Source organism: Cervus canadensis, chromosome 18 (genome assembly GCF_019320065.1).
Source record: "Cervus canadensis isolate Bull #8, Minnesota chromosome 18, ASM1932006v1, whole genome shotgun sequence".
NCBI classification, from domain to species: domain Eukaryota; kingdom Metazoa; phylum Chordata; class Mammalia; order Artiodactyla; family Cervidae; genus Cervus; species Cervus canadensis.
The window spans coordinates 56,380,896-56,482,370 of record NC_057403.1 but is presented as its reverse complement, the minus strand read 5'-3'; the positions used below and the strand labels follow the sequence as shown (position 1 = coordinate 56,482,370).

The following is a 101,475-nucleotide window of genomic DNA, read 5'->3' as shown; positions in this document are numbered from 1 at the left end:
AACCCTTCAGCCTGGCTCCAGTGGGAGATGGCAGGAGTGCTGCAGATGTGGACGAAATCAGTGATCTGTTTCCCTTCCAGAGTTGATCTTCCAGAGTGGTTGCCTGGATTTACATAGACACACACACACACACACACACACACACACCCCTGGGTCAGAAAAGAGGCTTGACCCACACACCACAGGCTCTGAAAGGAGAAGAAATCTTCTGCGAGCTAGAGGTTTCATTATTCACAGTTCAGACAGTTTGAATTCTGTCAATTATTACCCAACTAGTTATCTCTCCAGAGGTGATTACAAAAACAAAAATGATGCATGTGTTTTTTTGTGGGTGAGTACACATCTGTGACATATGTGCGGTGGGCGTGGGGGGGTAGTAATCAAATAGTCAGTGCTCCAGTATTTATATTAAACTGCAGACTGACTTAAACTATCCACCAGGAACTATGTGGCTGTATGAGTATGCTTAAGTGAGCTGGGGCTGCTTTCTCCCCCTCCCTTCTTGCCTCCCTGTTCATATAACCCGGGCTGCCTCCAGACTGCCTTTGCCCACTTGCCTCACTGGCCGTGAGCACGGAAGGGTGCAGAGCCGCCGAGAATGGGCACTTTCTTTTCTGAGCCAGGCTGGCTCTGCCTGACTGTCACCGCACTGCTGGGAGGAACAATTCTTTGCAAACTCAAGACGAGCCCAGGGCAGGTGGGGAGAAAAGTGGTCTGCCTGGTGGGCCTCTGGGGAGGAGCTTACCTGATCAGCCTGTCCCTCTTCTGGGGCTTAGTCCTCTTCTCCCTGTTGTATTTCGTCATGTATACTTACTTTTCTGGCCAAGAGTTGTTACCTGTGGATCAAAAGGCGGTGCTGATCACAGGTAAGTGGACAGCCCTGCTCAGGGCCGGAACTGGCCCTTGCTTCGCCTTAGCAGGACTTTTTTTCAGATTAGGTTTAAAAAGAAAATACCTGGCATGGAGTAAATGCAAGCACATCCCCAGTGTCTTTCACTACAACGATTTGATCTGCTTTCTTTAGAAGGTGCTCTTGATGAGGCTGGTGGTAAGAGGGACTTGGAAGGGAACATGTATCTAAGTCACGATTTTGTTAATTTCCTAGGATATGTACAAATAAGCCAAGGCGGTTCGTTTCATCGTAGCCAGGAAAACCCTATAGGTTTTTTTTTTTTTTTTTTAAGCTAAAACCAAATTTTGTTCTGAGATTAATGTTTAGATGTGTTTTAGACTTGGCTTTTTATTCCTGAGATGCACAAAAAAGCTGTCAAATTGAGGTTATCCTTGTACTTTGCTTCGTTATTTAAATATCGAAGAGACTCACCCGGGCTGGAAAACTTTGCGGTTTTCCCCAACTGCTGTCAAGAACAGCGTGTCTCATCCGAACCTTTGTCTTCAGATCTGTCTTGGGACCGCTAATGTTTCTTAATTAGATCAATTTGGCAAGGTGTTCAGAAGGCGGTTGGCTGCCGGTTGGCCGAGGTGCTAGCTTTTTTTCCTTTTCTTGTGTTGCTTTTTCCCCCTGCTGCAAGTGTGAAGCCAAATTAAATTCCTGGGTATTGTAAAACTGGTTTGTTGGTTGTGAAGTTTGAGCTTGGATAGGACTTTAATTAGGGTTACCCAGTGCTATCCTCACCCAGAAAGTCCAGCCACGGTGAGGACAGCAGCTGCAGAACCATTTGCTGGGAGAGAGGTCATTACCCCACTCTCCACCCCTAGGTTGTGACCCCCGGGAGTGCAGAGAAGGCAAACAGGCAGTGTGAATGGAATCAAATCAGGCGAATTCCCAAGTCACTGAGAAAGGGACTAGAAACTGACTTGTCTATCTTGCTCTTGACTTTTAACTCAATCATGGAATTCTCTCTTAAAATGAGACGCAAGTAGGCACTTGCTGGAGTTCTGAAGTGCTGCAGAAAACAAGCTTCTGCAATGAGAAAAAAAATTACCAAAACAGTTCAAAGGTAGAAAATTCAGTTGATCCATGGGATGTTTATCTACGCTAATATCTGGTGTTACCTGGAATCATGCATCTGGAGGACTTGGCTGGGTTTTCCACTGTTTCACTCAAATGTTCTAGGGCTGGCTGGGTGAAAAGCTGTAAGAACAGTATGAATTTTTCTGTTCAGTCTGTAGTAGCAAGTCCCCACAGTCTTCAGAGTAAGTCCAGTTCCAATTTATTTTTTGTACTTTTCCACTTGCGTGAAAGAAGAGAACAATGAAGCATGTTAGAAAAAAAACAATCATGATGCTGCTGTTGACACTAATGGCCATGATTTCCAGGAAGTCCAAATATTCCTGGGAAATGGATTTCTAGAAGCAGCAGACTAATATATAAGAATACTAAAGCTTAGGATAAACAGAGGCAAACTTCAAGGTAGCCGAGAAAGCAGGAATTGTCTCTTGCTTGTTTATCTTGTCAGCGTTCTTTATCCTATGCTTTTGAAGACAGAGGCATGCAGAAATGCACCAAATACACACCCAGCTCAGCTCACATCAGTCATTGAAATGTCCTGACTTGTGTTCAGTGGCATGGAAAATGACTGATTCAATTAGGCAACTCAAACCCAGTGACTAATCCCTCAATGAAATGCTTAGCCATTAGAAAATTTAGGCTTAAGAAAGGAAGGACGTACCTTAAGGCTGACTGAATTGTGCCTTTCAAGTCACTTTCATGAGGAATGCCATAGATTCCATATAATTCTAGAGAAGCTCTCAAGACCTTTGTACTAAATAGGGAAATTTTAAATGAATTTAGTTAGTTAGACCCTTGTTGTTGTTCAGTCACCCAGTCATGTCCAACTCTTAACAACTCCATGGATTGCAGCACACCAGGACTCCCTGTCCCTCACCATCTCCCAAAGTTTGCCCAAGTTCATGTCCATTGCATCAGCGATGCCATCCAGCCATCTCATGCCCAGATGCCCTTTTCTCCTTCTTTCCTCAATCTTTCCCAGCATCAGGAACTTTCCCAATGAGTCAGTTGTTTGCATCAGATGGCCAAAATACTGGAGTTTCATCTTCAGCATCAGTCCTTCCAGTGAGTATTCAGGGTTGATTTCCCTTAAGACTGATGGGTTTGATCTCCTTGCTGTCCAAAAGACTCTCAGGAGTCTTCTATAGAACAATAGTTCAAAGGTATCGATTCTTTGGCGCTCTGAATCTTTATGGTCCAGCTCTCACAGCCATATGTGACCACTGGGAAGACCTTAGCCTTGACTATGTGAACCTTTGTCGGCAGAATAATGTCTCTGCTTTTCAACATACTGTCTAGATTTGTCATAGCTTTCCTGCCAAGAAGTAAATGTCTTCTGATTCCATGGCTGCAGTCACCATCCACAGTTATTTTAGAGTCCAAGAAGAGGAAATCTGTCACTACTTCCACCTTTTCCCCCTCAATGTGCCATGAAGTAATGGGGCCGGATGCCATGATCTTAGGTTTTTTAATATTTAGTTTTAAGCTGGCTCTTTTACTCTCCTCCTTCACCCTCATCAAGAGGCTCTTTAGTTCCTCTTCAGTTCAGTTCAGTTCAGTAACTCAGTCGTCTCTGACTGTTTGCGACCCCATGGACTACAGCACACCAGGCCTCCCTGTATATCACCAACTCTCAGAGTTGACTCAAACTCCATTGAGTCGGTAATGCCATCCAACCATCTCATCCTCTGTTGTCCCCTTCTCCTCCTGCCTTTGATCTTTCCCATAATCATGGGTCTTTTCAAATGAGTCAGCTCTTCACATCAAGTGGCCAAAGTATTGGAGTTTCAGCTTCATCAGTCCTTCCAAAGAACATTCAGGACTGATCTCCTTTAGGCTGGACTGGTTGGATCTCCTTGCAGTTCAAGGGACTCTCAAGAGTCTTCTCCAACACCAGGGTTCAAAACCATCAATTCTTTGGCGCTCAGCTTTCTTTATAGGCCAACTCTCACATCCATATGTGACTGCTAGAAAAACCATAGCCTTGACTATTCAAACCTCTGTTGGCAGAGTAGTGCCTCTGCTTTGTATGCTGTCTAGGTTGGTCATAACCTTTTCTTCCAAGGAGAAGAACCGTCTTTTAATTTCATGGCTGCAGTCACCATCTGCAGTGATTTTGGAGCCCCCCAAAAGAAAGTCAGCCACTGTGTCCGCTGTTTCTCCATCTATTTGCCATGAAGTGATGGGACGGGATGCCATGATCTTAGTTTTCTGAATGTTGAGCTTTAAGCCAACTTTTTCACTCTCCTCTTTCACTTTCATCAAGAGGCTCTTTAGTTCTTCTTCGCTTTCTGCCATAAGGGTGGTGTCATCTATATATCTGAGGTTATTGATATTTCTCCCAGCAATCTTGATTCCAGCTTGTGCTTCATCCAGCCCAGAGTTTCTCTTGATGTACTCTGCATATAAGTTAAATAAGCAGGGTGACAATATACAGCCTTGACATACTCCTTTCCCGATTTGGAACCAGTCTGTTTTTCCATGTCCAGTTCTAACTGTTGCTTCTTGACCTGCATACAGATTTCTCAAGAGGCAGGTCAGGTGGTCTGATATTCCTATCGCTTAAAGAATTTTCCACAGTTTATTATGATCCACACAGTCAAAGGCTTTGGCATAGTCAATAAAGCAGAAATAGATGTTTTTCTGGAACTCTCTTGCTTTTTCGATGACCCAGCAAATGTTGGCAATTTGATCTCTGGTTCCTCTGCCTTTTCTAAATCCAGCTTGTACATCTGGACATTCACGGTTCACATATTGTTGAAACCTGGTTTGGAGAATTTTGAGCATTACTTTGCTAGTGTGTGAGATGAGTGCAATTGTGTGGTGGTTTGAGCATTCTTTGGCATTGCCTTTCCTTGGGATTGGAATGGAAACTGACCTTTTCCAGTCCTATGGCCACTGCTGAGTTTTCCAAATTTGCTGGCATATTGAATGCAACACTTTCACAGCATCATCTTTTAGGATTTGAAATAGCTCAACTGGGATTCCATCACCTCCACTAGCTTTGTTCATAGTGATGCTTCCTAAGGCCCACTTGACTTCGCATTCCAGGATGTCTGGCTCTAGGTGAGTGATCACACCATCATGATTATCTGGGTCATGAAGATCTTTTCTGTATAGTTCTTCTGTGTATTCTTGCCACCTCTTCTTAATATCTTCTGCTTCTCTTAGTTCCCGACCATTTCTGTCCTTTATTATGCCCATCTTTGCATGAAATGTTCCCTTTGTATCTCTAATTTTCTTGAAAAGATCTCTAGTCTTTCCCATTCTATTATTTTCCTCTATTTCTTTGCACTGATCACTGAGGAAGGCTTTCTTATCTCTCCTTGCTATTCTTTGGAACTCTGCATTCAAATGGGTATATCTTTCCTTTTCTCCTTTGCTTTTCGCTTCTCTTCTTTTCACAGCCATTTGTAAGACCTCCTCAGACAGGCATTTTGCTTTTTTGCATTTCTTTTTTGGGGGATAGTCTTGATTCCTGTCTCCTGTACAATGTCACGAACCTCTGTCCATAGTTCATCAGGCTCTCTGTCTATCAGATCTAGTCCCTTAAATCTATTTGTCACTTCCACTGTATAATCTTTAGGGATTTGATTTAGGTCATACCTGAATGGTCTAGTGGTTTTCCCTACTTTCTTCAATTTAAATCTGAATTTGGCAATAAGGAGTTCATGATCTGAGCCACACTCTGCTCCCGGTCTTGTTTTTCCTAACTGTATAGAGCTTCTCCATCTTTTGGCTGCAAAGAATATAATCAATCTGATTTTGGTGTTGACCATCTGGTGATGTCCATGTGTAGAGTCTTCTCTTGTGTTGTTGGAAGAGGGTGTTTGCTATGACTAGTGCATTCTCTTGGCAGAACTCTATTAGCCTTTGCCCTGCTTCATTCTGTACTCCAAGGCCAAATTTGCCTGTTACTCCAAGTGTTTCTTGACTTCCTACTTTTGCATTCCAGTCCCCTATAATGAAAAGGACATCTTTTTTGGGTGTTTTTTCTAGAAGGTCTTGTAGGTATTCATAGAACTGTTCAACTTCAGCTTCTTCAGCATTACTGGTTGGGACATAGACTTGGATTACCATGATATTGAATGGTTTGCCTTGGAGATGAGCAGAGATCATTCTGTCGTTTTTGAGATTGCACCCAAGTACTGCATTTCAGACTCTTTTGTTGACTATGAGAGCTACTCCATTTCTTCTAAGGGATTCCTGCCCACAGTAGTGGATATAATGGTCATTTGAGTTAAATTCACCCATCCCAGTCCATTTTAGTTCGCTGATTCCTAAAATGTTGACGTTCACTCTTATCATCTCCTGTTTGATCACTTGCAATTTGCCTTGATTCATGGACCTAACATTCCAGGTTCCTATGCAATAGTGCTCTTTACAGCATTGGACCTTGCTTCCATCATCAGTCACATGCATAGCTGGGTGTTGTTTTTGTTTTGGCTCCATCCCTTCATTCCTTCTGGAGTTATTTCTCCACTGATCTCCAGTAGCATATTGGGCACCTACCAACCTGGGGAGTTAATCTTTCAGTGTCCTATCTTTTTGCCTTTTCATAGTCTTCATGGGGTTCTCAAGGCAAGAATACTGAAGTGGTTTCCCATCCCCTTCTCCAGTGGGCCACATTTTGTCAGAACTCTCCACCATGACCCGTCCATCTTGGGTGGCCCTACAAGCCATGGCTCATAGTTTCATTGAGTTAGACAAGGCTGTGGTCCATGTGATCAGATTGGTTAGTTTTCTGTGATGGTGTTTTTCAGTCTGTCTGTCCTCTGATGGAGAAGGATAAAAGGCTTATGGAAGCTTCCTGATGGGATAGACTGACTGAGGGCATACTGGGTCTTGATCTGATGGGCAGGGCCATGCCCAGTAAATCTTTAATCCAATTTTCTGTTGATGGGTGGAGCTGTGTTCCCTCCCTGCTATTTACCTGGGGCCAAACTGTGGTGGAGGCAATGAAGATAAGGATGACCTCCCTCAAAAGGTCCCATGCATGCACTGCCACACTCAGCGCCCCCAGCCCTGCAGCCGGCCACCGCCGACCCTCGCCTCCACCAGAGACTCCCAGACACCCACAGGCAAGTCTCCTGTGGGGTCACTGTTCCTTTCTCGGTCCTAGTGCACAAAGTTCTGTTGTGCCCTCCAAGAGTCACAGTCCTGTGTAAGTTCTGGCAGCTCTATAGTGGGGTTAATGGTGACCTCTTCCAAGAGGAGTTATGCCATACCCACACCCAGAGCTCCTGACCACTACCTCCACAGGAGATGCTCAAACACAGTTCTGTCTCAGTCTCTGTGGGGTCCCTGCGTCCTGTGCACAAAGTTTGTTTGAGTCCTCTGAGTGTCTCTGGCAGGAATGGGGTTTGATTCTAAATGCGAATTTGCCCCTCCTACCATCTTGTTGGGGCTTCTCCTTTGCTGTTGGACGTGGGATATCTCCTCACAGCCGCTCCAGCACCTACCATTTTACTGGGGTTTCTCTGACCTTGGACGTGGGGTATCTCCACACGGCTGCTCCAGCACAGCATGGCTGCCACTTGCATTTAGGACTTCTAAATGCACTTTCTGCCGTTAGAGTGGTATCATCCTCATAAATGAAGTTGTTGATGTTTGTCCCACCGATGTTGATTCCAGCTTGTAACTCATCTAGCCCGGCATTTCTCCTGATGTGCTCAGCATATAGATTAAACAAACAGGGTGACAGCAGGCAGCCCTGTCACATTCCTTTCTCGGTCTTGAACCAATCAGTTGTTTCATACAGGGTTCTAACTGTTGCTTCTTGACCCACATACATGTTTCCCAGGAGACAGGTAAGATGGTCTGGTATTCCCATCTCTTTAAGAGTTTTCCACAGTTTATTATCATCCGCACAGTTGAAGGCTTTGGCATAGTCAATGAAACAGAGATAGATGTTTTTCTGAAATTCCCTAGCTTTCTCTATGATCCAGCGAATGTTGGCAATTTGATCTCTGGTTCCTTTTCTTTTTCTAAACCCAGCTTGGACATCTCGAAGTTCTTGGTTCACATAATGCTGAAGCCTAGTATGCAAGGATTTAAGCATGACCTTATTTCACGGGAGATGAATGCAATTATCCGATGGTTAGAACATTGTTTAAGTACTACCCTTCTTGGGAATTGGGATGAGAATTGACCTTTTCCAGTCCTATGGCCACTGCTGGGTCTTCCAGACATATTGACTGCAACACCTTGATGGCATCGTCCTTTAGGGTTTTGAATAGTTTCACTGGAATTCTGTCACATCCACTAGCTTTATTAACAGCAGGGCTTCCTAAGGCCCACTTGACTTCCCTCTCCAGAATATCTGGCTATGGGTGACTGACTGCTCCACCATAGCAATCCAGTTCATAAGTCATTAAAGAATAAGTCATCATGACTTGGAACAGCTTTTGCTTCAGGTTGGCTTATATTATAAATCAGTACACATTTTAGGGTTGGGGTGTACATAGAGAAATGTGGCAGTGTACCTCAAAACCACAAATGTTATTCTTTTACTTGATAATTCAAGATTTGGACATGTCTCTCTCTTTTTTTTTTTTGGACATGTCTCTTAAAGAAGTAATCTGAAATGTGAGAAAAAGGATAGATGCAAACCAAACTGGTACATTTACAAAATTATTTAAAATTGTGAAGTATCAAAAGCAATCGAAATGGTGACAACATTGTAAAATTAGAAAGAAAGCAACAAATGTCATTAAAATGAAGAAAAAACAAAATGGTGACAAATGATGATATAGTCTCTGGATGTAAAATGAGAATTTGAAAAATTCATATAAAATGACCTGACAACTGTGCTATAACATGGAAACTGAACTAAGGGAAAGCACCAGGGGATCCTGGTGTTTGGCTAAGATTATATCCGTGTCACATGAACGTGAAAAGCACTAGAAGGAAATAGTCTGTGAATGGTTGGATCAGAGTACTTAGATTTGTTTTTCCCTCAGAACTTGTCTAATGTAGTTATATTACTTACATAACTGTGGACTTTAAAAATATTCATAATCTAAAAGTTGAGAATTATGTTTTACTTGGTGGAAATTTTTAGGGCCTCAAGCCAAGCCTCTCAAGCTGTTACTTGAGACAGCATCTCAAGAAACCCTGAGAAAATTGCTCGGAGGAGGCGAGGAGAGGAGACCGGTTACACAGAACTTTTGAAACAAAGGGCAGGTAGTCTGAACATCAGAAGGCTATTGTTAATTAAAGAAGATCAAATATCCTAAGTTAAGGAACTTGGGGCTTTTCTCTGTATGGGAAGATGCGGCTCACTAAAATCTTTCCTTTCATACAGGCCTTGGCTGCCTGGGGCCAGCATCCTGTGTTTTCACATCCTGAGCTTCCTTTCCTCAGGGTTCAACTGCAGGGAGTGGCTGAAGTCTGATGGCTGCTAGGTGGGAAGTATTCTTTTCCTTCCTGAGTGCCCTTAGGGTTCACCACCTCACTTTGGAGGGTTGCAATCCCTGATGACTGTGACATTCTTATTTATGGATATAACAGGAAATATTCCATTTCTCATAACAAAACCATTTAACAAAGAGATCATATTAAAAGGATAAAGTCCACTGTAGTGTCTACTTAATTATGGACCCAGGTGTAGGACAATTACAAGTTCAAAAAACCTTTTTCCTTGAGTCCCCTATTTCACTTTGCTAAGATAAAGGGCTTTTGTCTCCGAGACATATAATTATAGCACATAGGGCATTCAAACCCATGTTTGTCTTCAAGGCCCCGCAGGCTTATGGCAGTCAGTCAATTTTTTTAAATGGCTGTGAGATTAGTGAAGAGCCCAGCCACTCTGCAACAGCATGTCTAGCACCGTGGAGGAAAAAGAGGGTTGAGGCCTGACAAGCTTGGGTTGGAACCTTGCATGCACCTTGCCTCAGGGTAGGTTCTCTAGGGGCAGGGATCGAGGTGAAGATTTGTGTGAAAGGAATTTATTGGAAAGGTTGATAGGTTAAGGGTGAAAGGTCCTGGAGTAGGGAAGATGAACAGGGAAGGGGAGGAGGCCAAGCCCCAATTCAGCAACAAGGGAAGTGCGTTTGGCTCCTGTATTAGCTCAGGAGCCCGGGGAAGATCAGGAGGCCCGGGTGTCACAGGGAGAGCTGTCCTCAATGCGGGCCAGGGGATACCCTCATACCTGTCAATAACTAGTTAAGGGCTGTCACCCCCACCCCCTTTGGCAAGAGGAGGAGAGGCTTAAACTCCAGCTGGCTCTCCCTGCTGTGTGTGCACTTGGTCGCTCAGTCGAGTCTGCGACCCCTTGGACTGTAGCCCGCCAGGCTCCTCTGTCCGTGGGGATTCTCCAGGCAAGAATACTGGTATAGATTGCCATGGCCTCCTCCAGAGGATCTTCCCAACTCAGGGACTGAACCCAGGTCTCCTGCATTGCAGGCGATTCTTTACCATCTGAGCCACCAGGGAAGCCCTCTGGCTTTCCATGGACACTGCCTAAAAGGACCCCAGCATTCTGGGCAGCCGGTCGACCAGATCACAGGTTCTGCTTGCTGGGAGTGAAGTGTGCTGTGGATGAGAGCCCCTCCAGATGGTCAAGGCGCATATACACTACCGTGTGCAAAATAGAGAGCTGGGGGAAGCTGCCGTGTAGCACGGGGGGGTCAGCTCAGCGCTCTGTGATGACCTAGTGTACCCGGATCGCAGGATCCCACCAAACACCACAGGAGCCGCGGATCGACGCAAAAGCAGTGAGGAACTTTATTACACGCTGGAGCACGGACTCTCTTCACACAGTGGGGAAGGAGCCCCGAGTGAAAGCGGCGAATCTTTTTTATACTGTATAGCAGGGGAAGCGGGAAGGGAAGCTTAAGGGGATTGGTTAATTCATACTGTGCAGCAGGGGAAGCGGGAAGTCTTGGTGGGGTGAGGGTGGGGTGAGGGACTTTCCCGCCCTTCTTAGATTGCCTAGGGGTGGAGGGCAACTTGTCTCCTTCTGATTGGTTGGTTTGAAAAAGTTTTTTTCTTCTTCTCGGGAGGAGTTTTCACTCAGAATGGCAGTGCTATCTAAAATGGAGTCGTTTTGAATTTTTCTTTCACACTAGAGGAGTGGGAAGGGGCTTCCCGCGGGGGCTCAGATGCTGAAGGCTCTGCCTGTAATACGGGAGACCCAGGTTTGATCCCTGGGTTGGGAAGACCCCTGGAGGAAGGAAATAGAGGGGTGGGATTGGGGTGAGGTGGGAGAGAGGCCAAAGAAGGAGGGGATAAATGTGTGTGCTTGTCTGCTAAGTGCCTCAGTCGTGTCCGGCTCTTTGTGACCCCATGGACTATAGGCCACGCCCTCCTCCAAGGGATCTTCCCCATCCAGGGACTGAACCCGCGTCACCTGAGCTGGCAGGAGTGTTCTTTACCATTAGCACCACCTGGGAAGCCCCAGATATATGTATGCATATAGATATCCTGGAGGAGGGAATGGCAACCCACTCCAGTGTTCTTGCCTGGAGAATCCCATGGACAGAGGAGCCTGGAGGGCTACAGTCCATGAAGTCACAAAGAGTGGTACATGACCGAAGTGACGTAGCACACATCCATAGTTAATTTACATCATTGTACAGCAGAAATTAGCACAATACTGTAAAACAATTATACTCCAATTAAAACAATTTTTTAAAATGGTCAAGGATCTGGGGCAGTCTGATATCTGCTAGATAGCTCTTACTAGCAGTGAGATCTTTCAAAGTACCTGGTTTTAGGCTTTAAACTGGTTTCTCCTCTGTAAACTGGAAATGATCACACACACACACACACACACACTCACACTCACAGTTATAGATGGAGTTAGTGGATGAGAAAGAGGAGGGGGAGGGAGGAAGAGAGGTGATTTTGTCTGTTGATGTGGTAATGGGTGAGGTTAGGTAGGATAAAAAGAGAACCAAAAGGAAAAACAATGGCTGACAAAGAAATGGAGGGTGAAAGGTCGGGCATGCCCCGGGAAAGTGCCGCAAGGCAAATTCCGGAGGCTGGCTAAACTTCCGGGGACCGACCCCCTGCAGCCTGGTCCAATCAGGTACCGACCTGGAGCCCTCGGACACTGACCACCGCTGTAGCCCACGCTTTCTTCCTTATATGAAAAGACCTGGCTTAAACGCCGGCCCTGGCTATAAAACCCCTCCCCACCCCTCATACCTCGCAGACTCCCTTTGTCTCCTCACTCACCCGCCCCCCGGAGTTCTGCCCAAGAGCCACCGCTCAATAAAGGCCTTTACCACCCGGTCATTAGAGGCGGCTTTTTTCCTCCCGCGGCGTTTTTCTAACAGAGGGTACCTCCAGAAGGATTCCCAGAGTAGCATGAAGCCCAGTGTTGGGTGTGGGAGGGAGCTCATTAGGATCTGAAAAAGTTACTTTCTACAAGGAAAATAAGGTCTTCCAGGCAACTGGTTAATCAGCCATGACACACACAGCCAGCACTCATTAAAACTTGTTCAGTTGGATATTTTTTTTGAATTGCATAATTTTTAATGAAATTTTCAAAACTAGGTACAATGGAAGAGAGATCAGGGAAGGGAAGAAGAATATGTTTGATGTGGAAGTCTTTATTGTACGCCCCAAACAGAGTCCTAGGTGGATGGTCACCCCTTTCTAGGACTTACTAAACAGTCCAATTTGTGTTCTAAAATGGAATACTGTTGGCATCAGCTTGGGATTTAGATTCCTTTGAATTTGTTTTTCTGGCGGCATTGGTGAGGGGGTGGAGGGGCGTGTAACACGTGGCTTGTGGGGGATCTTACTTCCCTGTCCAAGGATTGAACCTGCACTCTCAGCAGTGAAAGTCAGGAGTCCTAATCACTGGACCACCAGGGAATTCTCTGGGCTCCTTTAAACTTAACATTAGACTGCTGAAGTGGATAAGCATTGACAGTGGGTGGTGGTGGTTTAGTCGCTACTTCTGACTCTTGAGACCTCATGGACCGTAGCCCACCAGGTTCTTCTGCCCGTGGGATTTTCCAGGCAAGAGTAACATGGAAACTTACATTACCATATGTAAAATAGAGAGCCAACAGAAATTTGCTGTATGTCTCAGGAAACTCAAACAGGGGCTCTGTATCAACCTAGAAGGTTAGGATGGGGAGGGAGATGGGAGGGAGGTTCAAAAGATGGGGGGGATATATGTATACCTATGGCTGATTCATGTTGAGGTTTGACAGAAACAATGAAATTCTGTAAAGCATTTACCCTTCAATTAAAAAAAAAAGAATACTGGAATGAGTTGCCATTTCCTTTTCTAGGCTGACAGTGGACTAGGGACTAAAGGAAATAACATCTCTGCACTCAGAGCTCTACATACTTTTTTTTTTTTTTTTTAGTTGGAGGCTAATTACTTCACAACATTTCAGTGGGTTTTGTCATACATTGATATGAATCAGCCATAGATTTACACATATTCCCCATCCCGATCCCCCCTCCCACCTCCCTCTCCACCCGATTCCTCTGGGTCTTCCCAGTGCACCAGGCCCGAGCACTTGTCTCATGCATCCCACCTGGGCTGGTGATCTGTTTCACCATAGATAGTATACATGCTGTTCTTTTGAAATATCCCACCCTCACCTTCTCCCACAGAGTTCAAAAGTCTGTTCTGTATTTCTGTGTCTCTTTTTCTGTTTTGCATATAGGGTTATCGTTACCATCTTTCTAAATTCCATATATATGTGTTAGTATGCTGTAATGTTCTTTATCTTTCTGGCTTACTTCACTCTGTATAATGGGCTCAGTTTCATCCATCTCAAAAATATGGAACGCTTCACGAATTTGCGTGTCTCTTGCGCAGGCCTGCTAATCTCTCTGATCGTTCCATTTAGTAATGTGCCGGAGGAGCCACTCTACATACTTTTTATATTATGTTTCCACAACTTAATATAACATCTATGAATGAGAATCGTATTGTCCAATAGTCCTCTGGAATACTACCACATTCAGTTCAGTTCACTCCCTCAGTCTTGCCATCTTTGCGACCCAGGATGCAGCACACGCAGTTCTCCCTTCCAACAATTCCTGGAGCTTACTCAAACCATGTGCATTGAGTTGGAGCATCCAACCATCTCATCCTCGGTCATCACTTTCTCCACCTTCCAATCATTTCCCAGATCAGTCTTCTCAAAGAATCAGTTCTTCAGTATTATAGGTGCCAAGTCATAGAGTTTCAGCTTCAGCATCATCTTCCAATGAACATTCAGGACTATTTCCCTTTAGGATGGGTGTTGGATCTCCTTGCAGTCCAAGGGACTCTCAAGAGTCTTCTCCAACACCACAGTTCAAAAGCATCAATTCTTTGGCACTCAGCTTTCTTTATAGTCCAACTCTCACATCCATACATGACTACTAGAAAAACCATAGCTTTGACTAGATAGATCTTTATTTGCAAAGTAATATCTCTGCTTTTTAACATGTTGTCTAGGTTGGTCATAACTTTTCTTCTAAGGAGCAAGCGTCTTATGAGACTAAACCCAGCTCAGACCCATCTGCCACCCAAAGCCTTGCTCTTAACAGCTGTCACTATCAGTGCCATAGCTACAGTTACCAGTCGGCTATAAATGTTTCAAGAATATAAAATGTGTCCATTCATCAGCAAGTAAGTGTTGAACATCTTTTATGGGCACAAGACCCTGCTTGACACATAACTTGGTAGTTGTCTGGATGCAGAATATGCTCATGAGAGAAGATAAAATGAAAGGTACCACAGATGGGGATGAGGATGCCTTAAAAGGGTGATAATGGAGAGATGCCATATGGTGAATCTAACTTCAGGTTTGAGTTTGAGGGCAGTGAGGGGACCGTTGGAAATACAGACCTAGATCTTGATTAGGTTTGGAGAAGGAGAATGGAGAAAGAGAAACACAAGCAACATATCATGGTTAATGCTTCAAGGGAAGAGGTCATTGGTATGTATTGTAAGAAATCAATATAGTCTTCAGTGAGTGTATAATTTAGTCAGTCTATCAGATTGTTTTTAATGAACACATATCCTCTTTGATCATTCATTTTAAGCTTAACCTTAGCATTCTACAGAGAGGCATAAAAAAGGTATTGCTAACTTGGGTAATTTTGTAAAATCTGAATGGGGACTTTATTAGGCATTTTAGATGGCGTGTTGAGGTTGGCAGATATACTCATGGAATGAAGTTCCCCCAAATGTGTTGTAAGCTGTTTGATGGCAGAGACCAGATCTCTTTTATGACCAAGTTCCTTCTCTGTCTCTGAGCACATTAGACCCATCTCAGTGTTCATGAGTGAGAGAGCCATTAGTGAATGAACCAAGTGGGTGAAATGTCCTCTCCTTGTCGTGGTCATTGGTTGGACACAATGGGTTTGTCCCCATAGACTCCCCTGCTTAAGGACTTATCTCTGCTGGTTCTTTTTCCTGAGGTCACCCGTGTAGAAAGGTCAGAGTGACTTGGCTGAGTTGCGGAGGGCCCATTGCTCTGTAGAGACGCCATTCTCGGCTTTCTCTGGACAGGGCTTTGTGATGAATTGGTTCGAAGCGTGCGCCTGGTCACCCAGGATGCAGCACGAACAGAACACCCTCTGGTCATACCCCGCTGCTGAAGCTGCTCTCCCAAGTGTCACTGGTACCCTCCTCGTCCCCCGAGCATGGCTCCCACGCCAGCACTGCTGACTGTGTTTTCCTTCTTGACACGGCCTCCTTTGCCTTCCAGAACACTATAAGTCCACGCTTCTCCCCCACTGCTCTGTCCTCTGACTCCTGCCTGTCCTTCTTCTTACCCCTCCCACTTAGGTGGCCTTTGTCCTTAGCCCTCTTCAGAAAGATTCCTGGTCCAAACAAGTTCATCTCAAAAAAGCCATCAAAGTGCTCGCTTCAGCAGCACATATACTAAAATTGGAATGACACAGATTAGCTTGACCCTGGGGCAAGGATAACACACAAATACATGAAGTGTTCCATATTTCTCATGTTGTGGTATGGCAGAAATTAGCGCAACAATGTAAAGCAATTAGACTCTTATTAAAAAAATTTTTTTTGAAGATTGATCTAAGATTATCCTTGCTTACTGCCTTGTGGACATAGCTGCCTTGTCCATTTGTTTTTCAGTCTGAACCTTGATTGCCCCACACATTTTGGTGTCCCCTATTTATATTCCTAACAATGAACCCTTTCCAGATGCTGGTCCTTTGCATCATCCCCTACCCTCCAGTGCTGGGCCCTCAGAGCTGGTGATTAGATGAGATCATAGGATGTCAATAAGTATGCACTAGGACACAGTGTGGGCAGAGGTTCTGAATCAAGGCCAGGGACATCAGGTTAAGGAGTAGATGGTTCAGATAGTTCTGCTGCACTGAACAAAATGGAGAAAAACAGACACCCGGGGGTAACACAAGTCAGTGAATCCAGGTGCCGAAGAGGATAAGACAGGGCTAGGTAAGCAGGGAGCAGGAGGGAGTCTAGGACAGACATGGAGTGGAATGGAGGAGCATGTCTGGCTTGGGTGATCCAGGGACGTCTACATCCATCCCACCCACCATTGTCACAAAGGGGCATCTCCTCTTTAACATAGAATTTACCGCACCCAGCATGTGCTCCCTGGCCCCCACTTCCACTCCCTTGCCCACTGGTATGCCTTATGAGTTCCTCTGTGCTCAGATTTTCCATCTCACATGGATTTCAGGCCATAAACAGGACACTGAAAAGATACATGTCCGCTGAAAAACAATTCTAAAATTCAAAAACAGAAGCTATTAGGGACCTGTGTGGAATGCTCTTTGTGTGCAGAGGACTCAAGGCCCAGGGACTGCACTGGATGGATCTTAACTTGAAACAGTCAGCGCCCAACATGGTCTTAGGTTGAGTGAAACCCCAGTGTCATCTTTATGGGTCAAAGGCTTTGATAGGGCAATTGAAACACTGGGAAGGGATCTGGGTTTCATTGAATCCTGTTTTGAAAAAATAACTTTATCTATTTGTATTTTTGGCTGTGCTGGATCTTCGTTGCCCATGGGCTATTATCTAGCTGCAGCAAGCAGGGGTTACTCTTGTTGCGGTGTGTGGGGTGCTCACTCTAGTGGCTTCTCTTGTTACAGACACGGACTCTGGGGCGCGTGGGCTTCACTAGTTGCAGCACGTGGGTTTCAGTAGTTGTGGCTCCTGGGCTCTAGAGCACAGGCTCAGTAGTTGCAGTGCACGGACTTAGTTAAGCCACAGCATGTGGGATCTTCCTGGACCAGGGATTGAACCTGTGTCTCCTGTGTTTCCAGGCAGATTCTTTGCCACTGAGCCACCAGGGAAGCCCTGAATCCTATTTTCTTATAAACACTCATATTTACTGAGGTCCTGTAGCCTAGAAAGTCAAACCAAACCTGGGCATCACTAAAAAGAAGAATAGAAACAAAACCAAAACTCTGTTCCTCTTTTGAAACAACACAGGTGCATCTAAGTGCAGGTCTGGTCACTGTCATTCAGGGTGAATAGTATCATGTAGTGGTTAAGACCGCATACTTAGGACAATGACTGATGCATTTACTAACTCCTGCCTTGCCATTTATTAGTTTTTTGACCTAGGGCAAATTAATCTACCTGCCAGAACCTCAGTTTCTTTATCTGTTAAATGGAGATAATCATATACTGATCTCACTGGGACTGCTGCCAGGATGAAATGAGACAATACACATAAAGGGCCATCTGTAGGTGGTAACTATACGTCTATCCAGTGCTAGTCATTGCAAATATAATTTTTATAATGAGCCAAATTATGCCTCCTTGGAACATTCATCAGTGCAGTTAGTTCTGCCCTTGGAAGTCACATAATCTGATTAAACCACTCTTTTGCATGGTAGCCCTTGAAAAATGTGAAGACTCTGTCATATCATAGCCAAATCTGCTTTGAACTAAATCTTCTGATCCGTTTTACCTTTCCCTACCATGGCCTGGTTTCAACTTTCACCATTCTATTAAGTTTCCTCTGAACCCTTTCCAATTTCTTCACATTCCTTTGAGATGTTGACTCAGATTTAACATCATGTACCATCTTGGTATTAGCAATACAAACCAAACTGGAATTAATGAAATAAAATTAAATCAGTATACATGCAAAGTTCTTCCTTGGATGTTGTTGCTTTGTTTGGTGGGGTCAGTTCATAAGACCCTTTCTAATATTCCCAGCTGAGTTCTGAACTCATAGAGATAGGCAGGTGGAAATCAAGATGTCAGTTTTATTCCTGATATAAGCCTTGAAGAAGGTATCTTAGTTGTGTAGTAATAATGGTGCATTGGAAAAGACCCTGATGCTGGGGAAACTTTGAGGGAAGGAGAAGAAGGGGGTGACAGAGGATGAGATGGTTGGATGGCATTATTAACTCAATGGACACGAGTTGGAGCAAACTCCAGGAGATAGTGAAGGACAGGGAAGCCTAGAGTGCTGTAGTTCGTGGGGTCACAAAGAGTCAGACAGACTTAGTGACTGAACAACAGTAAATGGTGCATCCAGTCAAGGCAGGGCTGAAAAGACTCAAGCCTTGCCCACAAGGTAGGACTTGGGTTGGACAGCTAGGCTATCATAGCCCAATAACACAGGTGTTTTGCAGGCTGGGAGATGCTGAGAAAGAGAGGAGAGCTTCCATGTGACACTCTGGCCTCTTGATTTGTCTCCTCTGCTTCTCTCAGTCCTGATCATTTGCTCTGAACTGTCCTTTTGGTTCTTCTGCTAGAGAGAGAAGAGATCTTTGCCGCCACTGAAACAGTCTCCAAAAATTCTTTCTGTCAAATCACCAACCAGATGCTTTGCTCCACCTCCCAAGGGGCAGGAAGGAGTGGGAGACACAGCAGGGCTAGTGTCACACTAATAGATGTCCCTCTACACTGAAGGAAGCATGTGCAGTGGGGAAGAAGTGTTCCCCTCCTAATATTAGGCTTAGAAAACCAGCTCTCTGGATGGAGAATGCTGTATCTAAACTGTGGCTTGTATGATAGAGATCCAGGGAGGTTTGACTACAAACTTAAACAGGGTCAATGGTGGGCTGTTTTCCCACAACCTATCCCCCACACCCATTCCATCACACACATATAAACATATATACACAGATGTACTCTTAAGATGCACAACATCTAAAAGAAGGTATTAGACCACTCACTAGCTCTGGGCCCTTGAACAAGCTGCTTCACCTCTCTGAGGTTAATTATCTTTATGTAGAATGAGGGAACCATGATGGTGTGTCTTCACAGTTCATGTTTGCGATTACCACTCATCAACTGCCTCCTGAGCACACTTGACATACAATGGGGAGCGAAGACAGACAGGGTCTCTGCCCTCTTGAAGCTTAGTTCCAGTGGAGAAGAACACAGTACAAACCAATAAAGAGATAAGATAATCCCAGCCCAGCAAGGATTTGGTGGCATGAAGAGTGACCCTTCCTTCACTGCTGAGGACCACTTTGTACTGGAGGCTATCTATGTGTTAGGAACTGTGACAGGCACTGTGATTAGCATTCTCCTAATTTCATTTAATTTTCACAAATACCTTATGAATAATGAAAAGCTTTAGGTAGGGTGAATATATGCAACAAGCCCAATATCCATGTTCTAAAATCACCTGTAGTCCATGGAATTTTCCAGGCCAGAATACTGGAGTGGGTAGCATTTCCCTTCTCCAGGGGATCTTCCCAACTCAGGGATTGAACCGAGGTCTCCTGCATTGCGGGTGGATTCTTTACCAGCTGACTTCCCTGGTGGCTCAGATAGTAAAGTGCCTGCCTACAATGCAGGAGACCCGGGTTCGATCCCTGGGTCAGGAAGATCCCCTGGAGAAGGAAATGGCAACCCATTCCAGTACTCTTGCCTGGAAAACCCCATGGAGGGAGGAGCCTGGTAGGCAACAGTTCATGGGGTCACAAAGAGTCGGACACGACTGAGCGACTTCACTTGAAAATCATAATTGAGACATTGATAGATAATGTCTATTATTAATCCCACTCAAAGATGTAGAAGTTGAGGCTTTCAAGAGATTACACAATTAAGATCATATAATGTAAAAGAAGTAAGTGTCAGTGCTAGAATTTAAATGCAATATTCTCTCTCTTTGGCTTCCAAGGTGGCTCAGACAGTAAAGAATCTGCCCATAGTGAGGGAAACCCCGGATTAATCCCTGGATCGGAAAGATGCCCTGGAAAAGGGCATGGTAACCCACTCCAGTATTCTTACCTGGAGAATTCCATGGACAGAGGAGCCTGGTGGGCTACAGTCCACAGGGTCACAAAAGAGGTCAGACATGACTGAACGATCAGTTGTGCATGCACACACACACACACACAGTTATGCTGAATAAACTTATAGTGTTGTGAGGGGACCGATAAGAAGGAAGATATTACAAGGCAACATAACATGTGAGAATTCAGAGAAGTGAAAAGAAATAAGAAGAAATAAGACCACTTAGGAGGCCAAGGCAGTGGCCAGGAGTTTGGAGAGCAAGCAGCTGATTGGAGGGGCACAATGATGGGAGAACCAGAGCACTTACCAGCTCTTTGGGTCTAGGTGGTAAAGAAGAGGAGAGACTCACTACACATTAGACTTCTCCTACTATAACCCTCATCAAAGCTCTTTGCACTTTCTTTTGACCATCTGTCTTGCCAGATGGACTGCGAGTTCCATGAGGGCAGACAGTATGTAAAGCATGGTGCCCACAACAGGTTCAAGGAGTGACTTCATGAACAAAAATGAATGTAGACAATTCATTCTGAAGCTCCGAGAATGATTCTTCCTACTAAAAGAAACAATAGATTTTGAGAGGCTGAGGGAAAGAACCGACTTTGAAGAAAAGATAGAGCCTTTTCTTTGGGACACTTTCAATTTGAGATGTCAAGGTTGTATTCAGGTAGAGTGTCCAGATGCATTGCAAAAGTGGGTTAAGCTAGTCTTCCACAAAGGTAGGTTAAATAAAGCTCTGAAAGCTAAAACAATGCCTGAGCAATGAGTGTAGATAGAGATTGGAAAAAGGAACCGGGAACTTGGAGGAACAGTGGAGGCTACCCAGATCTATAGGATAGGAGGCAGAAGGTAGACCTGAAGGGTGCAGGGTGCCAAGGAAGAAGAAAGTTCCAAGGAGGAGAGTTTTAAATAACATCAAACATGGAGGACAGATTGAATGGGATGACAGGATACCTCTGGATTCTATGCTTTGGGGAAACTGATGAGAATGATTTCAGTAAAGGGTATAAGAAGGCCCCCCAGTGTAAGGACAGTGAAGGAGATGGTTGGGCAACTCTGAAGTTTTGAGAACACTGGTGGGAAAAGGAAGAAGCAAGATGGGAGATCAGGCCTAGGGAATAGTAAGATCAAACAAAGAAATTTGGGTGATGGGAAAATTTGGGGGAGTAGTTTTGGAGGCTCAAAAGACAGGAGATATTGACAATTCAAAAAGGTTGTGATAACTGATGAAATGGGAGGCTGTGGCCTGGAGGATGAACAAGAAGTAGAAGCAGTCACTGTCTCAGCTTTCATTCAATTTACTATTTCAATTTACTTATGTAGTGAGTCTTTAGTGGTTTGTGGTCCAATTATGCTTATAGGGTACTTACAAGAATACAATGATATAAAGCATGCCTGGTGTTCAGTACTGTACCTGGCTGCCTCGTACAGGGTTGGTGAATGCTACTGTAGGAAACTAGGGAAGACAGAAGACAAGTAATCAGAGAAAGCCTCATGTTGGAAGGAATACCAGCTATTTTTCTGGGCTGGAACAGGTAGTCTCCACATTGGACTCATCTCTCCATTCTTGCCAAGATAAATGGAATCTCTCTTGTTTATGCTTCTGTCATCACATTTATCTACCTTGATGAGTGTTTATTTAATGTCCTCTTCATTCTAGAACAATATCTCTTGACTGGGAAAGTTTTGCTTCCCAGGAGAAGTTTTAGCAATGACTGAAGATATTTTGGGTAGTGACAATTTGAGGGGATTGGAACAAGCTACTGGCATCTAATAGGTAGAAGCCAGGGAAGCTGCTAAACATCATACAATGCACAGGATGGTCCCCACAACAAATAATTCAGTTCAGTTCAGTCACTCAGTCGTGTCTGACTCTTTGTGACCCCATGAATCGCAGCACACCAGGCCTCCCTGACCATCACCAACTCCCAGAGTTCACTCAAACCCATGTCCATTGAGTTGGTGATGCCATCCAACCATCTCATCCTCTGTCATCCCCTTCTCCTCCTGCCTTCAATCTTTCCCAGCATCAGGGTCTTTTCAAATTAGTCAGCTCTTTGCATCAGGGGCCAAAGTATTGGAGTTTCAGCTTCAACATCAGTCCTTCCAATGAACATTCAGGACTGATCTCCTTTAGGATGGACTGGTTGGATCTCCCTGCAGTCCAAGGGACTCTCAAGAGTCTTCTCCAACACCACAGTTCAAAACCATCAATTCTTTGGTGCTCAGCTTTCTTTATAGCCCAACTCTCACATTCATACATGACCACTGGAAAAACCATAGCCTTGACCAGATGGACCTTTGTTGGCAAAGTAATATCTCTGCTTTTTAATATGCTGTCTAGGTTGGTCATAACTTTCCTTCCAAGGAGTAAGCGTCTTTTAATTTCATGGCTGCAATCACCATCTGCAGTGATTTTGGTCCCAGAAAAATAGTCAGCCACTGTTTCCACTGTTTCCCCATCTATTTGCCATGAAGTGATGGGACCAGACGCCATGATATTAGTTTTCTGAATGTTGAACTTTAAGCTAACTTTTTCACTTTCATCAAGAGGCTCTTTAGTTCTTCTTTACTTTCTGCCATAAGGGTGGTGTCATCTACATATCTGAGGTTATTGATATTTCTCCTGGCAATCTTGATTCCAGTTTGTGCTTCCTCCAGCCCAGCGTTTCTCATGGTGTACTCTGCATAGAAGTTAAATAAGCAGGGTGACAATATACAGCCTTGACGTACACCTTGCTGAGATTGAGACAGCCTGTCCTAAGGTGTGAGCTCTATATTGAAAGTGAGAGTGTTAGTTGCTCAGTCATGTTCAACTCTTTGCAACCCCATGGACTATATATAGCCTGCCAGGCTCTCCTGTCCATGGGATTCTCCAGGCAAGAATACTGGGCTGAGTAGCCATTTTCTTCTCCAGAGGATCTTCCCAACCCAGGAATCAAGCCTGGGTCTCTATCAGCGGCCCTGTCAGGGGCTATATCACTCTCATTGATCATGGTATCCCCAAGTGCCAGGTACAGATTAAGTCAATGATGGGTGTCCAATAATAATAAAAGGGAATAAAAGGAAATGGATAAAGAAGATGGGACACACACACACACAAACACACATGATGGAATATTACTCAACCATAAAGAAAAACAAAATCTTGCCATCTGTGACACCGATGGGCCTAGAGGGTATCATGAAGTGAAATAAGTCAGACAGAGAAAGACAGTGTATGAGTTCACTTATATGTGGCATCTAAAATGCAAGACAAATAAATAAACATGATAAAACAGATATAGGATTATAGATACAGAGAACAAACAGGTGGTAGGCAAGGAGAGAAATAGATGAGGGAGATTAAGAGATACAAAGTTCCAGTCATGGGTACAAGATGTACCCGTGTGGGAATGTTGTCAATAACTATGTCATATCTTTGTATGTTGACATATTATAACAAGACTCATCATGATGATCGTTTTGAAATGCATAGAAATACCAAATAGCTATAATGTATAGCAGGAAATAACACAGTCTTGTAGATCACTCATGCTTCAAAAATAAACAAACTCATAGAAAAAGAGGCCAAATTTGTGGTTACCAGAGATGAGGGTGGGGGAAGGAGGAAATGGGTGAAGGCAGTCAAAAGGTAGGGGGAAAAAAAGGAAATAGAGCGTTGAACTACAGCTTGAAGAATAGGCCCGGTCTCAATGTATTTTTCTCTGCTTTGAGTACATGGTGGCAGAGTATGCTGGGAGTTATTTGGAAAAAGGAGGTTGGAAAGAAGACTGTAAATATTCAATCCCCAATGGGATGGAAGAGATGAAGCAGCCCTCGGGCTTCAGCAGGAGACTGACACTGCTGTAAACAAGAGACTCTCAGAACAAAGGGTCTGGAACTGAAGGTAGCATGAGAACATCCCAGATGTTGAGCCGTTCTTTGTTTTGACAGATGGAACTCAGCCAACCACAGCCAAAGCAGCAGCAGAGGCAGGATTTTAAATAGACACAAAACAGAGTTCTTTTGGTAACACACAGAGGTGAGGCTTCTCAGCCAGCTGTGGGCTGCCATGGACACAGAGAAGGTCCCCTGCTTGGGGCAGATTCACAAGCACAGTTGCAAGGCCTCTTATGAGTAACTCCTCTTTCCAACACCTTACCTACCCAAGTACACTGGGTGTCTCAGACCTGCCGTGTCTGAAGGCGAGCTCTTGATCTGGGACCCCTCCTACCTGGCCCCAGCTCAGTCTTCCTCATCTGGAGGTCCACACGACCTAGCACCCTGGAGACCAGAATCCCTGTTTCTCCTCCTCTTCCTCCCCAGATGCAGTTCATAGCCAGGGCTGTAGCTGTCACTGATACACCCATTTCTCTCCTGTACCACCTCTGGGCTTAGTTAAGGCTGCCCTCATCTTCCTGGGCAGTTCCCAGTCTCTGGGATTCTACTCTTCCCTCACTGCCACTCCTTCTCTGCAGAGGAGCCAGAGTGCCCCTCTTCAGTTTTAGACCCTTTAAAGGCTTTCCATGGCAAAGAATAAAAAGCCAAACTTCTGCCCAAGGCCAGGGGCCCTGTACAACCTGGTCCCTCTCACTCTGTAACTTTCTCCCCTATTCCTCAGCTTGAGACACAAAGCTTTTCCTAGCGTTGTTGCCTTTACACATGCTTTCCCTCTCATCTGGAATGCTTGGGGCAGGCGAATAGGGCTAGCATCTTCTTCATCTTAATGCTGTTGTTGTTAGTCGCTAATTTATGTCTGACTCCTTGTGCCTCTATGGACTGCAGCACGCCAGGGTCCTGTATCCTTTACCATCTCCCAGAATTTGCTCAAATGCATGTCTGTTAAGTTGGTGATGCTATCTAACCATCTCATCCTCCACCACCCTCTTCTCCTTTTGCCTTCAATCTTTCCTATCATGAGGGTCTTTTCCAGTGAGTTGGCTCTTTGCTTCAGTTGGCCAAAGTATGGGAGCTTCAGCATCAGTTCTTCCAGTGAATATTCAGGGTTGATTTCCTTTAGGGTTGACTGGTTTGATCTTGCAGTCCAAGGGACTCTCAAGAATCTTCTCCAGCACCACAGTTCAAAAGCATCAGTTCTTCGATGCTCAGCACTCTTCATGATCCAGTTCTCACCTCCGCACATGACTACTGGAAAAACCATAGCTTTGACTACTTTGTCGGCAAAGGTCATCTTCATATCTTTGTCTTACTCAGGGTTCCTCAGTCTTGTGCCATTAACACTCTGGGCCAGAAAATTCTTTGTTTTGGGGGCTGTCTTATGCATTGTAGGATGTTTAGAAGGATTTATGGCCTCTACTCACTAGACGCTAATAGCACCCTACCTGCCGTCCCCGCCATTTCTTACTGTGATCACCAAAATTGTCTCCAGACAATGTCCCATGGGGACAAAATCACTTACCAGTTGAAACACTAGTGTCTTAAATATTACCCCGTTGAGTGAGCATTCCCTAGTGTTGGGACTTTAAGTCTCCAGCTGTTATTCTCAATCTCCTTATCTTACTTTGATATAGTACTTTTCTCATCTAGAAATTAAATACACATTTATTTATCTATTAAGTATCTGCACTCCCCTCTCCCCACTAGATTACCTTGACTATCTCACTCAGTTCTGCTTTACTCATATCTAACACAGCTGCTGGGACACAGTAGCTACTCAATAAACATGCATTGAAGAAGTGCATTCATGAATGTATGAATTCATGAATGTTTAAGTTCATGAATAAGCCAGGACTGCTGGGCATGTGAGTGGGAGATGACCTGGCATAACAGAAAGAGTATGAATTTTGGAGTCAGCAAATTCTGGCCTCCCACCTCTGGGTGATTAACACCGCAGAGCCTTAATTTATCTATAAAATCGGCAGACTGTCTTTGAGTGTTGGGTCAGCTCTCCCAGCTCCCAGGCATTCCTTCCCATGCCCTTGACAGCTGGAGTAGGTTTCCATCAGAGCTCACCATCACCAAGGGCAGGAATCAACACTGCACCCTCAAGGCCTTATTTGGTGCCAAGCATATCAATGATGACCTGTGTGCAGTGTGACCACAAATCACATTGTGTCCACGTTTTAACAACAGCGCTGTGGCCAGTCTGCTGAGATGATTCCCATGGGGCTGGTCGTTGGGAGGAAAATGGCCAACACCAAGTGCCCCCTTTGGTGGGTCGTGGGCCTGGGAAGGTGGTGCCCCTCTCTGCTGTGCGCTCACATTCAGGTGGGCTTCCCAGGTTCATGCAGAAATCTGGAAAGCTAGGCCTGGGTCTTCCTGTTTCTCCGCTCCTCCTCCTTCTCCAGGCTTTGTGAATAATGAAGTTGATGATGATATTTTCCGACTGTGTCTTAGACCCAGTGAACTGAATGTGGGCAGTAATGGCCTCCTCTTCCTCATTCACCAGAAAAGGGAAGGTCCATGTCTTCAAGATGGTTCTAGCAAGCAGTCTTTGTGAGTAGGGCTGTCAGTGAGTTTCTGTTAGTTCACAGCATGAGCCCCCTCAGGAGGCAGCCCTTTGAGGTCTCCTAGTGGCTTAAAAATCCCAACCAGGAGGCAAGCCCCAGGGGTTTGAATTTCCCTTGGACTGGCTCATTCCAGTCCCATCAGGCCAGCAAGTGGCAAAGCAGGGATCTGAATTTAGGACTTGTCTAGCTTCCTGTTTCCATGCTCAAAATTCACATCCCAGGGGGCAAACACCCTTTTCCCCAACCCCAGCAGAGTTGGACTGTCGTGTGGTGCCATGTGGTGTCCTGGAGATGCTTTGACAAGGGACCATATTCTGGGCAGCCTAAAACATCAGAATAGTTGGTATTTTTATTTTCATTGGAGTGTAGTTGATTTACAAGGCTGTGTGAGTTTCAGGCATACAGCAAAGTGATCAGTTATATCCAGACACATATACGCCTTTTAAAGATTCTTTTCTCATATAGGCCATCTCAGAATATTGAGTAGAGTTCCTTATGCTATGCAGTAGATCCTTGTTGGTTATCTATCTTATATATAATAGTGTGTGTGTGTGTGTGTGTGTCCATTGCAGGCTCCTGATTTATCCCTTCCCCTCCTTCCATTTTTAATTTGTTTTATGGCTCTGATGCCAGAACGCCACAATCAAGGTGTGAGTAGGGCCTCACTCCCTTTGAAGCCTCTAGAGAAGGAGGCCTCTTCCAGCATCCAGCGGCCACAGGTGATACTTGGCTTGTGGCAGCATAACTCTAATCTCTGCCTCCATCTTCACATGACAGTCTTCTGCCTGTGTGTCCAAATTTTCCTTTTCTAATAAGGACACCAGTCATATTGGAATATGGGCCCTCCCTACTTGCGTATGGCTTCCCTGGTGGCTCAGAGAGTAAAGTGTCTGCCTGCAATGCGGGAGACCTGGGTTCAATCCCTGGGTCAGGAAGTTCCCCTGGAGAAGGAAATGGCAACCCACCCCAGTATTCTTGCCTGGGAAATCCCATGGACAGAGGAGCCTGGTAGGCTACAGTCCATGGGGTCGCAAAGAGTCGGACACGACTGAGTGACTTCACTTTCTTCTTTCTTTTCTGCTGTGTATGACCTCATCTTAACTAATTTCACCTGCAACAAGCCCGTTCCTAAATAAAGGTCACATTTTGAGGTCCTAGAGGTTAGAACTTTCACATATCTTTTTGGGGGAAATAATGCAACTCATAAGATTCCCTCAAACCAAAGTAAGGTCCCATCAGAGGAAGTGAGGATGGATGTTTGAGCAGATGTGCTGGCCACGGGCAAATCCACATGGACCCACCCTTCTCCACGCATCTTCCCCACTTCTGCTTTCTATCCTGGAGACTGACCTCCGTCAGTGGAGAGAAAAGGTCAGAGGTTGTAGGAAGGGAGAAGCATGAAATAAGCTTATTCCTCCTGATGCCCTTTCTGCAGGGTCACTGATGTTGTTTAGGTCTAACTTTTTGCAACCCCATAGACTATAGCCCGCCAGGCATCTCTGTCCACGGAATTCTCCAGGCAAGAATGTTGCAGAAACCAGTACTCAAGAAACCAAGCACCACACTCAGAGTTGCAAAACTTAGGTTTATTATGCCGGTGGGCCGGGAGGAGTTAACACTCTAAAATCTGAGCCCTGAACAAAGGGATTACAGAATTTTAATACCTGGACAGGCATGATTAAGCAGGTTTGTAGGGGCTTGGTGATTGCAAACAGCAGGACAAAGGTAAGTGAGATAAGCTCCAGTTCCTTGTATTGTGAGTCCTCACTTTCTGAGAATACGTGACCTACGTGATCCAGACTTTGCAAGGAGCAAGTTGAGTTACAGAGGCAGAAGGAGCAGGAGGTTATGTAAAATTTTAACTTTTCCTCTTCATTCTCCCCTCTTGATGCTTCTGTCACTCATTGTAGAAAGCATGATCTCAGGTTTTGGTAGGACATTCAGAGCTCCCCATTGTTTAGGGGGCTATATTGAACTATTACCATTTGTAACTTTATGGATTCAATCTGAGAGGTTATGAACTGGGTAATAGCATTGAGAATACAAGGGCCAAACAAGAGTGCTGCAAAGAACATGAAGAGAGGACTGGTTAATGGGAGAAGCCACGACGCCCAGCTCCAGATACTCTTCCAATTACCCCAGGAATTTACTAGTTCCTCTCCCCTTTCCATGAATCATTGCCTTAGCTGTTGGGCCATGTCCCTGACTATTCCTGATTGGTTTACATAAAAGCAGCATTCTTCATTCAAGAACAGGCAGAGTCCTCCCTTTTTAACTGTCAGTAGGTCTGCTCCTGCTGCTAAGTCACTTCAGTCGTGTCCGACTCTGTGCGACCCCATAGACAGCAGCCCACCAGGCTCTGCCATCCCTGGATTCTCCAGGCAAGAACACTGGAGTGGGTTGCCATTTCCTTATCTAATGCATGAAAGTGAAAAGTGAAAGTGGAGTTGCTCAGTCATGTCCGACTCCTAGCCACCCCAAGGACTGCAGCCTACCAGGCTCCTCCATCCACAGGATTTTCCAGGCAAGAGTACTGGAGTGGGTCTAGCCCTCTTTTATTCTGTAAAAAATCATCTCAGCCAGGGTTGACAATGAAAATCCATCGATATTTTGATAGCCAGATCCTCAAGCTTCCACTGTGTGTTGTCTAGTCAGCTTCCGGCGTGACTAGAGCAGGGCTCAGCGTCCTTCCTGGGTGAGGGTCTTTGTCTTTGGAACTGGACCTTGAGGAGGCTTTTGGGGCCCCGAACTGCTTTCCAGGTGTCTTTATCACAGGAAGCTGCTGCCTTCTTGACTCTGGTGTGGTGGATCCACGGGATGTCACCTGTAACTTTAGCAGCAGTACGGGTTGCCAGGATGAGCGTGTGAAGGCCTGTCCAAACTGGCTGAAGTGGTTCATGTTTTCAGTCTTTAACCCATATCTCATCTCCTGGCTGATAGGGGTGAACCCAATTGTTCAAGGGAATGGGTGTTCTTTCTAAGGTTTCTCAGGCAATATGGCGGAAGGCTTTCCCCAGGGCCTGGAGGTGTTGGAACATCTCCAGGTCAGCTAGCTGTTGGTGGTCTCACTTGAGCTTTTCTATCACTGGGGGTGGTCTCCCGTATAAGATCCCAAAGGGAGAATAGCCTGAGGACCTTGGGGTGCATTTATGGAGGGAGGGGAGAGTCCACAGAATGATAAGGTAGCTTGTTCCAGCACTGTCTGGGTGTTGGCCAGGGGATATTCTTGCCATACTACTACTTGGAGAAGGAAACTTAACAAGAAAGTTAAAGATATTTGGCCAAAAGATTAATATAAGTAGCTAAGCTGCTGGGGGGCTAGCCAGGAGAACTAGGTCCAGATATTGGTTTGTGACATTAGTGTTTCTCTAGAGAGTGAAGAGGAACTATAAAGCCTCTTGATGAAAGTGAAAGAGGAGAGTGGAAAAGTTGGTTTAAAGCTTAACATTCAGAAGACTAAGATCATGGCATCTGGTCCCATCACTTCATGGCAAATAGATGGGGAAACAGTGGAAACAGTGTCAGACTTTATTTTTTGGGGCTCCAAAATCACTACAGATGGTGACTGCAGCCATGAAATTAAAAGACACTTACTCCTTGGAAGGAAAGTTATGACCAACTTGGATAGCATATTAAAAAGCAGAGACATTACTTTGCCAACAAAGGTCCGTCTGGTCAAGGCTATGGTTTTTCCAGTGGTCATGTATGGATGTGAGAGTTGGACTGTGAAGAAAGCTGAGTGCCGAAAAATTGATGCTTTTGAACTGTGTTGTTTGAGAAGACTCTTGAGAGTCCCTTGGACTGCAAGGAGATCCAACCAGTCCATCCTAAAGGAGATCAGTCCTGGGTGTTCATTGGAAGGACTGATACTGAAGCTGAAACTCCAATACTTTGGCCACCTCATGTGACGAGCTGACTCATTGGAAAAGACCTGATGCTGGGAGGGATTGGGGACAGGAGGAGAGGGGGACGACAGAGGGTGAGATGGCTGGATGGCATCACCGACTCGATGGGCATGAGTTTGAGTAAACTCTGGGTGTTGGTGATGGACAGGGAGGCCTGGCGTGCTGCGATTCATGGGGTCGCAAAGAGTCGGACACGACTGAGCAACTGAACTGAACTGAACTGAACCGAGGTACAAGAAGATACAAGAATTTGGACTCATAAAAATCTTTACCTGAAAACATCTGACTATCTGAAGGCCTGTTTTTCTGTTTTTTTTTTTTTCCCCAGAGCACAGAGTGTCTTATTTTTCATTTCCACCTTGAACTGCTTTCAAGGGGGTGTTGAAGGTCAGCATCTTTCAGTGGTCATGATTTAATCTTTGTAGAGGCATCTGGCAAGGGCCAACTTTCAGTCAGCAGGGCCTCTTCATGCCACATATTTGACCATGTTCTGGGGGCATTTCATGGTCATTGTGTCCCTTGGGGCTGGGAAGGCTCATTCCCAGGTCTAACAAAGATTCTATTGACAGGCCACTCAATGTGTTGTCACTAGACCAGGCCTTGTATGTAGCAAAAGTCTCTGGACCATACCTGTCTTACTTGCCTCTTGGTCCAGGAAAATATTTTCTCTTATTGCTTCTTCCCATATTTAGAGTCACATTATTACAATTATTGATCTCGTATGGAATTGCATATCAGCATTTTACCACAGGCTCAGTCACACATTTGGTAATGTAAAGCTGTAATCTTCTGAAACAAGCTACATAGAAAATAATATAGCTAACAGTTATTAGTAAGGTCACCAGCAAGAATTTAAGTCAAGAACTTTCATTGGGTATAGCCCAGTATACCCCAGGTCATCTGACTCAGTTAAATGATTATAGCCAAGTGTTAATCTCCTGGTTGTACATCATGGAGCATATGACCTTTATCCAAAAATTGGTTACTGAGATAAGCTTTGAAAACAATCTTAGAGGGTCCTTTTTAATAACTTACTTAAACCTTTTAGCAATATAACATAACAAGAAACTATCTTGGAAATGAGTCTTAGTAGGCACAGGCCTTAATTAACAAAACTAGAACTTAATATTCAGTGAAACATAATTTTTTTCTTTTTGGAGAACTCATTGTAAGGGCATTAACACTGTAGCCAGGGAAGGCTTTAACCCATCAAATAAAAATGAGGTCCGTCAGGGAGCTGGGAAAAGCCAAGCAGCCATCTTGGATTTCCCATAGCCTTGGCTCTTTGATTTTCAGCTGTTGTTCAACCATTCTTAATTTCCTGATTTAGGAGCAGACTATTAACATGTTTTAAGGACATCAGGATAGCAAAAGTCTTATTGTGAGGGGTTATTTTTTTTGTAGAAGCAGAATGAGCTTTGTCTACATGTACCATAATCTTAAATAATGTTTATTTACTTTACCAAAAAGTTTATTTACTTTAACAAAAACATTTTAAAAACAAATATAAATCACTTAAAGACAAAGAAATTCATAATCTATTATCAAAAGTTGCATTCTAAGAAAACTTTTTTCTCTAAACAGAGAGAAAACCAAATTTTAGTCTGGTACCAGCCTATTATTAATAACAAAATTTGTTTATCTGTTTAATCTTAGAAAGTCTTTTCCATAAATCTTGAAGAACTAGCAGTATTCTTCTAAAGGCATGAGAGTAAAACCATAGAAGGCATGTTTAAAATCTGATTCTATTGCAATTAACAAAGAAACCTGATCATTGTTGTGATATGTAACGCTTTAATATGATAACTAGAATTATAATTGACCATATTTTATCAGGGAATATCAGATCTATATGAATTTAACATAATTTTAAGATATCTATATTAGTAACATCAACCATACAGTATAATCAGAAAAGATTTATCACCACTTCAACAGTACTTTTCATGTAATTTACCACATCTAATGAACCCAGGTATCTTCATCGCTCTTTGGGATGTCTCAAGGGCCCTCAGAAGCATCCCAAATTTAGCTAGACGTCAAGTTATTTAGGAAGTTTTGTCGATAAATGTCAAAGGGTTTATAACACTCAGTCAGGTAGGATCATATAAGTTACTGCAAAATAATAGTTATTCACTTAGCCAAAGTTAACAAAAGATTTCAAAGGTAAATATATAACAGATCAATTAAGAGGTAAAGAAACTTAAATCTATAATTAAAAGCAGTTCAACATCTGAAGAAAGCATGTCCTCTTAACAGAGAGAAACGCCAAATTTAAGGTTTTGCATCAATTTACTTTAAACTCATTTCAGTTCAGTTCAGTTCAGTCGCTCAGCTGTGTCCGACTCTTTGTGACTCCATGAATCGCAGCACGCCAGGCCTCCCTGTCCATCACCAACACCCAGAGTTTACTCAAACTCATGCCCATCGAGTCAGTGATGCCATCCAGCCATCTCATCTTCTGTTGTCCCCTTCTCTTCCTGCCCCCAATCCCTCCCAGCATCAGGTCTTTTCAAATGAGTCAGCTCGTCACATGAGGTGGCCAAAGTATTGGAGTTTCAGCTTCAGCATCAGTCCTTCCAATGAACACCCAGGACTGATCTCCTTCAGGATGGACTGGTTGGATCTCCTTGCAGTCCAAGGGACTCTCAAGAGTCTTCTCCAACACCACAGTTCAAAAGCATCAATTTTTCAGCACTCAGCTTTCTTCACAGTCCAACTCTCACATCCATACATGACCACTGGAAAAACCATAGCCTTGACCAGACGGACCTTTGTTGGCAAAGTAATGTCTCTGCTTTTTAATATGCTATCCAAGTTGGTCATAACTTTCCTTCCAAGGAGTAAGTGTCTTTTAATTTCATGGCTGCAGTCACCATCTGCAGTGATTTTGGAGCCCCAAAAAATAAAGTCTGACACTGTTTCCACTGTTTCCCCATCTATTTGCCATGAAGTGATGGGACCAGATGCCATGATCTTAGTTTTCTGAATGTTGAGCTTTAAGCCAACTTTTTCACTCTCCTCTTTCACTTTCATCAAGAGGCTTTTTAGTTCTTCACTTTCTGCCATAAGGGTGGTGTCATCTACATATCTGAGGTTATCGATATTTCTCCTGGCGATCTTGATTCCAGCTTGTGCTTCTTCCAGCCCAGCGTTTCTCATGATGTACTCTGCATAGAAGTTAAATAAGCAGGGTGACAATAAACAGCCTTGACGTACTCCTTTCCCTATTTGGAACCAATCCATTGTTCCATGTCCAGTTCTAACTGTTGCTTCCTGACCTGCATATAGGTTTCTCAAGAGTTGGGTCAGGTGGTCTGGTATTCCCATCTTTTTCAGAATTTTCCACAATTTATTGTGATCCACACAGTCAAAGGCTTTGGCATAGTCAATAAAGTAGAAATAGATGTTTTTCTGGAACTCTATTGCTTTTTTGATGATCCAGCAGATGTTGGCAATTTGATCTCTGGTTCCTCTGCCTTTTCTAAAACCAGCTTGAACATCTGGAAGTTCACGGTTCATGTATTGCTGAAGACTGGCTTGGAGAATTTTGAGGATTACTTTATTAGCGTGTGAGATGAGTGCAATTGTGCAGTAGTTTGAGCATTCTTTGGGATTGCCTTTCTTTGGGATTGGAATGAAAACTGACCTTTTCCAGTCCTGTGGCCTCTGCTGAGTTTTCCAAATTTGCTGGCATATTGAGTGCAGCACTTTCACAGCATCATCTTTCAGGTAAACTTAATTAAATTTATTTTAATCTTGACCAGTCAGTCCTAACCATGCACAAACTTTTTTTTTCAGGGTCACTTTCCACAAATCTTTTAATCACTTTTTGTAACAGCAACCTGTAAATCAGACCTACTTTCTTTTCCCTTTATAAAATGTAATTTTATTTTTTATATCTTCTTTATTAAAAACACACTTCCTATTTCCTTATTACATTAGGAAATGTTAATACTAGATATTTAATATTGAATATTTCCAAGTTTATGTGAATCTGAAATTTATTTAGATTAATTTTTTTTTGTATTTAGAATTGTTTGATTTGTAAGTGCTTGCTTTTCTTTAGGCCAATTAAATGAGAACTCATTTACAACTTTAACAATATTATCAGAAAAAAACAAAAGACATACGCTGAGACATACATAAATCCAGACAGACAGACTGACAGAGATCTGACAGCTTTCTGTTTGAGGTTTAAAATATCTCTTTGACTCCCCCTTTGTTTTCTTTGCTTGAAGTTCTAATTTGCCAAAGGCTGAGGTCTCAGGCAAAGTTGGTTGTGTATTTCAAGGACATGGAAAGGGTTAACTTCAATCTTTTTCCTGGGCAGGCCTTTTAACAAGCTAGCTGTTTTTAATTGTATATTCAAAAAGAGTTGGTTTTGCAGTTTCCAAAAAGAAAAATTTCTCTCAGTCCATTCAATCAGTAGTCATGCACTCGCAATCGTTCAGAGGTTATCACAAAGCCTCCCTTCTCCCGAGTCCCCAGGCTTCCTTAACTGTTGCTGCCTTCCTGTGAGCCCCGAGGAAAGGCCAGTCTTCTACCTGTTGGGGTAGGACCTGGCTGGGGCCTGGCCCCGGGGCCTTACCTGATCCTGTGGCCTTTCCTGGTGAGTCGGTCCGTCCCTCCAATGAGTCCAGTCTGGGCTTGGCCGTCCAGAAAATCGGAACACCAGTCTGAAAGAGAACCCAGAATACTGTTAGGTGGCATACCTCCTCGTCCGTCTCAGGGCTCCTTTGCTGCAGCCTGGTTGAGCCACCAGTCCGGCTGCTCAACAGGCCAGCGTGATTGGAATCTCGCTGGGGCCTCCAGAAATGTTGCAGAAACCAGTGCTCAAGAAACCAAGCACCATAAGTGGAGAGTTGGAGAATTCCAGTTTTTCACACTGGCAGGCCCAGAGGAGTTAACACTCTAAGCTCTGAGCCCCAAACAAAGGGATTACAGAGTTTTTATACATGGACAGGCATGATTAAGTGGGTTTGTAGGGACTTGGTGATTGCAAAGAGCAGGACAAGAGTGAGTGAAATAAGCTCCAGTTCCTAGTATTGTGAGTCCCCACTTTCTGAGACCATATGACCTACGTGATCCAGACTTTGCAAGGAGCAAGCTGAGTTACAGAGGCAGAAGGAGCAGGAGGTTATGTAAAATTTTAACTTTTCCTCTTCAAGGACACTGGAGTGGATTGCCATGTCCTTCTCCAGGGGATCTTCCTGACCCAGGATTGAACCTGTGCCTCCTGCATTCTTTACTGCTGAGCCACCAGGGAATTAGGGGTTGCCTAACTCCCCAAAGGAATGTCACAGTTTACTCTTTAGATTTCAGCAACTGATCCCTTCCTTTGCCCCTTAGGCCTAGGATAGGGATCCTGACTTTTATGTGCCTGGGAGAATTTCACTGCCTTTTGACTCTTCTCACATCCATTACTGGCTTTCCTTCCAATCAGCCAATTTGCCATCTCTTTACCCAGGATATTTTGCCTTACAGAGCAGCAGATACAACAGATGCCACTATACTTCTAAGAAATGTTCACCCTAGGGTTAGTATTTGATTAAACACACATTTTACTAAATGACATCTCTTGGTCATGACTACCAGGTCTCCATGGTTTTTTTGTCTAACAATAACTTCATTTAATAATAAGTCAGCAACCAGGTGTTTCTAGAAATTTTTCCTAGCACAGGACTGGTCTGCACTGCAGGTACAGAAACACAAGGAGCCCACAGAGCCCATGAAGATCAGGGAGTTGTGACTTGAACCACAGAGAAAAGAAGCCAAGCCATAAAGCACGAAGAGCAGTGGAGATTTGGAAGAGGCACGTGTTCCAAACAGGCCAAGATTATCATAACCCTTGAGCAGAGTCCACAGAGGAGATGAGGGTTCATGGAAATCATCACCATCTTCCATTCTCCTGAATTAAAAACAATGACAGGAACTGCAAACTGAGACAACAAATATCAGCATAGCCAAACAATGATACATTTAGCAGGAATGGGTAAAGTCCATACTGCTAGCCTTGGACTTGGAGTTTCCCACCAGACTATAAGTGCCTAGAGGGCAGGGACTGGGTTGATCTCTGTCACCATTCTACCCCCAGTGTCCAGTCCTGTGTGGGGCAGAGAGAAGCTGAGTGAACTCGTGAGTGGGACTCTTTGGCTGGGGCTAGCTTCTAAAGGTGTGTGAATCAGCTCCGAGACTGAGCACAGAGAACGCTTCACTTGTGTGTCGTTGTCCCCTGGGGGAAGCTTCATCTCTGGCTGCAGCTGGGGAACCAACACAAAGACGGACATGGAGAGTCACCCACGGGCGGGGCATCCCCTTGGCACTAGGCAAGGAGGTTCTAGAAAGTATAACCATAGATAGAGGTTCACAGTTGAATTTAATCAAGCAGATAACTGAAGGGACTCAGACATCAGGGAAGGTCACCCTGCCTCATTAGGTCAAGATGTCACGTGCTTAAGCCCCTATGTTATCCCCTGTAGTAGGTCCATTCATGCCCTCCGGAGTGTGTTTGCAAATCCTCAAGTTCATCTTTCTCCAAGTGAAGGTGCAGTGTTGTTCTCCGCCCTGCTTTCCACCAAAACATACAAGAGCCCTGTCTCCTTAATCACTCACTCTCAAACCCACACCCTTCCACACACAAATCGTAGTAAGCTTTCCAGAAAATTCAGGTGTCTTCTGTCATAGCAGACTTGGTAGATATTAGACTGCCCTATTCTACTCTTTTTTATATCTTACTTTTTATTGAGCTATAAATTCATATACCATAAAATTCGCCCTTTCAAGTGTACAATGCAGTGGATTTTAGTATACTCATAAGGTCATCCAATTGTCACTACTATCTAAATCCCAATTGTCAATAACCCCCAAAAGAAAGCTGGGACCATTAGTAGACTGTTCTCTTCTGAAAAGGTCACTTAGTCATTTCTGCCAACTCGACCTGCCAGCTTGACCTCTCAACCTCCTGACATGTTGCTTTTCATCACCTCCACCTCTGTCTCTTTGGGGAATCACTCTTCTTCTCCACTAGTGTTTTTAGGTAGAAGGGAATAGTACAAGGCAGTGCTGTCCAATGGAAATATCATGGAAGCCACAAAAGTACTTTGTGGTAGCTCATTGGTAAAGAATCTGCCTAACAATGCAGAAGACACAAGAGATGTGGGTTTGATCCCTGGGTTGGGAAGATCCCTTGGAGGAGGAAATGGCAACCCACTCCTGTCTGGGAAAGAAAATCCCATAGACAGAGGAGCCTGGCAGGCTACATACAGTCCATGGGGTTGCAAAGAGTTGGACACGACAGAGTATGCACACATGCATGCTACATAAGTAATTTAGATTTTTATAGTAGTCACATTTAAAAAGAAATGAAAAAGAAATAGGTAAAACAAATGTTAATCATACATTTAACTTAATACAATATATTAAAAATCTTATCACTTCAATATGTAATCTGTGTAAAAGTTATTAATGAGGTGCTTTTCATTGTACCACATTTTTGGTGATTTGTTTACTTCCTTGAAGAAGACCTCTTCTTTAAGTCTGGTCCCTCCTTTCTGCCTCAATTACTCATCGCACGGCACTCATTTAGTTCCTCTGTAGCACTCAACCACAGTGCATCATTTTTTTAATATCATACAGGTAATGTCTATATCCCACACAGAACTGTAAACTTAGTGAGGATGGTGGTATAGTCTGAATTCTATTCTCCCCGAATTCATATGTTGAAACCCTAGTCCCCCTGCCCCCCACACTGTGACGGTGTTTGGAGATGGAGCCTTTGGGAGGTGACTAGGTTTAGATAAGTTCATGAGGGTGGGACCCTCATGGGATCAGTATCTTTATGAGAAGAGATTACCAGGTGGTCTAGTGGCTAATACTCTGCACTCCCAATGCAGGGGGTCCGGGTTCAATCCCTGGTCAGGGAACTAGGTCCTGCACGCTGCAACAAAGATGGAAGACCCTGTGTGCCATGACTAAGACCCAGTGGAGTCAAATAAACAAATAAAAAAAAATAAGAAGAGATGCCAGAGAGCTCTCTCCCTCTCTCTGTCATGTGAGGACACAGTGAAGAGGTCTGCAGTGGACTTCCTTGCAGAGGGCCAGGAAGATCGCTTTCACCAGAAGTTGCTCATGTTTGCACCCTGGTCTCTGATTTCTGCCCTCCAGAACTGTGGGAGAATGGATTTCCATGGTTGAAATACCATCCAGTCTATGCTATTTTGTTATGGCAGCCTGAGCTGACTAATACAGATGGAGTTCACATTTTCTTTTGTACTTAAAGATTGGTTTTTATTTCCTTTATTCCCAGTTGTTTCAAATTAATATTCTTCTTGGACATTATGGTTCCATGCCTTTCTTGGTGCTCACACAAGTGTATATACCTTCATAGTATCTCATGGGCTCTTTCATAATAAAGTTATCACAGTATACTTCCTCACAGGCAAATTAGCAATGCATCTTGGATATTCCTGTATGAATACTGATCTGTCTTTTCCTTTCCTTTCTTTTTTAAAATTAATAATTTTTATCGGAGCATAGTTGCTTTACAATATTTTGTTAGTTTCTACTGTACAGCAAAGTGAACCAGCTCTAAGCATACATATATCCCCTCTTTTTGGATTTCCCTCCCATTTAGGTCACCATAGAGCACTGAGTAGAACTATACAGTAAGTTCTCTATTTCATACACAGCACCAACAGTTTACATATGTCAGTCAGACAGGGATCACACTGATCTTCCTCACCAGTATATCCCAAGTGCCTAGCATAGTGCCTGGCACATAGTATGATCTCAGTAAAAACTTGGCAAATGAATGACTAAATAGATATTGATGTCAAAATCATTAAGGTGTAGCAATAGCTTCAATAGCTTAGACAAGCCACTTGGAATAGTGTCCCCTGGGAACTTTTATTTCTGGGAATTGTCACCAAAATGGGAGATGATCCCCTGGAAATGGGCCACACAACACCAATGAGATTTACTCATAGTGTTGTGCAGGCAACAAATGCTGAAACTTGATTCTCTTGTCTGTGAAATGGGGATAAATGGATTGACCCCAAGAGCCATGTGTTCATTCAACAAATACAGAGTTCCCAGGGTATGCCAGACACTGTCCTAGGGGCTAGAGATTCAACAGGTCACATAGCAAATGCCCTCTCTGAATTTGCATTTTATTGGGGGAGACAAATATTTAAAAATTAACATACCACTATGTCATACAATGTCAGATAGTGGTAGGAACAATGAAGAAAGTTACCAAGATATCCTAGTTTAAGGGGTGTAGCACAGTGTCTCAAATTGGTAGCCTTTTAAATGGCTTTATAAATGGTAGCCTTTTATATCACTCATTATTCAAAGTATGATTTACTACACAGTATCTAAAGTGACCCTTTCAAAATCAAAGTCAGTTCATGTCTTTTCTTTGTTTAAAGCTTTGTAATGCCTTTTCATCACACTTAGAGTAAAAGCCAAAGTCATCACCATGGTTTAAAGCAAGGTTTTGGGACTTCCCTGGTGGCCCAGTGGCTAAGACTCTGTGCTTCCAATGCAGGGGGACCAGGTTTGATCCTGGTCGGGGAACTAGATCACATATGCTGCAACTAAGAATTCGTATGCCACAATGAAGACCAGGCACTGCCAAATAAATAAATAAAGCAGGGTTTCTCTACCTTGGCACCATTGATACTGGGGTTGGATACTTCCTTGATGTGTCACTCTGTACACTGTAGGATACTAAAAATATCCTTAGACTCTGGCGTTTAGTGAGATACCAGTAGCACCCCACAACCATGACAGCCAAAAATGTCTGCAGATATTGTTAGATGTCCCCTGGAGTGGGGGCCAAATCACCCCAGGTGAGAACCATTGGCTTAATGGCCCCACATGAACTGGCCTTGAACCACTGCTCTGATTCACCTCCTGTTGTTCCCTTCCTCACTCATTCCCCTGTGGTCACAACGGCCTCCTTGTCCTTCCTCTAACAGTTATGTCCCTGAGAGCCTTCGCACCTACTCTTCCCTGGGCCTGAACAGTTTTCCCTGGGAAAACTGTTCAACTGCTCCTGCCCAGAGGTGCCTTCCCTGACCTCCGTGTAGAACCTGGCGTCTTCCTCTCTGGCCACAGCACTTGTTGTCTCTTAATGCCATATGCATCTGTCCGTGTGTTTATTGAATGTGTCCCATCTCCACCTATAACGTAAGGCCCATGGGACTGGCACTTGGATGGCCTTATGTACTGTGGGACCCTCAGGAACAGTGCATAGCACACAGCTGTTGTTGTTGTTTAGTTGTTAAGTCATGTCTGACTCTTTTGTGACCCCATTGACAGTAGCCCACTAGGCTCCTCTGTCCATGGCATTTCCCAGGCAAGAATACTGGAGTGGCTTGCCATTTCTTTCTCTGGGGGATCTTCCTGACCCAGGGATTGAACCCAAGTCTCCTGCATTGCAGGGAGATTCTTTGTCACTGAGCCACCTGGGAGCCTGCACAGCACATTGTAGGCACTTAATAAATAGCTTGATAAATAATAAATATTCTTAAAGAGATGGGAATATCAGACCACCTTACCTGCCTCCTGAGAAATCTGAATGCAGGTCAAGAAGCAACAGTTAGCACTGGATATGGAACAACAGACTGGTTCCAAATCGGGAAAGGAGTATGTCAAGGCTGTATATTGTTATGCTGCTTATTTAACTTTTATGCAGAGTACATCATGAGAAATGCCGGGCTGGATGAAGCACAAGCTGGAATCAAGATTGCCAGGAGAAATATCAATAACCTCAGATATGTAGATGACACCACCCTTATGGCAGAAAGTGAAGAGGAACGAAAGAGCCTCTTGATGAAAGTGAAAGAGGAGAGTGAAAAAGTTGGCTTAAAACTCAACATTCAGAAATTTAAGATCATGACATCTGGTTCCATCACTTCATGGCATATAGATGGGCAAACAATAGAAACAGTGAAAGACTTTATTTTGGGGGGCTCCAAAATCACTGCAGATGGTGATTGCAGCCACGAAATTAAAAGACTCTTGCTCCTTGGAAGAAAAGCTATGACCAACCTAGACAGCACATTGAAAAGCAGAGATACTACTTTGCCAACAAAGGCCTGTCTAGTCAAATCTATGGTTTTTCCAGTAGTCATGTATGGATGTGAGAATTGGACTATAAAGAAATCTGAGCACCAAAGAATTGATGCTTTTGAACTGTGGTGTGGGAGAAGACTCCTGAGAGTCCCTTGGACTGCAAGGAGATTCAATCAGTCCATCCTAAAGGAGATCAGTCCTGGGTGTTCATTGGAAGGACTGAGGCTGAAGCTGAAGCTCCAATACTTTGGCCACCTGATGTGAAGAACTGACTCATTTGAAAAGACCCTGATGCTGGGGAAGATTGAAGATGGGAGGAGAAGGGGATGACAGAGGATGAGATGGTTGGAAGGCATCACTGACTCAATGGACATGAGTTTGATTAAACTGCGGGAGTTGGTGATGGACAGGGAAGCCTGGCGTGCTGTAGTCCATGGGGTCACAAAGAGTCAGACATGACTGAGTGACTGAACTGAACTGAACAAATAGCTGTTAAAAAAAATAGCTGTTGAAAGAATGAACAAATGCATGCATATTAGAAGGATAGGCAGGAACACACAAGAGAGGCAAAGCAGGACATGTGTGGGATGTTGAAGAAACCAGCCTGACTAGATTACAAAGTAGAGCCTGATCTTGGGTTTGGCTGGGTGTGAACAAATTAAAGAAATTACTGAAACCCAAGCAGGATACTTCATCCATCACTTATCAGACAAGAGGGAGCCAGAGGAGGTTTGCAAGTCAGTGAGAGATATGGTGGTAAGGATGCAGTAGAAATTAGAACCCTGACTCCAAGTAGAAAACAATAGGATGAAAGCCTGGCTCCAACCAGAAAATAACACAATGCTTTGTGTGTGAGTGGGGATGGCAAATCCCTTCCCCTCTTGTGCTATCTCTGGTTGGTTAGGAGCGTGTGGTGGGGGAGTGGGTCCTGAGGGAGCGCGTGCTTTGATTGAATGAGGTCCATCAGAGGGGGGTGGTGGCAGGGACATCAAGGGTTCTGCACCTCTGTTGGGAGGTGTAAAGCCAGTGCAGAGAAAAAGAGAGTGAGCCGGGAAGTCAGGCAAGAAAAGGAAATTTATCGGAGGGAAAAGAGAGGGTGACTGGCTGTTAAGGAGAACCAGCATTCTCCCTTTCTGATGGAGTCCTTCTTACACCCCATCAACAAAAAAATTCTCTGAAAGGATGGTCACGTAGCCAGAGGTCTGTAATCTGGTGGTCTTGCAGCTTTGAGAAGACAGGCGCCAGTGAGATAACAGGATGCCATTTGGGCAACTGGGTCGGCCTCACAGATCACTGTGATTTATTCTTTGTTTGCGAAGTTGACATAACGAGCCATCTTATTGATGAGACCCCCTGTGGGCCCTTTCAGGAGGAACTAGGTCATTGGCGGTGATGGCTAATGGAAGAGAAAGAGAAATTCTGTAGATCACAGATCTCTTGGGTTTCTGGGCAGTATTTTAGTCCAGTTTGGCAGGTAGCATCTTGCACCACAAGATGTTAGAAGCAACCTAGAGTTTTTGGCTATGTGTTGGCAAGAAGGACATCCTGTCAGTCAAGAAGCACCTTTGCTGTGAAAGAGACTAACAAAGACATTTTTAAGAGAGCCCTTGGTAGATGAAATTATAGATAATGATAGGGAGGAGGAAGTGAGCCACCCTGGCATAATGGGGCAATTTAGTGGCATCTCCAGGTAGTTTTCCCTTCCTTGTGTAACGTTAATCTTAAGTAAATTTGCTTCTTAGATAGCAGTGTGCTATTTTTTTAATGGAGTTGCTTAACATGTTTTTACAAGTGTTACCTTGTTTGCAGCCTTTCTTATGAAATGAGTGGTTGGAACCTCTTTTTAAAAAACTCCACTAACCAAACCACATGAAAACAAATGAGGATGAACAAAAGAATCCAGCCTCCAAAAGGAATAATGGATGGCTCCAATTACTTAAAGTGAAAATCAGGCACACCTGATCTGCTGTTAGAAGCCAGAACAATGGTAGCTTCTGGGGTGGGGATTACTGGAGGAAGGCACTAGGGAGATTTCTGGTAAGCTAGTGAAACTCTGGGTCTGGATGTGGGTGCTGGCTGCATGAGTGGATTCACTATGTGAAAATTCATCAAAGTATAAAAAATCAAAAAATGAGGAAGTTTCCCTGTAATGTACATAACAGACTGGTAGTCTCAAAACTTATTGCCTTAAGTAACTCCATCAGGTGAAAGATACACCAGTCATTGGTCAACAAAGATTGGCTATGTTCAGTAGCCAATGGTGAGTAGGGAAAAAAACCTCTGTGCTTTAGAATCTAATGATTTTAATTGCACCTCTGCTCTTGTTAGTTTAGTGATGGTGGGAACTTTATATTCTTTGAAGCTTGGTTTCCTCACCTATAAAATCAGAATAAAAAATATACTTTCATGGGAGCCAACTGAAAGAGCTCCAAACGATTTAAGCTGGAATAATTTGAGCACTAAAATCAAGTATTGGATTATAACCCAAAGCATAAAATTAATATTCATGAGTCCATAAAGATAAAAACAAATTAATAAATGAGGGAAAAGAGACAAATCTCCCATGTACAAGAGTTCCAAATAATTTATGTAGGTATGAATACATAGAGGCTTCCTTCCAAAGAGTATAGTACGGAAGAGGGGGGTGGATAAAGAGTAACTTTATAGCGGAGAAATTTCCCCACTTTATTTCATCCAGGTGATCAAAGGCAACTTCAACATTCATGTCTTGTTGCTTGTTTGTACTCTTAATACAATGTGATGAAAATGGCACTGTACCTGTGATCTCCTTCCCCAAGCTCATAACCCCAGCCTGAACATAAGAAAGACATCAGACAAATTCCAACAGAGGGGCATCCTGCAATATACTTGACCATGCATGTGTGCAATATACTTGTACACACAGTCGTGTTCCACTCTCTGTGACCCCATGGGCTGTAGCCACCCAGCCCCCTGTGACCAGGGGATTTTCCAGGCAAGAATACTGGAGTGGGTCACCATTTCCTTCTCCAAGGGATCTTCCCAACCAGGGGTTCAAACCAGCGTCTCCTGCTTTGGAAGGCAGATTCTTTATCACTGATCCACCTAGGAAGCCCTGTATATTTGACCAGTACTCTTTAAAACCATCAAAGACATCAAAGGCAAGAAAAAGTCTGAGAAGAAGCCTAAGAGATATGATGACTAAATGTCCTGAATGCTGTGGGATGTTGAGAAGCGTTCATGGTTTCTGCATGTTGTTGTTCAGTTGCGGTCATGTCCAACTCTGTTTTACCCCATGAATCTTGTCTAGATCCTTAACTCACCTCTTTTTAATGGCTTCTGTGCTTGACTGAGGATTTCTGAAATTCTGGCCTTCTCAGCTGACTGAGCATCATCCCCGTCAGTACTGAGTTTCATGTCCAGTGTTTCTTAACTGGCATACCCTTAAGAGACATAATATGAAATTTTAAACAATTACAACATTATTTTCTGTAGCTTTTGAGGATATATACCCCTAACTTGGGGCTTCCCTGATGGCTCAGGGGTAAAGAATCTACCTGCCAATGCAGGAGACACGGGTTTGATCCCTGGGTCAGGAAGATTCTTTGGAGGAGGAAATGGTGACCCACTCCAGTATTCTTGCCTGGGAAACTTCATGGAGGGAGGAGCCTGGCAGGCCACAGTCCATGGGGTCACAAAAGAGTCAGACCTGACTGATTGACTAAGCAACAGCAAAAACAATCCCTAACTAAACAATCTGATGAGAGGCTGAGCTCAGCTAGCGTTTTTTGTCATGAGATGCTGGAAAGGAGGTGTAGATAGATATCAGTCTTAGGAGGACAGGCATGGGCACTGAATGGAAGTGAGCATTGGGAGAGAAGGTGTTGGTCCTGAGTAACTAGGAGAACAAGAAATTCCAGAAGGTGAAGCAGTTGGGGGCAATTGGTGATGAATTCTGGTTCAACTTGAAATTGCAGCAGGTAGAGTTCAGAAGAGGCATCAGGACTAGACTGTGGTCTGGAAATCCAGCCACTTGCTCAAACCCAGCAGAGCTACCTTGATTGGTTGCTTATTTTGCAAGACTAGGAGTTGCTTCCTTATATACCACTGAGAACAAACCCACTGCATTTTTCCATCCAGAAAATCAGCTGTAAGTCATTTGCACTGCTGCATGGATGATGGCATTCCACCCTGTGTGAAGGGAACGGGCATCACTGATGGAGACCCCTCTTAGGCAGAGAGCTTTCATCATTGGTGCCCCCATCCCCACCACTGCCAAGTGCTCAAGGAGACAATAAATGGATCATAGCAATAATAGAACATGAAAGAAGCAAATCTGGGGTCTGAGAGCCAGCTCTTTTTTGTTTTGTTTTCAGTTCACAAGAACATTTTATTATCCCTACGTTTTTAAAAAATTCATTTATTTTTAATCAAAGGATAATTGCTTTATAGTATTGGGTTGGTTTCTGCCAAACATCAACATGAATCAGCTATAGGTATACCTATGTCTCCTCCCTCTTGAACCTCGCTCAAACCTCCTTCCCCATTCCACCCCTCTAGGTGGTTCCAGAGCCTGGGTTTGAGTTACCTGAGTCACACGGTGGACTGCCATTGGCTATCTGTTTTACATATGGTAATGTACATTTCCATGTTACTCTGAGAGCCAACTCTTGCACATCCCAGCTGTGTAGCCTTGAATGAGTAATCTCTTGGCATCTCAGTTGCCCATCTTAACATAGGAATATCAATAGTACTGAAGAAATATTCATAAAGGTTTTTGCAGTCCAGGAAAAATTCATTTTCATTAAAAATTTGACATGAGGGCTTCCCTGGTAGCTCAGTGGTAAAGAATCCACTTGCCAATGCAAGATACACGGGTTCAATTCCTGGTCCGGGAAGATCCCACCTGCTGCAGAGCAATCAAGCTCTCGGGCCGCAACCACTGAAGCCTGCACGTCTAGAGCCTGTGTTTAGCAACAAGAGAAGCCACCACGATGAGAAGCCCTGTGTACCACAACTAGAGAGTCATCCCTACTCACCCAAACTAGAGAAAATCCTTCACAGCAATGAGGGCCCCACACAGCCAAAAAATAAAATTTAAAATTATTTTTAAAAATTGGCATGAAAGATCTAGCTAAGCTCTGTGATGACCTAGAAGGGGAGATGGAAGGTGGGGTTGGAGGGAGGCACAAGAGGCAGAAGATATGTATATATATGTAATTATGGCTGATTCGTGTTGTCGTAGGGGCTTCCCTGGTGGATCAGATGGTAAAGAATCAACCTGCCAATGCAGGAGGCACAGGTCCCATCCCTGAGTCAGGAAGATGCCCTAGAGAAGGGGATGGCAACCCACTCCAGTATTCTTGCCTGGAGAATCCAGTGGACAAAGGAGCCTGGTGGGCTACAGTCCATGGGGTTGCAAAGAGTTGGGCATGACGGAGCTACTAACACGCACTTTGTACAGCAGATACCAATACAACACTGTAAAGCAGTTAGCCTCCAATTAAGCAAAAAAAGATCTAGCTAATTCCCAGGGGTTCACCACCCAACATGACTATCTTTTTAGAGTGCCAAAGTCAACACAGGGGGTGTGTCAGTGGTATAACTGTCAAGTATTTTCTCTTCCTGGATTAGGAGCTGAGACTTGTACGGCTCTCAGGGAAGTATTAGGTTCCTGAGAGTTTTATTCTACGTGTCTACCACTTTATTATACCTTAATCTATTTTATAGGGACCAGGCAGAGTCAACATGAGGGTGGCAATTTGGAGTGCTTAAATTTCAAAGAAGGGAGGGGAAAGTCCTTTCCTCCCTAGTTTTCCACGGTTTTCCAGATAAATAACTCTAGACCCAGATGACCTTTGTAAGTGGGACAAAGTATGGCAGGTGTGTGGGGTTCAAAAGGCTGCAGAGGTGGGGTGGGTCACAGTGGCCAAGGCGGGTGGCATAGAGGCGCGCATGTGCAATAGGAAGCGGGAAACCTGGACCTGAGAGCATGGGGGGAGGGGGCGGGGGACTTGGAGCGGCAGGGGGCAGCTTTGGGATTCTCAGCTTCAGCACACTGGTTCCTCATGGGAACGCAGGCCCACAGCTGGCCCATCTTCTGGTTAATCAAGAGAAACCACCCATCTGGGTTTTCAGGTGAAACCCCTGGATTTTAGCCTTTGTTTAAATTTTTACGAAATACACTGTATTTCGTAAAATACACATATTCAGATAGTAAAACACACATTCAGATAGTATCCTCTTATTTGATACATGACAGGTCCTCCATTTGTGTTTATCTATTCCACTCAGTTCAGTCTCTCAGTCGTGTCTGACTCTTTGTGACCCCATGAATCGCAGCACGCCAGGCCTCCCTGTCCATCACCAACTCCCAGAGTTTACTCAAACTCATGTCCTCATGAGTTTACTCAAACTCAAAATCAAGTTGGTGATGCCATCCAGCCATCTCATCCTCTGTCATCCCCTTCTCCTCCTGCCCCCAACCCCTCCCAGCATCAGGGTCTTTTCCAATGAGTCAACTCTTTGCATGAGGTGGCCAAAGTACTGGAGTTTCAGCTTCAACATCAGTCCTTCCAATGAAGAGAAGTGAAATTCCACTATGAGAATGGGCCCTGGCACCTCTGAAGAGGCCCACCCCCTGCGAAACTCTGCTTTAAGCTGCTGTTGTTCAAAGACATTGACAAAGGGAGACTTTGAGGAGCTGTAGGGAAGCAGAGTCTAGGAGAGATGAGACCGCTGGCAGAAAGCACAGTATTTGGCCAATTCATCACCATGGTTAGAATGTCTGTGATGCTCTTCTGAGACAAGAACTCAAAATCCTTTTGGTTCTAGGAACCAGAAATAGCCAATGAAAGGAGAAGCATGGATTTAAACAGAAACACAGTTGCTATTTATTTAACACCTGGATGGCAACTGCCATGTGGTTGCAATTACTCTAGGATATAAAATCATTTAATCTTTCGGACAATCTTATGAGGCAGGTCCTAGTATCATCTCACTTTATAGATGAGGAAACTGAGGCACAGAGAGGTAAATTGACTGGCCAAAGTCACACAGCTTGTAAGTAGCAGAGCCAGGATTTGGACCCAGGTAACCTGGCTCTAAAATCCGGGCTCTCATCATGTCTTTCTCTCTGCTGCATTTTTATAGGGAGAATTCTATCTAGTAGTGAAAAATGATGATTTATGCTTTTGCAGATGGTGGAAATAGCTAAAACTGGTTTATATAATACTAATATAAGAATTAGTTGTCAAAAATATGTGTGCTATAATTATAGTTGTTAAAGAACAGTGTATAGGAAAAAAAGACTAGAAGGAAAAGCAAGAAAGTTATAAAACTTATGCTAGATTGGTGATGTTATGGGTAACTTCTTTTGTTTATCCTGATGTTGCTCTTAAAGTTTTATTACTTATATGATGTTTTAACACTGTCTAGAAATTGGTAGCTCAGGGGTAAAGAACCTACCTGCCAATGCAGATGTGGGTTTGATTCCTGAGAGGAGATACCCTGCAGAAGGAAGTGATAACCCATTCCTCCTCTATTCTTGCCATGGACAGAGGAACGTGGCAGGAGCCTTCCAGTCCATGGGGTTGCAGAGTCGGACACAACTGAGCGACTAAACAACAATAACAACAACAACAAAGAAACCATTTACAGGGTTGCAAATTCTTCCCTCTTCATCCTTTTCTGAATGCAGCTTCCAAGTAGCCAGCTTGTGTCCAAGAGCACATGCTATTAATTCTTAACAGGTGTGTTTCATTCAGGGGACCTAGCCTTGAAGAACTCCAGAACTTGAATTATTCACAACTTGCTGACGACTTGACCCAACAAATGATGAGATATGTTTCTGTTCACCAGCTAATCTGGTGCCCCCAAGCGGCAATAGCATAAATCCACTTACAGTTAGCCCACCAGCTCAGAAACTATATGATTCTTAACTCTTCTGAATTAAAGTGAGTCACATTTCTGTTTTTCACACAAATTGAGAGGCTTTATTAATATTTTAGAATAAATCATAATTTCACATTCACTCCAGTTTTGCAAAAACGAGACTCTAGTATTCATTGCTTGCTCCAAGCTGATAATTTTCCAGGCCAGTGGAGACAGAATGATCTCAAAGGGCACAGCTTAAAACCACCTCCAGCATTACCTCCACCCTCTCTTGGGGTAGGCATCCAACTCAACAGGTGTTTGTTAGGACTTAGAGGCTAGGAACCCTCTATACTAGTGACATAAGACTCTCTGCATTTTTAAGGCATTAAGGCCAGTGCCCTCTTAAATGCCCATTTAGCCAACACATGCTTTTTGTGTGTGTGTAATTTTTTGGCTGTGCTGTATGGAATGTTGGATCTTATTTCCACCACCAGGGATCAAACTCTCTCTCCCTGGATTGGAAGTGTAGAGTCTTAACCACTGGACTGCTGGAGAAGTCCCTAAAACACGCCTTTTATTGATCACCTACTATATGCTAAGCCCTGTGCTCTGGAAGAATAGAATATTTTATACTCCAGATGTTTATAAATCAACCCCTGCCTGGGTTTCAACCTCCCTCTGACATGTCCAGCTAAATGACTTAACCCTTCTGTGTTTCAGTTTCCTCCTTTGTGGAGTGATGATAGGAAAATGACTTATCTCCCAGGGTGGGTGGAGTTAATGTGTGTGAAGCTGGATGGGTCTTGGTAAGCATTCAAGTCATACTAGGTTTGATAATTTTCAGAGTCTTGTGGTTTAGTTGCTCAGTTGGGTCCGACTCTTTATGACCCTATGGACTATAGCCTACCAGGCTCCTCTGTCATGGGATTTTCCAGGCAAGAATACTGGAGTGGGTTGCCATTTCCTTCTCCAAGGGATCATCCTGACCCAGGGATTGAACCTGAGTATCCTGCATTGCAGGCGAATTCTTTACCAACTGAGCTACTGATGGGTAAATTATGAAACAGTTTGCCTTTTCACAAAGTGTTAGTTGCTCAGTTGTGTCCGACTCTTTGTGTCTAAGCTCATGGACTGTAGCTTGCCAGGTTCCTCTGTCCATGGAATTCTTCGGGCAAGAATACTGGAGTGGGTTGCCATTCCCTTCTCCAGGGGATCTTCCCGACCCAGGGATCAAACTTGGGTCTCCTGTATTGCAGGCAGATTCTTTACCATTTGAGCCACCAGGGAAAGGAGCTTTCACAAAGGCCCCTGCCTTGTCTTTGGGTTTCTGGAGTGCACAAGGGTTACTCTACCTTGACAGGGAGTGGCTCCCAGCTGCCTACATTCTCAAGGCCCGCTGGCCCCTATACGGCCCTAAGGCACCAGGGTTAGCATAGCCTGATCTTTCACACTGCAGATCAGAAATGATGTCTGGGTTATAGCCACAATACTGGTAACAGTCATGTATGATATGCTGGGCTTTGTGCAGAACATTCTCTGTCTTGTTGACTTCCAAGGTCAGCCTAGGAGGGAGGAACCGTTATAACCCCACTTCCCAGATGAATAAGTGGAGGCTCTGCACTACTTTATGTAATGTTACCCTAGGCTCAGACGTGAGGGAGGCAGAATCAAGCAGGCTGAGTCTTAACTGAGATATTTAGCTATGAGTAGAGGTGAACTTCCCATCTACCAAGATCATGCATGTAAACACCTAAAATTCAGGAAGAATGTCATGTACCTAGTATTATTGTTTTTTTTTTTTTTTTAAAGATCTATTATAGTAATTCCAGGCACTGTTAAGCACATCACAAATGATAACTGATGTAGGCACCATTATCAAGCCCATTTCAGAGATGAGGAAGCTGAGGCACAGAGAGGTTAAATAACTTGAGCAGGGTTGCAGAGATGGGGGCTAGGTTCACAATCAAGTCCAATTTACCTCGATTCATGGACCTAACATTCTAGGTTCCTAGGCAATATTATTCTTTACAGCATTGGACCTTACTTTCACCACCAGTTCAGTTCAGTTCAGTCACTCAGTCACGTCTGACTCTTTGTGATCCCATGGACTGCAGCACGCAGACCTCCCTGTCCATCACCAACTGCCAGAGTTTGCTCAAACTCATGTCCATTGAGTTGGTGATGCCATCCAACCATCTCATCCTCTGTCATCCCCTTCTCCTCCTTCCTTCAATCTTTCTCAGCATCAGGGTCTTTTCCAATGACTCAGTTCTTTGCATCTGGTGGCCGACGTATTGGAGCTTCAGCTTCAGCATCAGTCCTTCCAATGAATATTCAGGACTGATTTGCTTAAGGATTGACTGGTTTGATCTCCTTGCAGTCAAGGGACTCTCAAGAGTCTTAGCCAACACCACAGTTCAAAAGCATCAATTCTTCAGTGCTCAGCTTTCTTTATAGTCCAGCTCTCACACCCATACATGACTACTGGAAAAACCATAGCTTTGACTAGATGGACATTTGTCAGCAAAGTAATGTCTCTGCTTTTCAATGTGCTGTCTAGGTTGGTATAACTTTTCTTCCATGGACCAAGTGTCTTTTGATTTCAACGCTGCAGTCATCATCTGCAGTGATTTTGGAGCCCCCCAAAAGTCTCTCACTGTTTCCATTGTTTCCCCATCTAGTTGCCATGAAGTGATGGGACCGGATGCTATGATCGTAGTTTTCTGAAAGTTGAGTTTTGAGTCCACTTTTTCACTCTCCTCTTTTACTTTCATCAAGATGCTCTTTAGTTCACCACCAGATACATCCACAACTGAGCATCGTTTCCACTTTGGCCCAGCCTCTTCATTCTTTCTGGGGCTATTAGTAATTGCCCTCCATGCTTCCCCAGTAGCGTATCAGACACCTTGGGGGTGCTTATCTTCCAGTGTCTTATCTTTTCGCCTTTTCATACTGTTCATGGGGTTCTTGCAGTAAGAGTACAAGGGTGGTTTGCCGTTTCCTCCTCCAGTGGACCACGTTTTGTCAGAACCATTCATTATGACCTATCTTGGGTGGCCTTGCATGGCATGGCTCATAGTTTCATTGAGTTATGCAAGCCTCTTCACCATGACAAGACTGTGATCCATGAAGGGGTTTTAAAAATTAATTAATTAATTAACTTTGGCTGCATCAGGTCTTAGTTGAGGCACGTGGGAGCTTTGCTGTGTCATAGAGGATCTTTTGCTGCAGTGCACAGATTCTCTAGTCATGGCCCACAGGCTTTGTTGCTCTGCAGTATGTGGGACCTTAGCTCCCTGACCAGGGATTGAACCTGCAACCCTTGCATTGCAAGATGTATTCTTAACCACTGGATCACTAGGGAAGTCCCTCCAGGGAGGTGTTGTCAGCTTTAAAGTCAGATATCTTTTCTAATGACTTGCATATTGATCCCTGAGTTGATGGTCAGTGTGCTCTCTGATTTCCTGAACTTTATGATTTTTAGGGGCATGCCTGACTGTAGCCCCCAGCTGCTGACAAGGCAGGTCCTTCAGGGTTTACAGGAAAGGCCAGCTGGCACAGCCAATGTGAATATGATCTCTCATCTTTAGAGCTGGAGAGACTCAGTAATTGTTACACATTTATTCTGGTATGGCTCAAAGGGCGAGTTTATGTCCACGATGTCTTCATCTTAAAATTTCAGATATCTCTGTTTTGTACTTGTGGATAGAAACCAACTTTTCTAGAGTCCATAATACACTCCAAGTGAGTGGGGTAGACTCCCATCTCAAATTCTGAGATTTTTGCCCCCATCCCCACGTTCTGCTGACGCCCAGCCCTGCATCACAGGAAGTGGGGGCCCCACCCCGTAACGACAGGGACCGGAAGTGAACCATTGCTGGGGCACAGGGTGTGGGCGAAGACCACGGTTGGGAAAGTGTGTCTCAGCTTAGCATTTTGGATTAGGCTCCATAGTCCCCAACATGGAAGAAACTTATATCGATACTCTGACCTTGAAAAGCTGTTACAATGCCCTTATGATAAAAACCACCAGATCAGGGCCTACAGGTTTCCTTATCAACTTATCAAGTGCTGAAAGAATCATCCTGATGTCGCAGACAAACTGGAGACTTGTCCCTTCAACGCCTTCAGTTTCCTCGGGCTGAAATCAGTCATCATATCTTGAGCTGTGATGACAAAAGCTGTATTGAGCAGGATGTAGTCAACCAAACCAGGAACCTTGGACGAGAGACTGGCTGAGAGCACATGGCAGTGCCCTCCTTGCCATGAAGACTGGGATAAAGATTTGTGGGAACAGACCAGCACCCCATTTGGGGCACAGCCAACTTCTGTGGTGCTGCAAGCAACATAGTTATGGAACATAAGAGTAACCTGGCTTCAGGCATGCATGTTCCCAAGCCTCTGTCATATGTTCTGCCATGGAAAAACAATGGCAATGCACAGTAACAATATTAATTAAATGTCAGACCCTGGAAGACTCTTGCTTCTTCCTGCTACAGTGGGTTCTTCGCTTTTTTCTCCTAAGCTAATTATAGCAGGATAAACTGTCTGTGACTTTCAAACTGACAAGTACTTCTCCCTGCCCCTTTGAGTCCTTACTCATCTGATGCAAGAAAGAAGCCTCATGCTCAGAAGAACTGTTTCAAAGAAACCATCATTGTGGATAGCTTGATAATTTGGTTAAGTGACTGCATCCCATGATCAGAATTCATATTCCGTTCCACATTAATGAAACAGAATTATCTAAATTAACCTTAAGTTTAGTTCATTTCAGTCACTCAGTCGAGTCTGACTCTTTGTGACCCCATGGACTGCAGCACACAAGGCCTCCCTGTCCATCACCAACTTGCAGAGCTTTCTCACACTCATGTCCATCGAGTCGGTGATACCATCCAACCATCTCACCCTCTGTCGTCCCCTTCTCTTCCTGCCTTCAATCTTTCCCAGCATCAGGGTCTTTTCCAGTGAGTCAGCTCTTCACATCAGTTGGCCAAAGTATTGGAGTTTCAGCTTCAGCATCAGTCCTTCCAATGCATATTCAGGACTGATCTCCTTTAGGATGCACTGGTTGGATCTCCTTGCAGTCCAAGGGACTCTCAAGAGTCTTCTCCAACACCACAGTTCAAAAGCATCAATTCTTCAGTGCTCAGCTTTCTTTATAGTCCAGCTTTCACATCCATACAAGACAAGTGGAAAAAACTGTAGCTCTGACTAGATGGAAATTTGTTGGCAAAGTAATGTCTCTGCTTTTCAATGTGCTGTCTAGGTTGGTCATAGCTTTTCTTCCAAGGAGCAAGCATCTTTTAATTTCATGGCTGCAGTCATCATCTGCAGTGATTTTGGAGCCCCCCAAAATAAAGCCTCTCACTGTTTCCATTGTTTCCCCATCTAGTTGCCATGAAGTGATGGGACCAGATGCCATGAGTTTAGTTTTTTGAGTGTTGAATTTTAAGCCAACTTTTTCACTCTCATTTTCCACTTTCATCAAGAGGCTCTTTAGTTCTTCTTCGCTTTCTGCCATAAGGGTGGTGTCATCTGCATATCTGAGGTTATTGATATTTCTCCCAGCAATCTTGATTCCAGCTTGTGCTTCATCCAGCCCAGTGTTTTTCATGATGTACACTGCATGTAAGTTAAATAAGCATGGTGACAATATACAGCCTTCATATACTCCTTTCCCTGTTTGGAACCAATCCATTGTTCCATGTCCAGTTCTAACTGTTGCTTCTTGACCTGCATACAGATTTCTCAGGAGGAAGGTCAGGTGGTCTGATATTCCCATCTCTTTAAGAATTTTCCACAGTTTGTTGTGATCCACACAAAGACTTTGGCATAGTCAATAAAGCAGAAATAGATGTTTTTCTGGAACTCTCTTGCTTTTTATATGATCCTACAGATGTTGGCAATTTGACCTCTGGTTCCTCTGCCTTTTCTAAAACCAGTTTGAACATCTGGAAGTTCACAGTTCACATATTGTTAAAGCCTGGCTTGGAGAATTTTGAGCATTACTTTGCTAGTGTGTGAGATGAGTGCAACTGTGTGGTGGTTTGAGTATTCTTTGGCATTGCCTTTCTTAGATTTTGGAATGAAAACTGACATTTTCCAGTTCTATGGCCACTGCTGAGTTTTCCAAATTTGCTGGCATATTGAGTGCAACACTTTCACAGCATCATCTTTTAGGATTTGAAATAGCTCAACTGGGATTCCATCACCTCCACTAGCTTTGTTCATAGTGATGCTTCCTAAGGCCCACTTGACTTCGCATTCCAGGATGTCTGGCTCTAGGTGAGTGATCACACCATCGTGATTATCTGGGTCATGAAGATCTTTTCTGTATAGTTCTTCTGTGTATTCTTGCCACTTCTTCTTAATATCTTCTGCTTCTGTTAGGTCCATACCATTTCTGTCCTTTATTGTGCCCATCTTTACATGAAATGTCGCCTTGGTATCTCTAATTTTCTTGACAAGATCTCTAGTCTTTCCTGTTCTATTATTTTTCTCTATTTCTTTGCATTGATCACTGAGGAAAGCTTTCTTAACTCTCCTTGCTATTCTTTGGAACTCTGCATTCAAATGGGTATATCCTTCCTTTTCTCCTTTGCTTTTAGCTTCTCTTCTTTTCTCAGCTATCTGTAAGACCTCCTCATGCAACCATTTTGCCTTTTTGCATTTCTTTTTCTTGGGGATGGTCTTGATCACTGTTTCCTGTACAATGTCATGACCCTCTGTCCATAGTTCTTCAGGCAGTCTATCAGATCTAATCCCTTGAATCTATCTGTCACTTCCACTGTATAATCATAAGGGATTTGATTTAGGTCATACCTGAATGGTCTAGTGGTTTTCCCTACTTTCTTCAATTTAAGTCTGAATTTGGCAATGAGGAATTCATGATCTGATCCAGTCAGCTTCCGGTCTTGTTTTTGCTGACTGTATAGAGCTTCTCCATCTTTGGCTGCAAAGGATATAATCAATCTGATTTTGGTGTTGACCATCTGGTGATGTCCATGTGTAGAGTCTTCTCTTGTGTTGTTGGAAAAGGGTGTTTGCTATGACTAGTGCATTCTCTTGGCAGAACTGTGTTAGCCTTTGACCTGCTTTGTTTTGTACTCCAAGGCCAAATTTGCCCATTACTCCCAGTATTTCTTGACTTCCTCCTTTTGCATTCCAGTCCCCTATAATGAAAAGGACATTTTTTGGGGGTGACTTTACCTCAGATGACCATTGTATCTACTACTGTGGGCAAGAATCCCTTAGAAGAAATGGAGTAGCCCTCATAGTAAACAAAAGAGTCCAAAATGCAGTACTTGGATGCAATCTCAAAAATGACAGAATGATCTCTGTTAGTTTCCAAGGCAGACCATTCAGTATCACAGTAATCCAAGTCTATGCCCCTACCAGTAATGCTGAAGAAGCTGAAGTTGAACGTTTCTATGAAGACCTGCAAGACCTTCTAGAACTAACACCCAAAAAAGTTACCTTAAAGGGTCCAACTAAAGTAGGCAAGATGCTATGAAAACAGTGTGGAGATTTCTTAAAAAACTGGAAATAGAACTGCCATATGACCCAGCAATCCCACTTCTGGACATACACACCGAGGAAACCAGATCTGAAAGACACACATGCACTCCAGTGTTCATCACAGCACTGTTTATAATAGCCAGGACATGGGAGCAACTTAGATGCCTATCAGCAGACGAATGGATAAGGAAGCTGGGTACATATATACCATGGAATATTACTCAGCCATTAAAAAGAATCCATTTGAATCAGTTCTAATGAGATGGATGAAACTGGAGCCCATTATACAGAGTGAAGTAAGCCAGAAAGATAAAGACCAATACAGTATACTAATGCATATATATGGAATTTAGAAAGATGGTAATGATAACCCTATATGCAAAACAGAAAAAGAGACAGAGATGTACAGAACAGACATTTGGACTCTGTGGGAGATGGCGAGGGTGGGATGTTTTGAGAGAACAGCATCGAAACATGTATATTATCAAGGGTGAAACAGATCACCAGCCCAGGCTGGATGCATGAGACAAGTGCTCGGGGCTGGTGCACTGGGAAGACCCAGAGGGATGGGGTGGGGAGGGAGGTGGGAGGGGGGATCGGGATGGGGAATACATGTAAATCCATGGCTGATTCATGTCAATGTATGGCAAAAACCACTACAATATTGTAAAGTAATTAGCCTCCAACTAATAAAAATAAATGGGGAAAAAATAAAATCTAACTGTACAGCAAATTAAAAAAAATAATAAAGTAGGCAAGAAATTTGGATTGGAAAAATTAACTGTGTATTTGTGTTCTCTGAAGCACATGGACCAAATTCCTTCTAGCATTTACAGGAATGGACCTTTTCTGATTAGCAAAAAAAAAAAAATTCTGCAATTTGACATATGTTTTGCATATGATCTTATCCTCTGGTTTCATAAAGCAGTGCACTTAGGGATTTCTATCTGGTTTCTGTTGCAGGTGTCTTCCTAGGGTTCAGTGGTTTGGGAGAAGGCCATGGCTAGGGGAAAGCGTCTAAGGAGGTGAGAAGGGCAGGCGGCTAGGAGTCTTCATCTTTCATAATTCAGAAGGAATTGGACCCTGTGGGTAGCCCCTGCTATTGTCCTGGGTCCACTTTGAAGCAGCACCTGACATTTTGTTATATCTTTAAAAAGAAAAACCAACTCCAACCTGTTGGTTTGTAATGAAAATTTTACTGAAGATTGTATGCAGTGATGGAGGTTATTCCATCAAATACCACATGTAGAGATGAGTAAAAAAGCTTCTGTCAGATGTCTTAGTTTTCTCTGCTACATTCTTTGGCCACCAGTCACTCCTGGACCCCTTCCCCTCATCAGCATTTCTCCTTCCACTTATGTCCCCACCTCAAATTCTTCCTCACGTCCATTTTTTTTTAATAAGGAGAAATTTGTCTGTTGTGGCTTCTCTGCCCATTTTCCACTTAGCAAAGGAGAAAACTTCCTCAAGACCCACTCTCTACAGAGAACACAGACCATCATAAACAGCATGCAGTGAATTTTTCTTCAGTAATTTCTCCTGCCATTTTAGTCTGAGCCCATTTTGTACTGCTTTGGCCCCTTGCAGGTTGCGATTCTGGGTTTGGTCATGGTTTGGCCAGGTATCTGGACGAGCTGGGCTTCACTGTGTTTGCCGGAGTTCTGGATGAACAGGGGTCCGGAGCAGAGGAATTACGAAGAACCTGCTCCAAGCATCTCTCTGTGCTCCAGCTGAACATCACCAACACGCAGGAGATAAAAGAGGCCTACAGCAAAGTGAAGGAGAAGGTGCAGAACAAAGGTACTGCCTTCAGCTACCTGTGCCCTCAACTGCCCACCACCCTCCTTGCAAATGCCCAGCACTGGTTCTAGCCTTTAGTTACCACTTCCGTCCAGTCTGTCCTGGCACCTGGAGACCCCTGCACTGAGCCCCTGCCCCTTGCTGGGACCTCTTGCAGATATGAAGACATTGGGAAGGAGTCAGGCATGGTCCTTCCTCAGAACTTACAGAATTCTCCATCTCATTCCCTCCAACCTCTGCTCACTCACTCTCCTGTTATTTACTGCCCCTTCACATGTCTTTCCTCTTACTGATACTAACATGTACTAGACTGAAAATAGCTTCATAATGGCTGTCTTCCCTTGGCCCCCGCCTTTCTCTTCTTCTTCCTTCACAGCCAAGCTCTTTCGAATCCTGCTGCCCTGGTTTTCACTTCTTGACACATCTCCTTAACTGGTCTGGCCAAGGGAATCAGTATGTATTATCCTGAACACCAAGCTCTTAACTTCTCTGCAGTGTTTGAATGTGTTGATTACCCTCCCCTCCTTGGGCTTTGGGGGTCTCCAGCCACATTTTGCCCCCCAAGTTCTCTGATCATTCTTTCTGCTTCTCTTATATGAACCTCCTTCCTCTGTCCGCCGTGCCAGTCCCCTAAAAGTGAATGTTACTGAGGTCTCTGTCCCCAGACCCCACTCCAAATTTCCTGGGCTATCCTGTTTCTCTTCTTATACCAGGAATTTTCACCTGGGAAGTGTCTTAAAATACCTATGTGTGGCCCCAGGATGGGCTATGTAATTTAGGGGATGCAGTGCAAAATTGCAAGTTATGTGGGGCCCCTTGTTTACAAAATGTTTAAGATGTTAAGGTAATGCCAGTGGAAAATTAAACCAAGCTTTTCTGAAGCACAGGTCACACGTCTGTGATTCCCACGCAGCCTGGGGACTTTTCCCCAGCAGATAAAATCGGTGTCTACAGACAGTAACTCAGCAGATCCTTCCGCAGCGAGGCTGGTACTGGTGCTCTTCTTTAGCTGGGAAGGTCCACTATAAAGAAGATCCCATTTGGGGGTCCCAGGTATTAGCACATTTTAAAGCTCCTCCAGCAATGCTAATATTCTGCCAGAGTTGAGAAACACTGCCATTTAATCCAGTAATTTCTGAATCTGTGTTAACAACCTAGCACTCTTTTCAACGTCAGGATCTATAGGCATATACAACTGGTTGCCAGATATCCCGCCTCAATTTGTCAAAAACGGACCTCATTATTTTTTCCTTGCTTCTAGTCTGCAAATCAGTTTCCCCTCCTGCATCCCACGACTGAGGCCCTGGCTCAGACACCGGCTGTGCTTAGTCGCTCAGTCGTATCCGACTCTTTGCGACCCCGTGGACTGCAGCCCGCCAGGCTCCTCTGTCTAGGGGGATTCTCCAGGCAAGAATACCGGAGTGGGTTGCCATGCCCTCCTCCAGGGGATCTTCCCGACCCAGGGATCAAACCCAGGTCTCCTGCAGGCAAATTCTTTACTGTCTGAGCCTCTACGGAAGCCCAGGCACTGCCACCTGATCAGTCATTCAAGCCAAACAACCAGGGGGTCGCTTAAGCCTGCAGCTTACCCTTGATTTCTGCATCCTGTTGGTCCCGAGTCCTGTCAATTCTATGTCCTAGATCTTTACCATCGCGCCCCTTCCTATTATCCTTAGGGAGCTATGGTTTAACTGGGACCCTCATCTCCCACCTGAGCTCTCTTTGCAATCGGGTTTCCTTCCCCATTGCTTTCCAGGTGGAGAGTGGTCTTTACAATGTGCGCATATTAGAGTATCATGCATCTTCTTTGATAAACTGAGCCTCCATGTCTTGGGCTCCTCCCATGAGCCAAGCATATGCTTTATCTTCACTGAACGGTTCTGTGGTCCTCCATTCACCATCAAACACCTTCACAGGGATTCTAAGACCTTTCAGGAGAAGAGCCCTTGCCAAAACCTTCATCTGCAGTCTCTGCTATTCCACTCAGTAAATTATGAATGGTTTCCAGAATAGAATGTTCTAGTTCATGACTTTGTACCTTCAGCTTCCTCTTACCCAAACTTCCCTCTTGCTTCCACTTCATTTCTCTAGACTTTTGCCTTTGTCCAACCACACACTCTACTCTACAGGAGATCCATCTCAAACATAACAGCTCTTGCATGACCCTCCTAGTAATCCAGGTTATATCATTCACTTCCTCTTCTGGAAACTCACTCTTTACCCCTTGCACACACCCTCATTACTGCATTATTATACAAAGATGTCCATCTCCCACTCCTCACCACAAGGTTTCTTAAGAACCAAAACTATGTTTCCATCAGGGTTCTTTCAGATACAAGTGACATAACCCAATTCAAAACTGCTAAAGCATAGTTCAGTTCAGTTCAGTTCAGTCGCTCAATCGTGTCCAACTCCCTGCGACCCCATGAACCACAGCACGCCAGGCCTCCCTGTCCATCACCAACTCCTGGAGTTTACCCAAACTCATGTCCATTGAGTCGGTGATGCCATCTAACCATCTCATCCTCTGCCATCCCCTTCTCCTCCTGCCTTCAATCTGTCCCAACATCAGGGTCTTTTCAAATGAGTCAGCTCTTCGCATAAAGGGAATGCATTTTGCTTACATAACTAAAAAGACCCGTTTGCTTCAGGCATGTCTGGATCCAGGCACTCAAGCAATGTTGTCAGGACCCAGTCTCTCTTAATTAGCTTTGCTTCCTCCTGTTCTGGCTTCACTTGGGGGTTTTCCATGAAGACCTCAAGGACTTCCTGCTTATATCCTCTTCACAGCTGACCTACCCAGAAAAAAGAAACTAATATAGCTGTTTTCTAGAAATGTCATTTTCCTGGCCTTGTCTCTTGCTATCCCTCTTATTGACTTGATGGTGTCTTGTTAGGAGATGTTCAATATACACCGTCTAGAGAGGCCCAGCGGGACAGTATTGGCCATAGTGAATAATAAAGTAGTACTTCTTGAAATGCTAATAACAATGGCAGTGTCCTGGGATGAAAGGATCCAATCAGTATGCCTTCCAAGGTGTGAGCATTTGGAAAACACTATACATGCTGTTTTGGGGCCTGCATTCTGGAGAATAGTCCTTACTGAGGCAGAGTTACCAATATACTGATTCAACACCGATACAGAATTACCTGTTCTCGAGGTGTCTTTTGACTTCAGCCTCTCAAGTCAAACAGAAAGTGGAGCAGCAGAACAGGGTCATTTAAAATCGTGAAGAAGGATGTTTGCTAAAGAACCCTCTGGGCCACGTGGATAAACCACAAAACCTCAGCTCCTGTAAGAGGGCCAACAACTGTGCTGTGTCCCTACACAGTAGATTTTTAAATTAGTATGAACATATTGTTCATTTTTGCTCTGGTATCTGCGTGCTCAATTATATCTGACTCTTTGTGATGCCCTGTGGACTATAGCCTGGCAGGTTCCTTGGTGCGTGGGATTCTCCAGGCAGGAATACTGCAGTGGGTTGCTGTGCCCTCCTCCAGAGGAATCTTCCTGACCCAGGAATCGAACCTGTGTCTCCTGCCTTGCAGGTGGATTCTTTAAATGTGAGCCATGGGGGAAATCCCTTTGTTTGTTATTAATATTAATTTTTAAAAAACTGTTATGAAGTCCTACAGGTATAACAAGTTTATTGGCCAACTTAGAATTCTATGGCAGGAGTTGGCAAGCTGTGGCCCTGCCTTTTTTTTTTTTTTTTAACATTTTGAAAAAATAGTAGATTCACTCTTTGCCAAGCCTCCCCCAGTATTAATATCTTGTGTAACTATAGTACAATATCAAAACCAGGAAATTGGCATTGGTGTAATTCCCAGAGTTCATTCAGATTTCATCAGTTATACATGTAAGTGCATGTGTGTGTATGTGTGTGTGTTTGCTTGCAATTTCATAACGTGTAATTTTATGCAATATCACCCCACTCAAAATACAGAACTGTTCCATCACCACCAGACTCTCTTATGTTACCTCTGAAGAGCGATATTCTCATTCTTAACCTGTTCTCTCAGAGAAGGCAATGGTAACCCACTTCAGTACTCTTGCCTGGGAAAGCCCACGGACAGAGGAGCCTGGTAGGCTACAGTCCATGGGGTGCGAGTCGGACACGACTGAGCGACTTCACTTTCACTTTTCACTTTCATGCACTGGAGAAGGAAATGGCAACCCACTCCAGTGTTCTTGCCTGGAGAATCCCAGGGAAGGGAGCCTGGTGGGCTGCCGTCTATGGGGTCGCACAGAGTTGGACACGACTGAAGTGACTTAGCAATAGCAGTAACCTGTTCTCTATCTCTTTAACCTTGTGATTTAAAGAGTATTTTGTAAAGGTATATAGATTATTATATAGATCTGCCACCTGTTTTTGTATATCCTATGAGCTCAGGATGGTGTCTATATTTTTAAATGGTTAAAAGAAATCTGAAGAAGATTTTTTGGACACATGAAAATTATATGGGATATAAATGTCAACGTCCCTATTGTTTATTGGAATGCAGCCACTCCCGTTCATTTACAGGTTGTCTGTGGCTGCTCACACCATAATGGCAGAGTTGAGTGAGTAGGACTTGCAATGTTAAAGCATTTACTATCCAGCATTTTACAGGATATGTTTGCTGGTCCCTGTCATAGGGCATTCTCAAGCTGCCACCTGTATATTTGACTGGTCAAAGGTAGGCATCAGACTGAGTCAATTAAAACCATCACTTGGAGGGATTAATTGGAGGCATCCTCTCCTCCTGTCACCAACCTCGTAATAGCTGTTGAGCTCTTACTACATGCCAGGCATCCTCTCACTTACAACTCCCAGTCATTACTGCATGTAAATGTCAGACCACCAACTCAGCTGTGCAAGAAATGTAACTTTATTTTCTATAAGCCAACTCAATTTCTATCTTGAGCCACGTGGTGAAAACCATGTCAGTCATTTGGAGTTTTCTCTCATTTCCGCATGGTGGCATCCTGAATTCCTAGGGATGGGACATTACATCTTTGATGGCCAGTGCTTCATGCTGGACCCTGCTGAGATGTCCAATACTCTGTCCAGTCCTCATGCAAGTTGGCTGCTACTTGCCTCTTTGAAGTCATCAGAAGGGCGCTGTTAGGGCTGGTGTCTGCTGCCATTTCTGTGCCTTTCCTAGCATGGAGGCTCATTCTGCGCCTCTGTATCCCAGTGTTTCTCACACGTGGATGTGCATCTCACACTTGGGCACATTATGTCACAGTGCTGAGCTTCAACAGTAATTTCTGATCATCAGTTTCTGATTCAGCAGGTCTGAGATGGGGCTCCAGTATTTGCATTTCTAACAAGTTCCCAATTGCTGCTGCTGGTCTGGACCACACCTTGAGAACCACTGGTCTAAACCCTGCAGTGGCCCAGGGAACTCAGAGAATCTGCTTCAGATCTATCTAGCTGAACACGCCCCGGATCCTGTCGCCTGTTTCTCTCATGTGACTCATGCTCCAGACCCTCCTCCCCACAAAGCACGCGGAGTTTCTGTATTACCACTCTCCTGCCATTTAGGGCAATGACTCCGAAGCTTGGTTGTACACCAGAATCACCTACGTAGGGAATTTAAAAAATGGCTAATGCTGAGATCCCCTTTCTTTACTACCCCACAGTTGCTGATCTAATTGGCTGCAGTGTGGCCTGGGTGTCGGGGTTTTAAAAAGCTCCCCAGATGATTTTAATGTGCAGTCAAGGCTGAAAAATCACCAGTTGTGGACAGTGGTTCTCCAAGTGAGGTCCAGGCCTGCAGTGTCAGCGTTACCTGGGAACTTGCTAGAGATGCAGATTGTCAGGCCTCACCCCAGACACCCCCAATCAGTATTGCTTCTGTTTTATGTTTCGGCTTGGGCCATGAGGCATGTGGTATCTTAGTTCCCTAACAAAGGATTGAACCCACATCACCCTGTATTAGAAGGTGAGGGCTTAACCACTGGGCCTCCAGGGAAGCCCGAAGACAAAGGTGTAAGAGTTGAAGTGATCTCTTGCCCAGATCTCAAGTCCCAAATGGGTCCTTTTGACTTTGGAGCTTGAAGGATTAAAAATCCTCCCACCCTCTTGGTATTGCCCGATCTCAGAGCTGTTCCTTTCTGTCCTCAGGACTGTGGGCTGTGATCAACAATGCCGGAGTCCTTGGCTTACCAACCGATGGGGAACTCATTCCCATGACCGAATACAAACGATGCATGGCCGTGAACTTCTTCGGGGCCGTGGAAGTCACGAAGGAATTTCTGCCTCTTCTTAGAAAATCCAAGGGGAGGCTGGTGAACATCAGCAGCATGGCAGGTGAGCTTGCCTTTCCCCCACAAGGTCGTGGCTGCCAGTCCTACGAGATGCAGCCTGTAGTACTCTTTGTGGGCTGAACAAGAGAACAGGACTCTCATGCAGGGCTGGGTGAAGATTAGTCAAACATCCTGTGTTTGCCATTGATCTTAGTACAAAACCTTTTTTTTCCCTTTCAAATCCTTTCATGTACTGACTCTTACCTATCTTCTGACTCATCTGTTCATTACTGGGGATTTAGGGTTCTCATGTATCCTCACAGCGTGACTGCTAATGCGCAAGCTTCCTAGATTTGGCCAGGAAACCCTGCACACAGTTCACGTCAGCATGATGGGGCACCTGTGTTTTCCACCCTCCCAGTTTCTGCACGCTCTGTCATTCCTTGGACAATGAGTCGGCACACCTTCACTCTTTTGGCACTGTCAGAGCTCCGTGTTTTTGTTGGCTGCCAACCACCATTTTCCATAAGATTGTTCCCATCGTTTTGCAGTCTCAAGATAGTTGGGATAGGGTGTGACAGTTGATGGCTTATCTCTGTCCATTTCAAAGGGCAGATAGTTAACAAGTCAAGGGTTTAACATCTCCTGTCCATAAAAAAAAAGCCCATGCAGATGATGTCAAATTCTTTCTCCTAGAATAGATATTTCCAAATTGGAAATAGATATTTCCAAAACCAGGCTAAGAAAACACACAAAAAAGAAACCTACAGGCCAATATCACTTATGAACATAGATGTAAAAATCCTCAACAAAATTTTAGCAAACAGATTTCAGCAACACATCAAAAAGCTCATTCCCCATGATCAAGTTGGGTTTATTCCAGGGATGCAAGGATCCTTCAATATATGCAAATCAATCAATGTGATACACCATATTAACAAATTGAAAGATAAAAACCATGTGATAATCTCAATAGATGCAGAAAAAGACTTTGTCAAAATTCAGCACCCACTTATGATTAAAATTCTTCAAAACATGGGCATAGAAGGACCCTATCTCAGCATAGTAAAGGCCATATATGATAAACCTACAGACTGGGGTTCCTCAGAACCTTAGTTGGCTTTGAGTGGTTGTTTGGGGGGTTGTTTGGGGAAGTCACTGTGTGGGTAAGTGGGAAGCCAAGAGGGTGGGCTCTAAACTCCAGAATCCTGTCTTTGTGTAGAGGAATACCGATCTTCACTGTTGGCTCAGTTGGCTCTGAGTAAGATTTTTTTTCTTTTTTTTTTTTTAAATAAAAGTCCAACTATTTGTTTGTTTGATTTGGGTTTCTTTACGTTTCAAGGGGGAAGGGTTTTTTTGTTTGTTTGTTTGTTTTTTAAATTTTTTAGACAGTTGATATTGTCCCTGATATTTTCTTCCCTGGTTCTAACTTAGCAACTTCCTTGAACTTTACAGCTATTTGAGTGTGTTGCTAACATTGATACTTTCCCTTGTGGCTCAGACAGTAAAGAATCATCTGCCTGCAATGCAGGAGACCCAGGCTCAATCCCTGGTCAGGAAGATCCCCAGGAGAAGGGAATGGCAACCCGCTCCAGTATTCTTGCCTGGAGAATCCCATGGACAGTGGAGTCTGGCAGGCTACAATCCAAGGGGTCGCAAAGAGCTGGACAAGACTGAGTAACTAACACTTTCAACATTAACACTGCTGGTTGCAGGGAAGGAAGGAAAGAAGGAAGGAAAAGAGGGAGGGAGGAGGGAAAGGATGGAGAGAGAGATAGGTCTAAGATGGTTAAGAGCAATGAGTGTTGTATTTTAACTTTCGTGAGAACCCCAAAATATTTCCAGTTTTTTTGCTAAAGCAAACCAATCCTGAGAAAACACATTGGCAGTATTTCACCCTTACCTTTCTTCTGAACTTAGCCTTTACATTTTTGACCTCTGCAAAAACTTCAGTTTCCTCAGTCTGGTACTTCTGGAAGTCTCACATGTTCCTTTGCCTCATTCATTCAACAAATATTTACTGAAATGACTTATCATTGCCTTTTGCTTGACACAGTGACAAGGAAGTTTTTCTCTTCCTCTGTGCTCAACTTTGAGCTGCTTATTCATTCGTAAGATTTTATTTTACATTTCACTAATATGCACACTATCTGTTATTGGCCCTGTGTCTGGCATGAAGTAAAAGCTCAATTAATAAATGAAAAAATGCAAGGGTGTAAATGAATGGAAAAATGGATGAATGAATGGGCAAGTGATGAATTTATACTACGAGGATGTCCATTCATACATCTTCAACTTGGCCTCTAAAACTTTTTATAAGCCTTTAAAAAAATTTTTTTGGCCATGCCACATGGCATGTAGGATCTTAGTTCCCTGACCAGAGATCAAACCTGCACCCCCTGCATTGGAAGCACAGAGTCTTAACCTCTAGACCATCAGGGGAGTCCTTAACCCAAGACTTTGAACTGACTTGTCACATGTTTGGGCTTCCCTGTTGGCTTAGACAGTAGAGAATATGTCTGCAATGCAGGAGACATTGGTTTGACTCTTGAGTTGGGAAGATCCCCTGGAGAGGGGAATAGCTACCCACTCCAGTATTCTTGCCTGGAGAATTCCATGGACAGAGGAGATTGGTGGAATACAATCCCTGGGGTTGCAAAGAGTCGGATATGACTGAGTGACTAACATTTTCACTTATTACATGTCTCCATTAGAGGAAAATTTTTGAGTATTAAATCATACATCTCACTCTTATTCTCACCATTAGACATGCAAAACCTTTACACCTAGCCTTAATTATTTCCATTCCATTATTTTACCATTATCATCAAGTCAACATGTCCGAAGCTCAACTTGCTACTACCAACTCAAATATTTGCTCTCTTAACTTTTTTCTGTTCATCTCCTGGTCTTTAGGTTTCAGAGATTCGAGCTTTCTTGGGTTTCTTTATCCCTTTCTCTCCTTTGCTCTCAGCCAGTCACCCACTGGAGCCTCTCACTCCACCCACCAGGATGCATGGAGTCTTCCTTCATCACACCCAGCTCTGAATCCTTATGTTTCAGGGAAATCCCAGCAGTGGGTTCATTTATAGGACTCAGAAATCACCCAGGGTATTTTATAAAGTTGTTAGACCAATAGCATGAAATCAGAGCAGACAGGAAACATATGTCCCTGACAGCACAGGCGTTTGTAAGAAGACAGGAGCCAAAGATATTAAGCCATGCATACAGTTTACCTTATTGATGAGGAGCAGAGGAATTCAGCAGAATTCCTTGCACTTTGCTGATGAGTGTTTTGCAGAACAATGGAAAAGATTTTAAGCATGGAGAAAAGAAGCCAGACTGTAACACAAGAATCAGAAAAGTCATGGGATGTGTAAAAGACACTATATAGCCTACTACTAATCCACAGAAATTAACATCCAAGATGATGACAGCTTGACGACTTGATGATGAGTCTCTTGGCAAAGCTAATGTAATAGTAATTTTGGAAAATGTACTTATTTGGGAGTACATGCTGGCTTTTTCTCATTTTGAGGATGGAAGTATGGAGAGAGAGAGAGAGCCAGTCACTAACAAGCATTCTCCAAAGTCCTCCCGGGAGCTCCTGGCTGCCCTGACCCTTCAGGTTGTCTTGAGCCTGGCACCTTGGCCACCCTCTGCATGACAATATCATGTAGAATTATCATGGAAATTTGTATCAGCAAGGTGGAGCCAAGCTGGAACTGATAACTCTGTTCCAGTTATTCAAGGCTGCATAGCAAGCAACCCCAAAGACAGTGTCTCAGGATACTGTGAATAGATAACTGGTCTGGCAGAGAATAATGATCTCTCAAATATATCCACGCCATAATTCCCTGAACCTGAATTATGTGACCTTACCTGGCAAAAGGGACTTTGCAGGTATGATTGAGTTAAGGACCTGAAAGGCAGAGGTTATCCCGAGTTATCTAGGTGGGTCTGATGCGGCTACAAGAATCCTTATAAGAGGGAGGCAAGAAAGTCAGAGTCAAAGAGCGGTTGGAAGATGGATAGTTGTGACCAATAAGTACATTTAGAACTGATGTTACAATACTTAGAGCTGTGCCTGGCATATAGTAGACTTCTAATAAATGTTAATAATTATTAGGAAACATCCATTAGGCATTATGGAGAAGGAAATGGCAACCTACTCCAGTATTCTTGCCTGGAAAATCCCATGGACAGAGGAGCCTGGCGGGCTACAGTCCGTGGGGTCAGAGTCAGACATGACTTAGCAGTTAAACAAACAACTATTAGGCTTTAGGCATTTGGGGGATGCCATCAGATATATGATCCCAACAAGCCTGCAAAGTATTTGTATCCTCCTTTTGCAGTTGTGAAAATCAAGTTTCAGAACAGTTACATAACCAGCCCTGCAGCTAGAACTGGAATTGAACTTTGGCCCCATGTTCTGATGCACCAAGACTGATGCACCCACTGATTCAGGTGGGATCTTGTGTTAACATCATGTCAGAGAGTTTTCCCAAAGGATCACCTCTACCATGTTCCTCTGCCTACTAATCTGCAAGCTTTGGCCTCCCCCCCATACCCAGGTGTAAAGAGGGTCAGTATAAACACTCCTGTAGACAGGAAGTTTCAGGATTGGGGCAGGGCAGAAACATTGCTTCTTTAAAGACTTCTCCAGGAGATGCACACAAGAGTCAATCACATTATGAATACACCCTTCCCTCCTACATCTCCCCCTCTCCAAAGAAAGCAACAAGAAACAGAAAGAACAAGAGAGGCAGCATGTAGCTATATAGGTAGAATCAGGTTTCAAAAAGGAGAGAAAGCCAGGAAGCTGAGTGGGGATAAACTGCGTAGGTTTTGATCCTGTCTTTCCCGCTGACAGTGGAGTGACCCAGGACAAAGTCCTGAATCTCTGAGTTGCAGCTTCTGCATTTTACAAAGGGGATAATAATGATTGTTCCTTCTTGGGGCCATGGTGAGATGGGATGAAATGACATGGATTTAAGCATCAGCCTTGAAGCTGGCGTGTAGTAGAGTAAGAGACTCAAAGGCCATCTGCCATGAAGAGGCTGGCTCTGTGTGCCCCTGTGGCTTTTTATCTTGCCCACTGCTGGCATCACCATGCCTGATTGTGACACTACATGGCATTTCATCCTGCTGCTTCCTATCACACACTATGGCTCCTGGGCAGATAAGCCCAATAGGTCACTACTTCAAGATTTGACCACAACTTACCTGGGAGGACATTTCCACCCCCCACCCCCTACCCCTCCCCGTAAGAAAGTTCGTTTCTCATCCCTCCCACAGAATAGGATAGCTCTTGAACCTAAATCCCGGCAAGGCAGTTTGATAAATATTTAACCAAGGATTGAAGGAAGTGAGAGATGATTCTCTGATTGATGGGACAAAGGGCAGGTAAAAAATCTTTATGTTTGAGAGGTCTGAAAGTCTTTTCTGGCCAGCTGTCCTCTTAAGAAATTGCAGAGCAAATACCTGTGTTATATTGAAAGTTGTGCTTGAGTGAGAACAGCTAAAAGCAAACCTTATAAAAACAACTGAGGCATCAGGGATTTTGAGCCGCTCATGCTCTGAACTGTGCTCTTGTATCACTAGCTGGGAGATCTGGGGGCAGGCCACCCCACTTGTCTATGGGTCCCTTTCACCTTCTGTCATGACAGGGTGACACCGCACCTGAGTCTAAGGCAGCATTTCCCAGCCTCCACGTTATTGATATTTCCGAGGGGGCTAGTTCTTTCTGTGGGCGGCTGTCTAATGCACTATAGGATGTTTAGCAACATGTGTTCTTGATTCACTTGATGTAAGTAGTACCCACCCACAGTGCTGAGAAACCTGCAGATATTACCACGTATTCACTGGGGGTGGGGGTGGGGTACAGAATCACCCCCAGTTGAGAACTTCTGGTCTCAACCGTAGAGCTAAATGCGCCGTGGGTTCGAGCACTTAGCACAGTGGCAGAAGGTACTGTAGCAACAGGGACCTCTCTACTGAGAGACAGTAGTGGTTGCCCAAGTCGACTGAAAAGATGCAGAACTTGAGAGTCGCGAGTTGAGTTTTATTGGGGGCAAAATGAAGACTGCAGCCTGGAAGGCAGCACCTCAGATAGTTCTGAGAGACTGTTCCAGAAGAGGTAGTAGGGGAAGGCGGATATATAAGATTTTGATGAAGGGGGGAGTTCAATACTATTAAACATTCATTTACAAAAAGGTTTCTGCTAGTCACGAGGATCTGATGCGACCATGAAGGGATTTATTGCTTTTTTAGATATGAGGAGATGGAAAGATTGAGGTTATAGAATCTGTTCCTAAAACATCTATCTAAAGACCCAGGCCACCAGATTGCCTGGAGCACAGAGTGCCTTACTCCACCCTCATCTCCCTCAGGGGGTGTTAAAAGTCAACAGCCGCAACAGTGCAGGGTTCAATCTTCGCAGAGGCAGACGGTGAATGCCCTTGTTATTCAGTCATTGGCAATGATCTTGGCAAGTGACGATTTGTAGTTGACACCCAGCTCATCAAGCTATTTAAAAATGTTTGAAAATTACTTTGCACCAAAGTCAGTGGCCTCACAGAGAGTCTTACAAGTCTACAAGTTATGGGTATCGGTAGATCCAACCTTGAGTTCAGTTTGACTTAGTCCATGTGGTGGTTTAGTCACTAAGTCGTGTCCAACTCTTGTGACCTCAGGGACTGTATCCCACCAGGCAACTCTGTCCATGGGGTTTCCCAGGTGAGAGTACTGGAGTGGGTTGCCATTTCCTTCTCCAGAGGATCCTCCAACCCAGGAATTGAACCCCGTATCTCCTGTCCTGCAGGCAGATTCTTTACCGACTGAGCCACCAGGGAAGCCCTAATAGGTAGATACTGACTATGGGATCATGCCTGGATTTTTTTTTTTTTTCCTTGCCGAACTAGCTGCCTTAAGGGAACCATCTGGCAAATCATTCAGCCAGTTTCAGCTGCTCAGTGATGTGAGAGGAAGCCAAAAATGAGATCTACTTCCTTAAAACTAGCCAGGGCAACCGTAGGACAATGGGTAGAGAGGAGAGCAAGATGGAGTGAACGTCTTTGTGCTGAGTTTAATTAGATGCTTACATACTTGAAGTCATTCATTTCTAACATCTACAGGATGCAGAGACTAATTCCTTTTATTTATTTATTTTTTATTTTTTTTTTAATTTTTAATTTTTAATTTTTTTTTTTATTAGTTGGAGGCTAATTACTTCACAACACTTCAGTGGGTTTTGTCATACATTGATATGAATCAGCCATGGATTTACACGTATTCCCCATCCCGATCCCCTCTCCCACCTCCCTCTCCACCCGATTCCTCTGGGTCTTCCCAGTGCACCAGGCCGGAGCACTTTAATTCCTTTTAGATCAAGAACACTCTAGCCCAGGATCATCCAGCTGGTAAGCAGTGGAGTCAGGGTTGGTACCCAGGTCTGTTTTTTTCCTCCAAATTCTGTGTTCCTCTCACTCTTTCAGACTACCAAACAAGGAGATACCAGGCAAAAATGGGGGACAAAAAACCCCCAAAACAAACAGAAAAACCACAGACCCTAACTCTAGTATGTTTAAGCAATGATGAGGAAGTGTTAGCAGTTGGGGGCTGTTGCCTACATCAGTGCTTCTCAAACACTGTGTACGGTGATCACCTGCTTGTTGTTCAGTCGCTCATTTGTGTCTGACTCTTTGTGACCCCATGGACTGCAGCACGCCAGGCTCCCCTATCCTTCACTATTTCCCCGAGTTTGCTCAAACTCATGTCAAGTCGGTGATGCCATCCAACCATCTCATCCTCTGTTGCCCCCTTCTCCTTTTGCTTTTAATTTTTCTCATCATCAGAGTCTTTTCCAATGAGTCTGCTTTTGCATCGGGTGGCCTTGTTAAAATGCAGGATTTGACTGAATTGGTCTGAGAGGGCTTAAGATTCTGTATTTCCATAACTAGTTCCTAAGTGAATGCTACCTGGACAATTTTTTTAAACTTTGGATGCATTAATACCAGCAAGAGGGCTACTTAAAAACAATGACAGGAAACCAAAACTTCAGTGAGGTAATATTTCACACCCACTAGGATGACTGTCATGAAAAATCAGAAAGCAACAGTTGATCTGCCAGGATGTGGAGGAACTGAAACTCTCCTGAATTGCTAGTGGGAATGTAACACGGTGCCCCCACTGTGGAAAACATTTGGCAGTTCCTCAATAAATTAAACATAGAGTTACAGTATGATTCAGCAATTCTACTCCTAAGTATGTACTTAAGATAGCAGAAAACTGGTGTTCAAACAAAAACTTTTACACAGGTCTTCATAGCATCATTATTTATATTAGCTAGAGATGGAAACAACCCAAATGTCCATCAACTGATGAACTGATGAACATAATGTGGTCTGTCCACACAGTGGAATATTATTAATCCACAAAAAGGAACAAAGCTGAAGGGTGAACCTTGAGAAGATCGTGCTAAATGACAGGGGCCAGCCACAAAAGGCCACATTTTGGGACAGTCCAAAACAGGCAAACCCATAGAGACAGAAAGCAGGTTAGTGGTTCTCAGGGCCTGGAGGGAAAAGCCATGAGAGGTATGGGGTTTCCTTTTGGGGCATTGAAAATACAGAACCAAATAGTACTGTTGGTTGTGCAATATTGTAAACATACTAAAAGCCACTGAATTTTACACCTTAAAAAGGTTAGATGGTGAATTTTACATTTTGTGTATTTTATCACAGTAAGAAAAAAATCCTGCTCTCACCCCCAGAATTTCTGATTCAGTGGGTCTGGAGTGGGACCTGAGGGCTTGCACTTCTAATAGACTCCCAGCTGCTGCTGCTGCTTCTCAATCAGACTTTGAACAAGGTCTTAGATATTTCTTTCGATACTGAACAGTTTGCTGAATCCTCAGGGACTGGGGAGATGCTGTTAATCTCAAATTTCTGTTATCCATACCTAAACGAGGTAAGCAAACCTATCTCTCCTGGGTTGGTCTGTGTTCTTTTTTTCCTCCTTTTGCCTGCATTTCGTAGCATGCAGAACTTCCCCAACTAGGGCATCAAACCCATGTCCCCTGCAGTGGAAGCATGGAATCTTAATCACTGGACTACCACGGAAGCCCTGGTCTGTGTTCTTGAGTTGGAAAGGTGCAATATAGTAATGAACTTTGTTCCTTTTTGGGGGAGGGGGATGGAGGTGGGGAATCTTAGATCCCTGACCAGGGATTGAACCCTGGCCCCCAGCAGGGAAGCACTAACCCCTGGACAGCCAGGGAATTCCCTGGACTTTGTTACTTGAATTGGCTCACTTGACCTTGGAGGAAGCAGAAACCAGCTGGGAGCCCTCACTACTTTCTCCTGAGACAAGGTCATGAGAGTACTGTCTTGGGAAGATATTAGAGAATGAGAAAGCTGCTGTGGACACAGGACCCTGACTATAAATGTGTAACTTCAGGGTTCCCTCTGCTTTAGCCATGGCCACCATGAAGTCCAAGACAAGGAACCCCAGACTGATGACAAATGTGAATGTTGAGTTTGTTCTTGCCAGACAACAGAGTCACTGAGTAGTTCCCCGAGGCAGAAAAACTGGGTGGGGGAGACTGGTAGGTTTAGGAGCGGGTGGGATGCTGCATTCATGGTGGCTCCACCAAGTAGAGACAGATGGTTTGCAGTTGTGAAGGATGGAAAGAGTCCAGGGCTTCCCTGGTGGCTCAGTGGTAAAGATTCCACCTGCCAATGCAGGAGATGCAGGTTCAATTCCTGGGTCAGGAAGATCACCTGGAGGAGGAAAGGGCAGCCCACTCCAGTATTCTTGCTTGGGAAATCCCATGGACAGAGGAGCCTGGTGGCTATAGTCCATGGGGTTGCAAAACGTTAGACATGACTTAGCAACTCAGCAACAGCAGCAGCAGCAAAATAGTCCATAAGTTTGTACGCAGGTGGTTAAAACAAGTCCCCTTGTTGCCTGGCTGTTCCATTAAGTTGCTTAATAGCAGGTCACCCCATATTCTGGGCTGTTTACCAGTGCTGGCTACTTAGAATCTATTGACAGGAACCCGAGCATTCAATTTTAATATCTCCTAAGCGAATGTTCAAACTACCACACAATTGAACTCATCTCACACACTAGCAAAGTAATGCTCGAAATTCTCCAAGCCAGGCTTCAGTAATACGTGAACCGTGAACTTCCAGATGTTCAAGCTGGTTTTAGAAAAGGCAGAGGAACCAGAGATCAAATTGCCAAAATCCGCTGGGTCATCGAAAAAGCAAAAGAGTTCCAGAAAAACATCCATCGATTTCTACTTTATTGACTATGCCAAAGCCTTTGACTGTGTGGATCACAATAAACTGTGGAAACTTCTGAAAGAGATGGGAATACCAGACCACCTGACCTGCCTACTGAGAAACCTATATTCAGGTCAGGAAGCAATAGTTAGAACTGGACATGGAACAACAGACTGGTTCCATATAAAAGGAGTACGTCAAGGCTGTATATTGTCACCCTGCTTATTTAACTTCTATGCAGAGTACATCAAGAGAAACTCTGGGCTGGAAAAAGCACAAGCAGGAATCAAGATTGCTGGGAGAATATCAATAGCCTCAGATATGCAGATGACACCACCCTTATGGCAGAAAGTGAAGAGGAACTAAAAAGCCTCTTGATGAAAGTGAAAGAGGAGAGTGAAAAAGTTGGCTTAAAGCTCAACATTCAGAAAACTAAGGTCATGGCATCTAGTCCCATCACTTCATGGGAAATAGATGGGGAAACAGTGGAAAAAGTGTCAGACTTTATTTTTTGGGGCTCCAAAATCACTGCAGATGGTCACTGCAGCCATGAAATTAAAAGACACTTACTCTTTTATGAAAGTTATGACCAGCCTAGATAGCATATTAAAAAGCAGAGACATTACTTTGCCAACAAAGGTCTGTCTAGTCAAGGCTATGGTTTTTCCAGTGATCATGTATGGATGTGAGAATTGGACTGTGAAGAAAGCTGAGTGCCAAACTCTTGAGAGTCCCTTGGACTGCACAGAGAGCCAACCAGTCCATCCTAAAGGAGATCAGTCCTGGGTGTTCATTGGAAGGACTGATGCTGAAGCTGAAACTCCAATACTTTGGCCACCTCATGCAAAGAGTTGACTCATTTGAAAAGACCCTGATGCTGGGAGGGATTGGGGGCAGGAGGAGAAGTGGACAACAGAGGCTGGGTGGAATCACCGACTCAATGGATATGAGTTTTAGTAAACTCCAGGAGTTGGTGATGGACAGGGAGGCCTGGCGTGCTGCAATTCACGGGATTGCAAAGAGTCAGACATGACTGAGCGACTGAACTGAACTGAACTGAAGCGAGTACCCCTCTAATGCAAAGTTTTGCTTTTGCATTAGCCAAGTCTGTGATGGGGGTGCATGTGGGATGGAGTGACGAACAGTACACTGTCACTTTAAATTTGCTTGCAGCCTCAGCAGAAATGTTTAACACTGGGTGTGCTTAGAGGGCTCATCTTTTATGTTTCAGATTATCCAGACCTTGATTTGGGGGTCTTCTATTTGTTGTTATTTAATTGCTAAGTCATGTCTAACTCTTTTGCAACCCCATGGACTGTAGCCTGCCAGGCTCCTCTGTCCATGGGATTCCCCTCAAGAATACTGGAGTGGGTTGCCATTTCCTTCTCCAGGGAATCTTCCCGACCCAGGGATCGAACCCATGTCTCCTGCATTGGCAGGCGAATTCTTTACCACTGAGCCACCAGGGAAGTCTGTGGGCCTCCCACGACAAGCTTAAAAAAAAAAAAAAACTTAAATTTTTAGTTTTATTTACCAAAATGTTAAGAGACCTTATGATCTTGGTACATCCAAAGACCTACATGGGAGCTAGGCAATTCTCCTGCCCTAAGATGTCTTAAAGAGAATATGCCTTTTAAAACTTTTTATTTGGAAGTAAGTATAGATTCTCAGGAAGCTGCAAGGAAATGGACTGGGAAGTCCTGTTGGCCCTTCACTCAGCCTTCCCTAAAGATAACATTTTGCATAATTATAGTGTGACATCGGAACCATCGGTACCATGCACAGAGCTTATTCAGACTACACCAGTTTTATCTGCACCCATTTATGTGTGTGTTTGTAATTTTGTGCAGTTTCATCATATGCATAGCTTTCTAAAACCACCAACACAATCAAAATACAGAATGTTTCGGCACAAGGATCCCCTGAGATATCCCTTTCAGGACTATATCCACACCCTTACCCCAACTTCTGGCGATCACGAATCTATTCTCCATCTGTATAATTTTATTTCAAGATTGTAATATAAATGGAGTCATACAGTATGCAACCTTTGGAGACATGCTTTCACTCAACATAATTTAAAGGAAATATATTTTGACCAAGGCATATACAGCTCAAGACCAATCAAAACCAAACATATAAACAAGGAACATTTTCTTCCAGCATAGCCTTAGATTTAATTTCAGTCTCTTTAAACACAATATACATTACCCCTGCCCTCCCCCTCACCCCCTCCCATATCTCCGAGACTTAGATCAAAGATAAGACAGCAATGCCAGGTCACTATCCAACTTCTGAGTCACAACTTCTACAACTAAAACATAGACCTCAGTTTTCCTAGGTCCCAAGCTGTATTAACATTTACACTTCCAGAAGACAGAAATAAATGGAAAAAGTCCAGAGATGTTCTTGAGAAGGATTTAACAACCAAATCTGACCACTGGAATCACCTGGAGGAGCTTTTAAACAACCCAGTGCCTGCGCAAATAACAGGAAGGTCTATTAGAGAGCCTGTTTTATGCCACTCACTCAGCTTTCACAACCATCTTGATTTACAGTTCAAAAGACTGGCATCATAAACATGAACTGGTTTTCCTAACTTTAGCTGGCTTTGAACACAGGCACAGGTGGCTCCGGAAGCCAGCCCTTAACTGCTGCCCTCTGCTAACCTGTCTTCCAGCTGGCCACGTACTCCTCATCTCTAAAAACGTCCAAGAAATGACAAGTCTAACTGTCCAAACTGGGTTGAAAGTTTGAACAAGTTGCTTTAGCTTCTTTGGCCCTTCTCAAGGGTCAAAGGAAGGAATTGGATTCTGAACTCTTAATTTAATCACTTCAATAAGAAGCTGCTTAAATGTGTGGCAAGCAGGAATCAGAGTTTAATATTAGTTGCCAGATACTATATTGAAATTACATCAGTTAAGCCTCAGGACTCTTTCTTTTAAGTGACAGGGCCAAACCTCAAAGGAACTTAAAGAAGGAAGCAGGAGTTTATGAGCTCACTGACTGGTTGCAAACAAGCTTCAAGGTCATCATAAATTCTTCTCCCAGCTCCATTTCCATTTTGGTCCACAACCCTCCATCTCTAGCTTTCTGAACTCGCTTGTCGCCACTTTTGCTTACCTTCTGTGAGGTGGTGACAAAATCGGCCCCAGGAGTTCTAATGTTTCACCATTATCACACGTAGGAATCCAGGAATAAATGTAAAGCTATCTCCCTTCCACAACCTATATCAGGACTCTGCTCAGATGAGGTCACATGGACAGCCCCAACCCAGTCTCCATGGCCAGGGGATGCAAGAGCATGATTGGCCAGTCAGCCTCTCTTGATGATGACAATACCCCTGACTGACAGCCTTCCTGCAAAGACAGAGGGGTAAGGGAGAGTGTTTCCCAAAAGGAAGTTATGTGAGCCAGGCCAAAGATTTATTAAAAAAAATTTTTTTTTTTGCTGCACCGCCTGGCCTGTGAGATCTTAGGTTCCCCACCAGGGGTCAAACCTGAACCCTTTGCACTGGAAGCGTGGGGTCTTAACAGCTGGATCATCAGGGAAGTCTGAGACCAAAGCTTTAATAATCATGTAAGAAGAATAATGCTAATTGATATTAGCTCTTCTAGATATCTCTTCAATGCCTGTGTTCTCTGCCCCCCAGTTTTACTGGGCTGCAATTTTCTGCCCAGGAGCAAGCATCTTTTCATTTCGTGGCTGCAGTCACTGTCCACAGTAATTGGGTTCCCTTTTCTCCAAACTCTCTCCAGCATTTATTACTTAGAGTCTTTTTGATGATGGCCATTCTGACTGGTCATACCCTCTTACAGAGATGTCCCACAGTTCTGTGGTGTCTATTACTCCTTGTGGCAATGTGTTAAGCCCAAATACAAGTACAGTAATGGCGTGAACAGTGCCCATTCTACCCCTCCTTCCCTCAACGTATGTCCACCCAGGACCTCAGAATGTAGGTTGGCCAAACCAGAAGGTCAGAGGTTGGGCAGCTGCTCTTTATTACATTAGCTTCGTTGCTGGGAGAGTCTGAGTCTTACACTTGGTTTGTCATTGGACCAGCTGCGATGGAACAGCAGTGGGAAGCAGAAGGAAAGGAAGCCAGAAAACAGCGTGACCAGGAATACACACTTGGGTACCAGGGGCTCTTGTCTTCCTTGGTCTGCCTTAGTCATCGCTGATACCAGCTCCTGGCGTGAAGTAGGTACCATCTAAAAACTTAGTGGATGAACAAATAAAAACCTCAGACCTGATTTTTTTTTTTTTTCCTCTCGTTGTTCCCTAGGAGGGGTTCCAATGCAGAAGATGGCAGCCTATGGCTCATCCAAGGCAGCTCTGATCATGTTTTCATCAATCCTGCGACAAGAGCTGTCCAAATGGGGAGTTAAAGTCTCTGTCATCCAGCCCGGAGGCTTCAAGACGAGTAGGTGTCTGAGCCCAAGAGCCCTGCAGTGTTCATTCTGGAAGAGATTCTGACAGAGGTTCTGTTCTGACAGAGGTCCAATCAACCCCGCCAGTGGTGGGCCAAAATGGGGTTGGGATGGGTGGGCCTCCTTTAAGCGTGTATCAGTCGCTTCAGTAGTGTCCAACTCTTTGCGACCCTGTGGACTGTAGCCCTCTAGGCCCCTCTGTCCATGGGATTCCACAGGCAAGAATACTGGAGTGGGTTGCCATGCCCTCCTCCAGGAAATCTTCCTGACCCAGGGATCAACACCACCACCCCTTCAAGCACTGACAGTCAAGTGCCCGGCTTTGCAATGTATAATTGCTCCCCTGCTTCCTCACACCAACGAATTATATTGATGTCGTGTATTTTTTCAAACACCACCTCATCCCCTCTGGAGGATATGGATATGCTCTGCCTCCTTCTACCCTGGGAGGAGATGGTTGTCCTTTCTTCTCCTCTTGCTGAATCTCTGGACTCTAGGGAGAGGCAGATGACCCCCCCCATGGCTCAGTCCTTAGTTCTGGGCCATCAAACATTTAATTGATGATTTAAGCGAAGATGTAAAAGAGCATGTCTAATAAAAAACCACACAGTGGGAGAGGGATGTCTAACACACTAAGGAACAAACCCTAGAGGTTTGAATATTAACTCAGACACACCAGATGTAAATCAAAGAGAAAAGCAGAACTTTGTCCTGAAGTATTTGGCAGCCAGGAGTCTCCCAGAGCTGTCCAGGAGGAGCCAGGAGATGGTGAAAGGGTTCATCTGGGAAGGAAACCTGGGGAAAGACACCTGACCCATCCAGGTTGAGAGGTGGGACCAGAACAGTAGGAATGGGGTGGGGGGAGGTGAAGTCTGGGGAGGGGTTTTCAGCTTGGGGACTCTCTGGGTGGGGAGAAGAGTTGAGGGGAGTTGATGGAAAAGGAGGGTGGGTCGGAGATGATGCCAAATGTGACAGCCTGAGAGAGCTGCCTGACAGCTAGTGGAAAAGGGGAGAATGGTGAACTGGCAGGAGGATTGAGGGCTTGCTGACACAGCCAACGTAAACTTCTAACACAGAGATGTGGGATGCACTATGGACCAGACAGCAGCCCTGCAATTAAGTGACTATTTCAAGGACCCAGTGAATTGTCATTGCTAGCATTTGGGGGGAGCTGCTCTTATCAGGCACTAGCCATTTTCCATACATTCCTTCCTGATGCTGTTGGTCTTATTTTTTAAATTGAGAAATATATCACATATACACAGTTTAGTAAATTGTTATAGAAACTAACGCACTTAACATCCAGATAAAAAAACAAAGCATCCCCAGCTCCCAGAAGCCCCCATATGGTCCTCTTCACTTTTAGCTCTCTCCTCCCTGCAACCCTTAACCTCCTGCACTTTTTCTAACACTTGTTTATTTGCTGTTCTTGACAGTGTTTAATGAATGCATGCATCCTCAAACAATAGTTTGGCTTTATTGGTTTTTGAGCTTTGAACAGAATCAACATGTATGTAATCTTTTGTGTCTGTCTTTTTTCACAAAATATTATGTTTTCACAATTCATCTGTGCTGTACATAGCTGTAATTCATTCATTTTCATTGCTGTGTCGTATTCTGTGAATATGCCACAAATTTTTCTACTATCAATGGGATATTTGGGTTGCTTTGGACTTCCCTGGTAGCTCAGACGGTAAAGAATCTGGCTGTAATGCAGGAGATCTGGGTTCGATCCCTGGGTCAAAAAGATCCCCTGGAGAAGGGAATGTCTACCCACTCCAGTATTCTGGACTGGAGAATTCCATGGACAGAGTAGCCTGGCAGGCTACAGTTCATGGGGTTGCAAAGAGTCAGACACGACTGAGTGACTTTTTCTCCTTTCTTTCTTTCTTCTTTGGACAATTGTGAACAATTCTGTGGAGCTCCTGGCACACGTACTGTAGTGTGTGTGTGTGTGTGTGTGTGTGTGTGTGTGTGGCTTTTCCTACGACACATACCCAGGAATGAGATGACTGGATCATAGATTTTCATTATCTTCAACTTTACTGGATAATTCTAAATTGTTCCCTTAATTATCATTCCAATTTTACTCCCATCCTTTCTGTATATGTCTTAATTTACATCACAGCCCTGAGGGGTACGTTTAATTGATATCATTCACCAGGTGAGGACACTGCAGTAGGGTGGGTAACAGATATTCCAGCATGGACATCTATGACACCACAATGGTGGGGAATTAGAAATCAGATCCCTTGGTGTAGTGCCTGGTTCTTTTATATCATAAACTAAGCTCCTCTCAATTTACAGCTGACATTTGGGGACTACCCTGGCGGCCCAGTGGGCTTTCCTGAGAGCTCAGAATCCACCTGCAATGCAGGAGACCCTGGTTTGATTCCTGGGTGGGGAAGATCCGCTGGAGAAGGGATGGGCTACCCACTGCAGTATTCTTGGGCTTCCCTTGTGGCTCAATTGGTAAAGAATCTGTCTGCAATGTGAGAGATCTGGGTTCAGTCCCTGGGTTGGGAAAATCCTCTGGAGAAGGAAAGGCTACCCACTCCAGTACTCTGGCCTGGAGAATTCCATGGACTGTATAGTCCCTGGGATCTCAAAGAGTCAGACATGACTGAGCAGTGTCTTTCACTTCACTGGCAGTCCAGTGGTTAGCACTCCATGCTTCCACTGAGGGGGTTGGGGTTCAACCCCCTGATCATGGGGAAGATCCCACCACATGCCACACAGTGGGGCCAAAAAGAATAAGTAAAATGAAAAATAAAGCTGATATTTGCTGGGCTCTCTAAAGGCAAGAGGCCAGATGATAAAGGGCTGAGGACTTATGTTTGGAGAATGACATTTGAATTGGGAGATGAGGAAAGGAATCTTTAGGGACACAGAATTTCTGAAGACATTCAAGGAGACATCAGATTTTTGGGGTCCCTTGCAATAAAAATAGCTAAAACATTTTGCACTCCAAGCACATTTTAAGATTTTATGTGATCCCCTGGAGAAGGAAATGACAACCCACTCCAGTATTCTTGCCTGGGAAAACCCACGGATGGAGGAGCCTGGTGGGCTACAGTCCATGGGGGTCACAAAGATTCGACACGACTGAGCAGCTGAGCACACATGAGGTAGGCATCATAATAATCCCATTTCGTAGGTAGAAAACTGCGGCTCAGAGGAGTTAAGGAATTTCTCAAGCCCCAGAGCTGAGATGAGGTAGTGTTTGGATTTGGAACCAGGTCATCTTAACAGTTTTATGGTGTATGGCCTCAAAGTGGCAGGGGATGGGCAACTGTATGTCAGAAGACGTAGATGAAGTTTGATCAAAGGCTGGTGGCTTTGTCATCAATAAACATAGCTTTGGGGATTGTGAACAGGGCAGGTGCAAGAGTGGTTAGAAAGTCCATGAGATGTTCAGGGAGGGAGGAAGTGGAGAGGAAAAGAAACCCCCCTAGTCTGTGAGAGCAGAGACTAGGGAAGAAGCAGCTGGAGGAACCATAGATCATGCAAACATGCATTCCAAGTCAAAGAAACCCCCGAGTGGTGAGTGGTAATTGTCAGGGTAATCATTTCTTTAAGTATGGGTGTCAGGGTGTCATGCCTTCATGAAAAGAAATGAGCAGTTGAAACCCTGTTTGCATTTCCTTGAGTATAACTGGATTAGCCAGGCTCCCTCGCTGTTCTGATATCCAGGAGTCAGCCAGGCTGGCAAACAAGACTCACCCCCACGGCAACCTGTGTGCAATCACACACTTTGCAGGAGGGAGTGTGGGTTGCTACAACCTTTCTGGAAAGTAATCTGGCAGTAGCTATTAAAATTCAAAATATACCTGCTTTTTGACCAGATCATCACCCTCTGGGGACAGTATCCCAAAGAAGTAAAGGGTGAAAAACAAAAGAATATATTGTGCAAGGTTGTTGATGGCAGCGCTGCCTGAAATGGGGAAACCTAGGAACGACTGGGTCGTCCTTTGGTTAAGAAGCAGTGACTAAAAACTGCTCAGTGGAAAATTCTGCAGCTCTGGTTTAAACCTTGAGCTATTGACCAGGAGGCAGGTCTGTGATTTATTACTAAGCAAGCAAACCAAAACCAAAACCTGCAAACAAAGAATACATAGTCTATGTGTTTTCCAATGAAAACACATATAGTATGATCCTTTCTGTGTTTTGTTTGTGAAAACACAAATGAAATGAAGTTAAGCTGAAGTCAAACATACACGTATATGTTTATGAAGTAGAAGGGACTGTAAAAGGACACACAAAACTGTGAGTGACCTCAGAGGAGATTAATTTTTAAAAAATGCATCTTCTTATTATTCATTATTTATACAATAAGCAGACATTGCTACTATATTTTAAAGTAAATATATAGATATTTTTGGGCTCCCCTGGTAGCTCAGCTGGTAAAGAACCTGTCTGCAATGCAGGAGACCTTGATTTGATTCCTGGGTCAGGAAGATCCCCTAGAGAAGGAGTAGGTTACCCACTCCAGTATTCTTGGGCTTCCCTGGGGGTTCAGATGGTAAAGAGTCGGCCTGTAATGAGGGAGACCTGGGTTCGATCCTGGGTTGGGAAGATCCCCTGGAGGAGGGCATGGCAACCCACTCCAGTATTCTTGCCTGGAGAATTCCATGGACAGGGGAGCCTGGTGGGCTACAGTCCATGAGGTCATAAAAAGTTGGACGTGACTGAGTGACTAAGCGCAGCACAGCACATAGATATTATTAAATTTTCTATAATAAGCAAGAATTTACTTCTATATTAAATTGTGGTTATATATTTAATCACATATCATTATGTGTTAAATTTTAATGTGTTATTTAAAATGAAAATTATATTTATTAAATAGATAAAATCATGTTAAAAAAAATCATGTTCAAAATTATTTATTTTTTAACTTTTTATTCTTTTTTGGCTGAAAGGCTTTTGGGACCTTCCCTGACCAAAGATTTAGCCTGGGCAATGGCAGTGGAAACCTGGAATTCCAACCACTAGGCTACCAGGGAATTCCCAATGTTATATATTTAACTTTATACACAGGCATTACTGCTATACTTTTAAAAGTGAATAGAGGGGCCTGACGGGCCACAGCCCATAGGGTTGAAAAGAGTCGGACAGAGGTGACTTGGTACGTTGGCATAGATGATACATACATTATATTTTATATTGTATATAACAGTCATGAAAAGATATGTACTAGAATGTTTATGGCAGTACTCTTTGTAAGAGCCTCAAATTGAAAACAACCCCAATGGCCATCATAGTATAACAGATCAATAATTTATGGTATGCTTACAGAATGGAAAGCTATTGACTACACAATACATGTACCCATGTGTGCATGCATTTAAAGTCAGGTAAAACTCTATTCTGTTCATTGGAACAGTTGCTTCTGGGAAAGCAGCCTTGGCTGGTTTTTCCTCTTCTTGGTCTGGCTGCTGGTTACATGAGCTGTTCAGTTTGTGGAAACCTAGTCCTCTGTGCCCTGTTCTGTATGCCTGTTTAAAAGAATAGAATTGCCATTATAAAGCACATACTTTAGGATTTCCCTGGAGGTCAAGTGGTTAAGACTTCACCTTCCAATGCAGGGGGTGTGGGTTCAATCCCTGGTGGGAGAGCTAAGATTCCACATGCCTCTCTGACCAAAAAAAAAAAAAACAACAACCCAGAACATCAACAACAGAAATAATTTTGTAACAAATTCAGTAGAGACTTTAAAAATGACGCACATCCAAAAATCTTAAAAAAATAAAAAAGCAAAACACTTACTTTAAAAGGCATTTGGGAATGTCCTTCCTAACAGAAGCCAATTCATAAGAGCCTTTTTCCCAATCAGGGGTAGGACATGCCTGTTCTGGCCTTCCCAGCATCTGAGCCTCTCTTTTTTTCCTCGCATCTCAGACATCTCAGGCACGAGTCAAATGTGGGAGAAGCTGGAGAGAACTGTCCTGGACAACCTCTCCCCTGAAGTGCAAGAGGACTACGGCCAGGACTATATCCTTAGCGAACGTAGTTTTCTCCGGTTAATGAAAACCTCCTCTGATCCCGACATCTCCCCAGTGCTCCTGGACGTTCGGCATGCCATCTCTGCTCAGAGCCCCTTTGCATTTTATGCGCCGGGGAAATTGTCTTATCCATGGCTCTGTTTTGCTTCCTTCAGCCCTACTGGCATATTTGATTATCTTAGCAGAAAAATACATACCTACAGTAAGAAGATGCCCAGAGTGTTAAGCACATCTAACTGGGAGGATAAGGCTATGTAGGCAAATCAGTGGGAAATGTTAAGCATCTTGGAATAAAAAGGAATCTCAAGCTTCTCATTAAAGTTGTGGCTTCCTTCCTTGCAGCCCCTGTGAATTCTGTTGGTTGAATAGGGAGACAGGAGGGAAGGGGGCAGGGCACAACTTTTAAAAGAATGATAGCTCCATTGGGCATATGACCAAAAAAAGCTGGTTAGAACCAACTGGGCCCAAGTTGCTGGAAGATTCAACTCCCAGTGGATTGAGCTTCGTTAGATGCTCATTGTAATTTATTAGCTAAATGACACACTCACAGGTGCCAGGACAGTTCTGAAGCCGACCATAAAAGGCCAGACGGCGGGCAGTGCTCCAATTCCTGAAAATCCTTACCCCTTCCCCGAAACAGTTGGAGTGATCCTCCCATTTGTTCACCTGTTAGCTTATGAAATCACCCAGCCCATAAAAACTGACTGTCCCATATTTCAGGGCTGCTCTCCAAGCCTTTTGAGATGGCCCACACTCGGTCTGTGGAGTGTATATCTTTCTCAATAAATCTACTTTTTACCTATCACTCTTCTGTGATGAGACATAAAAAACCTGAGCTTCATTAAGTCCTGAGACCAGGTGGGCGATTTCAATTAAAATACAATGGGTTTGAGGGGCTTCCCTGGTGGTTCGGTGGTTGGGAATCCACCTGCCATTGCAGAGGACGTAGGTTTTGATCCCTGGTCTGGAAAGATCCCACGTGCTGAAATGCCACAGGGCAACTAAACCCATGCGCCGCAACTACTGAAGCCTGTGCTCACTGGAGCCTGTGCTCTGCAACAAGGGAAGCCACTGCAATGAGAAGCCCATGTGCAGCAATGAAGACCCAAGGCAGCCAAAAATAATAAAATAAATAAAAACTTGGGAAAAAAAAAAAAAAAAGGACAGTGGGTTTGAGTCCCAATCTGAGTTGCATAGTTTCAATAGGACTTACTGAAGGGGAGACATGATCACCATGGAGAGCATTAATTGGGTGTTTACTTTGCCCTGGATAGATATCAGACATTCTTTCATCTAGTTCTCATTAGAGAATGGAGGTAGGTATCTTCACTCCTGTTTAATAGGCAAGGGAATTAAGTACCAGAGAGGTTAAATTCCTCGATCATTGTCACACAGCTAGCAAAAGGCAGAGCTAGAATTGAAATCCAGGTTGGATTCCACTGCCTGCCAGGAGAGGGGAAGAGAAAGAGAGATGAAGGAAGAAAAGAGAGCAGGATGGGAGAAGAAAAGGAAGAAATGGCAAGGACCACAGTGAAACTGAGTCTTTCTCACTGTACACTGATGTCTCACTGCAACTGTCTCATCCAGGGCATTGGATTCATTGTCTATAACCAGTGGTCCATGCCCCTCTTCTCCCTTAGTTTACCCAAGAAGCCCTGGGGATAACAGGATGAGGCCTCCCATCTCAAGCATGGGCCCTGAGGTCTTTTGGCTGGATTGGTGTCCATGGTAAACATCCCTGTGGCCTCCATATGAACATGCAGAATGGAAAAGCCAGCATTGTTACTTGCAGAAGTTCAGCTGAAGGGAGCAACGTGAGATACTAAGGAAGGTGTAGCCAAGTTCACTTGGTAGAGGTAAAAAGGGAGGAGCTGGTGAACAGAGGGGGCATGAAAGTAACTAGAAAGAAAACCAGCTTGACACAAGGGAAGCAGAGATCCAGACATCTTGCTCATCGCAAACCTCCCTTTGTCTCATTTCCTTTCTAGAATGTGCAGGTTCTTTTTCTATTTTTCAACCCCATGGAGATTTAGGGCCATCTTTTGGGGTCACAAAAGAGGTGGACATGACTTAGGAACAAAAAACAACAACAGAGGGAAAGAAACCACAGTGCAGTCTATTTGGTTGGAGAAAGACCGACCACCTCTCACCAACACTCTGGCCATGACCCCTTGGGTTTGGGCAGAAGTGGGAGGTCTGGAAATGTCACTGAGGCTCATGGAGAGAGGAAGAGAACTCCAGGATGAAGACTCAGGGCGTCTGTAGCGTGGTTTGGGGGAATATTGTAGCAGGGGCCACTTGAGCTAGGGGCTGATGTGAGGATGAGAAATCCAACCAGAAAGCCGGTGAAGTTGAGACACCACTGCTTCCCTGGTGCTTCGAAAACACACCAGCTCCTATGGACCCAGATTCTGAGGATTAGGGCAAGCAAAAGAGAAAGAGATGGTAGGAGAAGGGATCTGGAGTTCTACTTTACAGTCACCTGGAGACCCTGTTTTAAATCAGAAGAGGCTAAGTTACCTTTAAGTATTAATAAGCATTAAAATAAATTTCGGGGACTTCCATGGAGATCTAATGGTGAGGACTTTGCCTTCCAATGCAGGGGTGTGGGTTCAGTCCCTGGATGGGGAGCTAAGCTCCCATGTGCCTCATGGTCAAGAAACCAGAACATAAACAACAAAAACAATACTGTAACAAATTCAATGAAGACGTTAAAAATGGTCCGGATTAAAAAAACTCTAAAAACATATGTTAGGTATATCTCAATTTTAGCACATTACCTACAGTTTCTCAGAAAATAAGAGAGACAAGTACTACATACAAAACTCCATGTCTGGACCATGTCTGCACAGTAATTGATGTTCCTGGTTTACTACAATAAAACAGTAAGAGCTAGTGGCAGAGGGAAGCCCAAATATTGGGGAATTTATCATATTCTTAGGGGAAGGCATAATGAACAGGTGTTTCAACAACAGGACTCTTGGCAAAAACTATTTTATCTTCCCCAGTCCTGCTTTCTGTTCAAGGGCAGGATGCAAGGTACATTTAATACCCGGGCACACAGCATCACATGCAAATTACATGCAAACCCATACCCACGCCCCATTTATCTCTTCATTTTCTGTATTTTCCCAATGCTGGCAGAGGGAAGCGGGCCATCCTCACAACCTAGGATAGGAGGAAGGAATCAGAAAAAAGCATGTGGCAAAAATATGATTTCTTTTATTACATAGGGAGCTGATAAAGGTCTAAAAATAAACTTTACTGCATTATTGAATGGAACATTAAATTTCATGAGTTTCATTATACTTGTGATAAATCTGTGTTTTGGGATGCCATTCTGGATGATGTAATCCTGAGGAAGAGTAAATCCATTCAAATGGCTCTGATGAGGTGTTGGTACCTCCCGCCCAGTAAGTCTCCAGTCCAACTCACACATAAACGTCCACTCAGGGACCCAGGACCCTTGAACACTTGGTCTAGAGAAGTTCCAAACAATGTTTCTCTGTTGATTTATCTTATAAGCCAATATTTCTCCTGGGATCTCAAGTGTAGGGTGTCCATTGCAGGACGAGGTGGGTGTTTGAGAGACTCAGGTTAATATCCAGATTACAATTCCACAGCAAGAAACAAGAAGCAAAAGGAAAGGAAGTTGGGAATGAATGTAAAGGTTGAATATAAGTTTGTAGTCTGAAGTTGCTTATTCTTTTGCCTGCCTAGCATTCCTTTGGTGGAGGATTTTAGTGAGATGGTCATTCAACGGACTTCACACCCCCGTCATAGGGGTGGGCATGTGACCCAGGCTGGCCAGTCAATTTATACTCTTGGATCCAGTGATTGGTTCAGAGGTGGACTCATGACCAAAGAAGAACTAGTCATGACTCCTGACTGTGGGAGGATTGCTAATGGGCACTGGGAGAAAAAGGCTATCCTTTCCCACTGTAATGTCCATGTTAAACTGCAGCTTCTAGACCCCACAGAGGAGAATCTGGTCGAGAATAAAGACAGGATAGAGGAAAATGTACCAGAATGATGAAGAAAAATAAAAGAGTGATGACATAGTTTGAGTCCCTTGATCTGGCTATACCTGCATATCTACTGTTTGGACTGATTTCCAAATTGTGTGAACTTATACATTTTCTTTCATCTATTTTGAGTTGGGTTTCCATCTTTTGCAACAGGATTAGTTCCTGAAAAATACACACTGTAGGAGGAATTCAGTGAAGAATGAAGAGTAAAATAATGCTTGATGGAGAAAAAAGACAATGTCACAATATCATAGGAGAGGAAGAAAGAGATGAAACTAAAGAAAAAAATAAAGGAGGTTAGGGTAGGTGATATGATGGTTTAGTGGCCCTCTTCCATCGAAAGGCAATTATTTCTGTTAAAATTTATTTTGGGGTTTTATCCCCAAAGTCTGTGGGGGCTTGCTGGTAGCTCAGCAATAAAGAATCCACCTGCACTGCAGGAGATGCAGGAGACTTGGGTTCAATCCCTGGGTCAGGAAGACCCCCTGGAGGAGGAGATGGCAAACCACTCCTGTATTATTGCCTGGAAAACTCCGTGGACAGAGGAACCTTGCGGGCTACAGTCCACGGGGTCACAAAGAGTCAGACACAACTGAGCAACAGAGCGCACACACGTGCCCCAAAATCTGTGAGCATGGTCCCTCAGGGAAAAGGTGATGCAAAACTCTTTCTGGGCCCCATGGTGGGAATCAAAGATTTCATCTGATCACTGGCAATTCTAGACTACTGAAATCACACTTGGCTAGAAGAACAGTGGTAGGTACACTGTGTCTAGTGTGGTTGGACACCCTGGCCTGAATCATCGCAAAACCTGTTTACCATATTGCAAAAGATGGAGATGAGTAAAGTGAAAATCCCGGTTTACCATGGGAAGCAGGAAGATCAACAAAGAAATGTAAAACTTTTGTCCTCAATTATTTGTTCTTCTCAGGTTCTTCCATCCACGTGAGAGTGTTCTGGCCTCTGGTAATTGCCCTAGGAATTCTACCACAGAGATAATTTTGTTTGGTTCTGCTTTCTGTTCTTCTTCCTGTTTTGATTAATAGGTAATAATTCACTGCTGGATAGCATGTAACCTCTTTCTTTGACTTGTCCTGTACTCTCTCTCCTTACTGTCTGAGATGAAGTAATTCCATACAGAGAAGGTCCTAACTGAAAACGCTGTTCTTTAGAATGGGTATGACTCTTTGGTAAGACTTAAATGTTTGTGCAAGACATTTTCGTTGATGAAGACAAAATTTACCCTTTCATCTTGAATATTTATAGTATTCAAGTATCTGGGACTGTAAAAATCATAAAAGGGCTATTAATATTAATATATGTCATAGACATTGCAATGACTGGAATTTTTTGGCAGGCGTTTGGCGTGGGGGGCGTTGTGCTTTTCAGCAGCCGCTTATCTTCTTATTTGGAAGTCATTCCCCAGGTGTGAGATCTTGGTGGAAAGCAATGCTTTTCCTTCGGTTATTGAAGCCAGAGGTCTAAAGCCTGTCTCTTCCAGAATCTTAGCCTCAAGGAGTTGGGCATCATGAACAGACCTTCCTAGGATATGGGGGCTCAATTGAGGGATATAAAGAGTGACGGTGGCGGTCTCCTACAAATGACAGTTGTTGTGTTTCCTGCCTCTTAACCCTTTGGAAGCACTTGGTCCCATCGATTCTAGTTTTTCCAATCTATTCTTCCAGGCTTGCCTTGATTAAGTGAATCAACTCCCGTTTTGTTCCAAGAGGTCAGAACTCAGTTTCTGGGACTCCCCTGGTGGTCCAGTGGTTAAGACTCCATGCTTCCGCTACAGAGGTGGGTTCAATTCCTGCTTAGGGAACTAAGATCCCACATGCTGTGCACCATAGCCAAAAATTTAAAAACAAAACAAAGCAACTCTGTTTCTGTTACTTGCATCTATTTTCATTATCTCCTTCTCCTCATCATCATCACAGTGTTTTCAAAGGCTCGCTCCCAAAACACAGCCCGGTGTCTTCATGGGTCTCAAGGATGCTCCCTCTACAAAGAGGGATGGAGCATGTATTTCTTCTTGTGTAGCATCCCAATAGGCCTCTCCTCCTCTCCTGCTACATCTAGGACTCCTGGTCTCTTCCGTTTCAAAGTCAAAGGATGACCCTCTCCTCTTCCTTCACTTGGATTTGTTCTTGTTTTGTGTTTTGAATTCTGGTTAATATTGCTCCAAACCTATCACATTCTTGGTGGCAGAGCAGCAAGGTGGTATATAGTATGGGTATTTTGAAATTATTTTTACAGAGTGTTAATGCCTCCCCTCCAATTCATATGTTGAAAACCTACCCCACCGTGTGGTGATATTACGAGGTGGAGCCCTTGGGAGGTAATTAGGTCATGAGGGTGTAGCCCTCAGGATGGGATTAGCGCCCTTAGAAGAAGAAAGGTGAGAGCTTGCTTTTCTCTTTCCCTGCTGTGAAGATACAAGATGATGGCCATCTGCACACCACGACGTGGGTCTTGTGCAGACACCAGATCTGTTGGCATATTGATCCTGAACTTGCCACACTCCAGAACTGTGAGAAATAAATGGTTTGTTGTTGAAGCTGTTTTGCATATGGTGATTTGTTATAACAGTCAGAACTGACTAAGCTACATAGACTTGGGTTCAAATCTTGGGTCTGTTGTTCAGTAGCTGGGTGACCTTAAGCAAGCTGATGAACTTCTCTGCATCTGTGGGATCTTCTTTTTCCTAAGATGCAAGTAGTAATGCTGATCTCACACAATGATTGTGACAGTAGGATCATAATGCAAAGGGTTTAGCTGGTGCCTAGCATTTAAGAAGGGCCCCAAACACAGGATAATGATGGGTGGTTTTCTCTTCTTTGTATCTGAGCACAATGGCTGTGGAGATGAGGTTCCCTTGGTGTGTCCCTTCTAGGTTGAGGTTGGATGGTGGGATGACTGGTGGTTGGCTAATGCTTCTTCCTCTCACAAGAGTACAAGGTAGTCTTTCATAGATAAACAGTGAAGTTCACATTTCCTACTCTTGCTGGTAAGAATTTCTACTTTTTTCTTTTTAAGGCTAACAATCTTTTCTGTTTTCCTATGTGCCAGGAACTCTGCTGAGCAATTTACTTGAATCAACTAAGTCAACCCTTACAATAACACCATGATGCACATACTTTGTTATCATCTCCATTTTAAGGTAGGAAATCAGGCTTAGAAAGTTAATCTGCTCAAAGTCATACGGCTAGTATGTAGTAAAACTGAGTTTTTGTTTTTTTTTAATCGTGGTAAAATATACATAACATATGAATTAACCATTTTAACCACTTTTAAATACACAATTCAGTGGCATATAAAGGACATTTACGACAATGTGTGACTATCACCACTATTCATTCCCAGAACTTTTTCACTATCCCAAAAGTTGAGCTTTTTAAGTTGAATTTGTGCAGTGTCTATTTTTTTTTTTTTTTTGTCTGTGTCACTTGGCATGTGGGACCTTAAGTTTCCTGACCAGGGATGGAACCCACACCCCCTGCACTGGAAGCATGGGGTCTTAACCCTAATACCACCAGGAATGTCCTCAACTTCTAGTTTGTGAATGGAGCCTATTGTGAAGCAGTTAGAGTATAAATTCTTTGAGCATTCAAACCTCAGGTATGCCTTTGATGAGCTGTGAGATCTTGGGGGAAGTTACTTGGTTTTTCTAGTGCCTCACTACCTTCCTCTGTAAATGGAGAGGGTGATAATTAATGGTGCCTGCCTTATAGAGTGGTTATCATATTAAGTGAGTTAGTTTATATTAAGTACTTAGAATTCACCTGTAAATATTAGGCACACAATAAGCATTAGTTGTTATTACTATTCCATACTGCTAATTATAGGGTGCTGTGGTCCTGATGGAAGGAAAGCTGGCATATCAGAGCATTAGGAAAGATGCTGTGATGTGGAGAGGGCTTTGGACCACATGGATCTTATTCAAATTCACTTCTTTGAGCTGGGCTTGAGGCGATACATCACTTTCTTGAATCAAGTTGATGGGATTGAAGGACTGCCTGGGTGGTCCAGTGGTTAAGATTCTGCAGGAGGTGTGGGTTTGATCTCTGGTCAGGGAAGAAAGATACCACACGCCGCGTGATGAAGCCAGATGAAACCAAAAAAAAAAAAAAGAGCAGGGTGGGGAGGGGGTTGATGGGGTTTCATTAGATCTTCAATATCTCCTCTAATGTTGAAAGGCAACATGATCTCTCTCATCACTAGGTAACTGGGTGGCCCAAGCAGGCAACTGCTAACACATGTGCGCCTCTGTCTCCGGAGCTGGATCCCTAGCAGATGGAGAGCTTAGGGTGACCTGCAGGACAGGTAGCATCCTCAAAGCCTTCTCTTCCTCTGGACCCCAGGTCAGAAACAAAGAGCTCATAACTCCCAAGCTGCCTCCCACCTCCCTCCATACTGTCAAGGAATAATTTTAGAAAATATTAAAATCTCGAATGCACAAGCATGTACCAAAGTTTTATTTAATTCATTAATGAGAGAACCGGCAGGATGGCAGAGTTGGCTTCAGAGAGGATGTGAGAACTGATACATAAAAATACAGTGCTCTTAAAATAATAGAAGGATGCTAGAATTTAGTTACTAAGTAATACATAAAACTGTAAGACTGGTTAATATATATAAGAACAATATATCCATACTATTTGGGTATATATTCTCTGCTAGTCAGAAATCATTTGCATCTCTACCACATAAAAATAATTCGTACTCTCTAAGTTTTTTCCAAGTTACTATCTACCCTTGCAGAGCTGGGTCTTTGGTCAATATATAAATTCACATTTCCTTGGAGAGTCAGGTGGTCCTTTGAGGGCTTTTAGACAATGCTCTAGCCTGATAATAAAAAGACTTTTGCCTTATTTCCAAGTTTTGGGTGATTCTTTTGTAACAGTAACCATGGAAGGGATGGATGAGCAATTAGAAATCCTTCCCCACCAAGCCTTAGATTAGGTCTCAGGTGCTGTTCCAGCAGCGTGCTTCCTGTGGCCATGAGCAGTTGATGGAAACTGGGGCAAGGGAGAAACTGATGTGTCATCCAGCCCTTGATGACAACGGCGGCTTGATTTATAACTTCCAAACAGCTTCGCCCACAGCTGGCAGAGGTTATTCCAATGATTCAGTCAGAGCTCTGGCTTAGCTGCAAGAAAGGCGTGAAGAAGCACCATCTCTCATTGAGAGAAGGCGAGAGGCCAAAGGAAGTGGGTGGTCCAAGGTGATTTTTTTCCATCCTAGATGAATGTTCACTTACCCTTGCTAAAGTCAGTATTTCACAGACAAGCTACATGGCTTCAGAGCCATTTATCTCATGTGGATGGGATGTTTTGATTTTTTCTAGTGTTTTGTGTCAACCCTGAATATCTACTGGAAGACAGATGCTGAAGCTGAAGCTCCAATACTTCGGCCACTTGATACAAAAAGTCAACTCATTGGAAAAGACCCTGATGCTGGGAAAGATTGAGGGCAGGAGGAGAAGGGGGTGACAGAGGATGAGATGGTTGGATGGCATCTCCGACTCAATGGACATGAATTTGAGCAAACTCTGGGAGATAGTGAAGGACAGGGAAGGACAGGGTCCCTGCAGTCCACGGGGTTACAAAGAATTGGACATGACTTAGCCACTGAATAACAACAAATGTAGAGAGCTGAGTGTTAACGGGTGAGGAGCTTGGAAGGAGATGGGAGATTGGTTCTTAGTTGCTTGGGTGCTGCTAGTGACCTTACAGAGTTTATGGTTCATCCATCCAGTAAATGGACCTGCTATAATCTTGAGAAATGGGAAGATCAGACCTCCAGGAAGAGGCAGTCATCATTCATTCCAAGGCATACTCTGGCACCCACTATGAGCCAAGCTTTATTGAAGTCCATTGGAACTCAGGAAGTCTCTTCCTTAGAAAGACCATGAAATGCTATCATATAAGTTTCCTTTGTGAGCTACACCAAGACCTGTGCCCCTCTGCCGGTAAAGGCAAGGCTATCTGCAGCAAGAGGGAAGACTTAAGTAGAGTGTCAGTGTCCTTTGTTGAAATATTCTTTCTTATAGTTACACAGTGTTTAAATTGTCAACAAAATCTCCCACTTGAAAATTACCCCTGACATTTATATTTCTACCCAAAATTGCGGAGAAGGTGGTTCATCAATGTTTCAAATAAGGTAAGAGAATGCTAATTCACTGTTATGATAAGACTTTCATTTCTGTCCTGAGTGAAACGATGAGAAGGGACAGGAAACCTTCTCTCTTGGGACAGCTGTGAATGGTCAGCTGAAGAAAAGTACAAGGAGGCAGAGGCTGGGAGCTGAGTAGATGATATCCGGTCTCATGAGTTTTACGCAGTAAAGGCCAAGTGAAAGATGGGAGCCCTCTCTGTGTCTTTGGGGTTCTGTGACCTCTGCTTCAGTGTTCATTAAGGCTGAAATTCCTGGACTTCCCTGGTGGTCCAGTGGTTAAGAATCCACCTCCCAGCGCAGGCGACACGGGTTCGATCTCTGGTGTAGGAAGATTCCCACATGCCGAGGGGCAGGTCAGCCCAGGCACCACGGCTGAGCCCCTGTGCCCTACAGACCATGCTCTGCAATGAGAGGAGCCACTCCAATGAGAAGCCTGTGCATGGCAACTAGAGAGTAGCCCCTGCTCGCCACAACCAGAGAAAAGCCTGCGCATAGCAGTGAAGACCCAGGGCAGCCGAAAAATAAAGAAATAAGAAAAAAAGGGTGAAATTCCTACTTTGTTGAGAGATAGGAGGCAACCCTACTTTGGAAGACCGTGAAGCAACGGCACTGTTTGAGAAGCTATGGGAGGGATGAGTAGGTCTAAAGCAAAGAAGACAGCCCCTGCCCGGCCATAACTCACTGTGCAGGAGACAGGCGTATACCAGGACTATCCACAGCCTGCGGAGGGTCAACGTCCACAAGGGCATTGAGACTACCGAGTGTCAACGAGAGAAACATCGTAAGACTGAAGTGAAGTCGCTCAGTCCTGTCCGACTCTGCGACCCCATGGACTGTAGCCCACCACGATCCTCCATCCATGGGATTTTCCAGGCAAGAGTACTGGAGTGTGTTGCCATCTTCTTCTCCAGAGGATCTTCCCAACCCAGGGATCGAACCTGGGTCTCCCACACTGTAGGCAGATGCTTTACCATCTGAGCCACCAGGAGGGAAGTAGGGAAGAAGATAAATTATACCACGCAAATACTAATACAAGCAAAGTTGGCATGGCTGAATCAGTTTGATCTGGGTACAGACTAGGAGGCAGAGGCCCAAGAAGAAGTGAGGGCCTCTCTGGCCAAAGCTGAGTGGATGGATGGAAATTGTCTGGCAAGGGGCTATGGCTGATTTTACAAGTTAAGTGATGTTATCTGAACATCAGATAACAGGCCTCATTGAAAACTGGCACAGCCTTTAGGTGGCTTCTTTCATATCTTCTCAGAAAAGCCCTGTAAATCAGGCTCCTGAATGGCTGCAGGCCTTCTGAATCCAGTCATAGCCAGTTACCTGGCTAGTGTCTCCCCCAGGCTAAACTTCAGGGTGCGTGCTAGTTCCTATAGTGCTTTTTGCAAATTAGTACACAATTTTACTAATTGTCCACTATACAGACACAGCTCAAGGATGTGTCAACTACATACAAATTGGTACTTACCAAGAACTTTGCCAACGACTGAACAACAAAGGCATTTGCCATCTGCCATGGAGATTGCAATCAGCAAATTTGGAAACTCAGCAGTGGCCACAGGACTGGAAAAGATTGGTTTTCATTCCAATCCCTAAGAAAGGCAATGCCAAAGAATGCTCATCTACTGCACAATTGCACTCATCTCACACGCTAGTAAAGTGATGCTTAAAATTCTCCAAGCCAGGCTTCAGCAATACGTGAACTGTGAACTTCCAGATGTTCAAGCTGGGTTTAGAAAAGGCAGAGGAACCAGAGATCAAATTGCCAATATCCACTGGGTCATTGAAAAAGCAAGAGAGTTCCAGAAGAACATCTATTTCTGCTTTATTGACTATGCCAAAGCCTTTGACTGTGTGAATCACAATAAACTGTGGAAAATTCTGAAAGAGATGGGAATACCAGACCACCTGACCCAACTCTTGGGAAACTTGTATGCAGGTCAGGAAGCAATAGTTAGAACTGGACAGGGAACAACAGACTGGTTCCAAATAGGAAAAGGAGTACACCAAGGCTGTATATTGTCACCCTGCTTATTTAACTTATATGCAGGGTATATCATGAGAAACACTGGGCTGGAGGAAGCACAAGCTGGAATCAAGATTGCCTTGAGAAATATCAATAGCCTCAGATATGCAGATGACACCACAGTTATGGCAGAAAGTGAAGAAGAACTAAAGAGCCTCTTGATGAAAGTGAAAGAGGAGAGTGAAAAAGTTGGCTTAAAGCTCAACATTCAGAAAACTAAGATCATGGCATCTGGTCCCATCACCTCATGGCAAATAGATGGGGAAACAGTGGAAACAGTGGTTGACTTTATTTTTCTGGGCTTCAAAATCACTGCAGATGGTGATTGCAGCCATGAAATTAAAAGACGCTTACTCCTTGGAAGGAAAGTTATGACCAACCTAGACAGCATATTTCCCATGAAGTGATGGGACCAGATGCCATGATCTTAGTTTTCCGAAATGTTGAGCTTTAAGCCAACTTTTTCACTCTCCTCTTTCACTTTCATCAAGAGGCTTTTTAGTTCCTCTTCATTTTCTGCCATAAGGGTGGTGCCATCTGCATATCTGAGGCTATTGATATTTCTCCAATCTTGATTCCAGCTTATGCTTCCTCCAGCCCAGCATTTCTCATGATGTACTCTGCATAGAAGTTAAATAAGCAGGGTGACAATATACAGCCTTGACATACTCCTCCTATTTGGAACCAGTCTGTTGTTCCATGTCCAGTTCTAACTGTTGCTTCCTGACCTGCATATAGATTTCTCAAGAGTTGGGTCAGGTGGTCTGGTATTCCCATCTCTTTCAGAATTTTCCACAGTTTATTGTGATTCACACAGTCAAAGGCTTTGGCATAGTCAATAAAGCAGAAATAGATGTTTTTCTGGAACTCTTTTGCTTTTTCAATGATCCAGCAGATGTTGGCAATTTGATCTCTGGTTCCTCTGCCTTTTCTAAACCCAGCTTGAACATCTGGAAGTTCACAGTTCATGTATTGCTGAAGCCAGGCTTGGAGAATTTTGAGCATTACTTTACTATCATGTGAGATAAGTGCAGTTGTGCGGTAGTTTGAGCATTCTTTGGCATTGCCTTTCTTTGGGATTGGAATGAAAACTGACCTTTTCCAGTCCTGTGGCCACTGCTGAGTTTTCCAAATTTGCTGGCATATTGAGTGCAGCACTTTCACAGCATCATCTTTCAGGATTTGAAATAGCTCAGCTGGAATTCCATCACCTCCACTAGCTTTGTTCGTATGATGTTTCTAAGGCCCACCTGACTTCACATTCCAGGATGTCACTTCATGGAATAGATGGGGAAACAGTGGAAGCAGTGTCAGACTTTATTTTTTTGGGCTCCAAAATCACTGCAGGTGGTGATTGCAGCATGAAATTAAAAGATGCTTACTCCTTGGAAAGGAAAGTTATGAACCAACCTAGATAGCATATTAAAAAGCAGAGACATTACTTTGCCAACAAAGGTCCGTCTGTCTAGTCAAGGCTATGGTTTTTCCAGTGGTCATGTATGGATGTGAGAGTTGGACTGTGAAGAAAGCTGAGTGCTGAAAAATTGATGCTTTTGAACTGTGGTATTGGAGAAGACTCTTGAGAGTCCCTTGGACTGCAAGGAGATCCAACCAGTCCATCCTAAAGGAGATCAGTCCTGGGTGTTCATTGGAAGGACTGATGCTGAAGCTGAAACTCCAATACTTTGACCACCTCATGCAAAGAGTTGACTCACTGGAAAAGACCCTGATGCTGGGAGGGATTGGGGGCAGGAGGAGAAGGGGACAACAGAGGATGAGATGGCTGGATGGCATCACCGACTTGATGGACATGAGTTTGAGTAAACTCTGGGTGTTGGTGATGGACAGGGAGGCCTGGCGTGCTGCGGTTCATGGAGTCGCAAAGAGTCAGACACGACTGAGCGACTGAACTGACTAACTGACTGATGGAGATTGAACCCCATGCTGCTATAGCTGTTGACCTTCAACACCCGCTGAGGGAGTTCAGGCTGCTGGAGTGAGGCACTCTGTGCTCCAGGGAATCTGGTGGGACAGGTCTTCAGATAGCTGGATGTTTTTAGGAACAGATATTATGATCTCAGTCCTAGCATCTCCTCATATCTAGAGAAGCACTAAATCCCTTCATGGTGATGTCAGATTCTCATGACTAACAAAAAACCTTTTGTAAAATGAGTGCTTCATGGTACTGAACTCCCCCTTCACCAAAACCTTATCTATTGACCTTCCCCCACTGCTGTTTTGGAGCAGTCTCTCAGGGCTATCTGAGATATTGCCTCCCAGGCTGCAGTCCTCATTTTGTCCCAAATGCAACTTAATTGTCAAGTTGTACATCTTTTTTAGTAAATCTTTTTTAGGGGAGTGAAGACTGGATTTCAGGCTCCTCTTACTGCCTTAGCAGGGTATGTTGTGAAATGTACAACCTGTGCAACTGTGCATGTAAGCCTTGCTGAGCTTTATGATATCCAAGGACAGTTTCTATCAACCTTTCTTAAAAGGCACCCTGTGAGGACAGAATTCGCATCACATCCAAGGGGATAAGCAAGTAACATTTAGAGAAGAAAAGGTAGGAATCCAGCTTCAATTCCACTTTCCTGCTGAAGCCTTCTGTTCCAGGGGCATCAGAAATGATTTTAGATTCTCAACAGCAAATCATTAGGTACTGAAAAACCAGAGAGACTGACAGGATTGCCAGAAGGCAGGGCAAGCATGAGGTTTCAAAATCCAAATTAACAATTAGGAGTGGTTATCACCACTTATCTTGTGATCCCCAGCATCTTGGAGGAGGAGGCCTGGAAAGCATTTCCAGTAGAAGAAGATGAAGACATTGGGATGGGAAGACAAGATGATGAATAGAGCAGAGGCTGCAGCTGGTGGGAGGGAATGGGACAAACATACAGAGGAAGGGGTTGGACAAAAAAAGAAGAGAGAGGAAGCAGGGGGATGGAGGTAGATTGTAGAGCAAAGGGATGAGGGATTTTGGCTGGATAACGATAGGGCCCACATGGGGTCTCATTGAAAAGATGGCTCGTTATGTCGACCTCGCAAACAAAGAATAAATCACAGTGATCTGTGAGGCTGACCAAACTGCCCAAATGGCATCCTGTTATCTCACTGGCGCCTGTCTTCTCAAAGCTGTGAGACCACTAGATTCCAGACCTCCGGCTACGTGACCATCCCTTCAGAGAATTTCTGATTGGTGGGGTATAAGAAGGACTCCGTCAGAAACGGAGAACGCTGGTTCTCCTTAAGAGCCAGTCACCCTCTCTTTTCCCTCTGATAAATTTCCTTTTCTTGCCTGACTGCCCGGCTCACTCTCTTTTTCTCTGCACTCGCCTGACAGATAACGTTTTATCTTCTTCAGGCTGAAGTCAGTACAATCCAAGATGCTGAAGGTGCTAAACGTCTAGAGTGGTTATGGAGGACCTCTCTGAGGAGGTGATATTTAGGCTGAGAGCAAAGGTTGAGAGGAATTCTTAATCATTTCTAGTACAACTGTAAAAAATCGAGTATTGGACTTTCCTGGTGGT

The 101,475-nt window shown here is 44.1% G+C and overlaps 1 protein-coding gene, 1 long non-coding RNA gene, 1 other non-coding gene and 1 pseudogene across 4 annotated transcripts; 3 read left to right on the top strand and 1 right to left on the bottom strand.

Annotated features, from left to right (window-relative positions):
• Positions 1-437: 437 nt before the first annotated feature.
• HSD17B2 (hydroxysteroid 17-beta dehydrogenase 2) lies at positions 438-86,034 on the top strand. 2 transcript variants are annotated; one of them, XM_043437846.1, is made up of 5 exons: positions 438-866; positions 58,543-58,755; positions 64,869-65,054; positions 79,565-79,702; positions 85,611-86,034. In XM_043437846.1, the coding sequence occupies exons 1-5, from the start codon at positions 599-601 to the stop codon at positions 85,970-85,972; spliced, it is 1,167 nt and encodes a 388-aa protein (XP_043293781.1). In that variant the 5' UTR covers positions 438-598; the 3' UTR covers positions 85,973-86,034. The 2 variants fall into 2 exon arrangements, with proteins under 2 accessions (XP_043293781.1, XP_043293782.1); XM_043437847.1 differs by lacking the exon at positions 58,543-58,755.
• Positions 15,801-15,902, top strand: LOC122421806. The gene has a single exon (XR_006263620.1). It is a non-coding gene; the product is annotated as a U6 spliceosomal RNA (small nuclear RNA).
• On the bottom strand, positions 29,146-45,006 carry LOC122421658. The gene is made up of 3 exons (XR_006263550.1): positions 44,886-45,006; positions 35,093-35,180; positions 29,146-29,426 (listed from the first exon to the last, which is right to left on the bottom strand). It is a non-coding gene; the product is annotated as an uncharacterized LOC122421658 (long non-coding RNA).
• LOC122421657 lies at positions 53,400-53,883 on the top strand (annotated as a pseudogene).
• Positions 86,035-101,475: the final 15,441 nt, after the last annotated feature.

Excerpts from the sequence above, each read along its gene's own strand:
- HSD17B2 (XM_043437846.1), top strand. The coding sequence starts at position 599 with ATGGGCACTTTCTTTTCTGAGCCAGGCTGGCTCTGCCTGACTGTCACC. Across the intron at positions 867-58,542 it reads AAAGGCGGTGCTGATCACAG|GTTGCGATTCTGGGTTTGGT; the intron begins GTAAGTGGACAG and ends GGCCCCTTGCAG. Across the intron at positions 79,703-85,610 it reads GCCCGGAGGCTTCAAGACGA|ACATCTCAGGCACGAGTCAA; the intron begins GTAGGTGTCTGA and ends CTCGCATCTCAG.